This window comes from Mesoplodon mirus (assembly GCF_964341445.2).
Source record: "Mesoplodon mirus genome assembly, chromosome: 11".
NCBI lineage: Eukaryota > Metazoa > Chordata > Mammalia > Artiodactyla > Ziphiidae > Mesoplodon > Mesoplodon mirus.
Genome location: NC_138987.1, coordinates 99,860,217 through 99,989,417, shown reverse-complemented (window position 1 = coordinate 99,989,417; position 129,201 = coordinate 99,860,217). Strand labels below are relative to the sequence as shown.

General features: G+C 54.1%; 1 protein-coding gene across 2 annotated transcripts; it reads right to left on the bottom strand.

Annotated features, from left to right (window-relative positions):
• Positions 1–13,675: 13,675 nt before the first annotated feature.
• On the bottom strand, positions 13,676–103,407 carry IQSEC3 (IQ motif and Sec7 domain ArfGEF 3; the record flags this gene model as incomplete). Of its 2 annotated transcripts, XM_082636254.1 has the most annotated exons (14): positions 13,676–14,089; positions 17,305–17,354; positions 19,682–19,774; positions 23,476–23,637; positions 23,769–23,868; positions 25,914–26,039; positions 27,165–27,304; positions 31,733–31,899; positions 32,338–32,460; positions 43,580–43,741; positions 45,887–46,980; positions 58,339–58,618; positions 76,762–76,845; positions 102,872–103,407. In XM_082636254.1, 14 exons carry the CDS (start codon positions 103,405–103,407, stop codon positions 13,676–13,678), a joined length of 3,531 nt encoding a protein of 1,176 aa, XP_082492380.1. The 2 variants fall into 2 exon arrangements, with proteins under 2 accessions (XP_082492380.1, XP_082492381.1); XM_082636255.1 differs by lacking the exons at positions 13,676–14,089; positions 58,339–58,618; positions 76,762–76,845; positions 102,872–103,407 and adding an exon at positions 17,148–17,222 and having other exon boundaries at positions 45,887–46,974.
• Between the last annotated feature and the right edge of the window lie 25,794 nt (positions 103,408–129,201).

The window sequence follows — 129,201 nt, the reverse complement described above, 5'->3', positions numbered from 1 at the left end:
GGCAGGCATGGTGCCCTCTGCTGCTGCCTGGTGGCTGAAGGGAGCAATGCCACCTCCCCAGCCCTGCCTCCCACCTCCTGAGCACCCTCCACCCCCTGCCCTCGCTGGACAGATGGACAGACTGAGCGTTTCCCCCTCCGCGTGCAAGCTGTCGCCCTCCGGAAATGAAAGCTTCCTACACCCCCTCCCCATGGCCCCGGCAGGTGTGCCCAAGAGAGTCAGCTGCCTTTGGGGCAGCCCAGCTGCCAGGGATGCGGGGTGAGGGCCAGCAGGCTTCTTGGCCACCAGCCACCTGCCCCGAGTGCTCCGTGCCGAGCAGCTGGAGCACCACATCGTCTGCTACAGGCAGTTGGGCAGCTCTGTGCGTGGGTGGCGCACTGGCTCTCTCCAGCTCGCTGGGCCCCGGGCCTCACGTCTCTGTCTCTGCAGACTGTTCGCAGGCCCCCCTGTAATTCACCTGCTCTCTCAGTGGCCCTGATCCCTGGCTTTACACTCACAGCCTCTCTGCTCTGGCATGGGGACTGCTGAAGGCCTGTGTCTGTAACATCCCTCCCTCTGACTGCTTTCCTGTCCTGGCACCCAGTACAGCCTCTGTGACCCGTGAGTCCAAAGGCATCAGGATGGGTGGGTGTGGGCTGGAGGAAACAGAGCACGGGAAGGGGCTTCAGGCCACTGCGCAGCTCATGGGAACCCGCTCGTATCAGGTGCACGGCATGGGCAGGGAGCAACTGTTTCAACTCTTTAAAGTGCCCAGAGCACTGATTCAAGGGTGTGAGGGTGTGTGTCTGTGTTTGTGTGTGTGTGCGCATGTACACGCTCGTGTGCATACGGAGCAAGTGCTGGTTATAACTTCAGGTGTTGTCATCTCATCTCTGGCACTGAGTTTTAAACTGATGGCCTGAGCGGGCAGCTATGATTTGTTTGGCCAGTCTGGCATTTAAAAAAAAATCTAAAGTAAATGCCTTAGGCCCTCTCCACTTAGCCACAGGCTCCACCACTCCCTGTTACCCTCATCCGACCTTCTCATACATTCATAACCTGTGCCCTAGTGGAAGAACCCAGAAACCTTGCTTGAGCAGAAGCGGGAAGCACAGGCCAGTGGTCTCCGGAGCCCTGGTGCCTCGGAAGGGGGTAGTTGTCAGACAGCCACCAACCCCAGCTTGTTCACGTGTGGACTCCCATTCAGTAGACCCTTTCATGCTGTTTATTAATCCCGGGTCAATCCCCCTCCCACCAGGCCCTTCCCTTTCCCAAAGAAGGGTGCTGGCCAAGTTTATTTACAAGCTAGGTCTAAAGTGTCAGGCCACAGAGCCCCCCCACACACACCTGCGCCATGGCAGAGTGGATGCCAAAGCCCAGAAGAACTCGGCTGGACTTTCTGCAGATTGGGGTCACCTCTGTCTCCGACCCCATCAGTCCATCCAGATGTGCTCAGTAATCATTCTCCTTCTCCCTTATCTTAGGCAGGCGCATTCTTACCTGACAGGCGCTCCTCCTCTCTGTGTCCCCGCTTTCTTGGCACCTGGAGCTCCTCCTGGGAATCCGCCGCCACCCGCATCTTCCCCAGGCTGGGCTTCCTGCCGAGCTGGCTCTCCAGGGCCACCGGTGGTGTCCCCTGTGCTCAAGTCGGTCCTCCCGTAGGTCCGCCTTGCCGAGGCTGAGCCTTGGTGCTGGCCTGGGCTTGGACTCTCCCCTCCTGTCTCAGCTGAGAGCCCCTCCCTCTGTCCAGGTGCAGGTTGCGCTGTGCAGGAGTGAGGAGTGGGCTCAGGTGTGCTCGGCCCCCCGCACCCCCTGCCCCCGGCTGGGAGAGCTCTGGGAACTGAGGAGGGCCTTGAGCTCTGCTGAGACTGGGGCCCCTAGCCCTTCGTAAGTGCACTCTGCACTTGCAAGGTTGTGGTCTGTGTGTGTGAGGCCGGAAGGGCACCTGACCAGGGCAAATTGCTCCCCTACCCAGCCTGCCATCGCCCTCTCACAGCTCTTCCCACCCACTCCACACAGAGCGCCACGAGAGAGGAATGGCCTGGGCTCCCCCTCCAGCTCCCCAAACCACCCTCCAGGTCCAGGCCACCTGCGGCAGACCCTTAACTTCTGGTCGGGGTCTCATACTGCTCCGCCCCCCTGGGGGCAGAAACATCAGCTGTGCCCTCCCGCTCCGTCCCCGTGCTGCCCAGGGATGCAGGCTCTTGGGCCTCAGGTCAGAACCTCCCCTCCCCCCAGTCAGAGAAGGAGAATGCAGGCCGTTCAGCCTGTGAGCCTTGTAGGGCCTCAGCTGCTGAGGTGAGGGGACTGAGCTTGGGAATGGGATTGGGGGCAGGAGAAAGGAACAGGATCATGTCTCGGGGGGTGGGGGGAGGCGGCGGGACACAGACTAGGAGGCCTGGAGGAGAGAGGTGTGGGGAAATATAATCGCATAATCCCAGGGCTAGAGCTCAGCTCCCTGGAAAGGCCTGCACCTCATCCTCCAGTGGCCAGGGGCGCAGAAGGAGTTCCCTGGGTAACGTTGCAGCCCCTCCACCTGCTGTGCCCTCAGGCCTGGTAGCCAGCCTCCAAGACGGCCCGGTGACCCTCATGTCCCAGCACCCACGCCTGGTCCACAGGGATGTGGATGGACTGCAGGTCGGTGACTTCTGCAGTGGGTCTAGAAGCCACTGAGGCATCCACCTTGATCTCTCCAATCACTCACCCTGGGAAAAGCCAGTCGCCATGCTGTGTGGACACTCAAGCTGCCCAACAGAGAGGCCCCTATGGAGCCACCCCCAAGAATCCTCCAGGGAGTGAGCCACATGGAAGTGGATCCCGCAGCCCCAGTGAGCCCGCCGATGACTATGGGCCTGGCCGACGTCGGCTGCGACCTCATGAGGGGACCCTGAGCCGGAAACGCCCTGCCAGCTGGGTCCTGAATTCCTGACCCAAGTGAGAGAGAGTGAACTGTATTGTTGTTTTAGCCACTGAGTTTTGGAGTAACTTGTTAAGCAGCATCTATAGCTGATACAGCCCCCCGGCTTCCCCGGCTACGTGAAGCACCCTCTTTGAGGGTCTGGGTAGGGGCGGCCCTGCTGCTGTTCTTCCTGCCTGAGCCCTTTGTCTTCCTCTACAACCTCACCACTCATGACCCGCACAGAGCCCTCCCTGACCCTGGCCTTGCCCTCGTCTGTCTGCTCTGCGCCCGGTGAGGGTCTGCTGCCCTCAGCCTCACGTGCCCACTCCCTGACGACCCCGCCTGCCTGGCTTCCCTGCAGGGTTAGCTGCTCAGGGAAGTGACAAGGGCTGATTGGACCCGACAGGGGTGAAAAGCTTGTTAATCACCCATCAGGAAGACAGTGCGGCTGAGGCCGGCTGGTGCCCGGGCCCTGGGGCCCTGCATTCTAGTACTTTCTGCTTCCAGTCGGACCACCAGCCAGCACAGCCAGGTCACTCGCTCTTGTGGTCTGAAGGACCCTACTGTCATGCAAGGGGTCCAGGAGGTGAGCACAGAATTGCCAGGTGATGCCACAGAGAGGGAGGGGAGCCCTCGATGGCAGGGGTCCCTGTGCAGGGTCAGTGCCCAACCCCACTGCTGTAGCAAGAATCCAGCCAAACTCCTGATGCAGCCGCATTCTGAGGCTTTGCTGCCCACACCATCTCACCGAAAGGGCCTGGCCCTGAGGCCAGAACTCCCACGACCCACGGTCACCAGCAGTGGACAAGCCCCTCCCAGCAAGACATAGACTCCCAGCTGCAGGCGTAAGTGCAGGTGGCCGGTCCAGCCTCAGCAGTGGAGGCTGAGGCAGTGGATCTGGGTCTGTCGTCCTGAGGAGGGTTCAGGAGGAGGGTGGGGACAGGGACAGAGGGTGGCCAGAGAGGCCAGTGGGACAGGAGGAAGGGCCCCTCACCAGCTGCCGGCTTTTCCTCTGAACTAATTCTAATTTTCCCCCTCTTGATTCTGTAGGGTTTTTTACGTAGATAATCAGACTGTCAGGAAACACTGATACTTTATTTCTCCGATCCTCGCTGCTTTCATTTTCTTTCTTCCTTCACTTGGTCACTAGAAGTGGCGGTAGCAGGCGTCCTTGCCTCTTTCCCAGTTTGAAAGGAATTCTAACGTTTCACCACTAAGTAGGATCGTTGTTGTAGATTTTTGATAGGTACGATTTATTTGGCTATGAAGTTTTCTTCCAAGGCTGCTGTTTTTTAAAAAAATCAAGACTAAGTGTTGATTTTTAGCGATTGCTTTTCCTACATCTATTGAGAGGATCATACTGTTTTTATCCTTTAGTCTTTAATGTGGTGAATGATATTGATGGATTTTTAAAACATTTAACCATCTTTTAATTCCTGGGACAAACCTTAATTTGGTCATTGTGTATGGTATTTTTGTAATTCAATGCTAGATTCAGTTTGTTAATTTTTCAGAATTTTGCATTTATGCTCACAAGCAAGAGTGGCCGAGAGTTTTCCTTTCTCATATTGTCTTTGTCTGGTTTAGTTTTTGTTTTTAAGGTTATACTAGACTCATTAAAAGGCATTTGGGGATTTTCTTTCTTTTTCTCTTCTCTGAAAGAGTTAACAAGAGATCAGAACTGTCTGTTCCTTGAATGTATAGTAGAATTTTATAAAATCATCTGTCCTGGGGCTTCCCTAATGGCGCAGTGGTTAAGAATCCACCTGCCAATGCAGGGGATACGGGTTCGAGCCCTGATCCAGGAAGATCCCACATGCTGCAGAGCAACTAAGCCTGTGCGCCACGACTACTGAGCCAGCGCTCTAGAGCACACAAGCCACAACCGCTGAGCCCGAGCGCCACAACTACTGAGCCCGTGAGCCACAACTACTGAAGCCTGCGCACCTAGAGCCAGTGCTCCGCAACAAGAGAAGCCACCGCAATGAGAAACCCGCTCACTCACCACAACTAGAGAAAGCCCGTGCACAGCAACAAAGACCCAACACAGCCAAAAGTAAAAAAATAAATAAATAAATTTTAAAAACTCATCTGGCCTGGTGCTGCTTTTTAGGGAGGATGGTAAATAGATTTTAAACTATGTATTCAAATTTCTCTAAGGGTTATCCATCTCCGGTGTTCTACTTGTTCCTAAACGAGTTTTGGTAAGATATTTTCTAGAATAATGTTCATTCTGTGGAGGTTTTCAAACTCACTGTCATAGGTTTATAGTTTATTTGTGGTGTTGTCTCTATTCATAAGAAAATCTCTGCGGGACAACAGTCCCACTTCTTCACCCTCAAGTCTTTTCTCTGGGCCGACTCTCATGATCGTCTTACCAGAGGTTTGTCAATTTTATTAGTCGTGCCCTAGAACTAAATTTTGGCTTTGTTAAGCCTTTTTATCATATATGTATTTTCTGTTTCATCATTTCTGCTCTTTATTATTTCCTTCCTTCCTTTTGCTTACTTTGCGATTATCCTGTTGTCCTTTTTGTAACTTTTTTAAATTAATTAATTTTTTTATTGGAGTATAATTGCTTTACAATGGTGTGTTAGTTTCTGCTGTACAGTGAAGTGAATCAACTATACGTATACACATATCCCCTCCCTCTTGGACCTCCCTCCTACCTCCCCCCCCATCCCACCCATCTAGGTCACCACAGAGCACTAAGCTGAGCTCCCGGTGCTATACAGCAGGTTCCCACCAGCTATCTGTTTTACACATGGTAGTGTATTTATGTCAAGCCTAATCTCCCAATTCGTCCCACCCTCCCCTTCCCCCGCTGTGTCCGTATGTCCGTTCTCTACATCTACGTCTCTATTCCTGCTCTACAAATACTTTCATCTGTACCATTTTTCTAGATTCCACATGTATGCGTTAATGCGTTAATATACCGTATTTTTCTCTTTCTGACTTACTTCACTGTATGACAGTCTCTGGATCCATCTACATCTCTATAAATGACCCAATTTCGTTCTTTTTTATGGCTGAATAATACTCCATTGTATATATGAACCACATCTTCTTTATCCTTTCATTTGTCGATGAACATTTATGTTGTTTCCATGACCTGGCTATTGTAAATAGGACTGCAGTGAGCATTGGGGCACATGCGTCTTTTTGTGTGTGGGGGGGTTCTTTTTTTTTTTTTTAGTACTGTGGGGTTTTTAAAAATTTATTTATTTAATTTATTTATTTTTGGCTGTGTTGGGTCTTCATTGCCGCGCACGGGCTTTCTCTAGTTGTGGCGAGCGGGGGCTACTCTTCGTTGCGGTGCGCAGACTTCTCATTGCAGTGGCTTCTCTTGTGGAGCAGGGGCTCTAGGTGCACAGGCTCCAGTAGTTGTGGCTCACAGGCTCAGTAACTGTGGCACATGGGCTCAGTAGTTGTGGCTCGCGGGCTCTAGAGCGCAGGCTCAGTAGTTGTGGCGCACGGGCTTAGTTGCTCTGTGGCATGTGGGATCTTCCCCGGCCGGGGCTCTAACTTGTGTCCCCTGCATTGGGAGGTGGATTCTTAACCACTGCGTCACCAGGGAAGCCCTACATGTGTCTTTTTGAATTATGGTTCTTAAACAGTCCCCTTATCCGTAAAAGGAAGCAGCTAGGTTGTTACCGCTGACCTGGGTTCTTGGATTCTTTAATCAATAGAAATTATTAAGAGGCCAGACAGCAGATTCAGGCAAGGCTTTATTGGGGCTCATGCTGCAGCAGCATGAGCTGAAAACAAGTAACAGATTCCCTCGGCGGGGTAGAGGGGAGTAGGGGAAGCTGGCCCCTTAGCTGGGGTGAGGGTATGGATGGATGGGTGGATCCGCTGGAGGGGTGGCTTAGGGGGTCTGCCCACCCGCCTGGTGGTGCTGTGTGCAGGGATCGTGGCAGGTGAGTTTTGGCCTTTTTGTATCTTATTGTTCATGATTTGCCCCGACTGTGCAGGCACCCAGTTAGCTTTAGTTCCTTATAGTTTCTTTGTATTCTGTTGCTCGAAGAGAGCAGGCGTTTGTCCAGGTGCGAGCGCTGCAGTGAAGGGTCCCACGTCCCACACCCCAGCCTGTCTCATAACCTGCTTGCTTCCAGGTCTGACATTCGGGAACTCTGTGACTCCCTGTGGGGGAGGGAGGCTGCTTCCTACCCAGCTGTCTTGGGAGGAAGAAGGACTGGGGGCTCCTGGGAGGGCAGCAGGTCTGTCCAGGGGGTTGGGAATGCGGGAGTATGAGCCAGCTCCCCCGGTGCTCTCCTTCCCTGGGGCCAGTTCCCACAGTTTTTCCAGAGTTTGCCTTGAGGTTTTAGGGTCATGGGAGCAGGAAGCACTGAGGTGCTAGGGGCTGGCTAGTGGGGTGAGGGCGCCTGGTTCTCTAGGGAAAGAAGGCACCAGACCTGCAGGGGGGAGGGGAGGAGGGGGTGAGGAGAGAGTTCCCATCCCTCCTCCCCATCTCCTGAGCCCAGTTCCCTCATTCTCTGGCCTCCTCCAGAATGGAATTTTCCTGGCAGGACCAATTCTGACTCCAGGCTGGGGCCTGGGACTGATCCTGGGCCCGGCCGCCTTCCTGGGAAGGGGAGGGGTGCAGATAAGAACACAGCCTGCAATTCCAGGCCACTTGCCTCAGGAAGGGTCTCTCCCAAGGCCAGCAGTGCTGGCTGTGGCCTCTCCAGGCCAGGCTTTGCCCTGGGATAGGGGGCTCCCCCTGGCGCCCCAATCGGCATCTGGCCCAGTGGCTGTGTCCTTCTCAGTGGCTCACTCTGGGGTCCAAGGAGATGGAGCAGGCGGGAGGTGAGTGGAGCAAGTGAGGGGACCCGCTGTCAGGCAGCTGCCAGGTTGCCAGGGCCATGTGGAGCCCTAAAAGGAAGCAGCCCGAGGGTCAGGGTGGTAGGGAGTCAGGGACAGAGCTGACGTCCCTGCAGAGCCACGTCCACGAGCGGTCAGAGAATGATGGGCCTGCGTGAGCGGCCCTGGGTGATTCCTCCAAGGGCCTTTCTCCCCGGTGTCTCAGCCCAGGCCTAGCCTGCACCTCCCGCTCTAAACCAGCCCCATCCAAATGCCTTCCCTCGAGGTGGCTCAGCGTTAATTCCATCCTGGGTGTCCACATACGGTGATTGGTGGTGACTCCCAGAAAGCAGTGATCAGTCAGCTGCGTCTGTGAAGGCGGGGAAAGGGGTGTGTCTGCCAGCCCTGCTGTAGGAGAATCAACCTACGAAAGCCTCACCTAGTTCATGCTGAGATGAGAAAGGTGGTCAACCCCAGGACCAGGTGCTAATAGGCCATGGGGTCCATCCTGTTATTTTTCTGAATGGCCAGCGGGAGTCCGTGAGTCCTTGAGTCCACTTGGACTGAGGTGACAGGGAATAGGTGGACAGCGCGGCCTGCAGGCCAAGCAGGCCGGGGCTGGGATCCTGCCGGCAGGAGCCGCTCTGGACAGCAGCTGCCGGGTGCCGGGGCAGCTTTCCTTGCCGCTGGGCTGGTCTCCCGGGCCCTTCGCGCTGCCCCCACTACCCAGCCTGCTGGAGCCGCCCGACTGTCCGCTCACCCTCCCTTCCTTTCCTGAGAGCCTGGGACCATCTGTCCTGGGTTTCCTAGGAGAGGCCCATTTTATCATTTCCTCAGTTAAGGTGGTTTTATTTACTTATTTTTTTAAGTTTTTTTTTTTTAATGTGGACCATTTTTAAAGTCTTTATTGAATTTGTTACAATATTGCTTCTGTTTTATGTTTTTTGGTTTTTTGGCCTCGAGGCATGTGGGATCTTAGCTCCCCGACCAGGGATTGAACCCATGCCCCCTGCACTGGAAGGCAAAGTCTCAACCACTGGACCACCAGGGAAGTCCAGGTGGTTTTAAAATGCATTTAAGATTTAGTAAGAATTTATATATCAGGAAATATATGGCAGACTGTCCTGGATTCTGCCTCATTCCACACCTAGAGGTGGTCTCTGAGCTGCTCACCTGCCCCCAGACGCAACCTTGACCTTGTTGAATTTGCTGCTTCACAGAGGCTTTCCTTGACTGTTTGCTGTAACCAGCCCCGCCCATCACCTCTATCGCACCACCATCCACTGTGTGAAAAGATTGGTCCATTTGTGTATTTTGGACAGCACCACCCAACATGAACCCCTGGAGAGCAGGCACTTTTCTCAGCCCATCACCACACATCCCCCGCCCCTGGACCAGTGCTGGGCGCCTGCCAAGCACCAGATGTTCCTAAGCTTGTTGGATTTTCCCTGTTCTAGCACTGGCATCTTCTTGCCCATTGCTCTCAGCCAGAAACCTGTGAAGCTTGGGCCCCCTTGTTGGAAGCATTCTAAGTCAGTGGCTGATGAGTCTGAGGTTCCCCCGTCTAAAGGGTCACTACAAGAAAGAAGCACTGACCATAGCTCTCCATCCGTATGGCGGGTGGACCCAGAGGGCCTGGGGCACCAGAGGCTGTCTGCCTTTCCACCGGAGGGCTGGCCCCTCCTCCTAGATGGCCTCGAGGCCAGAAGACTTGGAGAACGGTGCCCCTTCCCATGTCCACGCCCCATGTCCCCACACAGCAGCAGTCCCTCTCCCAGGCTTGGGCTGAGCCGGGTCCCTTCAGGGGTGCTCTCGAGGGACCAGGCCTCAGCTTCCTGGGTCAGAAAGTTCTCAGGATGGGACAGGTCAAAGCTGGCTCCAGGCTTCTCCTGGAATTTCCCGTTTCCTGGAAGGAGGGTGAGGTCATGTTCCTTTTCACTTTAATTGGGATAATGGGGCCCAGCCTGGGGTGCTGTCTGGATTTCTGTTCAGAGGTCTGGTCACCAGGAGAGCTGGATACCCTTTTTGCAGGTGTCCCCGGACCAGCCATCCCTCCCAGTTGATTCTCTCCCTCGGTGCCTCAGCTTTGCTGCAAGGCTTCTCCTCTCCCTGCTGCCAGGAGACATGACTCTGGGGCAGGCCCCTGCCGTGGAGCCTGATCTGTGCCTTGCACGTGGTGTGAGTGCCGGCCAAGCACCCCGCGCCTCTCTCTAGCCTGGATTTCAGTGTTCTCTCATGCATCACAGTCACCCACGCCTCTGCAGGATCTTGGCATCCCTTCCAGCTCCAGCAGGGGACCCGGCGCACCTCGGGCTCCGTAAATGTTTGCTCCGCTCTGCTCTGTGGCTCTGTGGCTTCTCCCAGCAATGTTCCCCCAGTCCTTCCACCTGGGCCTGTTCCCCTCCACTTTAGGAAGGGTATACCCTGGGGCTTCTCAACCCAGGCCCTGTGATTAGAAGGTCGGGCTTCAGAGCTGATACCTGGTGAAAATCACCCGAAGCTGATGACCCAGTGTGGTCAGTAGGAGCCTGCCACCCCAGCATACCCTCCGCCTCCATCATGGAAAGCCGAGCGGAGCAGATGGAGTCCTACCCCCTGGACTCCCACTCTGCTGGGGTGCACGTTGGCCGTCATGGTGCTTCCTCCCTCCAAAGCTGCCCTGGTCGCCACTGCAACCTTCTCTCTTACCGCTAGAAGGGAGGGAGGGAGGGAGGGAGGGAGTGTGTGTGTGTGTGTGTGTGTGTGTGTGTGTTGGTGGGGGTCACTCTCTGGCCCTGCACCCCCAGCTCTGACCCAGCGCCCGCCCATCAGATGGCTCCCGGCACCTAGCCCCGTTTGTTTAGGAACGGGCTCCCTAACCGTGTCACAGAGTAGCATGGAAGGGGTGACACCCCTGTGGCCAGAAGAGGCCCAGCTGCTGCCCTGGGCCCTTGCGATCTCGCCAAGATTTGATCTGAGGTGGAGCCCCCTCTTGGAGAATGAAAGAAACAGAACCGACACGGTTTGCTCAAGTGACATATTTCAATATAATCTCTAAAACTCTATGAATTGAACAGATAAAATACCTCTGGGCTATTTTGTTACAAAATATTTACCATTTGGATTAGTTGCTGGGTGCAGCCGCCCTGCCTTTCTTTCCCTAGAGAGGCTGCTCTCTGACGGGGGGGGAAGGGTGTGTGCAGGGGGAGGGGTGCCGCAAGAATGTATGTACAGCAGGACACGGGGACAGACGGACCGACGGTTATCGGGGAAACCTATTGGCAAAGAGAGACGTCTGGCAGGCGGTTGGGGGGGACAGGTGGGGCAGAGGCCAGGGGCCTGGGGCTGATCGCGTGGGTGCCTTTGCACATAGGCGGCCAGGCTTCCAGGACAAGCTCCAGCTCTGGAGGTGGGCTGGCCCCAAAGTGGGTGGGAGAGCTAGTTTCACCTCCCACTCCTGATTCTGGAGTTGGGGCTAAATGGATAAAACCGGGAGGGGGCCCGGTCCCCAAAGTAAGGCTCGAGTGTCGATATCGCGAGGCCACCTTGGGGTCCTTGCGTGTGTGCCCAGGAGGCTGTGTCTGGGAGCCCAGTCAGCACCCCGCCGCTCCCCTGGCCTGGGGGTGAGCGGGAGGCCCGAGAGCATTTCCAGCCGGGCCCTCCGGGAGGGTGGAGGCCCTGACGTGGCCGCAGCCACGGGGAGGACACAAGGCTCGTCACAGCTGTCTGGGGGCTCAGCTCTGGGGACGGGCATGCAGACGGGTCCCAACCTCAGCCTGCTGGCTGGTCAGGGGAGGGGGTCACCGAGGCCGGGAAGCCTTGCTTCCCCGACTGTGAGTTGGCGCCGCCGCACCCTGCCCCAGGCCCTCGGGCACTCAAGCCCCTCGCAGCTCAGAATTCGCTGCACACGCTGCTGACTGCAGGCTGGCGTGCATCCTCAGCCGGGATGCCCAGTGCCGCCGGTGGGGCCCAAGGCAGCCACCGCAGCAACTGGGGCCGGCGGGGAGCCCCTACCCAGGGGAGGGCACGGAGATACCAGAGCATCCGAGCCCTCAGAGAGATGCTCCACGTACGTGCCAGCCCTGAGGCGCCTGCAGGTCCCAATCTGGAAAGTCTGGGCGTCAGCAGAGTGGGAGGGGGGCACCGGGTGAGCAGGTGACAAGGGGCCCGGGGGCTGGGACTGTGCCCCCATGGCTCCACCCCATAAACACATCCAGCCACTCGTAACTCTTCTTCTGAACCCACACCCCTGCCACCCAGGCCTCGGGCACCGGGTGTGTGAACCGTGCGCCCCATCGGTCAGCCGCTCTGCCCTGAAAGGCTCTGATCGGAGCGACCGTGTGACAGAAAAGGCACAGGAGAGGGGCTGGGACAACAAGGATGGGGGCGGGGCAGGGGGGAGGAGACAGCAAGTGGTCACACGTTATGGACACCCGGCTGACGGAGACAGGGCCAGTATACACTCGCTAGGGGACAGCACAATGACGCCTGGCGATCACACATGTACAGACGCAACTAGGTCACCTGGGATCTCTGAGAGCAGGGGGAGTCCGGCCTCCTAGCGGCCTGGGGGCCCGCAGCTGGGCTGTGGGGTAGGGGTTAGGGAGAAGCAAACGCACTCTAGATCAGTATTCACCTCCACCTCTCGGGATGTCCTGGACCTGGGCTCCGAGAGGGAGGGGACCTTAACAAAGGACAGCAGTGAGCTGTCGGCTCAGGACCAGAGGAGGGTCCAGCCTGGCTCAGGACCGACAGTCCCTGGAGGGTACCCCCCCACCGGGGCCTTTGAGGCGGGGCTGCCTGAGCCCTGTGGGGCTGCACAGAGGTTGGCTCTGATTCTGCTGGGCTCTGGGTTGGGCAGCGTGCCCTCTTGGCTCTCCTTGGCGATTTTGAAGGTGTAGGTACTCTTCCCCCCTGCTGCAGGCGGGGCTGCTGCCTTCTGGGGTGTGGGGGGCGGGGCTTAAAGGGCTAGTTTGGGACGGCAGCGGGGGACACGCCAGGCCTCTGGAGCACCTGCCGCTCTCGCCCACTTCTGCGTCCACGTCCCTCGTGGAGGCCACGGAAGTCATTCAGGAGGGAGCCTGGCCCTGGGCCGGAATCCTGCCTCTGCTGGCTGCATTCGCCCCTGGGCCCACCCCTGCCCCTCCCCGTTTCTGCTCCGATACCGGGAGGACCTGGATCTCCTATGTATGTGTTTATGCCCTGGGCGCACTTTGCACTGGCTGGGTATGACTTGGGGCTAGAGAACAAGAAACTCTTTAAAAGGTGCGTTTTGTAGATACGTGACCTCCTGATTCCTTGGCTCTGTTGAACTGACCGAGAGAGAGCTGAGATGGGTGCCCCCTCCCCTCCCCCCCTTTCCCAGCACTCTCCTGAAGTCTCGGCAGCCCTGGGCAGGCAGCGCCCCAGCCCCTGAGAAAGCAGGAGAGGCCCTGGGAGGAGGGGAGTCTGTGGCCAGGACAGCCAACGTCCCTGGGCACAGAGGAGTCGCCTCCTGAGACTGCCGGGCTTGGCGGGGTGGGGGGCAGCAGAGAAAGCCCCCTCCTCATGCCTCCCCCTGACCTGGCCGCTCCAGGGACCCAGGGCCGGCTGTCCCCCACCCAGCGTGGCACCCGGCGCTGGGGCGGTGAGCCAGACCCGCTTCTGTCTAAGGCTTGGGTGCTGGCCACCCAGCCCTCGCGCCTGGCAGACTTGGCCTGGAAGCCGGATAGGCCCTCAGTCCCTGTTCCAAGTGGCCAGAGTAATGGTGGGGGGAGAGGAGGCCTGGCCGTGCCTGGCTGTGTTGGGCCCCAGGAGAGTGAGGGGTGTCTGCAGGTTTGGGGGGAGGGTCGCTCAACTGAGCAAGGGAAGCTTGGGCCAAGCAAACCAGGTGCCAGGGACTGGGATTCTCTCTCTGAAACGACAGTGGTGAGCGGCCAGCAAGGCAGCGCGCCGGGCGTGGGGAGCAGCGGGTGAAGGCGCAGCGGGGGCCCCGACGCAGCCCCCCGGGACCGCAGCGCAGGGGGGCTGCCGAGTCTACACCAGGCTCCTGGCGCCACTGGAGCAGCAGCGCCGGTGCAGCAGGGAGCCAGGCGGGCAGAACTGGTGCGGGTGGTTGTAGGGGGGCGGGGCGGGGGGCAGGGGCGGCTGGTGGGCCGCCTTGACGGGGGAGCCCGGGCCGCCCAGGGGTGTGGAGGGGGACGAGGCGTAGCAGGAGAGGGCCTGGCTCAGCAGGGGCTCCATGCGGGCCAAGCAGGGCTGGTCCAGGACGATGACCTTGACAATCTGCTGGCACTGCACCAGGGTCCCGGGGGCTGTGGGCGGCGGCGGTGGCAGCAGAGGGGGCTGCTCCCTCGAGGGGCTAGGCTGCAGGTCTGGCGCTGGTGCTCCCCTCTCGGCCCCCAGCCCGGAGTAGTGCTGGGACGTTTGAAGCCTGTTGTGAATTGACACCTAGTTTAGAAACAGCCAGAGAAGTGTGAAATGTTACAAGACTAAGTCCCAGCTGCTAGGACTGGCCACCCTGGGCCTCCCTTCCCCCCTTCCCCGGCCCCTGTGCCCACCAGGGGCTCGCAGCCCTCACCTCGGCCCGCTCCCCATGTCTCTGCCACCCAGAGGGCACCCAGCTGCCAGGCAGAGGCGCTGAGCCTGGGTGGAGTCCAGAGACGCTGTGCTCTACCCGGCCTGAGCGGCCTGGCTCCTTCTGTGGGATGGGCGGCTGGACCAACGGACTCAGGTCCTGCTGGGTGGCCCTGGGCCCCGGGTGGGCGCCCACCCGCCTTCCCACCAACCTCGAGCTGGAAAAGCAGGGGTATCTGCCTGCGCCCTGCCTCCCAGGGGTGTGTGGTGGACACAGGGACAGAGGCAGGAGGCAGGTGGCTTGGAGCTTTGCAAGCCCCTAACCCTCCCACCAGCTTCTTAAAGGGAGGGCTTCTCATCACTGTGAATCACAAAGGTATCCCAACCCTGGAATGCCAGGGACCCCCGAGGGGTGATCTGGACCTGCCCCATCCTCCCAGACTCCCCAGGGCTGTGCCCACACATTCGAGAGCAGCCAAGGCCAGAGCCAGGTCCCCAGGTGCCCTTCTGGCCCAACCTGGGCCCTGGAGAAACCCGTCCCGCTGCAGGAGGGGGAACCCAGAAAGGGCTCTAATCTTTCCCCCTTGGCTGGGGCATAAGGGGGTGGCCCATGGAGGGCACTGGGAACTAGCCTGGCTTCCTCTTGCTAGCAGGGGAGGTGGAAGAAATCGGAGGATTCTGGAAGGAGAGGGGTTTAATTCCTCATCCCTCCGGCTCACCAGCCTGTAGGTACGACACACCATCCCCTTCCGACACCTGGGCCCTTCAGGGAGTGGCTGAGACCCTGCTCTCTGCGGGTGCCCTTGGGTACCACGACCCAGGCCCGCTGCTCAGTGCACGGGGGGCGGAAACCGAGGCTGCAGGGGAGGGCATCCTATGGCCAGGTCTAGACCAGGAAGGCCCTGCCCTGAACTATCTCAGAGCCCTAGGCCAGCAGATCCTGGCAAAAGGTGCAGTTTCAGGGACGCCCCCTCCGGGGTCCGGGCACTGCCCTGGTGGGCTGCTCGGCTCTCCAGCCCCGTTCCTCTGCCCTTGGGTTCTCACAAGCCCCCACCGCCAAGCTCCGCAGGCTGCAGCCTCTACTCTCCGTTCTCAACCTCCAGCCTCTGCCGTGTGTTCTAAGCCTGAGCCGCCCCCGCCTCCCAACCAATCACAGGAGCCCCGGAGCCCCTCAGTGCCCTGCCAAGCCCTGGGGTGGGCCGAGAGCAGGGCTGTGTCCACCTCCCTCTCGGGGAGCCCTCTGTGGTCCTCGCTGGGACAGGAGGCTTCTGTCCACTGCAGCTGGGGAGAGGTGGGTGCGGCCCCTTTCCCCACCTGCTCATCTTCTGAGTTATTCCCTGGGAGAAAGTGGCCTGAGACAGCGGGGGAGGCCTTCTGCTCTCCGCCCCCAGACTTTACAGCTGCCCTGCCCCAGGCAAACGCCTGGCCGCCCCAGTCCGGACCCTCCGAGCCCCCCTGTGGCCGCAGCCCTGGCCTCACCCTGCATCTCCTCTTCGCCTCCCCTTCCCCTCTCCCCTTCCGCTGTCTGCACCTCCCTCTGGTCAGTAAGTGAAAAGCAGGAAGTGACAGCAAAACATTCCCTCATTCTGACCCCCTTCTCACCTCCCTGCTGATGAAAGAAAGGAGAGAGAGAGAGAGAGAGGGAGAGAAGATGGAACATGAGTAGCAGGCCTGACAGCTCAGACAAGCTGGAGAAGCGCCTGCCAGCGGGGTGGCCAGGCAAGGACGGTGGGGGTGGGGAGGACGCGGGAGCTCAGGGTCCAGCTGAGAGGCCGGCGGTGAGGCCGCCTCTGTGCAGGCGAGCAGAGGCTATCAGAGCCCTGGGACTAGCCGGGGTGGCAGCCTTGCAGATAGCCACGTGGCCCCCTGGGCCGGGGAGGAGGGGATAATGGCCCCCAGATCGCGGTCCTCCCTGGGCAGGGGGCGCTAAGCCACAGGCAGGGCTGGTAGAACCAACCGAAGGGCTGGTAACTTCGTGTGTTTATCTGCAAGGCTGGAGAACGGGCAGCTGCAGGATGATGGGCGGAGGAGGGGCAGGGGATGGAATACCCACCCTGGGGGCTTGTCAGCTGCTGGGGCAGGAAGCTCCTCCGTGTGAAGGTGCCTCCTCCAGACACTGGTGTGTGTGTGGGGAGAGGAGAAGCTGGGGTTTTCTGGGGTGTCCTGGGGCTTCCGCAAGCTTAGTCAGGCTGGGGGCAGGGCTCCTCCAGTTTGGAGTGAGGGTCTGTGTGAGCAGTGAGGGTCCCTGGAGCCCTGGCAGAAAGGAGTGAGGGGCTCACCAGGGTCCGAGGGGAGCCAGTGGGGAGGGCTGGGGCCCAGCAGACTTGCAGGGCAGCTGCATGCCCGTCCCAGGTGGTCACCGGAGGCCTGGTAGGCACCAGCTGCTGCTGCTACTACTCCAGTCCCCTCCCTCCAATGTGGACAGTCTTCAGATGCAGCAGCTGCCCGCCTCCCCCCCTCCCGGAGAAGCCCTAAGACAACCCCACCCTCACTTCGCCTCACCTCCTCCTGCGTATCCCACCCCGAGGCCAGCTTTCCAGGTGGACCAGCTGTCCTGGGCGGAAACTGTACCCTCCCAGCCGCCTCCACTTTCCCCAGAGGCATCCAGGAGGACAGGGTCTGCCCCGCCGTGCTCACTCGGGCAACAGACCTAAGGGGTGATTCTCGAAGGGGCCAGGCTCCCTGCTACAGAGGCTGGCAAGATGTGGAGGAGGGAACCTTGGTCTCTGATACGGGAGCATCAGGACCATGGCAGTGTGCGGGGCGGCGGATTCGGGGGACTGCGGGAGGGATGTGATGGGGGTGTTGGGGGCTTTATCTGCACGCATTAGCCTGGGAGCTCGGCCTGGGAGGCTCGGCAGGGAGGGTGGGCTGGAGAACGGGAGAGGGCACTGTGGCTTGATTAGGTGCTGGAAGAGTGGTATTACCCATGCTAGCAGTAACTTTTAATTGTATCTCTTGAAATTGGTAAAATGGTGAGTCGGGCTGGGGAGGCATTGATTAAAACCTGAGAAGAGAAACAACAGAGACAGTGAGAAGAGGGCAGGGGGCACAGACTCACTCACCTGGGCAACCAGGCCTCCACTCACCTCCGCCGTGCTCTCCGCCGCCTTCTCTGCCGGTGCTGCCTCCCTTTTGGCTTTGAATGCAAAGAGCACAGGGCTCACTCTCCACCTGGCCCTGTCCCCGCACGAAGCCCTGTCTCCGCCGCCCCGCAGGCCCCAACCAAGCCTCCCTGCAATTCAATGCGGCGGCCGGAGACTCCAGGGCCCCCACCACGCCGGGGGCAGTGGACTGGGCGCCTGAGCCCAGCTCTGCCACGTACTAGCTGTGTGACCTTGGGCAAGATGCTGCACCTCTCTGGGCCCTCATGGACTAGAAGGTCTCTGGCGTTTTTCCTTGCTGGGTATTGTGGAGTCTCCTTTACCCACAGAGTGCCCCATACGGACTGTGCAGGTTGGTTGTGAGGAGGCCTTGGTTCTTGGTTCCCAGAGCAAAAGGGGGCTCCTCTTTGTCTGTGGCACAGGCTCTGAGAGGGAGGGGCCATGGTCCTTTCCTGTTCCTGCTACTTAGCTGAGTGGTGAGGATTCAAGGGCCTGGCACAAATAGCTGATAATGGCTCTGACTGCTACCAGGGCTTCCTGATGGGCCTGGCACAGCACCAGGGACCCTGCAGACACCTGGGGACAGCTTGATGATTTTTTCTGGCTCAGTCACCCCTGACTCCCACCCCTACCCCCAGCAGGCACCCCAGAGCCGTCGGCCGGGGCCCCTCTAATTTCTTACACCCCCGGGGAGGGTGCTAGTTCCCTTGCTGTGCACATCCCTCTGCTTTCTGTAGCACAAGAGGAAGCTGGGGAGGGAACTGATGGACACGGCCCCGGAGATACACATCAGGGCCTGGCCAGGGGCTGCAGCTTCCCAAAGAGGCAGTCTGGGCTGCAGAGAGTGGAGTGGGGCAGGGTGTCCGGGAATCAATCACAGCTGAGGTTTGACTCTATTACACAGCTGTGAAAACAAGCGTGTACTCTGACCTTGTAGAAATAAAGGGCCAGGACTTTCTTGGTGGCGCAGTGGTTAAGAATCTGCCTGCCAATGCAGGGGACACGGGTTCGAGCCCTGGTCCAGGAAGATCCCACATGCCACGGAGCAACTAAGCCCGTGTGCCACAACTACTGAAGCCTGCGCACCTAGAGCCCGTGCTCCACAACAAGAGAAGCCACCGCAATGAGAAGCCTGCCCACCACAACGAAGAGTAGCCCCCGCTCGCCGCAACTAGAGAAAGCCCGCACGCAGCAACGAAGACCCAATGCAGCCAAAAATAAATAAATAATATAAATTTATAAAAAAAGAAAGAAAGAAAGAAAGAAATGAAGGACCAGCTGAAAACCTGGGCGGGTGGAGAATTATGAACGCATGGTGGCAGGTCAGACCCATACACAGAGGAGACACCATAGTGAGGGTCTCCATGAGCTAAAAGAGCCCCGAGTCTTGCTTGGAAAACAAATCTCCTCTCCCAGCTGGTGTGACCAGTCCTGTGATGCTGATACAGCATCTCGGCGCCACGGCCATAACCGTAACCGGGGGTTTGGAACCAGCATGGAGCCCACTGGAGTGTCTCAGCTCAAGCTGACGTCTTGCTGGGACCCTGGCTTTCCAGGGCTTAGCACAAGGCACACGGCAGGCACTCAGTACGTGTTCATTAAATGTAGGAATAAACGACTGAATTAATTAGTGAACAGTTCTGGATGGTTCGCTGGGGTTTGCTGGGATGGGATTTAATTCTCATGCCACCTCTCCTAATTCTTTTCTATTTGGGGCAGATGGAGCAGGGGTTGGGGGGTGAGGGGTGGAGACAACTCTTCCTGCCTCCCTGCAGGTTGGGGGGAGGGGGGAAGGTAGGAGGGGGCAGTGGGAGCGGGTCTAGAGAACGTGGCCAAAGGTGATACAAAACCTGAAGCTGGCTTGACTTGTCTGGAGTGAAAATTCAACTTGAAGAAATCATTTGAGAAATTGGGTTTGAGGGTTCATCTGGGTTTCGGGGTGCTGACTCAGGCCTGGGATTAGAGAGTGATGTTGGCTCATTAGGGAGAGGTCTTGATAGGGCAGATCAAGATTTCCAGACCCTTCTGGCCACCTGCCTTCTCACCTGCTCCCAGCCACGGACACGGCATTTTTTTTCTCACGTGGTTTCCCTTTCCCACACCCCTAACCCCCGATGTGCAGAGGGAACAAGCGGGCACTGGGGCAGGATGTCAGAGCCCTGAGCCTGATGCCTCCAGGGGGAACAGTGACCTTTGTAAGTGGACACGTTTCTCTCTCACCTTCCCCCTCAATCTCACTGCTAAAGCCCCAGCAGATGAGGCCATGGAAACGAGCCTTTCCCTCACCCGAATCCCCAGGACCCCAAGGCCAGGGGCACTGAGTGGCCTCCACGTGGGCCAGGGCCGCAGGTCTGGAACTCACCTGTGGGCGATCCCTGCTTCGACTGTGGGTCCACCTGGGCTCCCCCGGCCTTGAAGGAGAGAGTCTTCGTTCCTTGCTGCTTCTCCAGCTCCCCTGGGGAACGGAGAGGCTCATGAATGGAGAGAAACCCCGACCTCTAGCACACAGAGGGGAGAGGAGAAATGAGACGAGAGCAGGAGGAGGAAGAGGGGCTCCCAGACACACGGCATCCACTCCATGTCAGCTTCAGTGCCGGGGCTGGCAGCGCCTGTTCCGGCAGCCAGAGAGGAGGTGCAGGGGGTTGACGGGAGGGAGGCAACAGCCTGGGTCTGCTTCCCGGCTCTGACGCTGCCTGGCTGTGTGGCTTCAGGCTGGTTACTTAGCCTCTCTGTGCCTCCCTAAGGGGACTGCAGCGTCCACTTCTGAGTGTCATCAAGAGCATCACAGGAGGGGGCTTCCCTGGTGGCGCAGTGGTTAAGAATCCGCCTGCCGACGCAGGGGACACGGGTTCGAGCCCTGGTCCGGGGAGATCCCACATGCTGCGGAGCAACTGAGCCCGTGCGCCACAACTACTGAGCCCGTATGCTGCAACTACTGAAGCTTGCATGCTGAGAGCCTGTGCTCCGCAATGAGAAGCTCATGCACTGCAACGAAGAGTAGCCCCCACTCGCCGCAACTAGGGAAAGCCCATGCGCAGCAACGAAGACACAGCGCCGCCAAAAATAAAAGATAAATAAATAAATAAATAAATTTATTAAAAAAAAAAAAAAGAGGATCACAGGAGGAAAGACATTAAGGCACTTAGAACAAGGCCTGGATGTTGCAAGGGCTCAGTAAATATCAGCTCCTGTGACGACATCAAAGGCTCACTTGGTGTAGCAGCCTCAGCATCGCTGGTGCCGTCCGGCCAGCTGGCTGAGCTCCCCCGACGAGGAGGTCCCAGTCGCCCGAGGGCCCGGCAGAGGTCTGTCTGCCTACTCGGCTTTAATTCCTCTCTCTAGACTGTAAACCTGTTCCTTCCTGTCTTTTCTCGGTGGTGCTGGAGAACGGCCAGTTACCCTCCTTGGAGATTTCACAGCCGTTATTAAATCTCTCCTCCGTTCCTCTTTTCCAGGAGACATCACTCAAATTCCTTGTATTAAAGCTACTCTCTTGGGTCCCAATTTCTGCCTGTCTAGTCATCTGTAATCTGGGGGCACCGGCCTGCAAACCCCAAACCAGAACCATTTGTGCCGATTGCCCGAGTCACACCATCAAGCAATACTCAATATTTTTACTGAAGTGAGAGTGGCTCTCTCTCCCCAGAGGGGCCGTCTTGGCTTTGGAGAAGTTAGCGTTGTAATTACAAGCAAGGCATCCCAGGAACCTGGGTGCCAGTCTTGTTCTGCCAATGACTGCGTGAATTTAGACAACTTCCTTAAGTTCTGTTAGACTCAGTTTCCTTATTTGCAACATGAAGATAATACTTCTCACCTCCTGGAAAGATGTAGCAACAATTCATACAATAGGCTCGGCATTCAGCCCAGCGTGGGCATGTAGTAAGTGCTCGAGAAACGGGAGCTGTGGCGACTTTTTCCTGTTTTCTACTTCCTTTTCCCCTGCCTCTCTGAGCAGCCCTTCCTCTGTCCTCAGCTTTCCTCCCTTTCTCTCCATCTGAAGAATAGGAGCAGGCAGGAGCCTGGTCCCTGCCCTCCTGCCCTCAGCACACGGACCTTGGCGATATCTCCTCCTTAGTACTTGGAGGGGCAGGACGTGCTGCTCCCAGGCTGATGGGGGAAGGGACTTCTGGCAGCCATGCTGGTGCCCACCTGTGGGCGTTGTGCTCCGCGGCTGTGCAGACCTATCTAGGATGTACTGACAAGAGGGTGTGTCTCTGAGAATGTTCTAGATCAACAGCAAAGGTGGCATTGAAAAGTCTGTCTGTTACACCCCTGAACTCACGTCGCCAAAGGAGAGCAGAAAGGGAATTTACACCCTCCCTGTACCAGGCGATACTGAGTTAGTTTCACAGTCTGGTCTGGTGAGGTGTTTTTATTTTTATTTTATTTTTTTTTTTGGCTGCGTTGGGTCTTCGTTGCTGAGCGCAGGCTTCCTCTAGTTGCGGTGAGCGGGGGGCTACTCTTCGTTGCGGTGCGCGGGCTTCTCATTGCGGTGGCTTCTCTTGTTGCAGAGCACGGGCTCTAGGCGTGCGGGCTTCAGTAGTTGTGGCGCACGGGCTCTAGAGCACAGGCTCAGTAGTTGTTGCTCGCGGGCTCTAGAGCGCAGGCTCAGTAGTTGTGGCGCACGGGTTTAGTTGCTCCGCGGCATGTGGGATCTTCCCGGACTGGGGCACGAACCCGTGTCCCCTGCATTGGCAGGCAGATTCTCAACCACTGTGCCACCAGGGAAGTCCCTGGTGAGTTTTTGTTTTAACCTGATTTTGTTGTTTCCTTAGGAAATTATAAACAGAAGCTATCCTCTCATTTTCAGGGTGGAAAGTACATGAACCTTAGAATCAGACTTCACTGCAACTGCCAGATCCTCCGCTTCTAATATGCACCTTAGACACATCCCCTAACTGCTCTGAGTCCCATCCGTGAAGTGGGGGCCAACATCTGCCTTGCACCCCCCCCCCGTGAACACCTAAACAAACCACCTGGCACACAGTAGGTGCTCCAAAGATGCTGATGAAATAGCACCACCCTGGCGCATTGGCCCCTGCTCAGAAACTCCCACCACCTTTCCTCCTGCCCAAGGGATTTATACCAATTTAGAAATACTTTTCAACTAAGTGGCCATGTAAGGCAGACCTGGAGTCTGTTTTTTTTTTTTTTTTTTTTTTTTTTGTGGTATGTGGGCCTCTCACTGTTGTGGCCTCTCCCGTTGTGGAGCACAGGCTCCGGACGCCCAGGCTTAGCGGCCATAGCTCAAGGGCCCAGCCGCTCTGCAGCATGTGGGATCTTCCCGGACCGGGACATGAACCTGTGTCCCCTGCATTGGCAGGTGGACTCTCAACCATTGCGCCACCAGGGAAGCCCCTGGAGTCTGTTTTTATTTTCTGTTTAGTTTCTGAATCCATTCTTACTTAATTTTCCTTTAAAGGCTCTTTGAAGCCGCTGCAATGCTTCACCAGGAAAGCTTTTAGGTGGGCAGAGACCACAGGGTGTCACTGCTCTTTTCTTGAACTAAGAGGTGACCAGTAAACCACCCGGACAGATGAAGAGGCGCAGAGATTGTCTACGATACCTGAACTGGAGCAATCAGGAACCAAGGCACTCCTTGGAGGCCAGAAAACAACTCCAAGATGAGGGACAGTCAGAAAGCCAGACTGGACTCTTCAGGAGATGACGTTATGAAAAAATTAAGTGGGGGGGCTATTCCAGGTTAGAAGAGGTGAAAACCATGAAACAACCAGGTGTGACGTGTGAATCTGGACTGGGTCAGGGGAGGAGGCTGCCAGGGAGGTTGGGTGGGAAGAAGTGCTCCAGGCCCGGACCTCCTCGGTTTGCAAGCCCGCCTTTAGGGCCGGCTCACTCGCTGGTCCTGGTCAAACCCAGCCGAGTTCTCCGTTCCGAGGGGCCCACACACCGCCCCACAGCCTGGCTACATGTGCACACGCGTGTGTGCACCCTCAGGTACCTCGCCTTAACTGTGAGGCATCCATCAGCCATGATGGGGCCGTGGGGCTGGGGCAGGGAGGGCTCGGGAGGGCAGGAGGGGCCTGGCTCGCCCACACGCCCTCCGCAGGGGTGCAGGGAGTGTCTGTCTGCAAGCGACCCTGCTCCCGCTGACCGGAGCCCGGCCTCGCGGAGGCTCTGGGCTCACCGCGTCCTTACACTCTATGCGGATCTGCTCCAGCTCCGTCACCTCCGCGATGGACTCCTTCAGGTCCTCCACAAACTTCCGCATCTCGTCCAAGCCCAGGGCACAGAAGTGCAGCACCTGCTTCTTCTCGGAGCCCGAGAGCGGGGTCACCAGTGTGATGCCGTGAGAGTAATCTGGAAACCAGACCCCAGGCCCCACAGGCCGTGAGCAGCCGCGGGTGAGGAGGGGGCCTCGGGAGCGCCTGCCCCTCCCCCTCCCCCGCACCCCCCGCCCTCTGCCACATCCACGGGTGACCGAGACTTACACTCGTTCTCAAAGAGGTGGAACTGCATGCCCAGGAGGCCCACGGACTTGCAGAAGGTGTACGTGGAGGAGCTCTTCTTCTTGGGGCAGAGTTTGAGAATCTGTCCGAGACAGGGGACAGCCGTGCACTGACAGGTGTGCGTGTGTATAAACGTGCCTTACACACCTGGATGAGTGAACACCCAGGGCTCTTGTGAACACAAGTAAACACCCAAAAAGAGACACGCACACACATGCCCACTTACACACTTAGGATACATTCACACACATATACACACATGTATACACACATACATATGTACAGACACAATATCAAAATATGGTCTTCAGGGGCTTCCCTGGTGGCGCAGTGGTTGAGAGTCCGCCTGCCAATGCAGGGGACGTGGGTTCGTGCCCCGGTCCAGGAAGATCCCACATGCCGCGGAGCGGCTGGGCCCGTGAGCCATGGCCACTGAGCCTGTGTGTCCGGAGCCTGTGCTCCGCAATGGGAGAGGCCACAACAGTGAGAGGCCCGCGTACCGCAAAAAAAAAAAAAAAAATACGGTCTTCACTGCACAAAATACTCCAGTGGCCATTCCCACAGCACTTAGAAGCCAGTCCACACTTCGTGCCCTGGTTTGTAAGCCCCACCTGGTCTGGTCCCTGCCTTACTCTGGCTTTATGTTCAGTCCATGCTGCCCTTTCTATAGCTTGAACGGGGCAGGCTCAGTCCTAACACAGGGCCTTTGCACCTGCTGTTTCCTTCCACCACTCGCCCTGCAGCTTCTTGCGTGGTTGGGTTACTCTCATTACTTAGATCTTAACTCAAATGCTGCCTCCTTAGAGATTCCTTCCCTCACCAGCCTTTACAACAAACAAAAACAAAATAAGAGAAGAAAAAATCCACCTTAACACCAGCTACTCCAACCTATCACCCTGCTTTGTTGTCTTCATAGCACCTTCCCCCAGTTTGGTATTATCTTGTTTGTCTTCTTAATTATTTTCTACCTCCCTTGTCTCCTGCTTGCTTGGTGTACAAATGTTTCTTCGGCATCTTCTGAGCTGGGCGCTGGGACACAGGAGAGGACGGGGGAGCCCAGCCCTCAGGGTGCCTCCCTCCGGGGAGGAGGACCCTCAGGGTCCATGAATCCATCAGTGGATCAATCCATCATCGCATAGTAAGCCAAAAAGCAACGTGAAGAAACGGATACATAGGGTAACTGCAGAAACTGGTAGGTGTTTTGAAGACGAAGTAGGGTCAGGACTAGACGGTGGGTGGGCAGAGGCCACCTGTGAGGTGCGGGGAGAGCGTCTGCACTGAATGAGGAGAGGCAGGGGGTCGTGCAAGGTCTGGGGAGCTTTTCAAGCAGACGATGGAGCCACAAGGTTAAGGCCCGAGACGGACGGAGCCTGGAGTCGGCCTGTGGAGGCAGCTGGTGGGGCAGGGGGCGGGCGGCAGAGGAGAGGCGTGGAGGGAGGTGAGGTCCGGGAGCTGGCGATGCTGACTCCGTTGCTCTGCGGAGGTGGACCTCAGGCGGGGAGCGTTGGATTTGGGACAGTTTTAGAGGTGGAGCCAGTGTGACTCGTGGATGGAGAAGGTATGGGGTTTGAGGAAAAGACAGAGGCCAGACCCTGCTCACTCTGCTTCCCAGCACTTGGAACACCGCCTGGGGCATAGTTGGTACTCGTTAACTATTTGTTGTATGGATACCTGTGTTCAGAGGGCAAAGGCCGAGCTCCCCACAGACGTGCGCAAACACACACACGCACACACACACGCGCCCACACGCATGCACACACCCACATGCAGGCCAGCATCCCCCCTGGGCCCAGGGACAGTGTGGGCCCCCCCCAGGCCTCCTGCACTTCCCAGGCCGTGGGACGGACGTGCAGCCCTGTACCCTCCAGCCCCAGGTTCCCCATAGTGGGGGGATGCAGAGGCTCTGGGATCTAATCCACTCGCACCAGGACCCGGGAACCGCGAGCAGATGACCTCTGGGTGCCTCGGCTTCATAACTAACAAAGTAGGAAGGCTCGTATCTGCCTGGGCTACCTCACACCCCACGCTGGAAAATCAGCCACGGGGTATGCAGCATCATGGCATCCTGGGGGGCAGGGTGCCCTCGGAGCCCTCGGGGCCTCCGGCCCTCTGGGGGTCCCCACTCACCACCAGCAGGTCGTTGAAGAGGAACACCTCCCTCTGGTGCGCGGCCTGCTTCTGCAGCTTGTTCACATCCGTCACCTCGAAGAGCCGGCTGCAGCAGACCAGGCGGCGATGGGGTTCTGACAGCACCTGGGCCGGGGCACAGCGCTCACAGCCGGGGCAGCCGCCGAGGTCGCAGCCCTCCTGCCCCCGGCGCCCACTTTCCGGAAGAGCAGATGCAGGCCCAGGTTGGCCCCGACCCTCCCTCTTTGCTCCCCCGGGCTCTCTCCCCTTCCTCAGGCTCCTTAGGGAGCAGGGCTGGGCCAGAGGGCTTCACAGTGCTGGACGCAGTGAGCAGATAAAAGGCAGGGGAAGGAAACTGAAAAGAGCCTTCGGATTGTGCACTCCTTTCCCTCCGAGGCCTTCGTGAGGGCAGCCCCACATCCTGGGCTGTGCCTGTCTCTGCTGCACACCCAAACACCAGTGTGCAAGAGGGAGGGGTCCCAGGGACACCGCGAATCTGCTCCAGTGCATGAAACAGCCTCCTCAGGGGGCGTCCGCAAACCTGACAGAGGCTCTGACCTCGGCACAGCAGGCTCCAGCCAGAACAGGCCGGCCCCGCACGACTGGGCGGGAGGGTCCAGCACAGAGCCTCAGACGAGGTCCCCAAACTGCTCCCTGAGCCAAGAATTGGGGGAGGTTAGGGTTAGGACGATGGAGGCCAGGACCTTTATGTCTACGGTATACAGAGCCTCTTCTGACATTTACTGAGGATGCTCCCTTAAAAATCATCGCAAACTTGGAAAGCGCTGCAAACTGCCACACGGGCTACAACTCAGGGGCCACCCCAAGGATTTGAGACCCCACGTCCAGAGCCTGCTTTAGCCCATTTCCTGCCTTCTATTCAGTAGGACCATCCAGGATGCCCAAGACCCATACCACCCCAAACCTCCCTATCTGGCCATCCAGATGCTTCGACCCTAGAGCACCCGGCAGTCTTTCTCAGTATTTCACTTCGATCTCTCCTGCCACAGGAGTTGGTCGCAGGGAGCGATGAGGAAATCGGGCGGGTGGAAGGAAGAGGGTGCCCCGCACAGCACACGGAGGCACTGGACACAGTAACTACAAGTGAGCGGAGAGGGGGAACACGTTTCTGGAAGATGAGGAGGCGATGCCAGGAAGAAGGAAAGGGAAGGAGATGGAGACAGGGCCTTTGCAGCCCCGGGAGGGGAAATGATGCCCCGCGGCATGTGCTCCTCTGCGGTGGGCACTTACTGTCTTCATGCCCACGATGGACTTCTCCACCTTGGTGACGTACGTGACGTGGTCCTCGTTCGACTTGAGCTCCTTCTGTTGAATCCTTTCGTAGATGCCGACCACCAGCTCCCGGGGGATGTCAGCCCCATCATCCACACCTACAGCCGTGGAACGGGCAAGGGGAGGGGTGTCAGGGGCCTGGAGCCAGAGAGGGGGCGCCCCCTACCTGACTGCCGCTCCAAAGAATGAAATGGCCTTGATTTTGCCCTGTCCCCGCTCCGAAGCCTTCAGTGGCTGGCTCCTCATACCCGCTAGAGTAGGGATGAACTCCTTGGCCAGGCACCAGAGCTACTCCACTAGGGCCCAGCACATGCCCCCAGCGCCCCCTCCTGCTGTTCCATAGCCAGAGCCTCTGCTCCCCCCTCCCAGGCCTCCTTCCCCATCTCTGAACGCGGCCTCTGTGGTCCTGCCTTTGCTCCCCCGGTTCTCCCGTCTTAACAGCCTCCACTCCAGCCCCACCAGGAGCATCGCTGAGCATCGCTGTGTCGGTCTTCAGGCCCACCCCTCCCCTCCGGTAGGGAGCGTGGAGCTCAGCGATTAGTTGTTGAGTGGGGACAAGATCCTCCCCTCGCTGGGAGCACGGGGTGGCGGTGGTGGGTGGGTAGTGAGGCATTAAGTGAAGGAGAGGAGGGCAACCCCCGTGGTGGTGCTGTGAGGAGACCACCACCCCTCGCCCACGTCACAGAGACGTTCAGACCCTGGTAGCAAGAAATACCAGCAGGAAATAGACCAACACGAAAACAACTTTCCCCGGGAGGTAGAAACAGAGGCAATTAAAAAAAAAAAGTCTTCTTTCTACTTTTTCTAAATCTTTCTTTAATGATTGTACACTCCTTTTTGTTTTTTGCGGTACGCAGGCCTCCCACTGTTGTGGCCTCTCCCGTCGCGGAGCACAGGCTCCGGACGCGCAGGCTCAGCGGCCATGGCTCACGGGCCCAGCCACTCCGCGGCATGTGGGATCTTCCCGGACCGGGGCACGAACCTGTGTCCCCTGCATCGGCAGGCGGACTCTCAACCACTGCGCCACCAGGGAAGCCCTACACTCCTTTTTTTTTTTTTTTTTTTTTTTTTTTTGCAGTACGCGGGCCTCTCACTGTTGTGGCCTCTCCCATTGTGGAGCACAGGCCCCGGACGCGCAGGCTCAGCGGCCATGGCTTACGGGCCCAGCCACTCCACGGTATGTGGGATCTTCCCAGACCGGGGCACGAACCCGTGTCCCCTGCATCGGCAGGCGGACTCTCAGCCCCTGCGCCACGAGGGAAGCCCTACACTCCTTTTTTTTAAGAGGGAAAAATTAAAAATAAAACATCTTGGGCAAGTGCTCTCCAAGGAGTCTTCCTAAGTGCCGAGAGGACATCACACCTTCTGTGAGCGGCCCTCTGTATTGACCCTGTTTCTCCCACATCTAAGTTTGGTTCTGAAAGTCGGGCACCCAGGGGCCTGGAAGAAGCCAGGCTGGGGGCACAAAAGAGCAGGCCAGGGACTGAGCACACGGGGCTCCCAGGTAAAGGCGGCAGGTTGCACCCCATCGGCTCCTTCTGAAGGCCCTAGAAAAAGGAATTTTTTTTAAAAGGCAGAGACGGGGAAAGAGGCAATGGCACCAGGGGACCTGGAAGTGGGTGAATGAGGACGTGGATCAGCAAACCTGGGAAAGAAGAAACAGAAGCCAGCAGAGAGGTTAGGAGGCTCAGAACCACCAAGGCCCTGGAGTTGGTGCAGCCCCTGGAGGTGGAGGTGAAGTTGGGCTCGAAACAGGAAAGTCAGTTGAAAATCAGTTTAAAAGGCAATTAGACATCCCCACCCCTTCCTCCACCCCAGTCTTTTTTTTTTTTTTTTTGGCCGTATGCGGGCCTCTCACTGCTGTGGCCTCTCCCGTTGCGGAGCACAGGCTCCAGACGCGCAGGCTCAGCAGCCATGGCTCATGGGCTCAGCCGCTCCGCGGCATGTGGGATCCTCCCGGACTGGAGCACGAACCTGTGTCCCCTGCATCGGCAGGCAGACTCTCAACCACTGTGCCACCAGGGAAGCCCCACCCCAGTCTTCTGATGGAGCCTTCATCCTCTGGAAGGGATGAACCAGGAACTCTGGGCTGGGGGACCCCAAGCCCAGCCAAGGGTGGGAGTCTGTGCTGAAAACTGGGGGATGGAGATGATGTCTACGTATTAGGAGACCCCCCTCAACCCATTTTCCACAAAGATCTCGGAATACTGGCAGACAGACTCATACCCTCTGGGCAACAGACTGGACATTTCTCTTTTGAGGAAGCAACCAGCACAAGAGAAAATATCTAAAGATTCTGCAGTCAGGTCTCCCAATGAAACAACTCAACTAATTCTTGCTGTGAGAATGTCCATCAGTCAGCAACCCCATACATGCTCAGAGTTTTAATCAGCCTTTTAGTGGTTCACTGTTAAATATGGATGGACAACCAAGTTTCATCAGAAAAAAACATATCTTCAGAGATGAATAAGAAGATATTACATCTACAAAACAGGAACAAAATGCTATAGAAGAGGAACACTTAGCAAAAAAGAGTTATTGAAAATGAAAAATAAGATAGCAGAAACGAAAAACTTAGTAGGAGATTTGAAAGATAAAGCCGAGGGACATCTTCAAGAAAGTCAAATGAGAAGACAAGGATGGCAGATAGAGAGCTCTAAAGATCAGAGGCTCAAACTGGGAGTTCTAACACCTGAATAATAGGAGTTCCAGAAGGAGAGTAGGAAAATGGAGAGGGGAAATGATCAGATACAATATTTAAGAAGAGTTCCCACCTGAAAATAAATTCTAATTAGAGACATTGTATATTGGAGTATATGTATGCATTTTTCCAAAATAATATAAGCTTATGCGAAGATGTTGCCAGATGGGGCAGAACTCTTACACTTCACAGAATTTTTAAAGCTTTACCAGTAGGAACACAAAGGAGTCTTTACAAATAATTTGATCTGCAATTACTATGTGAGGGTAAATATTTTGTGAATATTAAATTATCAGGTCCATCTGTGAGTTAACCAACAACTGGATACAGCTGAAAGTACCAACTGATTTTCTTTTTTTTCTTCCAGTTTTATTGCTATATAATTGATACACAGTACTGTATAAGTTTAAGGTATGCAGCTTAATGATTTGACTTAACGTAGATGATGAAATTGTAAGCAGCTCCTTTGCCCCTTTTCTGTTTGTTCATCCCTGTATTCCTCAGACCTTCATCATAAAGATGAGATCACTAAGCAACATTCAACCTAGGTCCTGATTTCTGCTTTACTAAATGTACAAAATGTCTTACTCTTAACCTGTTGATTCCTTTCCTGGATTAGAAGGAGTAAGAATGAAGAATTAAGTAGTTAAAGAATGACTAACGCTCTACCCCTAGGTCCCCCTTAGTAAATTTGCAGGTGGACCCCGAGGGCACAGGCGGACCACGTGGGTAAAAGAATCCAATTGCAGACAAACCGCTCGAGTAAGACAGCGTCCCAAGGAAAATCAGGAGAAGTCAGCAGGCCTGCCTGCAATGGAAAAATGACAAAGAATCTGACCTCCTGCTTTAATGATTAACTGAGATTGTTTCCCCTTTTTCCCTTTAAAAATTGTCATGGTTGAGCAGAATCTTCAGAGTGGGTCTCTGGACAGAAGTCCACCTTCTCCCCAGATTGCCGGCTTTTCTGAATAAAGCATCTTTCCTCTCTATCAAAAAAAAAGAAAAAAAGTTCCCACAATCAGAGGCATGTGTTTCTAGACTAAAAGGAAGAACGTAGTACCCAGCACAATGGATGAAAGAGGACCATGACAAGGCACATCATGGTGAAAATGCAGAACACAAAAGACAGAAGAACCTAAAAATGTTCAGGGCGAGTGAAAAAACATAAGCAGGAGGTCAGGAACTGTAACAGCAGAAGCACTGACACCTAAAAATCAACGGAGCCACGCCTTCCAAATTCTGAGTTCAGTGTTTCCAACCGGGAATTCTGCTCCCAGCCAAATTCTCAATCAAGGCTGAGGATAGAAAAAGAAATATCCAGACATGCACACTCTTAAAAAGTTTGTCTCCAGTGTACCTTTTCTCTGGAGGTAAACTAAAAACGAGGAAGCGAGGAAACCCAGGAAACCTGAATCCAACACACATCAGTTAGGAGACGACTTGGCTGGTAAGCGCCATCAAGTTTATCCCAAGGCCCTGCTCGTGGCTCTTCTCTCCTAAATCGCGGAGCATGAAAGGGCCGGAACCACCCAGACGCCAGCCGTGGTGCCTGGGGCCGGGAGGTCGCCCCACGGAGGACGTTCCACAGAGGGCACGGGGCATCGCCCAGGGGCCCTTGCCGCCTGCTGCAGGACAGTGGCAGCCGCTCCTGGAAACTCCCCCGATGCCTGGCATGCTAGCACCTTCCCCAGGGCCGCTCTGCGAGACCGGCCCGGAGAGCGGCACGCAGTGCCCTGGGCCACCGGGGTGACAACCTAGCGTCGGGGCTGAGACTCCCGGAACGACCCGAGCAGCGTCCCCGCTCCTCCCGCCGCCGCCCCTGTACCTCGCAGGTTTCGGATGAAGTCCTCCAGCATCATCTTCCGGTCGGGCTTAATGTTGGGGCTGTACATGTCGGTGTTGAGGAGGATGACGGCGAAGGCCAGGATGAAGACGGTGTCCGGGTTGTGGAACCGCCGCACCACCTCGGGGTTGCAGATGCAGTATCGTTGGCTGTGCGGGGACACACGGGAGGCGGCTGAGGGCCCGCAGCCTGCCTGGGCTCCAGCGACGGGGGGGCCTGGGGACGTGTCCCGTCCTCCAGGGCTTAAGCCCAGGGGGGCTCCCCCTCCCGCCGCCGACTGCCGACTGCCCCGTACCTCGGTCCCCATCCCCTCCGAGGGGACGGGGCAGCTGTCACACACCCAGACACCCCCGGAGCCCCACTCCCGGCCCCGTTCCAGCCTCACACAGACGCTCACGAAAGATGCGCTGGTCGATGGGGACGGTGAGGTGCCTGCAGGGAGAGCCCGGGGGGTCTGTCCCGCATCTTTGCTTCCCTCCCGTCCCTCCAGGGACTCCTGGACCCCAGGCTCACGGCCACTCTGCTTCCCCGCCCGCCCCCAAGTCCCGGGCGTGTGCGAGGGGAGTGGGGCTGGGGAAGGGTCCCACCTGAAGGTCTCTATGAGCCGCTCCACCTTCTGGGCCTCGCCCTGCACGCGGATGTGCGCCTGGAACTTGCGCAGGGCCTCGTCCAGCTCCATGGCAGAGAAGTCCATCTCGTCCACCACGCAGCTGAGGCCGGGAGGGGAGGGGGTCGTGAGGGGCGTGGGCCCCGAACCTCCATCCACCCACCAGAGCTGGGCGGAGGACGCGGCGCACCCACCGGCTGGAAGCCCCACCCTGGTGGGGAGGGGGGACTTGGTGTCTGTGGCCAACAAGGGGGGACTTACCCTACCCACCCCCAGGGTCTCCTTCCACGGCCCACGAGGACCCTCGTCACACCTCCTCCCACCTGACAGCCCTGCGAGGCACCAGCTGAGGGCCTCCCTCCCACTTCCAGACCCTGGGGCCCAGGGCTGCGGCCCGCTGTCCGCTGTCCGCTGTCCGAGGCCCCAGGGCCAGGAGGAGGCTGAGCCTGCTGCTTCCCAACGCAGGTCCTTTCCTCTCAGCCCCAGGGTGCCCAGAGTCAGAGGTTCAAATGGTGAACAGTGTTTTCTCTCCTCTCCTCTCCAAGGCCTCTCGGGGCCTTTCTCCCTGGTTCCGCCCCGTTCGGGAACCTCCTCTTACACCACCACCCTCCCAGGTCGGAGCGTCTGCAGACAAGGAGCCCCCCATCCTCCCCCCCCAGGTAAATGACAAGTCAGCTTAACGTGGAGGGGACAGGGTGACAGGTGCAGCCAGATTCTGGGCCCGGGCCAACCACTGAATTTTTGTGGCTTGGGGCCACAGGCTCACCTCTTGGAGCCTCAGTTTCTTTTTCTGAGAAGGGAGGGTCAGAGTCTTGCTCCCCAAGGGTGCTTCCACCTCTGAAATGCCACCTCTGACCCTGGAGAGTTCGCCTCTGGATGTCCCCCTTTGGTGCGTGGTGGGGACGAGTGCCAGGCACCCCCATCAGTCAGTGTCTCTCCTGTGACTTGGCCTGCTCCTGGGCCTCCCTCCCGAGGACCTCCCAGCCACCGGCGTATCCACGCTCACCCTCCTCGGGGTGTGCCGCTTCCAGCGCCATGAGCAGTGGGCCCCGTGCCCCTGAGGGCCGCAGGCCCCCCCGTGCAGCGGACGTGTCGCCTTCTGTGCCCACGCGCTGCTCCGTGCTCCTCTGTTCTGGTCATCGTACACCTGCCCCACCCTGCCCTCTCTCCGTGCCCACAGCCCGTGGTGGAGGCCACCAGCATCACAGCCCTGGACACCACTGCCCACCTATCCCACCCTGAGCAGGCCCCAACTCCTCCATGATCAGCTCTGGGGCTGCCTGCGGCCTGGGAGACTTGGGGGGCCCCGCTTGACCCTGGCTCTGCTGTCGGTTTTTAGGAGAAAGCAAGGAGCCCCCGTGGCGGCAGTCAGGGCCCTGGTAGTCGGCGGCCCCGCCTCCCCCCAGTCCTCTTGTGGGGAACAAGGAGGCAGGGGCGTCCCGAGGCCACCCAGAGAGGGCAGGGCCGGGGGCTCTTTCCCCCAGGACACGGCAGATGGCCGTCTGCAGGCTGGGAGCCACGCTCAGCTTGATGAAGCCTGGGCTTCTCTCAGGCTTGGCGGCCTCAGTAGAGGGTGGGGCAGGGACTGGGAGATGGGAGGCAAGGACTTGGCCCAAGGATGGGAATGGGCTGCGTCTCGGCACCTGAGACAGACAGCCTCGACCCTTTGCTCTGTAGTCACTAATTCTTTTCTCTACGCCTCTTTTTTTTTTAAATTAATTAATTTATTTATTTATTTTTGGCTGCGTTGGGTCTTCGTTGCTGCGCGCAGGCTTTCTCTAGTTGAGGCGAGTGGGGGCTACTCTTTGTTGCAGTGCATGGGCTTCTAATTGTGGTGGCTTCTCTTGTTGCAGAGCACAGGCTCTAGGTGCGTGGACTTCAGTAGTTGCGGCACGCGGGCTCAGTCGTTGTGGCTCGCGGGCTCTAGAGTGCAGCCTCAGTAGTTGTGGCGCACGGGATTAGTTGCTCCGCGGCATGTGGGATCTTCCCGGACCAGGGCTTGAACTCGTGTCTCCTGCATTGGCAGGCGGACTCTTAACCACTGTGCCACCAGGGAAGCCCCTGTACTCCTCTTTGGAGCCAAACTTCTAGAAGTCATCCCTACTCATGCTGTTTCCACTTGCTCAATCCCATTCACTTTTCAACCCGCTCCAGCCAAGCATCTACCCCAGCATTCCATTAAAACTCTTGTCAAGGCCACCAGTGGCCGCCATGTTGCCAAGTCCAGGGGCGCCAACGTCTGTCCTCCTCGCACCAGCCTCCTGGCAGCATTGACACGGTTAAAGACTCCCTCCTTGGAACACTCCTCTCTCTTGTTTCCACCCCGTTGCCCTCCCCTAGGTTGACTCTCTCCTCTCTGGAGGCACCCCTCCTCCATCGCAGGCCCTCTTCCTTGTCCCCCTCCCCCTGGCCTCTAACTCAGGGCTGGCCACCAGGTCCCTGCCCCCACGTTACAACCTCTTCCTAGGGGCCTCACCCGTTCCTGTGGCTCTGAATGCCACCGCGCACTACAACTCTTAAGGGTAGCAGTGGGTTCACCCTTATTGTTTTCCCAGTAGTCACTGACCAGTTCATTTTTGTGGTGGTTAATCTACAGTGTTCGTAAGAGACCACCCTAAGTGGTGGTGGTACTAAGCGTGGATGAGGGCTGCTGGGTGCAAAGGCCAGTCCTTGGGCAGATCTCCACAAGGCCACAGGTGGTGCTCGCATCTCCTGCAGGAAAGTCAGGGCGTACACATTTTATGTTTTACCAAGTATTTAATACTTTAACTCGCTCTGAGTAAATATTCGATAATGTCTACTTTGAGGAATTCTTCAGATGAAATGTCACCACACCCAGCATCGCTCTCCCCTCACAGCTAAAAATATGTACGTGTTTATTTGGTATACTCTGCACAGATTACTCCAGTGGGCCTGCAGCAAAGACATGTTTGCACACAAGGACCTGGTGTTCCGACTTCCCGGCAGCCCCGGAGGCTGTTCGCTGTGACCGGCCACCTCTGTTCTCCGCCCGCCCCAGTCACCAGACCTTGCTGCCTCTCCCTGCCTCTGTTCTCCGCCCGCCTCTACCCTCCCTGCAGCCTCTGCTGAGGCTAAGGGCCTCGTCATCCGGCCACAGCTGGGACGTCAATAGCCTCCGAACCAGCCTCCCTGCCTCCAAACCATCTTCCGGAACCACACTTCTAGGACGGCCACTTGGCCCTGTCGCTCACTCCTCTGCTTATACTTTTTCGAGGTTTCCCACACCCCTCGTGTGAAGCCTGAGCTCCCCAGCCAAGCACGGCCCTGGTCGCCCCCAGACTCTCCTGCCCCTGCCGCATCCTGACTCCAGCCCTGCAGCCTGGCTCTCCCACGGCCCCAGGTTTGCACACGCTGCTCTTCCTTCCTGCCGCCCACCCCCAACCTCCAGGTCTGCCTTCCCTCTCTCCGGAATCTTCCTCGACCTCCGCGGTGCCTCTGCTGTGTCTCCCGTGTCACCCAAGCAACTGCCTGTCCTCCCACCGGGCCACACGCTCCCCGACGCCCAGCGTCGGTCTCTGCATCCCTGGCGTATGTATGAACTCAGTAAACATTCCTGGGGTGGATGAATGAGTGAGTGACAGACCAAGCTCGAGCGAACGGGGCTGTGAGCACACGATCACCTGCGGCCGGCGCCTTTGGAAGCTCTGCCTGGCGGCCCCGATCAGCTGGACCTGACCCCCGGACACGGCTGCCGAGGGAAGGGCCCCGTGGACTCCAGACCTCGGGCAGCGAGGCGGCCTGGAGTGCCCGTGCTTCCCACTTCCCTCAGCCAACCGCGCAGGCCAGTGAGTGATGAGAACCCGGCGACCTGGCCCTGATGAGGCCACTCCTGAGGTGCTGTCTGGACCTGCCTCGGAGGGGCCGCTGACTGGGGGTGATTGCGGAGGTGCTCTTGCTGTGGGGGGGGGCTTCTCCTTTCTGTGGGTTTCTGTGGCAAGTCCCTCCCAAGGGCTGGGCAAGCGTAAGCACAGATGTTCCCCGCATCTGTATAAACAGGTACAACCTTGCAGGAAATTGCTGGTTAACACATCCGTGCGTGGCGTCAGTCTGTGTTGCAGGGAGATGAAGCGGCGCACACAACTGTGATCAAAATGAATTTCGTCATCTCAACTATTTTTTTTTTTAACGATAGCAAGACAGTGTCTGGCAGACAAAGGAACTGGTTGAGAGATGAAAATAGGTAATGTTAGCAGCAGGGGTTTTTAATTGGCTGAAGAGACAGCAAAGACCTGGAAGGTGAGGTACAGGCCAAGGCCGGGAAGGGGTGTGTGCGGGGCCCATGTGGGTCTCTGCTCCAGGCGGAGCCGGGGCCAGGTTTCAGGGTTAGGATGGAAAACAAAACTGCCCACCGCCACGAGCTGGAGGAACCCGGGTGTTACTTCTGCAGTTCTTGTCTCAGACAATTCAATTAAAAATATCCCCATCCGCTAGGGAGTTACTTTTGTTAGTCAGAGCTCATAACGTGCCAGACAAAGGTCAAGGCTTTCTGGAAAAGTGCAACGTGGCCAAGAAAATAGAGCGGGAGGGAACCGACGCAGGAGGACCTGCCAGACTCCCTGGTGACAACACGGGGACAAAGAAAATCTTGTTTGAAGTCCTCAGAAGGGATGGCGGCTGGTGCACCTTGAAACTGCCCCCACAAATCGGGAGTCCGTGTGGACGCGGAGGCTGCTTCCCTTTTGCTGGGCCTGGCAGCCCCCTGTTCGCCCGTGGTTCTCAAACTTGAGGGCGTGCCAGAATCACCCAGCAGGCTGATCAACTGCACGTAGCTAGGCACCACCCCAGGGTTTCTGAATCCAGGCGTCTGGGCTGGAGTCTGAGATTCGACGTTGCTAACGAGTTCCTGGGCGCTGCTTCTGTTTGGGGGACCACACTTTGAGACCCATGCTCTGTGCCAATGACGGGTAGGACGGGAAGAAGTCAGGCCTTTGGTGTCAGGCACCCTTGGATTTGAATCTTGTCTCCGCCATATACGTCTTCAGTTCCAGTCACTTAGCCTCTCTGTGCATCATTTTCCCCATCTCTAGAATGGAGCTAACACCTAAAACATCCAGTGGGCAGGTGGGGCAGGGCAGTATGGGTTTTAGAAGAGACAATGTATGTAAAGCTCCCAGTTTATAACAGAGCTTAAGAAATGAGGTTCTCCAGACTTGTGGTTGCCAAGGCCGGGGGGGGGGGAGGGAGAGGGATGGTTTGGGAGTTTGGGGTTGGTAGATGCAAATTATTACATTTAGAATGGATAAACAACAAGGTCCTAATGCACCTTGCACAGGGAACTATACTCAGTATCCTGCAACAAACCATCATGGAAAAGAATATTAAAAAAAAGAATATCTACATGTGTATAACTGAGTCACTGTGCCGTACAGCAGAGGTTGGCACAATATTGTAAATCAACCAGACTTCAATTAAAAAATATATATTAAATAAAAAAGAAATGAGAGTTCTCGTTAGGGACCGAATCGGAGCTGACGTGCCCCGTGAGTAAGTAGATCTGCGGTTCCCTCTAGTGTAGGTGTGAAGACCCTCTCCTTCATCGCCAGTGAACTCGCCTGAAATTTCATCACTAGACCCATCAACTGTTTAAAACATACTCTATCAGAGAGAGGAAACTGAGTTAGCTCAGATCAATGGAGATTTGTGCATCAGTTTCTCAGCTCTGTTTTCTTCCCCGATGAGAGGGTTGGGGCCCAGCAAAGAAAGGTGAGTCATGGATGGGATAGCATCTGATTCCGTTCAATTACTCTGCCCCTGGCCTGGGCACTAGCCATTTCTTCTCTCTGGGCCTCAGTCCCTGGCCGGGTAAAATGAGAGGGCTGGACTAGCTGACGTGTCTAAAGCATTTCTCAGCACCATGATTCACAGCTGGGCTCTGACAAGCACGGTAAAGGCATTCAGACCACACATCTGTTGGGATGAAGCACAAGTTAGGATGGTATAGAGCTCAGGGCTCAGGTCATGGACCACTCTGCCAGGCTTCAGATCTCAGCCGCTGGTCAGCTCTGGGACTGCGGCAAGCGACCCACCCTCTCTGTTCCTCGGTTTCCTTCACTTGGTGCAGACTCCCAGCACTGGCCTCCCAGCACTGCTGGCAAGATGGTATGAGGCTTTGCACGTAAGGTTCTTAGAACCGTTCCTGCCGGCACACGATACACGCTGGATATGTGTGAGCTGCCTGCTCACTCACAGACGGCCCTCCTGAGAAACCCACGGGGAGTGACTCCCAGGAAGTCCCACTGCAAAGAGCAGCCAATTTCAGCCACACCTGAACATCACACAGGATCCAGAGAGACCTCTCCAGAGCTGGGCCCTGGGTACTCAGGAAGGGAATGGGTGGTGGGTATGTTCATTTTTGTGTAAAAGCCCAATTTCTATGCATCTGTGACAAAGCCAAAGACAGTCTCAACTCTGGACTTTTTCACCCCACTCTGGGGTTCCAAGATCTCCACATACAGGCGCAAATGATTCTTTTAAATGCCAATGACTCTTTCCTGGTAAGTAGAATCTTTCATCTGTGTGTGTGTGTGAGCGTGTGTGTGTGTGTGTGTGTGTGTGTGTGCAGTGGTGGGGATAGGGGAGAGGGCACTGGAGAGGTGAGGGGTCAAGGTCATAAAACCCAAAGACACCACATTTAGAAGAGACCCCCTCCTTCCATTCCTCTGGGTGGGGGTCAGCATCAAGTTTTCAGAACAGTGGAAATAGCCCCCAAAGTCTTCGATCCCTGCCTGCCCCAGCCTCTCTCCACCCTCCGCCAGCCCCGTCAGAGTGGGCCTGGGCCCCAGCCTGCTCTCGCCTGCCCCGTGGATCTCCTCAGGAGCAGGGCAACCCTTCCGAGGCTACACACAGACAACACGCAGGACCTTCTCAAATCATTCCTTCCTAGCGATGAGAGGCCAGAGCCTTCCAGCCTATTGAGTTTGACAGACAATCTGTCTTCATTTCTGAATGTCCCCTAAGAAGAACAAATCTGTTGCACTCTGGCCAAAACATTTCCATGGAAATGAAATAATGAAATCTGACTAAAACGTCAGACTCTAATATCTAACCAAGAATGGAGCAGACACCGTGAGAGAAGGAACACCCGGGAAACTTTCTTCTGGCTACTCAACCCCAAAGCTGCCTTTCGTGCGTTTTCTTGGAAATGACAGATGCCCTCCACGGGCATGAAGATCACCCGGGCCAGGAAAGAGACTGCTCACAGCCAGCACACACCCTTTCCCCATCCGCTGGCCTTCAAACCTGCTGAAGCGCACATTTCAGAAAGGAAATAGAGCGGAGGCAAACTTCCCAGCCATGTGAAAACTGAGAGCGAGACGCTTGCAGCCCCGGAGAATCCTGATCCCCGCTGCCCCTTGGCTCCCACTGCCCTTCCCCCTCAGCACCAGGGAACGACTTCCTCCAAGCTTGCGGTGGTCCCTCCCCTCCCCAGCACGGAACTCTGTCCCAGACCAGCCCTGAGGAGTCTGAGGTTTCCCTGTGTTGGGGGAGGGAGCCGAGGGGAAGGGAGGCGAGAGGGGTCTAGTGCCCTGTGCTTTTAAGTGGGAAAAATAATAATAGAAATAGCTGACATTTTAAAAGAATGTACTAAGCATCAGGCACTGAGTTAAGCACTTTATATGCACTTAAAAAATTTAATTCATATGACTGGTTCTATTATCCCCATTTGACAAATGAGGAAATTGAGGCTGGTTTCTCCTAAAAAAACAAACAAACAAAAAACAAACGCCAACAACCAAAATGCAACACCTTCCCAGGTCAACACTGGAATGGACGTGGCCCTTTGAGCTCAGAATGCCTCCTATTATTATCTGATAAAGCCTGGTTGGATACATTCTTTCTTGGAATGGGGCATCCATGGAGCTAGGACACAAAGGGATGGAGAGGTCAGCTTCCTGACCCCGGAGGCAAATGTCACCGCATCTGTGATGCTCAGACGTGGATCAGATTCTGCTTGGCCCAGCTCCTCCTCTCTTCCTGTCCCCCCAGGCCCAGGAGTGGGGGGAGGGCTCCATGCCTTCCCCTCCCAGAGACTCTCAGCCTCTCCCCTTCCCGTCTGGCTGCATCTTGGAGAGAGCGGTGGCTTGGGCTGTCTCAGTCTCCAAGGGGATGGGTGATTTATGTCTTTTATTCAGCAGACAGCTTTGTACAGAATGGATACGACAGGCTGAATATCACCGGCGGGGGCGGGGGCACGTGCAGAATCCCAATGAAGCCTTCCCGGCCTGGACACATGGCACTGGGTGACTGTCCCTGTGTGTTTTCTCTGGTGGGAGTAAGGAAGAGGCATTGGATCCTGAAAGGTTCTGAGAGCACTGGCTTGAGTGGCAGGGAGATGCCAGCAACCCCAGCGTCCTGCTGCCCTGCCAGTGCCTGTCTCTTCCTGCTGCTTCATCCTCTCCAGGCACCTCGCAGCAGACAAACCAGGCAGTCGGCACGCTGCAGACCTGGGGGAGGAGGGCTCCTTTCCATGGAGTGCCATGTGCAGGCCGAGTCTGCTGGGGCCTCAGAGCCCAGGGCCTGCATGGCTGCAGAACAAAGCACGAGGGACTGAGGCATTCACGGCGGCAGAATTGGGGCTCAGCTCTGTACTCGACCCCCCCTAGGCCCACAGTGCCCACTGGAGGCTCGTGGGCCCCTCACCTCTCTTTCCATGTTCCTCCTCGCATCTCTCCCCGTTGAGACCTGGGTCTATAACTTCCCTGAGGCCACGAGCCAGGCCTGTTCCTCCCCCCGCATCCCGCCCCGACATGTACACACGTGGGATGCCCAGTGCAGCCCTATTCCCAGCATACAGTAGGCACTCAATATTTGCTGAATGAGTGGTGAATGGCCATCTTGTTCCCCCGTGAACGCTGGCACCCCAGCCCCACCCTGGGGCCTGAGGGCTGCTCTGGGCAGCTCTGGCAGGATGACAAAGCTTGTTCAGGGCACATGATTTTGCATGACACCAGGGTGCTACAAACGCACTAAGGATTAGGAAAGACGATAGATTCACCGGCGCTGGAGGGACCTCTGAGATCACACAGCTCAACCCTCTGTCTCTGCAGATGAGGAAGCCTGGAGAAGTGACTTGCAAAAGCTCCAGAGCGTGTTAGGAACAGAGCAGGGGCCAGAGCCGGACTCTCAGGACCAGCCACCTCTCCTGCCCCCACACTGCCTTCTCATCCAAGCCTGAGCCCGCTCAGCCGCGAGCCCTAGACCCCAGCCCACCTCCCCTCTCACACAGGCAGCGGCTGGTCTGAATCTCCAGCCCACATGACCTCCCAGGGAGGATGGCAATTAGCTTCCATTGTGCTGCTCTGCACAACCTGGGCTGCAGAAAAACCGTGTGTTCCCAGAGCTGCAGATCAACAGGGGCCTAGCAGGTCAGAATGCCGGGGCCAGGCCACAAGGGGTCTGGAAAGGCAGAAGAGAACAGACAAGGCGGTCAGGGCCTGGGAGTGAAGCAGTCACCCCTGCCCCAGAGCAGACGGACAAAGCGGGGTCCCCCAGGGGGTGCGGGGCAGTGGGAAGGAGTGAAGCCATCGGGCGCAGCAACTGTACTCCTTTGCCAGTGGAAAGGGGACAAAAGCAAATGAAAAGCTCATGCCGGGCAGATGAACCAGACAGAGGAAAACAGGAAAGGAAGGAGACGGAAACCTTGATCTTTCTCCTCTTCTGCCATTTCCTCAAGGCATCCCCTCAGGGCACCCACACAGCAGGGGTGGTGGGATGGGGAAGCGGAGCCAGAGGGAGAGGAGGAAGACGAAGAAATGCTGTCCCTTTAGGGCTTTAGGCGCTCAGAACACCAGTTCTGGGAGGAACAGCTGATGGTCCAAAGCCACCAGGAGTCAGAGGCAGGAGCTGGCTTCTGTCAACTAAGGGCCATCAGGGATTTCAAGGCCCCTTGAATGGATCCAAGCCCCCTCTCTTCTGACTGCACTCAGGTAACAACTATCCCATCATGAATTTAGGAATGTGACAGGGATTCCCAAGCACAACGGATCTCTCCTCCTAACCCAACCCCTCCACCCTCCAGGCATGGAAATGCAGGCCCAGAGAGCAGGGACTGTCCGAGACACCGCAGCAGGACTGCTCCATAAAGAGAAGCCAGGTGTCTGAGTCCCACCCTGGGGACACTGACAGGGACTCCGTGCTTCTAAGCCCTGAAGCAGGAGCCCCCAGCCCTCTGTAGCAGGCCCTTGCTCCTTCAAGAGCAAGTACAAAAGGACAAGGTTCTCCCAGGACTCCTGGGGAAACGCTTCGGCAGACTGTACCCAAGGAGAAGGGGGTGGGGAGAGAAGTGGGGAGGGCTCCTTACAGAATGGTGACCTTCGAGAAGGAAGTGAGCTTAGTCGGGGCCCAGCAGAAGAGAGGAGGGGCATCGGGAGAGGTGTGGGGAGAGACAGGGGTCCGGAGCAGACTTCACGGGGCCTCGCCCCCTCTCTGCCAGAGGAGGGGGGGTTCCAAGGCCCTGCCCCTCCACCCCAGGGAATGCTCCCCCTGCCCTGGGGCTCGCCTACCTATCCATGGCACCACACCCACGAAGCAGAGCCCTAGCAAAAGCAGCCCCCTCACCCCCGCCAAATCCTCCATCTCCTGGACTTTAATCTTGGTGGTCAGTCTACCTTTATGGAATCATAGTACTTTCTGGCTCTAAAACCCCTCAGTCTAACCCCTTCTTTTTCTGCCTCATGTTTCCCCCACGATATAAAGAGGACACTCAGGGGCTGGGGGCTGGAAGGTGGCAGGAGAGGGTGCTGAAGGGCCGGTCCCCCAGGTGGAGATGGCCCCGGAGCTGACACGGCCTTCTTTTTTCAGGCTCACTCTCATGCCTTTTGGTCTCCCTTGACCATTTCTGTGCCAGCCCCAGCCCCGTCCCCAGCGCCATCCGCGTCCCCATCCCCATCCGCGTCCCCATCTCCGTCCCTGTGTCCCCATCCCCATCCCCATCCACAGCACCTACGCGGAGGAGCACCTTGGCTCAGTAAGCAGCAGAATGACTGGAAGGGAGGCAGGTGATTGGCTAAGGACCATGGGGCTTCTGGCTCCTGGACCAATCAGGAAGCCACCAGGACTGGAGCCAGGACTTCTGGGAATCCACCCAGACTTTAGAGGTCCTGTCCTCTGCGTGGCCTTCCCCAGCTGAGGTCCCAGGCCGCCCAGGAGATCCGGGAGGAGGGGCCGGGAGGGCGGGGCGGAGCCCGAGGCGGGGCACTCACTCGAGCACGTCGCGGTTGAACTGCTTCTTGCTGTTGCCCAGGAACTCTCCGATCATCTGGCGGCTCAGGCCCTTACGCTGGAGCAGGAAATGGGCCACTCCGATGGGGGTGTCGGGGATGAAGCCTCGAGAGATCAGGAACTGGATGCCCTTGTCCGGGTTTCTGGGGGTGGGGTGGGGAGGGGTGGAGAGGTAGAGAGTGAGGCAAGTCTCCCCATGACGCCTTTCCTCCCTTCCTTCCTGCCTAGGGAACCCACAAAAGTGCCTGGAGGTCGTTGGGCAGAACTCCCAGGACATGTCAGCATTCCTTCCACGGCAGAGGGGCTCCCCTTAAAAAGCCCCTCTCGCCATGTTCTCCTGAGCCTCCCTGCACAGGACTGAAGATGGTGCGGGACTGGGGAGGTCTGGCCAAGTAGATTCCAGAGCAGGTGGAGAGGTGTCCCTTGCGTCTTCCTGCCTCAGTCCCACCGGATCTGACCCTGAGGTCCCCAAGCCCTCCCTCCCACCTGTATCCTGCTGTCTACACTCAGGACCCACGCCCGAACCGGGAGGACAGAGGAGACTGGGAAATGGAGGTGGGATCTCCTACCACACCCCTCTTCCCCGTGTGTGGCAGACGCAAGAAAGACCCTGCTCTTCAGGGTTGACTTTCCCAGGCTTGAGTCTGTGTGTGGGTGTGGGTGTGAGTGCTGTGTCTTAAGGCACATGTGCTCCCAGCTTGGTCTGCAAATCCATGCTGCTCCCTGAGCTGGAGCTTACCGGTCCAGGAGAAGATAAGTACAGAAATAGAGGCTAAGCCTTTAGACTGTTTTATAGCACGTTGACATTTTCAGGACAACCAAGCATGTGATTGTTTTTCTAGCAACTCATTTTAATTGTATTTTACAGAAGTGTCAGCCCACAACATGTTGGGTAAAAACCCAAACTGGTCCTTCACTATAGATAATTTGAGAACCACTGTCTTGTGGGATCCAAGTATGTGTGCGTGTGCAGAAGCGAGGGTAGGGCTGTGCTCACCAGGGTGGCAGCCTGAGGTACAAGAAGCAGCACTGGGGGCTTCCCTGGTGGCGCAGTGGTTGAGAGTCCGCCTGCCGATGCAGGGGACACGGGTTCGTGCCCCGGTCCAGGAAGATCCCACATGCCGCGGAGTGGCTGGGCCCGTGAGCCATGGCCGCTGAGCCTGCGCGTCCGGAGCCTGTGCTCCGCAACAGGAGGGGCCACAGCAGTGGGAGGCCCGCGTACCACACACACACAAAAAAAAAGCAGCACTGGGAGTCACACAGGTCTGACTTCACCCAACTCTGCCGCTTACTAGCTGTTTCACAGGGCTCAGCTCACCTCTCGTGTGAGCCTGTTGCCTATTCTGTAAAATGGCGTACTGATGCTCTCTCTAGAACTTGTTAGGAAGTCTGCAAATGTTTTATGTCAGGTGAGCTATGAACAGTAGCTCTTCCCCCTAGAATATAAGCTGCTTGAGGCCAGGGGATGTGTCTTGCCCATCTTTGCGGTTTCCGCGCCAAGCACTCCAAACATAACTTCTGAATGAGTAAATGAACACACAGGCGAATGGCTTCTGCTCAGTCCTCATTGATTAGGCAGGAGGGAGGCCGTGTCTCCCGGCTCCGGGCTATGAAGGAAGGGGTGAGTGGAGGGTGGAGACGAGCGCCTCACGTACTTGAAATCTCCACAGGACGGGCATGTGTGCTTCCTCTGCTTGCCACCAGCTGTATACCTCGGTTGCAAGGAGGTTCTGGCTGGGGGCTCTGAGCTATGGTGGTCGTACATTTCTCTGCTCCCACGCCCCCGTTCTCTTCTGCTTCACCTCTGCTTGCCTGACCCTCCCCTCCTACCCGCCCTCCGCACCCCCGTTCCTTGCACCAGGTCTCTGGTCCCCCCACCCTTTCCTCCTTTGGTCACCGCCTCTTCTCTCCGTGTCATCCACCCCACGAGACTGATACTCCCTGTTCCCTTAACTTCATGTCCTACCCGAATGCTTTCTGCCCAAGCCTTATACCACTTGTACTATTATCTGCTTAATACTGCATTTTCTCTGAAATGTTCTCACTTTTCAAAGCCTAGCTTCATCGACCAGTACTAGTGGTTAAAGCATAGGTTTGAGGTGTTTTAAACCCTAATCTTTAACACAAATGCATATCAGTTAAAAATAGAATGAGTATTCCCGCACTATCTCAAGGATCAGGCGTGGCCCGGAGGCCACCTGGGAGGACCCTGGGATGATTTGGTCCATTCCCCGGGCCCGCTGCTCACCTGTAAGTGCAGCCCCTGCCCCGCCCCTCCTGGAACTTACATGTTGAAGAGGTTGAGGCCGATGCGGTAGAGCCGCTTGCGCAGCGTGTCGGTGGACAGCGTGGGAGACTTGCAGCTGGCCGGGTTCTCGCAGTGGTAGCGCGGCAGGCTCAGGATCACGGCCTGCAGGGCCTCCTTGGAGGCCGACGCCGACGCGGCCGACTTGGTGGACGCGCTGCTGCTGCTCAGCTGCTCCGAGCTGTCGCCGGCCTCGGCCTCCGCCCCTTTCCCCGCCTCCTCGGCCTCCTCCTCTCCGTCTTCCTCCTCCTCCGCCGCCGCCGGCACCGCGGCCCCCGGGGCGCTGGCGCGCAGGGCCCCGTCGGCTCCCGCCTCTGCGCTCGCGTCCTCGGCGGGCACGTCCTCCTGGCCGGCGCTGGGGACCTCCGGGGCCCCCTGCCCAACGGCCTCGTCCTGCTCGGCCTTGCCCGCCGCGGACTCTGCGGGGGCTGAGGCCGTCGGCGCGCCCAGGCAGTTGGCCACGGACAGAGCCGTGGAGGAGGAGACGGAGATGTTCCGGCTGGCGATCTGCACGGTCACGTCCCGGAAGGCCATCATGAGGGTGCTGCCGTGGCCCTGGGGCGGGCCGGCGGGCTCGGCGGGCTCGGCCCAGTCCCCCGAGTGGGCGCCCTCGGGCTCCCGCGCCTCGGTCTCCAGGCCCGGCGGCCCCGTGCCCGCGCGCAGGGCCCTGTGGACCTGGTAAGCGCCGCTCTCCTGCAGGGAGCACACGGTCTTGAGGCTCCAGGTGCTGAGGGCGTCGTCGATGGACTTGGCCAGGGACTGCACCTGCTCCGTGAAGGAGTCCTCCAGTTCGGTGAGCGTGCCCGCGATGGTGGGCGGCAGGGAGGGCGAGCGCGCCAGCGGCAGCGCCGAGAGGCCGCAGCCCTCCAGGAGCGCCCTCTCGGCCGCCAGGCTCTCGGCCGTGGGCGCGCGCGCCTTGCGCAGGGAGATGCGCCGCGGCAGGCGGCTCTCCAGGAGCGAGTTACGGATCTTCTCGAAGTTCTTGCTGAGCTGGTACTGGCGGAAGGCGGTTTGGATGGTGCAAGCGGCGCGCCGGGACACCAGGTGGCCTCCGTACTTGTGTTCTAGCATTTCAATCTGCAGCGAAGACAAAGAGGCGCGCGAGCGCAGTTAGGGGAGGGGTGTGACAGCCCTTGAGAAAGACGGTGGCGGCGGCTGTCGACTGGGGCAGGAGGCGAGCTGCTAAACTTCGGCGGGGGTGCGGGAAGGCACAGCTTCGGGGCACTGAGGGGCTCATGTCTGAAAACCCTAGCACGCCATGGCCTGAGATGCCAAGGCTCCTAGAGGTGTGGGATGTAGGACTGGATTCCGGGATTGGTGACGCCAGGGGCAGGGGACGGACGAGTTGTCCCTCCTACGAATGGTAGGAGGCGGTTATTTCCAAATGTTCATATCAGAGATGCATACGGTAGTGTTCATGGCTGAAATGCATGACATCTTGAATTTGTATTAAAATACTCCATCAGGAAAAGTGGGAGGGCTAGATGAAACAATATTAATAAAACTTGTTAGGGCTGGGTGATGGTTAAATGGGAGTTTATTACACTATTCTTTCCACTTTTGTGTATATTTTTAAATAGCAGAAAATTGAAAATGAAATAGAAAGGATAAAAACATTGCTGCTACTCCTGTTCACCTGCTTTCTTTCTCAGCATTCATGTCATGCATTGGGGTAGTTTCCTGTTCCTGGGAGCCTCATAAGGGTTGGGATCGGGGTTGGATCATCTCTGTGTTCCCAGCATCCAGCCCAAGTGCTGGCACAGGATAGAGCTCAATAAATGGGAATTTCATAAAAAGACAGATGGATGATGGATGGATGTTTCAATAAGGGGAGTCCCTCCAGGCTACCCTGCTCCACAATTCCAGTCACCTCTGTTTCCAACAATGGGAGCTGTTATAACCAGGGCAGGGCTTGGTGGGGCTGGCTGGCAGGGGCCGGGGTGGGGACGGCACTGCCTCATCTGGGCAGATGGGAACCCAGGAAAACTTCTGGCACTGGCCAGTCTGTCTTCAAGGCCCTTCCTCCCCTCCTCTCAGCTCTCTGTCACCCATCTGTGTTCTTCTCTCCTCCTTGGGTTGCTAAGGTCTCACTTTTTCTCTCTTATCAAAAACCTCTCAGGAAAGGACTAGAAAGACATTCCCCCGAGGTGTGAATGAGGTGTGAATGACCCGTAACAGTTAGCAGTGCTCCTTCCTAGAGATGTTCGCACTTAAATAACAGACAAAGCCTGTGTGAAGGGGGTGGACAAAATGGTAGCACTGTGGTGGGTTCCATCAGTCCTTAGGGAAGCCTGGGAAGTGAGAAAGTATTCCTGGGCCCTGAAACTATGTCCTATTCCCAGCCGTACACTCCACTTACACAGAGTAGCCTTCCTGAACTAAGAATCGGGGCAGGGGGCTGAAATTAATAACTCAAGGCAAGAGCAACATCAGTCCTCCATCCTGCCCCAGGATCGTGGGGGGAGGGGTACAGATACAAAGGCCAAATTTCATCCCCCAATACAAGGAACACTTCACTGTGCTTCCTGCTCCCGCAGGGACTGCAGCTGGAGTGACTACTTCCCAACTACCCTGGCAGCCCCCTCTGTTCCTTGCCTGTGGGTGCCCCACAGCTGGACCAGCAGAGACACCCTCCCAGCCCAGGAGACCTCATAGATACAATCCCAATGCCCAGGGACAAGCCCAGGTAAACGGGACCTCCTCAGTGTGTGTCTCGGGCTCTTCCTGTCTCACCATCCAATGCCCTTTCCCATCCCCGAGCCTAGTGGCATTATGCTGCCTCTCTCCCCACATCCAATGCTTCTCTCTGAAGAGACTTGGAAAACGTATTCATATTAAGGTTTAGAAGGCCACCAAGTCTTCCTATAGGACTCCTCCCAGAAGCACTTGCAGCTCACAAGTTGCAAGTCCTTAAGCAGAAGGCACGAAGCTCTCCTGGGACTCATGCCCCTGGTGTTGTAGGGACATCCAAGGCGCTCTTATAAAGCATGCCAAGCGTAGTAGTTATCTCCTGCTGCAGAACAAATTGCCACAAAGGTAGCCGCTTAAAACAACACCGTTTATTTCCTCACAGTTCTGGAGGCCAGCAGTCTGGGCACAGCTCAGCTGGGTTCTCTGCTCGGGATCTCACCAGGCTGAAATCAAGGTGTCAGCTAGGACTGCACTTTCATCTACGGGTCGGGGTCCTCGTTCAAGCTCACTCCTGTTGGCAGATTTCAGCTCCTGGAGATTTAAGACTGAGGCCTCAATTACCAGAAGCTGCCTGCTGTTCTCTGCCACCTGGTCCCCTTCACAACGTGGTCGTTTGCTCCTTCAAGGCCAACAAGAGAGCCTCTGTCTGAGGCCTCACTGCCTTTAAAGGGTCCACCTGATTCATTCAGGCCACCCGGGATGACCTCCCTTTTGACTAACTCAGTGTCAACTGGTTGGTAACTTAATCGTAGTGGTGACACCCATCATATTGACTAGTCCCGCCCACACTCTGGGGGGAGGGGATTATATAGGCGTGTCCACCGGGATCAGGCATCTCTGGGGCCCTCTTAGAATGCTGCCTGCCATACCAACTGGACAGTTGCCTGTGGGCCTTTATCTAGGTATGACCTCATGCACCCAGGAGCCCCAGAGAAACACAGGTATCTGCCTCTGATGCATTCCCCTCCTGCTTCTGCAGAAATCACACCAGAAGGAAGAGAACACTGTAGCTCCTGAGGCCCAGAATCGGCCTTGGCTTAGGCAGGAAAGTCCTCCAAGGGGAAGAGTAGAGAGGGAGGGGAACTGACCGCTCACCTGCCTCCTTCTCGCAAGTTCCACCTCCCATTTACCCCTCCCCAAGCACCATGAGCGACTGACCCCAGACAGGAATTCACATCTCCTTCCTCCCTGGCCTGCTCATAGGTCTAGGGAAACCCCTGGCCCAAGAGCTTCTCTTCAGATTATGAGATGCTACTGGCCATAGAGGCAAGGTATGAAATCCCATTGCCTGGAGTGTTTCTAAAATGGTGAAAGGTCCACCCCCTGGCATGGTGTCATCCCACCTAGAGGCACAGGCTGGCTGAGATAACTGAGGAGACTTCTTCTACCAGCCGGTGTCCATGCTTCACCCAAGGAGAGAAGAAAACCAGATTTTAAATTCTTGAATCTGTTCCATCAAGTCCTCCACTAGACTGTAAGCCCTGTGAAGGCAGACTTTGCCTGCCATGCTCACTGCTCTATCCCCAATGCTTAGAGTACATAGTAGATCTTCAATGAATACTTATTGAATAAATTAAACCCTTCCTAATCTGACCGTAACTTTTCTCTCCCTGGCTGATGATTTCACCCTCTCTGGCCTCCTTTGTAAGTTTACTTCATCCCCTAGTCTCTCCTTCTTGCATTTCCAGCCTCTACCCTGGTTTTGACTCCTTTCCACCAGCCTACAGACCCTCCTTAATGTCCCAGGCTGAAACATGACCCTGCTTGGCTCCCCTGCTCTGGGGCACTAGTCCAATCTCTTTGTATTTTTCCAACAAACCTATAGGGGGACTAGTCTGCGGGCTCCGCCTCAGTCCGTGAGCACACGCCGAAGCGCCGGCCAGCCCCCATGCCCTGGCTGCTTGCACCTGCCTCCTGCTCCCACCAGACTAACGAAAGGACTCTCAGAAAAGCTGCCGATGACCTTCAATCACTAAATCCCATCCTCAGCCCTCCTCCCCATCCTTTCTGCAGCTCTGATACTTTATCACCTGGAAACTTTGTCCTCCGCTCTCGTGACCCAGTCGTCTTGGTTTTCCTGTCTCCACACAGCTCCTTGATCCTATATTCTGACCACAAGGTCCCTAACCGTGCTAGTTACGAGTCACATGTGTGCTCTCTTCCATGCTCCAGACACATTTTAATGATTTTCCTGTGCCTTTCTGGACGTCTTCCTTGACTTCTATGTTGGAAGTCTTTAGAGCAGCCCCCTGGCAGCTGATAACTAACAGCTGATGAAGTGAGAACTGTCTCATGCAGAGCCTTCGTGGCAACTCTACAGGTGTCCCGCGGGCCAGTATCTTCTCACCTCTTGTCTGAGAACCTCGTCTTCCATTGTAACTTCACTCTGATAGGTGGATGAGCAAGCCCATAGGGGAAATACCCAGTCCCAGATCTCCTCTTCCCTGCTGGTTGACCTTAGGCAAGTTTCTTAACGTCTCTCAATCTCAGTTTTCTTATCTGTTAAATGAAGCTACTCCTGCTGACTCTGTAGCTTGCTGTGAGAATTAAATTATTTCCCGTAGCACCTGGCACACAGTAGGTGCTCAATAAGTGGTAGCAGTTTGATGTTGACAGTGATGATTCTGTGACTCTCAACTCTCCATCCCTAGACTCCATCCTAGACCTACATTTCCGAGAGCCCATCGTCTCCCCCGGCTCACCCAAACCAGCTCTGGATGAAGTCCTTATTCACCTAACAGCACCCCGGCTACAAGGTCATCCAGTCTGGGGGCCTCGCTTTTGTCCCTGGGTCCACCTTTACCTTATCCTCCTCATTTGTCAGGCTGAAAGTCCTATGCCCCCCCCATGCCTTTTGCAATCATCCTGAACTTTCCACCAGACTGTCACCACGTGGGGCTCTCCTGGACCCCCCATTTGGACCACTCTGACAGCCCCCCAGCTGCTTCCCTGCTTCCTGCTCCAGCGCCATCCGCCTTGTACTATATTCCCCTGAGCAGTATCCTCAGAGTACGGGTGTAAACACAGGACTTCCGGCGCTTGAGACCGTTGCCCTAACTAAACAAGTGTAAACACCATCTCCTGGGGGTCTGGCGCTGAGCAGCCTGGCCCCGCCTACCCCCCCAGCCCCTCCTACTACGCGGAGTCCACGCTCACGAGCCAGCCCCGCCTCCTGCTCCCCCCTCCCCCAACTAGGCTTTCCTGCTCCGATCTCTCGCTCAGCCTCCGCAGCCTCACCTCCCACTCTCATGCCCTCTCTTCCAGGCAAAACGTTTCCCCTTTCTTCAAGTGTGCCTCCTCCACGGAGCCTCCCAGTTCCCCCAGCCAGAATGGGGTCTCCCTGCCCTGAACCACGCCCCACCGCCGAGAAGGTTGTTTCGTGCTTCTCTTGGACACTCAGTTTCCCCTACTAATCTTGGCGGTATTCATCTAACTTAGGCTTCCCTCCCCAAGACTCCACTAAGCATAAGTTATTGGAGGCCCCAGATGTGGCCTTCTCATCCTCTGGTGCACGGCGGCCTCAGCCCAGAGCCTGGCCCGAAGCCACTGCTCACGACGGTCTCTGAATTCAGCTGAGGGATCGTCACCGTTTGTCCCCATCGTCTAACACAGCCGGCTGCCACTCATCCTGGCCTCGTGCCTGCTGCCCCCAGTGTCCCCACCGCTTCCTTCGCATCCTCAGCACCCCAGACGGTGCGTCACAGGCGGCACAGCGCAATCCGCCTCTGCATCCCCCGTTCCCAGCGCTGAGCCAGACCCGTGTTTGGGACTTAATCAATGTTTGCGGTCGTGAACTAAACTGAACTCTCTCCTCTGCGCCAGGGGAAATGCAGTCCAGGCTGTCTTCTGGATCTGGGCTCGGAGCCAAAGGCTGTACCACCGGCCCCGCCCCCCATATGCATTCCCCTCCCCCCATTGTCACAGGCCTTGGGGAATCGGTGGTTCCCCGGGTCAGCGCCATCCGCCCCAGCCAGGCCCCTCTCACCTCCCTGACCCTGTTCTTAGCAGGGCCAGGCCAGAGAGCTGAGGGACCAGCTCGTGGGAGGGAGGGGTCCCTGGGCCCACCGGCCAAGGAGCAGCTCCGCCCACTTCTCTCAAAGCCCCGTGAGTCCTGCCTGGGTAACTGTGGCCTCCCTCCTCCCAGGAGAGCCATCCCTCGGCTCCTGCCGGGGAGGCAGTGGGCGGGGCTGGGGGCTGTCTCGCTAAAGAGCCTTCAGTGTTCATCAGAACAGGCTCCCTCGTCCAAGCTGCTGCATGGCTGAGCCCGACAGGGCCTCTGAGGGACGCTGGGGCACCAGGCCCGGGTGAGGGGGCGGGGACGGGTCCCACGTGCGCCAGGATTTCTCAGTTGAGAAGATTAAAGCAGTACGTGGTGTGAGTCTGCAGACCTTGGCGAGGCGAACCTCACGCCTCACCTGAGGCTCCGGGGCAGAGTCTGGGGAGGGGAGAGGAGCTTTGGAGGAAGGCAGGGCGGCGCGCAGGACGGGTGGCCTGCACTGAGCGGGGTTGTTCTTCTCTGTGTGCCCACCTCCCTGCCCACCGTCCAAAACACAGAAAGTGTTCAGCGTGGGAAGGGGCACAGAGGCCTGCTGGGGAGCAGGGCTGCCCTGGGACCCTCTCCCGATGCAGCCAGGTAGGGGCGCTGCTCCCTGAGCCAGATACTCCCTCGGGTGGGGCTGCTCCAGGAAGCCTGCTCTGAACCCTGGTCGGGCTCCTTGCCCTGTGCCAGGATCCCGCAGTGCCCCGCTCACCGCTTCCGCAGAACCTACCCCTGCACCGCGGTGGCGGCAGAGGGGGAGGGCTCTGGGTTAAAATCGTGGACTGTGGGATCGTTTTGGTTGCACCGGGGTGCACACCTAGGAATGTGTCCTTAGGCAAGTCACGTAACGTCACTAAGCCTCAGTCCTCTCATTCCTAAGATGGGCATAGTGACGGTCTCTAGCCCGCAGGGACACCGTGCGGGTCGGGGGAGATGACGTACAGACAGTGCTGGGCGCACTCTGCACTGTCCCGAGACGCACTGCTGTTACTGTCGCCTGTACCGCTCTGTGCCGGCGCCCACCACGGGCACCGGAGCTCCCTGAGACCCAGGACCGCGCCTTCCGCATCGCGGTGCCCCCAGGCCTCGCATGGGGCCCAGCACAGCAGCTGTGCACTGCCGTTCCCCGAACCGAGACCACGGAGCGGAGCAACACCCTGGCACGCCTCGCCCTCACCGCCACCCTCGGCAGCCTGGTCCACTGGGGCCCTCACGCCCGCGGTAGCGCTCTCACCTTCAGAGCGGGACAGAGCCTCAGACACGAGTGAGCAAACTGAGGCCCAGAGAGGGACAGTGACCTGGAAACATGGCCACCACTTCTCCCCGTGAGAGGCACCCCATGGTGAGGCTGGACCCTGAGGCTTGGGGTCCAGGAGATCTGCTCTCCAGACAGAGAGCGGCTGCCACCCAGGACCCTGACTCAGGAGCAGGGCCTGGATGCTGTGACCACAGCTCCACGGCCGCCGGGCTTGGACAACACAGAGACCTATGCAGTTTGGACATCCCAGATGGGCTCCAGTGGGTGCTCCCCCACAGGAGCAGAGAACAGGACACAAACTCCCTAGAGAACTTGAATTTGGAAATCACATGCGTGCCCTCTGTATCTTTAACATGGCCACTTCCTAAAGAAACCTCCCCACAAGGGGTCCGCATGCTCCTTCCCCCTAGGGTGGAGCCCCAAGGATCACCTTGAGATGCAATGGGAGAGTTGAGGGCAAAGCAAGCAAAGGAAGACAGTCTCCTCCCTGTGGGGCCTCGGGGAGGGGGCCAGTCGGTGCACGGGACGGGGAGAATGAGAAGCCTGGGGGCCTCATTCATTCATTGGTTTGTCCATCCCTGTGCTCCTCCAATACCCAGCAGTTCCTAGACGCCAGGCTGTGCTGGGCGACAGGCATGGCCGGCAGCGCCCGGGGCTCACCCCCAGGCAGTGCTCACTCCTCACCCCGACGGTGGAGGGGACGGCACCCCAGAGGCGTTCAGAGCACAATCTGCTCACTCTGCGACAGCCTGGGCATGACAAAGCCCCTGCCCTCCCGAGGGGGATGCAGCCAGACGGAGAGTCCGCCGTGGGCACTCAGGAACAGCACACACACCGGCTTGGGGACTCTGAGCCGAGACTGAACTGTGGGTAGAGATCACTCAGGTGAGGGTGACCGGGGGATGGGTGGGGAGTGTTCCCAGCAGAGGAAGCAAAGTACATGAGGGCTCAAAGCATAGCCAAGAGGCACAGCTGGAGCCCCGAGTGGGAGCAAGGCAGGATGTGGGGCTGGATCTGGGGGCGGAAGAGCCTGAAGTCCTTCTCCCCTAGAAAACGAGGGGCCGTGGGCACCTCCATGTGGGGGACCATGACCGATGTGCTGCTCACAAGGAGGATGCAGCTGCGGGGTGGGGACTAGGTCAAAGCAGAGGGTCTATAGGAGGCTTCCCCATGGGCACACAGGCCTAGGGCAGGGGCGGGGGGGGATGGCAGGAGAGGCTGGGACTTGGGAAGTGGTTAAGAGTAGCATGGGGGGTGGGGGGCTGAATCAGACGCGGGGCGGAGAGAGGAGCCACGGAAAACACCTGGGATTTTGGACTGGCTGATGGAGTGGGCCTGGCAGGTTGGTGAACTGGGGAGATGGTGATTGTCCCAGATCCCTTCCAGCCCGAGGACCACAGGATGTGGGTGACTCATGAGGATCACAGGAGCAGAATACGAAATCCTAGATCTCAGGGAAACCTGAGGTAGAGTCAGGACCTGGCCCAGGCTTCGTGCCCGTCCCCATCCCCATCCCCTTCAGGTCCCTGAACTGTTACTTTCCGCTCTTCATCCTTTGAGCATCTTCTCATGTCAGGCGCTGTGTCAGGCACCAGGGGTGTCATGATGGATGTCTTTGCCCTGCCTTAAAGGAGACGTCAAGTAAACAGGAATGGTGATCCTGGGCTGAAGGGCTATGTCAGGGAACTCCTGGGTGCTGTGGGACCACTGAGAAGCAGCATCCAACACAGCCTTGGGAGGGTGGGGCGAGCTGCCAGGGGGGAGGAAGGTGCAGGAGAGCAAGTCCTAAAGCAAGAGGAGGAGTGAATGAGGCCAGTGCAGGGGTAGGAGGGGGTAGGAATGTTAGCGGTAGAGGCAAAGGGCGGTATGAGGCAACTGAGGCCCAGAGAAGTTAAGCAACTTGCCTAAGGTCACACAGTGCATCTGCAGAAGGGAGAGTTGTGGCGCTCCATCTCTTGTAAACGTGTGCTGTGTTTTTAGCCCCCCTGCTCCCCTCAGTCCCTTTCTCCCCTCCTCTTCCCACCCCTAGCCTGTCTTGGCCTGGAGACCTACAGGGGCCAGGGGAGGCGGGCTGTTCCCCAGAGCACGAGGGCTCCACCACACCCCTACCAGCCCTCATCTTTCCTGCCCCACTGCTGCTGGCCTGACGTGCAAACCCGTCTACTAGAATTATGCGCACCATGGAGAAGGTCCACAGTGCCCGTCAGAACCCTGCACAACCCTCCCTACCCCACGAATCAGTTAGAATTAAACTAATCCCCTGCCCAAGCAGAAGCACCAGTTTCCTCTGGTGTTACTAACAGGATACGCCTTAAATTGAACTGTAATCTCTTTGGGGAGCAGGGAGGGACCATGTTTTTTTTCTTTTTGGTACCCCACTCCCTCATTGCTTTACGCATCGCAGTTGTTCAAAAAATATTCACTCGATAAGCTCTTACTCTGGCCGAGGCACTCTGCTGGACGCCAGGGGACGGGATGAATAGGACATGGTCTCTGTCCTCAAGGGGAACTGAGAGGACGTTCTCATCTGTGCCAGCTGACCGCCCACATCACAGCATGCGGTTCCAGATGGACTGCCTCCCAGCCCCTGCATGGGCTTCCTCTACCTCAGAAGCGGGACAGTCTACATTTTTAACAGCTCTAATTGTTAACTGAGCTAAAAACAAACCCCTTCCTCTCCTACAAGTTTCATGCATTAGTACCACTATTTTTACCTGGATAGAAAATAATCTAATCCAGCCAATTCACATTCAGCTCTTCCATGTTTAAAACTGGTTTTCATGTCTACAGTTTCCCTGTATGACCCCAGCCAGTTGTTTTCTTTCTTAGAAGAAACTTAGAACCTCAGGATTCTCTTTTTCCCTCTTAAATGAAACCCCTAGAACAAGACAGCCTGACCGGTAACTAGTGTGGGGCTCCAGGCAGCTGCCCCCTTACACTGGGGGTTTTATCTACCCATCTGTGAAGGCTGCTGGACCCATATCATTGGCAACTGCTTCATTGGCTATTGATGCTTAGAGTCCACTGAATCCCTAAGGCCTCTCACCCACGACCAAGCCTGCTCATCTTTTAGTAGTGCTGTGGGATTTTCAAAGCTAAGAACAGAACTTTAGATTTTTCCCTCTTTCATTTGACCTTTTCCACTTACACAATATTTCCTAATGAGTCTTTTTTTTTTTTTTCAAATCTGGGATTCTGTCATCAAGGTATTAGCTTTTCCCTTTCAGCTTTGCATCAGTCCTTTTTCGAAATCGTTGAACTGGGCAGGACCAAGGACAGTGCCCCACTCAATGACCCTGCCATTGGCACTGATAGAAAAATCAGTGTTTTTTGACAATTCCGTTTGAGAACGGCCCACCCGACTATATTGTCAACTAACCCACTTCCTATCCTGTCCACATAGATCACGGGAGATTTTGTCCAATACTTTACTGAAGCCTGGTGTACCACCTGCAACCCCTGACCTTGGATAATAGCTCCACATCTATGCTGAAAGGAAGAAAAGACTTTGGCTGGGCTTGACTCAGTCTTAGTGACTTTTCTATTAGCTTCGCTTCAAAAACTCACAGTCCGTTGGGTTAAAGAATGGTTCTTTAGAACCTACACATTTTAGAGCTAGAAAGGACCTCAGAGATGATTCAAGGTCTAATTCCCAATTTTGCTGATGAGGAAACCAAAGCCCAGAGTGCTTAACTGGCATTTTCCCAAGTCACAGAGGAACTAGAAGAACAAGGATCGGCTCCCACATCTGTGCTCCAAGCTCAATGCTCTTTCTTAGCAATATTAAGTCATAAATTCTTTCTCTAAATGCATTCGCACATACACACACACACACACACAGATCTTCCTTCAGGTCTCTTAATTTTCCACCCACACAAGCCATGCCGTTATCATTTTGGAGGGTTCAGCTGGGACCCAGTGACTGACTACTTTCTCCTCCTGCATCACAGAATGGAAGCTGGAGGCTCAGAACTCCTCAGTGAAATTTGTTCTCCAATAAGGAGGTCTTTGGACTCCCCCAGTCTGGGCTAATCTTGGGATTCCTCAGTCTACCTGGAGGAGACCACTGTCTTCAAACCTCATGTGAGCCTGTGTGTGCTGAGCATGGGGCTGGCCCCTTGGGTGGGCAGGTAAGCTGGGCCATCTCTTCTGCAGGTGGGAAGTGTGTCAGCAGCTGGTCTTCCTGCAGTGGTAAGCGGGGCAGAGCCCTGAACACGCTGCCTGTGGGCCTGGCATTACAGGGGTGACCCCTGCCACGGAAGGCTGGTTGCCTGAGGAACTGGGCTGCAGAGGAGGGCAGTCACTTGTTCCAATTTGGGAGAACTAGCGGCAAAGAGGTCTGCCTGCAGCAGAGGCGGCCTAGACAGGGGCATCCCTGGTACCCTGGACAGCGCCCGAGACAGGGCCCTCCACCACCCTTCCCACCCCCCTCGGAGGCCCTGGGTACCTGTTTATTCTTTAGGTCAAGGGAGAGTTCGTAATCGGAGGCGGCAGGGGCTCGGGCGCAGAGCGCCGCTGCCGGGACAGGCTGCTGCCTGCTGGGGGAGGCCGCGCAGTGGAGGCCGGCCCGCGGGGAGGCGCCCCCCGCCCCCGGCCGCTTCTCCTCCTCCTGCAGCTCCTGGGCTTGAGCCTTCGGGGCGTGGGCACTGGGTCTGCCGGCCGCCGCCGCCGCCGCCGCCGCCACGGAGTCCTCCGTGCCCGCACCGGCCTGGGCGCAGGAGCCGTCACTGTGAACGAAAGGCAACGGTGCTCGGTTGGGGGGAGGGGCGGGGTGCATGTGAGTGCGGGGGAGGGGGGCTGGGGCCCTCTGGCAGCGACGGGCCTCACCAGCGGAGGGGCTGGCGGGGGGCCTCCTGCGGTCCCCACTAGGGAAGGGCCCCGGCCCTGGAGGAGAGCCTGAACTTGCGGAGGGTCCCCGGGGGCAGAGGGAGGGAGTGGCTGGCACTGACCGCAGCTCAGGAACCTGCTTAGAAGCGGTAGAGCAGGTGCTTAAGGGTAGCCTACCTGGGTTCCAGGCTGGGCCCTGCCTCGTATTGGCTCTGGGGCCCTGAGCAGGTTACGTAACCTCTGTTTCCCCATCTATAAAGCAGGAATAATACTAGTACCTACCTCATAAGGATGCTGGAAGGCTTAAGCTGGTTAAAGTTCTTAAAGCCGTGCCTGGCTCGTGGCTCCCTGCTCTGTGTGTGTTAACTACCGTAATTATCCCTGCTCTCTGTGTGTTAACTACCGTAATTATCCCTGCTCTGTGTGTTAACTACCGTAATTATCCCTGCTCTGTGTGTTAACTACCGTAATTATCCCTGCTCTGTGTGTGTTAACTACCGTAATTATCCCTGCTCTGTGTGTGTTAACTACCGTAATTATCCCTGCTCTGTGTGTGTTAACTACCGTAATTATCCCTGCTCTGTGTGTGTTAACTACCGTAATTATCCCTGCTCTCTGTGTGTTAACTACCGTAATTATCCCTGCTCTGTGTGTTAACTACCGTAATTATCCCTGCTCTCTGTGTGTTAACTACCGTAATTATCCCTGCTCTGTGTGCGCTAACTACCGTAATTATCGATGGTCTGGCTTTCTGGTCAGTGGCTTAAGTAGCTGGGAGGAAGCTGATCCCCGCTGAACCAGCTCCATCCTTAGACTGCCCAAAGGAGGCTGGGGGGAGGAGTGATGCTTGTAGTCCTGGCTTGGGTTATGAAGTATCTGTCCTTCCCCAGCCCCTACTCTCTTCCTGTGGAACCACCAGCAGGCTGGCCAGAGCTGCTACCCACCCGCCTCCTCTAAGACGACACTCTGGCTGCCCGGGGGGGCTGCTACACTCAGGTTGCTCCCCTCCCCGGCCAGCCTCTGAATTCTGCCCGTCCCCAAGGCCCAGTGCTGAGCCATCTCCTGCATGACGCCCTTCCGGTGTTTCCAGCTTTCAGGCTCCATCTGCTAGAACACCAGAGAGTCACTGCCTCCTTCACAGAGGAGAAGCATCTCAGCTCACGGTGTGGGCTCCAGTGCAGCTCCACTACTGTGTGGCTTTGGTCAAGTGGCTTTTTCCCTGACCCCTGGTTTCCTCATCCGTATAGAGGAGGCACTAGAACCTGCCCTACGGGCTCATGCAAGGCGTAAGGGAGTCAGCGTATGTGAGGTGCTTAGCACAGTGCCCGGCACAGACTAAGTGCTCCGTAAACATTAACCCTTAGTTCCCCATCTCCCTTCCCCGCTCCCCCCAGAGCCCGGCGCTTGTATTCTATGCGAATCCCTTCTCCACAGTTAGTGCTGAGCAAACAACGAAGGCTCAGTAAACACTTGTTGAAGGATGAATTGAAGAGAACCCAAGGCCACTGGCCTGGCCTCGGCAGTGGACAGAGTCCCTAAGGTTATCTAGCTCATCCTTCCCATCTCCCTTTTTCACGTATGAGGAGCAGGGGCCCAGGGAGGTGGGCTGGCTCTGGTTGCAGGGCCAGTCAACCTTAGGACTTATTTCTTCCACGGCTTTGTCCCATGTAAGATGCCCCAAATCATGCCAGAGAAGGGACCTCTTCAAGCTCTTGCTTCCACCCAAACTTTGGAGCCTCCTGGTGCTAGAATAACCAAGGGTGGAGTGAAGAATCCTCTCTTCATTCAGCTTCATCTGTCCCCCCAGCACTCCCCTGCACCCCCCCAAGAATAGATAAAGAAGAGCTCATTGGCCAGCCCTAGCAACAGGGAGCCTCAAACTCCTTGCCACTGCATGATTCTTTGCTTCGTCAGTTTTTCTGTGGCCGTCAATCAAGCTGTATAGTTGGATGAGCTCTTAAGTACGTGGTTTTTTCACTAGTATCACCAGGAAGTTCTTTTTAAGATCTAACTTCAGCTCCTCTTGTGATAGGACATGGCCATTCTTCCCGCAGGGCCCATGGAAATAGCCCTTTCCAACTCCCAGCACAGCTTGCCTCCTGGGGACAGCATTCGGTCTCACCCATCTCTTCTCTGCACTGTCCTTGGTACTGATGCCCAAGGCTTCTTAACCCTAAAAGGTTTTCAAGACCCTTTAGAGACCATACACCTTTAAAAATAGCCCTTTGCTCTTTTTATGCTGCTGGAGGATGCTTGGCAAGAGGTTCTAAGGAGCTGATGCCCCTCAACAGCAGCACTCAACCAATGAGAGTGGAGGCTGGTAGACAAATACCCCAGCTTCCTTGTCTCTTGGGCAGGACAGCTCTGAGACACATTTCACACCATCGCCCAGAAGTGCCCCATGGGATTGAACCCCAGTTGCCCAAAGCAGTGACCTGATCATTAATGAACCTGCCTTGGCTTCCTTCTCTTTTGTGTCTCATCCGCCACTCTCCTGTTGACACTTCTTGGGGTCACCTGGTCCCAAAGACACTACTTACGTTAAAACAAAACACATTTTTAAAATAACCTCTTTCGTGGGCCACCACTCTGGATATGGATGAAAGCTCCAAGGCCTTCTCACCTGAACTCATCCGTAGGGTCTGGGAGATAGGAGGCCCCCACTGCCATCTCCAGCATGTGCACGTGCATGCACACACACACACACACACACACACTCTCTCACACACACACTCTCACACACACACTCACATACACACACACAGTGTTCTAACTAGCTCTGTGGCTTCGGGTAGTTCATATCCTCCTGAGTCAGCGTCTTCACCTGCCACCTCACAGGAGCTCACTCATCTCCAGGGACCCTCCAGCTTGGACGTTCTGGGAGCTTGGATTCCAGCGCCGAGGCCAGACCACCAAGGCCCACCAGCCCCAAGGTTCCAGGCTCTCTGGCTGGTGGAACCAACGCTGTCTTTGCCCACCTATGTGCACAAGGACCTGAGAGACTGTGCCCCCCCCAGGTGTATGGTGAAGAGTGTTGGAAAGGGGACCCCATCCTTGTCTTCCTTCCTTACAATACTCCCCAGCCTTGTGTGGTGGGAGGTGGCGATGGGAACCCAAGACTACCGTCATCAACATGGCAAGGTTTAGGCTTGTCAGTGGAGGCCAAAGAATATGGAAGGCAGACCTGGGTTAGAATCCTGGGTCTGCTACTTGTGATGTGACCTTGGGCAAATTACATAACCTCCTTGTGGCTCTATTTCTTCATCTGCAAAACAGGCATCCTTGTAAGGCCTTTACAAAGTTGCTGTGAGGAATAAATACAGCTGGCACAGCCCCCAGTACAGTGCCTGGCACACGGTAGTTGATGGCAATGGTGGTTGTATTCTGAGCTGAAACCCTATAGCATGGAGTCCCACAAGAATGCCCAGAAAAATAGCATGGAGCATTCCTAAGTGGAAGAGGTTCTCAATATTTAGCCTTCCTGTCAACCTTCACAAAATTGAAATAATAGGGTTTTTCTTCATTCTTCATGGCCTTTCCCAGACCCCCAACTAACTCCCAGGGTCTTTAGGGAGACAAGTGAAGATGGACTGGCTCCCACCACCGTTCTCCACCCACTGGAGAAAGAACCCAGTGAAGGGCCTTGGTCTTGGGAGTTACCGAGTCATGGGATCCATGGCCTCTGAGGAATCTGTGTGTACTCACCCACTGGTGGGACCCACCACAGTGTGGGGCATGCCCTAGGTGGACGTTTGTCCAGTGCTGGTTGTGTGGATTTGTGCTTTGGGCACAGGGAAAGAAGCTCAAATCTTCAGCCTAGGCTGTCATAGCTGGAAGGACCATCTCTCTCAATCCACAGTCTCTTACGGAACTGGAAGTCCATTGTTTCAGCGCCCAGAGCATCACTCCTCCCAAGACACAGGCTGTGTCCCTTAAGTTTCCAGAATTTGCCAGGCTGACCTCACATCATAAAGCCGGCATCCCTAGTGGGTCCAATTTCAGGCAGCCTGGCACGTGGACAGGAATCATGTGAATGGGGTTCACTCTATGACAAGCATAGCTTCTTTGAAGCCCCTTCCTTGAGCTTCTGGAGAGGAATCCTTATGAACTTAGCTGTCCTGGGCTTCATATCCAGCTGCAGAAACAGATTCCTTGAATGGTAGTCCACTAGCCTGCTGACATATGGGAGATGCTGGCACAAGAGTCTTGCCTGGGTTGGGGCACCCATTTGAGAAGGGAAAAGTAGAATGTGGGTGGCATCAGAATGAGAGGTTCTCAGAAGGCTTTGGTTGTACCCACATGACATTAGGCTGATACACGTACAAGGGGCCTAGGCCATCCACGGAGGTTATGCCACGCGTGAGAACACAGGATGTGAGTATGGGAAATGAGAGTCTTTGAGAACTCGGGGGGACAAGCAGTTGCTCAGAGGAATACTGCATGCACACAGGACCAGAATGATCTGTATTGGAACTCAGCATCATCAGGGGAGGGTCACTCACGTGGGACGCTGGCTTGTGCGTAGTGGGATTCCAGGTACCCCCTGAGCAAGCCTGGTCCTGGCACATATAGGACTCCCCTGAGGTTCCGGTGACCACCCGGCCTGTCTATCATCTGTGCTGTCGGAGTTGACTTCCTAAAATGCGATGTTTTAACGCCAATACTCTGCCCCAAACCCAGCAGTGGCTTTCCAGTAACGCCGGATACAGTTCACTGTTCCTCTCACATCCATAGCCGAGCGGTACTCAAGAGCGTTCGTGATCTCACCCCAATCTCCTTTTCCAGCCTCATCTCCGGGAGTGACCTAGCCACTCTGTCCACGCTGAAACTCTCCCCAAATCTGCCACACACCCTCAGACCACCACGCCTCTCCCGTGATTTCCTCCTGCCTGAAATGCCTCATGCCCCTGACCCTTCCATCCATTCCTCTCTCTGCCTTGTCAACCCTTTCAGGGCTCACTCATTGCCCCAGGAAGAGTCCACCCTACAATATGCTCCAATAATTCTTGGCACTTGCCTCTATTTTAGCAATGGCCACTTTGTGCCCTAATTGTTCATTTTTGTCACAGGTGCTTATCACAGTGGGCTGGCTTTTAAGTCTTGTTTAATAAATGTTAAATGGATGGAGGGATGGCTGGGTGGATGGATAGAGGGAGGGAGGGAGGAATGGATGGATGGATGGCATTTGATCTTTTATACTTTCCCAAGGGCAGAGATACTGTGGTGAGCTTGGTGATGTACCACCCAGACCCTCATCAAGGACTGCTTGCCCAGCTCTGGAGGTGCTGTTCAAGATTGCCTTCAGCTGTCAGCTGCCCCCCCCACCCCAGTTCCTTCAGGAACTGCAGTGAGCTACTGGGCCAAAGTCAAATCCTCCCCAGGGCTATCTTCATCCAACAGCTGACAAAGAGGGGACATAAAGGCTCAGCCACATGACCCAACATGGGTTGGATAGGTCACTCTCCCTCCAGAGCTCCCGTGGGATTAGCCGAGGCTTCTGGTGGACCTGCAACACGGGTTGACTCTCTCTCTGCCCCATGCCGTGTTCCTGCCCTCCCTGCTATGGGTGTTGGTCCCCAGCATCCTCTAGTAAGCATCCAGCACCCTGAACTCAGAATCTCCTTCCCAGAGGCACCAGTCAGCGATGGAGACCCAGCTTTTCTTTTTCCTTCCTTTTCCTTGTCAGCCAGGATTACCCTGGTCTCCCTGCCCCCAGACCTGCAAAGCCTTTCTGGGCTCCGGATGTCTTTGATAAAGACTCTGGACTCTCTTACCAGAAAATGCACGTGATTTCATACACGCCAAGCTTTACCTCCACTTTCAGAGGCTTTACAGACTCCGCGGATGGGGCTGAAAACGCTCTTCTGGAGGGATGATCATGGATTTTGTCCATATGCTGAGGGCTGCACCAAGCGCTGCCGGCAGCTCTGGTCATACAGAGGAAACATGAGGGTTCCACACACCACAGGGCTTTCAGACACCAGTCACTGTTCCCCTGAATACCGACGGATCCTCCCTCACCAGTAAGAGAGCTTGAGTGGAGGGAGCCCCTGGTCCTATGACTCACTAGTCAGGTGATTTCGAGCGAAACACTTAACTTTTCTGCACCTCAGTTTTCTCACTTGCAAAATGGGTGTGTGAATATCTCCTTTCCAAGAGAGTGATGAAGACGAAGTGACCTCCTAGGCTGGTGTGCTGGCCACCGTGGAAAATACGTCCCTAAGAAGGATGAGGGAGAAGGGAGGGCAGCTGTGCAGCCCCTGCCAGGGGGCTGGTCCCGGCAGTGGTGTCCTCCCCGGGCTCCCAGACAGACCCTGCCCAGTGCCAGGAGCTGAGGGGACAGGAGCTACTGCAGAGCCTGTGAGGGCCAGGGAGGGGGGTACTAGGCCTGGGGAGGGGAAGACTTCAGGGGAGGGGGCACCCAGGTCCTGGCACGAAGGCAGAGAAAGGCATGAGGAGGGTCCTGCAGGCCCAGCCCCTGTGGCTGGTTGGTGGGGATGATGGGCGGGGAGGGAGGGCTGCTTTCCCCTCCCTGCAAAGGCCAGAGCAGCAATTACCAGAGACCCAGCCAGGAGTGTTTTGAAGGCTGGAGGATTCCTTGGGCTAGAAGATTCCCCCAGAGGGCCTGACCAATTGCACTAGATTATCTCGGTCTCTGCCAGCCTTTCTTAAAGCTCTTCTGGGACAAAGAAACTAGGCATTTTCCAGACAAAGGCTAACAAAAAGCCTCACATCTCAAGATTTTTCAGCCTTTACTAAAACTCCTGTCTCTCCCTCTCCTGAATCGATAAAGTGATCTCAGGTGGTCAGGATAAAGGCCAAGCAAGGGGAGTCAAGTGTCCTTGGGTGTCCCAGATGGTACTGGGGAGAGGTTGCAGTGAACAGAGGGCCAGCGTAAGAAACAAATTCACTCGCTGCTGATTCCAAGCACAGGCTAGGAAATGCTGGCCGCCGTGCACCTTCCTGTTCACACCACACGCAGGGGCACAACAGAATACTCCCCGCCTCCCTGACCCCGCGTCATCCAAGCTGGAAGCCAGAGTTCACAATAGAATGCCCTGGAGGAGGGCGGCTGTGTCTTCCCTGCTGTCCACTTGCAGAGGCCGCCCTGCCTTCATTGGCTGTGACACATCCCAAGGCCCCGAGAGAATGAGTTATTGTCTCTCCCGTGGGCTCCTTGGAGACTCCAGGCTTTGATTACACAGCTGCTCCAGAAGGTGCTGGCTGGGTTACTTTGTCTGGAGGGGGGTTTCTTGTTGAAGGCGTCACAGTCCTCTTCCGGGCCTGTGCCCTCCCCAGACCCAGGCCCAGTCACGGTGGGACCCCAGAGTCCAACGTGGAAACGGCCCCTGCATAGCCCATTCCTCGGGATGCCAGCACCAGGGAGGCCTCACCTAGAAGCTTCCTCAGGACGCCTCCTTCACAGACTCACAAGCTGGGCTGCACGGACTAACGCCATCTTATTGCCCCTGGAAGCCTAATATTTTTGAGCATTTGATTTCCTCCCAGTAGACGTGGATCTGGAAGGAAAATCAGGCTCTAAGGACGCCCGCCCCGGTCGCTGCCTGTCACACCACACACAGCTCCCAAGCGCGTGCCCCTCTGAGCCCCTGAATACACCTCGGGCTTTCTTACCTCCCGTGTCTGTCCACATTCCCATCTCACCCACCCTGAGGCTGAAGCTGCAGAAGTATGGCCTGTAATCTGTCCCTGACACACCCCACGGTCACCTCACAGCTGCACTGAATAGTTACAGCCTAGTGAACTCTGGCTTTTAGTCCATGTTTTCCTTTTATTATGAACTATCTGATACATGCAAATACGAATAACGTGTATGCGAGGTTCGGAGAAAAATCTTCGCTTGCACCCAGCTCAAGAAACAGCCCGTCCATATCCGTGGGTTCCTCCATCTCTCCTCGGAGGAATGCCTGCCCTGGATTTGTGTTTATCATCCCCAGCTTCTCCTTAGGGGCGAATCTCCTCCTTGTCATGTTGCATAAGCAGCATTGGCTGCTGGGCAGGGGCACTGCCAAGTGCTCCTCGTGCTGGCGGGGGCGGCTCGGGAGCTCTCACGGTCTAGCAGAGCCCAGGGAGGGGCAGGAGGCCCTCTCAGGGGACGGTCCCCAGCCCCCAGCTCCAGGCCGGACTGGAAAGATGGCAGGGCTCTGACGCAGCCGGGCTGTGCCCGTTACTGCACAAGGAGGGCTTTCGAGTGAGAAAATGGGCTTGCTCCCTCAGGAGCCCTGCTTCTGGCCCCGTGTGGCCGGATGGGTAACGATTTCCAAAGGCACCATGGGGACCGTCCGGAGCCATGCAGAAATAGCCCATGGAAATGCCAGGTGAGGCTGGCAGAGGTGGACTCGGGAGAAGCATCAGCCTGTGAGCCGCTGGCAACCAGGTCAAGGGTGTGAGTGCCTTTGGGGCCCCTGAGAGGAGGGAGCACACGAGGCGGTGTCGGCCAACTCACAGTTCAGCACAGCACGGTAGAAGTTACAAACGCAGACCCGGCGCCACGCGGCCGGGCTCTGCCATGCACCTGCGTGTGGCCTTGGGCAATTCTCCTAACCTACTTGGGCCTTACTTTCCTCTCTAGGAAAGGATCGCAGTAGTAATGTATGTGAGATGCTCTAAGCCCTATATAAGTAGCAACCATCAGAAGCTCCAGAGCTCCCAGCATGGGGAGCCACCCCCTTCCAGGCAGGGCAGGGGTCAGTGCCAGGCCATAAACCTTTCCCTGCGGGGGCTAAACTGTCTCCTCCTCTTAAGAGGAAGCCAAACTGCCGGCTGGCGAGAAGATGTTCCTGATAAAATGTCTCTGCCCTTAATCGCATCCTAGCCGCACCGTGACAGCCCAGTGCTGGGTTAAATAATTTCCTCCCCTGCCCTGACGTCTAGAAAATCTCCTCTCCGGCCTGTTGGCCCTGCTTGATTGTCATCCATCGGGGCTCTTAGCTTCTTTGATCTCTTCCCCAAATTGGTCCCTCAGTTCTTGAGTCACCCCCCCACACCCCACCCTGCTTCTCTCTCGTTCTCTCTCCAGCCAACTCTGTGTGTCACGGGCTAGGCTTGAGTAGAAACATCTGAAAGTGGCCCCCTCCCCCATGCCCATCGCCTGCTGTCCAAAGGAGGGACTGGACCCTCTCCCTGAAGGGCACAGCTCAACGACCCTGAGCAAGATGCAGGGTAGTGGGTCCCCTCCTGATTGCCATACTAGGGGCTCCTGCTGGGACTCCATCCCCTGAAGGAGTCGGCCCACTCTAAGTATTTCTCAGTCACACCTGAGTTTCTAGAACCCTTCTCCTGAGACTCCTGGATCTTAACTGATGTCTCCCTCTCTGCTCTTGAAAAGTCCAGCTTTAAAACAACGAGCATTTATTGAGTGCCTACTATATACCAGACACCTTTGCACACGTCATGTTGTTGAATCCTCCCAACCACCCTAAGAGCTGAGTGCTACTGTTGTCCCCATTGGACAGATAAGAAAATCGCGGATTCGAAAGCTTCAGTAATTGCCCCAAGGTCACAGAGTTTGTAAGTGGCCAAGCCAGGACTTGAACCTGGATTTGAGTTACTCTGTCTGTGCTCTCAGCTGCTCCGCATCCTCGTGCTTCCTTGAAGGCTTCCTGGGCTCACCTTCCAGCCCAGGCCCTCCTATCCCACCTCCTCACCCTGCTCCTTTCCGACCTAGAAGGGAATCCCACCAGAATCTGGTGCTCATCTCTCCGCCCTCAGAGAAGAAAGGGAATTCTTTGTATTCCCTTGTATTGTAGAGTTCTTCATTGGTCAGTAATTAAGAGTCTCCTGTTTACCAGAATTGTTTCTTGTTACGAATTAGTAAATGCATACTAATGTGATACATCAGTCTCTCATGAATTTGTTTCTGGTGAGTCAGTCCCCCTGGAATCCAAGAACCACAGGGATGCCTAATTGATTCTCCAAACCTGCAAGACTGCAGCCTAGACTTAGAGCCCAGTGCCCACACCAGTTCCCACCAGCCTGCACGGGGGTGGGGAGGAGGGGGCCCCAGGCCTGACCCGTCAAACAGTGACAAGAAAGAGGCGCCCCGCCGCTCCTCTGTCTGTACGGGCTCTGTCTTCACCTCCAGAACCTGAGCCAGTTGCTGCCCCTCCCTGAGCATTTCCTCGGCTGAAAACTGGACACAGGGATTCTTGCCCTCGTGACTTTGAAGGTCGGTGGGGAGGATCGGTGGAGTGGAGGGCGGGAAGGAGCCTGTCACCTGGCAGACGCTGCATACAGTTAGCTGAGGCTGAGGCTGGCTTGCCACCGAACGCTCCCTCGTTCCCGGGGGCCCAACCCAGCTCCCAGGCAGCACCCTGGGGAGGCGACGGGGATGGAAACGAGACAGGCGGTCATGCGAGGGCTGTGGGGTCATGCTTGTGAGGTGAGGCTGGTCTCCTTTAAAACTGCCTTTTGTGTTTTCACAGTAAGTGAAATGGAGAAAGAAACCCCGTGGCCAGCCATCCTCCCAGCCCTCCTCTGACTCAGGTTCCATTGCTTCCTCCCCACGAGCCTCCGCCCAGGTGCTCCTGTTCAGGCCACACCACTTTGCTTTATCCTGTTTTGCAAACGCTCCTGTTCCCTTGGCCAGATGTGGATGCCTCATCCGGCCAAGGCAGCTCCTTGCCTTCCTATAGAATCATTCTGGGGGGATTAGACTGGTCACCACGCATGTGCTAGCTGAGGACACTGAGGCCTAGAGCAGTGGGGGAGCACCAGCGCTGTCAGGTGGCCTGAGCCCACCCTGTTCTGCATGACACCAACATCACCAATGGGAGACCTGGGGTGAAGCACTCCCTCTCCTGGGTCTCCTGTCCGGGCAGTAAAGGGCCAAGTCTTCCTGGTTCTCTGCCGCCTTGACGGCCTGTAGTCCCAAGTCCGCGGACCCCTTCTCCGTGCTCTGCCACACTTCTCCTGGCTCCAGACAGAAAAACACGTCTTCCTTCACCAACAGCTGTCTTTTCTGTTTTGTTTTGTTTTTTAATCGTCACAAAGTAATCTTTAAAGATCTCTTTTCTTAAACCATTCCAATGCCTCTCAAAGGCAGTAAATTCTTGAAGAATGCCTGATCTCATGCAGTCCCTCCTGTTATAGACTATTTCCTCATTTGGGGTCTGAGGAAACGCATTTAAAACTCTTTCTGTGAAGAACATAGGGGTAAGACAGGAATAAAGACACAGACCTACTAGAGAATGGACTTGAGGATATGGGGAGGGGGAAGGGGAAGCTGTGACAAAGTGAAAGAGCGGCATGGACATATATACACTACCAAACGTGAGGTAGATAGATAGTGGGAAGCAGCCGCAGAGCAAAGGGAGATCAGCTCGGTGCTTTGTGACCGCCTGGAGGGGTGGGATAGGGAGGGTGGGAGGGAGACGCAAAAGGGAGGGGATATGGAAACATATGTATATGTATAACTGATTAAATTTGTTATAAAGCAAAAAAATAAAAAAATAAAGTGAATGCAAAAAAAAAAAAAAAACTCTTTCTGTCATCCACCAGAAATGCTTATTGGAATTATGTCATTTTCATAGTTGTGTTATCAGTTACAAGATAAATGAACAGGTAAAGATGACCTTTCAGAGGAGAAAACAAGACAGCACAGGAAACAGTGAGGTTAGAAGAAGCTCTAGGCCTGCAAAGAGAGGCCACACTTCCTGGGAATGAAAAAAGAATATCCAAAAGATTCAAACAAGAAGTTTTCAGCAAATGGAACAAGAATTTGTTTCCCCCCAAACTGGACGAAACTCTGCATTAATAAATGCTAATCCTTGTGATAGCTTTCATTTTGTTATTCTGGAAGTATTATCTTAGTTATGTTTATTTCTCTCTCTCTCTCTTTTTTTTTTTTTTTTTTTTTTGGCCATGCCACGCAGCTTGTGGGATCTCAGTTCCCCGACCAGGGACTGAACCCGGGCCACAGCAGTGAGAGCCCAGAATCCTAACCACTAAACCGCCAGGGAGCTCCCATGTTTATTTCTTTAAATAATAAAGCCTAGAGCTTTTCTCCTCTAAAAATATTCTCTTGGTCATTTTTCTGTTCAGTCTGGTTGTGCTGATGTGTTTACCTAAGGCTGCCTGAGTCTCCTGCTGGGAGGGGGTTGGCAGGGAAAGGCCCGACTTCTCGGTCCCTGGACCACGAGCCAGGTTCTCCGGGAGGGTCTGTGCAGGGTGGCGGCCACACTTCACTTCCTGCGCCAGCGAACCCCTCCCTTCTTTTGTCTCCAGTGATAGAAGCGGTAACAGACCCGGTTCAAGTCCCAGCTGTGCCATTTTCCAGGTTTACGGCCCGTGGACAAGTCATTCATCACCTCTGAGCCTCAGCTTCCTTGTGTGTAACATGGAATAACAACATTTTATGAGTTTTCAGTGAGAATTAAATAATGCCCCTATCTATTGCACACAGCAAGCGCTCAGCACATGACAGCTAGCATTCTCCTTCCCTTTTGTGGGTGCAGGGACACATAACAGAAACACCAAGAGAGGAGGGATTCTCTAACCTGCTCCAAACACGCTGCTGACGGGAAGCGGGCTGTCTGGACGCGGGCCCAGCCTGGCCTGGCTCACATGGTGGCCCAGGCACCGCCCCCTGGGCAGGTGCGTTTCCTGAGTACCTCTGGTGACCACCTAAGTCCTGGGAGAGACCATCTCAGAGGATGGCCAGGCCTGGGAGGAAGGCACACAGGAGATTGTTCCAGACACGAGTCCCACGTCCCACAGAGCAGAACGGCAGACAGCAGCTCAGGACAGAGCTTTCCTGCTGCCCGTTGAGATAGGAGGATGTCCCCACCCAGACAGCATCTGTTTTGCCTTTTGTGTCTCCAGGGTCTGGCAGGGAAGACACAGGTGGGGCAAAGAGCACAGAAGGGTAAAGTGACAGGGGACAGACTTCCCTAGCTCCAGGGCCAAATTCCTCTGCCACCTCCGAGGAGGTCACCCTCTGGTATGGAGCCAGCCGGGCTGGACTCTGCTGTGACGACATGGGGACCCTCAGAGGATAGGGAGCACATCTGCTCACAAGGCCCAAAGAAGGAGGAGCAGCCCCTCCCCACGCCCGCTGCTCTGCACTGAAGGCAGGTTGCCGCGCCCACCATGGACGGTGGTCCTCAACCCCCAGGGCTCCCTCCTGGGCTCCACTCCAGGGCAGCGCACCCTGGGGGTCTTCACAGCCCTGGCTCAGGGTGCAGGACCCCAACCCCTGCAAAGACCTCTGGAAACGAATCTCCGGTCTCCGAGGAGACCAGACAGCTCCCCGCTGGCCTTTCTGCTGCCTGTGGCCCTCCTGACGTGAAGATGCAAGGACCCCAGAGACTGGGGGCCGGGCAGGCCGGGTGGGCCCGCTTCCACCCATGTCCTGCCTCCACCCAGGGCCACGAGGGAAGCTGAGGCCTTTCTGTGCTTCTCTGGGGAAGAGCATGCAGTTCGGCAGCCCCAGAATGACCCTCCCCACTTCCACGGGGGGTGGGGCAGGGTTCCCAGCAGGCTTGGAGCCTGGATGCGACTAATGCAGCCAGCAAAGGACTCAGTGGCCCCCAAGCCCAGCTGTTTGAAGCCTAAACTGTATCGATTTGAGAATTTAATTGCTCTGTGATCCCTGAGTAAACTCTGGCTGGTCCATTGATCAGGCCTCCGGCCGCTGGGGAGAGACAAGATGTGGTGGTTGCTGACGCAGGGCTCTCCCTGCAACACCGCTCCTGGCTGGGTGTCCCCTCCTCAGGGATCCCAAGCAGGGCCCCCCGGCCTGGCTGGTTGGCAGGTGATGGGGGCAGGGGCACCAGGAGGGACTGGTCAGGGTGGCAGGCTCTCCTTGGCTGCAGTGCCCTGCGTCAGAAGGGCAGGCTACAAAATCGTTTTTTCTTTCCTGGGGGAACAATGTAAAACCCAGCCTAGAAAAATAAACCCTGGCAGGTTGCACACTAATATATTAACAGTAGTTCATTCTACATGACTGCCTTCCATTTTTATTTTCTTCTTTATACTTCTGCATTTACCACATTTCCAACAACTAGCAGTATAACTTATAATCAGAGAAAATAGATGTTATTTAGGGTCAAATGGAACGGCTGGAAGGATTCCTCCTGTGCTCCTAAAGAAAATCCTAGCGGCAGCTCCGTGGAAAGCGGCTGCCGGTCGGAGTTTGGCCTGGGCTGACCTTCCGGCTCCAAAACTAGTTGGCAGGGGTCCCTCTGTCAAGACCCCAAACTTCTCTCCACCCTCCAGTCCTTATCTGCAAATGGCCATAGCGCTGTCACACGGAATGAAGCGAGATAAAGTACTGAGTGCTTAGTGCCACGCCCCGGCAGGTTCCATAATATTAGTGCCTCTTTCATCCTAGCGGAAGGACCCAACGCGCAGTGTGCCCCCCAGACCCTCCCCCTCCCCAGGGCTGGGGGTGGTTCTGTTTCCTGCCCAGTGGCCCCCCTCCTGACCCCTCGTCCCCCGCCACCTCCTGTCCTTACTCTCACAGAAGCCGGTCTTCCTCCGCTCAGGCCCCACCGCCACCCACGGAGGCAAATGCGCCACTATTTCTCTAGATGCAGGACGCAGCGGCCAGCTCCAGGGTTATTGTTCCCGACGACACTGAGACCCCCACAGGGAGGAGAGCCCGTGGATGGAAAGCAGGGCTGTGATTACTGGCCTGGTCAGTGGCCCGGAATAAAGCCCTGTCATTAGTGGCAGCGGGGGGGAGGCGGGAGGCATGCACTCCACTCGTGGTCCCTGGAGGCTGCTCTCACCCGAGGGCCTGTCACCTGGGAAGCATGGGTTGTGTGCCCGGGGCAATGCACGGGTGGTAGAGACCTTGCCAACCCGATAACCACGCCGCTGCACCCCGTCCCTTGGCCCTGTCACTGCCCATCCCTAGCTCTCCCCAAGGCTCCGTGTCCCAAGACAGAGTTTCTCCTGACCCCATCCCCCAGGGCTGCCCTTTGGGTAGCTGGGGAAGGCCGTCCTAGCCCCTCCCCCCACACACCCCCCGCCAGGACTGGGGCTTTGGGAGGGGCAAGGGTCTCTCCTGGACCCCCAGGTCTCCCCAGGCCGAGGGTTTCCCTCAGGCTGCAGCAGCTGGTCTTTGTGCATCTGAACAGAGGCGCTAGGGGTGATGGGCCGCCACCCGCCGGGGACGAGGCCATCGGCTCAGCAAGGGGACTCCCGCTCAGCCCCACAGCTTGGGTGGGGACAGGGAGGGCATGGCACCTCAGGCTCTGCTGACCTGGGTCACTGTTGGCCAGGTGCAGAGGAGGGAGGTGGCCAGCCCTGCGCTCACACACCAGAGACCCCGACCCTGAGCTCTGACTGATGGCGTGCAGTCCTTACTGGGCCCCCTGTAGAGACCACCTGGCTTATCCCTGGAAACCCCAGAGGAGGCCATCTCGGCCCTGCTGAGCCGGTGGGAGCCCAGGCTGAGCAGTGGGAGGGGCTGGTTTGTCTCAGATCCCAGCCCAGGGTCTCCCCAGCGTGGCCCTGAGGGCCTGGCGACCCGCCACGCCACCATGTGCTCACAGCACACAGGCCTCTGACCTCGCACCTCCTTAGAGTGACTCAGGGGCGGGGTGGGGGGAGGGACTGGGTATGCTCTCTGGGGGCGGGACGCCTGGTCAAAGGGAAGGGAGGGGCTGGGAAGGTCACGGATCAGGTTGGGAGCAGGGATGTTGGGAGTCTGAAGGGAGAAAGCTTATCTGGGGGTGGAATCCCCCCAGGAAGCCAAGAACAGACAGACTGACTGACACGCAGACTATTGGACGTCCGAAGGCACCCAGGGGGCTCCTCCCAGAGAAGCTGAGACGCTGATATCAGACAGACAAACAGACAGACAGACAGAAACACACTCCAAGCCAGACAGATGGGACAACTTGGGATAACTGGGAACAGAAGCAGACAGCGACTGAGAGTCTGGACTGCGTAGACGGAGGGCGGCAGTGGGCAGTGTCACAGGCCCTCGGGGACCAAGAGAATCTCCCACCTCCCACCCTCCCTCCCAGCATCGCCGCCCCCCCATGGGAAACTGATAATAGATGCATAAGAAGCCTGCTCCCCTAGCCCCTGGCCCCCGGCCCCCATGAACGGGCAGTGCCCCGCCCCGCCCCTGTCTCCAGTACCAGGTCCTCCCACCGCCTCCGACCAGGACTCAGGGCTTCGGGGTAGGAGGCCAGGCAGTTGGAGAAAAAGAGGGAAGGGTGAGCGGGAGAGAGAGGAAGGGGCGTGGGGGACCCAAGGGAGGATTTCCGTCCCCAGCGCCTGCCAGGCGCGAGCCTCTTGGGGGCGCCCTATTATCCACCCTCACCTGATGCCGGTGCTTGGGTGGCAGCAATGGAGGTGGACGGGACTGAGGTGGCCTGCTGGGCAGGAGATAGAGCAGACAGCTCCTCTCTTCTCCTCCCTGCCGAGGAGTACATTTCTAGGAGGAAGCCTCTCCTGTGTCTGAGAGTGACCGCTCAGGGGACGGGGCAAGGCCCTCCCACCCCTTGCTCCCCATCACTCTCTGCCCTCTTTCCTTTCCTCTCCCACCGTCTCTTTCTCCCGTTTCTCTTCTTCCTTCCCGTTTCCAGGAGGGCCATTTTCAACTTGGGGGCATCACATGCCCCTGGATGGGGAGCCCCTCGAGATCCAAGTGGCCTCACTCTCCTTAGGTCCTGGGCACAGAGTTCGGCCCCGAGACCTCTGGGCATCTGCACAGCAGTGGCCCTCCCCTTGCCTTCTGTCCACCAATGTGGTCATGCCTCCTGCGGTCCTAGATCCCCAGGGGGGGCCCCTTATTTTGGCTCCACTCCCACCATTCCCTCCCCAGAGTCCTGCGTCTCCCAACCCGCTCGGACTCCCTTTGAGGGAAAACAAGCAGTAACACCTTTCGGGGGAGGTTTTCCATCCCCAAGCCCACCGGCTACCATCTCTGATGTCTGCCCAGTTACTTCCCAAGGATTGGAGGGATCATGGAATCGCTGAGGCTTAAACCTGGACGTGGCCCTCAGTGCAGCACGTCCGGGCCAGGGTGCTCGCGGCTCTGGACCTTCTGCTGCCCTCCCGTGAGACGGGTCCTAAAGCCCATCCAGGCTCTGAGCAGCCCAGAAGCCTCGGTGAGATGGGAAGTCATGCTGCTCCCTGCATAGACTAGCCCCTCCATCGTACAGATGGGGAAAGTGGGGTCCAGGGGAATCGAGGGACTTGCCCAAGTTCATTCCAACAAGAGGAGACTGCAGGTGGGGTGCGTTTCAGGCAGGACTCCGAGTATCCTGACTCAGGGAGGTAAAGAACAAGGAAAGAAAAGAGAAATGCACTGAACTGAGATGGAAAACGTGTGGACAAAGTGTGAGCAGGACAGAGGGGGGCGGCTCCAGGTCGAGACGGGGGAGAGGACGCTGATGCCGGGGAGGAGGAGAGGGGGAGGGTCAGAGCGGGTGGACGATGGAGGGGAGGGGAAGCAGGAAAGCGATGGAGAGAGCCTGCGGGGAAGGGAGAGGCTGGGCGAACGACGCAGAACGGGGCAGGGGGGAGAGCCTGGGACGGGACTCCAGACCCGACTTCTCAGTGGGCCCCCTCCCTTCCCAGGTGGCCGGCAAACCCAGCGGAGTATGACAAACCTTCAACTCAAAGTTACCTTGGCTCCTTTGTGGAAGGAGAAAGATTAGAGAGAAAAATGCAAATCTTGGATATGAGAGGCAGGATGGGTACTATTACTGATGGGGCACCTTCGGGTGCCAGACAACCCACCACGTGAGACGTATAGATAGAATCAAGCTAATTTCCCCTGACGTTTAAAAAGGTGAATTTTTTACAGGTTGCTTAGTGGGAAGGAGCATAGGTTTGGGATTTGGCCAGCAGGGTATCGTGACCTAAAAATCGGGAACGGCTCATCTGGGGTCCAGAGGAAGGACGGAGAGATGGAAATACGAGGGAGGAGGTAAAACCAGACAAGAAACCCAAGAGACTCGGGAGGAAGAGGCCAAGTAGGGCCCCGGTGTGCGCTCTGCTTGGAGGGGGAAGGACAGTGGGGGTGGGGAAGGGAGGACCGTCCGGCAATTATTCCCACCTTTGGGAGGCCAGGTCGGAGCAGGTGGGCTTCTGCTCGGCGTCGGCGGCTGGGCAGCAGAACTGGTGCAGCACGGTCTCATTCCTGAGGGCAGAGCAGAGGAAGAAGGTCAGCGCCCTCTGACCCCAAGGCGCTCCTGCCCCAACACCTTGCCCCTGGGTAACACCAAGGTCCCAAACACTACCCAGGGGAGGACGCGCAGCACTGAGTCAGTGCAAACACTGCCTCCTGTTTGCAGCCCCCTGACCTCTTCTACTTCTGCGCCCCGATCCCTGCAGCAGGCTCCTGCATGTGACGTAACATTTATTTGACTGTATCTTTTGTCATTATCACGGTTAGCCCTCTGTAACCCTTTCCCCCACTGAGGTCCGACCAGCGAGGCGGAACTAGGTCTATTCATCCAAGATGCGCAGAATTGCACGCAGTGAACAGTTTTAAGCTAATCATATGCAGAGATGCAAAGCACTCATAGAGGCCTTAGAGTTGCCGGCTCGATGAGAGATTTGTCTGATGTGGGTGAAGAAGCCGACCGGAAGGTGGAGATCCGGGTTCTGGGGCCATCGCTACAGGTGGCTCGGGTTGTGATACCTGGTTCACCTTTTCTGGGTTTCAGCTTATTTACTAATGAACCACAGGAGTGATTCCCAGCCCCAGCTGCTTACTAATCTCTCCAGGAGATTTTTTAAATTACGGATTCACTTGGGCTGGCCTGGGTCAGGGGAAGCAGGACATTTTATAAGCTCCCGGGTGATTTTTCTAAGGGCAGCCAGAATTGAGAGCCGTTCGACTACACAATTTCCAAGGTCCTTCCGTTGCTGCGAGGCTGGGATTCTAATACCTGTCTTGAGCCACCTTGAGACTTAACACGGAAATTATTTTTGTTCTTGTTGTTTTGGTTTGGTTTTTTTGGCTGTGCTGTGCGACTCGTGGAATCTTAGTTCCCCGACCAGGGATGGAACCCGGGCCCTGGCAGTGAGAACGTGGAGTCCTAACCACTGGACCGCCAGGGAACTCCCCTGAAATTACTTTTGGATAAAGCTATCTTGACCTCCTGCCTTCTCCCCTTTGGCAAGCAGTCACCAGCATGAAGTCAGAGAAAGTCAGACCCGAAAGGGCTCTGTTCTGATCAACCTCCCAGGGCTGGGAGCCGCTCCCCTGAGCAGCATTGAGGCAGGTTCCACGTGGTCCTCCCAGGTCGCCAGACGCGGCTGCGTTGGCACGTGCAATGGGAGACATAAGCCTGGATGTCTCCAAGTCCTTCCACACCTCAGGCTCGGGCTGGCAGTGTATTGGGGGTCGCAGTCTCTTTTGGGGTTCCTACTGATGGGGTCCCTCAGGACAGTCCAGCTGGGAGAAGGAGTTTGCCTTCAGCCCCTCCCCTGTTTCCTCTCTATCCACCTCCTGCCCATGGGCCTTCTCAGCCTGGGCCAGGGGCTTCCCAATAGACACCCCCCTCGGTGCCTCCTTCTGGGATTAATTTCATGCTACCCACCTCTGACCACCCTGGCCCCCTGCCCTGCCCAAGGTCACCGTCCAAGTGCCTGATCTGGGCAGGTCTTAGCTTAAGTCAGCCCCAGACCTCCCTTCCCTCCACCTCAGAGGAGAACCCACACAGAGGAACCCCAAGAATCCATTCCCGTTAGAGATAAAATTGGAAGGAAAAAGTGGAGCAGTGAGGGGAAGGCACACGTCACCTCTGTGGTATCCTTCCCCCAAACCTATAACCCATTCCAAACGTGGGAGAGCGTCAGACAAACCCAAATCGAGGACATTCTACAAAATATCTGACCAGTCCTCCTCAAAACTGTCACGGTCTTGAAATCCACAAAGAGACAGAAACTGCCACAGACCAGAGAAAACTGAGACGTGATAACTAACTGCCACCATCCATCACAGCCTGTCCAGATGCGAGGCAGGAGGCCTGTCCGCAGAGCCCAGGACAGCTGGCCTGAGGCCTTGCCCCCAGCCCAGCCCCGATAAGGTGCTGGGATCTGTGCTGGCCTCATCAGCCCTCCACAAGCGGACCACAACCCCTGTGTAGGTTCGTCAAGTCCTTTATCTCCCGAAGCCTCCGTTTTCTCACCAGTAGGATAATAGTGAATCCTTCACTTGGCAGGGCTTTCAGGGGAGCAGATACAACAGTGAATGTACAAGCACATCATAAAGGTAAGGGTCGTACGAGCGAACGTTTTATTCATTCACTTTTCTGACCCAGGCTTTAATTTCATCAGCTCAAATGACAGAAAGAAAGGAAGAATTTTTCTTCCACGAAGGGTGCTCTCTGCACACCTGAAGTCAGCCAGTGCTGCATTTTGTGAGCACCGAGAGGCAGAAAACGTCCCCTCCACGTAGCAAGAACCTGCTGCTCTCAGAACCGGCTTCTCAGACCTCTGCCCTTGGTACCTAATTCATCGACAGGGAAGATGGCAACCTGCAACATCCCTGCATCCCCATTTCATTGTGGTGGAAACTGAGGCTCAGCAGGTGGAGCGAATACCGAAGACGCTGGGCATTTAGGTGGAGGACCTGTAGGCAGGCCTGTTTCCCCTTGCTGCTGGGGAAGTAAAGAAAGGAGGAAAGCCTGTGCTCACAGGCCTGAGCGCAACCGCTGCGCTTTGGGGTGAGGGGCACCCTTCAAGGTGAGCCAGGAACGTGAGCCAGACCTTGGAATCCTACAGTCCCCAACCCGGCCCAGAGCAGGAGCCCGGGAGGGGCCTTCCCGGAGCTGCCATGCTGCATCATTCACCTCGCGGTCTGTGCAGTTCGCAGCCCAAGGCCGTGGCCCTCGGAGATCTGGAACTGAGCAGCCACAGCAAGTTGGCAATGGAAGGGGGCCCCTCTGAAAAAAAGAACACAACCCATTCTCAGTCCTGGGCTCTTGGAATCAAAGGAGGGAGGCGTATGGTATCCAGGCTGAAAGCTTATTTCTCGGGTACGTAACCCCAGGGCCCCTGACTTTAAGCAGAACTCGGTCCTCCCTGGCTTTAACGATCCCAGGTGCCCCGAGTTGATGAGTGCTGATGGGGTGGCTGGATTGTGGGTGGTTGTGCTGACCCTAGAGTGGGGCAGTCCGGACCCAGAATGAGGGTTTCAGTGTGTGGCTTATCCCTGGTCTTGCTGCCACGCTGGGCTGGGAAGGAGCATGGAGTTCTCAGGGGATGAGAGGAGCGGGCCATCGGGGCATTTCAGGGCATCACCCAAGCAAGATGGGGGGTAAGGCTCTTCCAAGGAGTCAGCGTGGGCCTGAAGGAAGAGGAGAAGCTGGGGTTCATCTGGAAGAGGACCCCGTTTCTTACTCTGAAAGAGCCAGGAAGCGGAGAAGAGAGTGGTGGTGCTGCCTGGGGAAGGGCAGAGACCTCAGAGGCCAGCTGGCTGCAGGGAGAAGAAACACCGAGAGCTGCCAGGAGCTAACGAGGCTGTAGCCAGGCCAGGCTCCGAGCCACGGGAGGCTGTGCACCTACAATTTCCCACGTGTCTATTTAGTTTGAGACTCAGGATTCCACTGCTCGGCCGTCAACACAGCTGAGTAGTTGAGAGGAAGTGATGAGGCATGCGGTGATGCAGTGGGTGAAGTGTATTTCAGGAAAAACAATACAGAGGGTATAGAACAGCTCACTAGACAGCAATAAAAGATGAGATTTGTAGTAAGATTTTGCTACTGATTCAAGAGGTTGCAAATCCTCCTAAGTCCCATGGACTCTCCTTGGTGGCGCCTTTGGCCTGCCCCTCGGCTCCTTTCCCGGTTTGTCACCTGGGCTCAGGTTTCCTCCCCTCCTTCTGCACAATGACCTTGACTGTATACTTTTTTTTTGCGTTACGTGGGCCTCTCACTGTTGTGGCCTCTCCCATTGCGGAGCACAGGCTCCGGACGCGCAGGCTCAGTGGCCATGGCTCACGGGCCCAGCCGCTCTGCGGCACGTGGGATCTTCCTGGACCGGGGCACGAACCCGCGTCCCCTGCATCGGCAGGCGGACTCTCAACCACTGCGCCACCAGGGAAGCCCAATATGGCTGATTTTTGTAAGAGCACAATATTTTCTCCCCCTTCTCACTTCTTGATACTTCATCAAGAGTCTTGAGAATAATTTCTAACTTCCCTTCTCCCAATGCCCCCGATCACCTAATTATTAACCCCCCTCCAAGCAGCAGGAAAAAACACCAACTTTTTCCTTTCCTTCCCTTCAACTGCTAGCTTGGATTTTCAGAGACAAGATGGCGCAAGCAGGACAATGAGAAAGTTGGGGGTGGGGCAGGAGAGCTGGGGAAATGCTGGCCCCGGGCCTGGGGCTGAGGGTTCCAGGAAGGGCCATAGCAACAGTGTGGAGCTGGCGTTGGAGACCCAGCCCCCTCTCCACGCGGCTGGCCCTGGGGAAGGTCAAGTCGCTGTAAACAAGGCTCTTATCCCTGTCCTGTTTATCTCACTGAGTTATGGGGATTTAGTAAGACTTTGAATGTGAAACTGCCTTGGGAGAAACCTAATAAGCCCTGCACAGATGCACAATTTTATAATGACTATTACTGGGATCAGTCTGAGCCAACGAGGGACTCCGCAGCCCCAGCTCTGCTGCCATCAGAGACCTACCAGGCCCATCACCCCTCCCCCCTCCCCCTCCTCCCCCTCCCCCCACCCTGCAGGCCCCGGGGCCCGAGGAGGAAGGGGTGGACTTCCTTTGCTCCTTGGTGCCATCGGCAACTGCACAGTCCTCCTCAGAAAGCTTTGGAAAGGTCTTAATAAGGCAAGTGATGGATGTCCCAGCAGCCAGGGGCAAAAAGCTACAGAAATGTCACCCTGGTCTGGTAGGTCTGCGGGCTCCAGTGTTCTGCCCCGAGCCTGACGAAGGCTGAAAGCTCGGATGGGCCTCCGTCTCACCAGGCTTTGCTTCTCCTTCCTTCTCTGCTCAGTCTCCTTTGGGGGAGCTTTAAAGGTCATCTAGTGCACATCCCCACCACCAAGGAATAGGGGTTACAGAGTCTGGGAAAAGAGCCGCCTGCCTCTCCTTTTCAGAGAGGTTTCCCCTGAAAACATGCTGCTGGCTCTGAACGTTCATATGAACAAGTCTGGTCTTGCGGAAACGCTGTGCTTCTCTCCTGTGCTCTGAGAAACCTTGGGGGCCCCCCCCTGGCTGCCCCAGGGCCCCCCCCTGAGGTGAGGAGGCAAGTGGAGAAGGCAGGGCATGGACCTTCCACTTCAACCAGTGCAGCTCTGATTTGGTCTGATTATGTGTTAGAGACGCCCATTGGGTTTGATTTGGGGGCTGGGGGAATAAGTTTCCTTGTTTTAAAAAAACAACTGGGAGGGACTTCCCTGGTGGCGCAGTGGTTAAGAATCCCCCTGCCAATGGGACACGGGTTTGAGCCCTGGTCCGGGAAGATCCCACATGCCGTGGAGCAAGTAAGCCCACGAGCCACAACTACTGAGCCCGCGAGCCACAACTACTGAAGCCCATGCGCCTAGAGCCCAGGCTTCGCAACAACAGAAGCCACCGCGATGAGAAGCCCGCGCACCACAACAAAGTAGACCCCGCTCACGGCAACTAGAGAAAGCCCACGTGCAGCAACGAAGACCCAATGCAGCCAAAATAAATAAATGTATTAAAAAAAGCAACAACTGGGAAAGTATTCTTCTAAGCAAAAGCCCTCCTCCTGCGATTACTAAGGCTGCTCCATCTCTCCGATCGATTGCAGTGGGCTTGGAGAGGAGCTGCTGGCCGCCCTCCCAGCGGCGGCCCACCCCAGCCCTCCTTTTCTCACTGCCTGGAGCAAGACTCCTTGCGTCATCCTGCCTAACTCCTTGGTACAGCCTTGCCTTGGTTTCCTCATCTATAAATGGGGTTAACAATAGAACTTCTCTAAAGCGTTTTGAGGGTGAAATGAGTTAAGGCACTTACAATAGAACTTGGCACACAGTAAGTGCTTAATAATAAGTGTCAGCTGTTGTTTTTTCCTTTTTTAAAAATATTTATTTATTTTGGTTGTGCCGGGTCTTAGTTGCGGCATGCAGGATCCTTTTTAGCTGTGGCATACAGACTCTTAGTTGTGGCATGCATGCGGGATCTAGTTCCCTGACCAGCGATCGAACCCAGGCCCCCTGCATTGGGAGCGTGGAGTCTTATCCACTGGACCGCCAGGGAGGTCCCTGTGTCAGCTGTTATTAATGTCCCCCTTCGGCCACCCTTGCCTCTCTCGCTTCCATCTCAGGAGAGGGGTGCTCCCTCCTCTCCAAGCCCCATCTTCCGGCCCTCTCCTCCCCCGCTGGTCTTCTGTGCTGTCATTGGCACAGGCTTTTGCTCATCAAATCTCTCATCCTAGAAACACTATGTTTCCCTACAGCTGCCTCCCAGGAAGAGCTGTCTGCTTGCAGGTGCTTCCTTTCACCTTGATTTCCTGCCAACCTGCTGGGACGCACCTCCTCCCAGGAGCCCTAACAGAGCTTTCCCCAGGGAGTCCCCCAGCGATCCGGTTGCCAATCCAGCGGGATCTTCTCCGTTCCTCATTGACTCAACTTTTCCCAGCCCAACCTTCCTTATTTTATTTTATTTTTTTTTGCAGTACGCGGGCCTCTCACCGCTGTGGCCCCTCCCCTTGCGGAGCACAGGCTCCGGATGCGCAGGCTCAGCGGCCATGGCTCACGGGTCCAGCCACTCCGCGGCATGTGGGATCTTCCCGGACCGGGGCGCAAACCTGTGTCCCCTGCATCGGCAGGCGGACTCTCAACCACTGCGCCACCAGGGAAGCCCCAACCTTCCTTCTTGAAACACCCCAGCCCCTGGCTTCCAGGGAAGTGGTCTGCCCGGTGGTTTTCATGGTGATCGGAGGGACCCTGCAGGGAGGAATCCATGGAGAGGAACGGGGCCGACGCCAATCGCAGCCGGCCAGGCAGTGCTCGTGAGCACCCTGAAAGTGAGCTTTCCAGGGCAGTCAGGCCCGGCCAACCACTGCCACGCACAGAAAAGCCGACTCGGCAAGAGATTTCTGCGCAGACAGATGCTGTTGCTGCTTTCTGACCCGGGGTGGTTTTCAGACACCAGGTCTTGGGCTGGTTCATAACAGCTCTCACCTGTGGACTGTGGGCATTTCCCTCCTCACTAGACTGTAAGCCGCTTCAGGGAGAGACCAGTCTCTGAATCTGATTTCAGTGGAATGACTACAGGTCTTCCACACCCAGTACCCCTGCCAGGTGGACACTCTCACGGCCCTTACTCACATGGCACATGCGAGGGGCCTCTGCGGAGAGAGAGGAAGCGTCTTGGACTCACTTATGTGCGGGTTTTGCAAATTTTCCACCCAATTCAAACTGCAAACAGCAACCCCATCTCCTTTTCACATTTCCTGAAGAGGGCATCGAGGCATCCCATCCCCAACAGGAAAACCGTCTCTCCTCCTCATTCAGAGTCGCCCATGGAGCCCAGAAGACAGCAGACGTTCAACGGCCTGCCTGTCTGTCTAGGCATCATGTCCACACTGCCTGCCAGGAACCCCCGGCCACACACACAACACAACGGACTGGAGAGGCAGAGATGCTGCCCCCCATTTCACAGGTAAGGCAGAGGCTGGGGCATGGGGCGGACCGAACAGGAAGCCTGAGTGCCTTTAGAATTAGCTAAACGAGAAAATGTTCAGCTCACAGCCCACGGTCGTAGTAACTAGAGGTCACTCCATTCTTTTCTTTCTTTTTTTTTTTAAAGAAGATGTTGGGGGTAGGAGTTTTTATTAATTAATTAATTTATTTTTGCTGTGTTGCGTCTTCGTTTCTGTGCGAGGGCTTTCTCTAGTTGTGGCAAGCGGGGGCCACTCTTCATCATGGTGCGCGGGCCTCTCACTATCGCGGCCTCTTGTTGCGGAGCACAGGCTCCAGACGCGCAGGCTCAGTAGTCGTGGCTCACGGGCCTAGTTGCTCCGCGGCATGTGGGATCCTCCCAGACCAGGGCTCGAACCCGTGTCCCCTGCATTAGCAGGCAGATTCTCAACCACTGCACCACCAGGGAAGCCCCGGTCGCTCCATTCTTGAACGAGATGCTCTATTTCCCAATCAAACGGCAAACTCCACATCTTGGGTGTCCGCATCCCTATCCCATGCACCGGACTGGCCACTGATTACCTGTTCAATGTTTGCTGGGCTGAGGGCAGAGTCTGCTTGGGTCTAGTGCATTCTTTTTTTTTTTTCAGTGATGCAACACAACGTTATCAACTATGCCTTACATCAGCTTCTCAGACCTTATTCATCTCACAGCTGAAAGTTTGTACCCTTTCACCAGCCTGTCACTATTTCTCCCATCCCACCCCCAGCCCCTGGCAACCACTTTTCTACATTCTGTTTCTATGAGTTTGACTTTTTTTTCTTTTTAAGAGTCACATACAAGTAATACCATGCAGCATTTGTCTTTCTCTGTCTGGCTTATTTTGTTAGCATAATGCCCTCAAGTCTGTCCATGTTGTCACAAAAGGCAGGATTTCCTTCTTTCTCATGGCTGAATAATATTCCACTATGTGGAATACATATATCTCACATCTTTATCCATTCACCCATTGATGGACATTTAGGTCGTTTCCATAACTTGGCTATTGTAAATAGTGGGGCAATGAACATGGGAGGGCAGATAACTCTTCCAGATCCTGCTTTCGCTTCCTTTGGATAAATACTCTAAAGTGGAATTACTCAATCATATGGTAGCTGTATCTTTAATTTTCTGAGGAACCTCCATACTGTTCTCCATAGTGGCTGCACCAATTTACCTTCCCACCAACACTGCAAGAGGGTTCCCTTTTCTCCACATCCTCACCAGCACTTATTTCTTGTCCTTTTGATGAAGACCATTTTAACAGGTGTGAGGTGGCATCTCATTGTGGTTTTGATTTTCATTTCCCTGATGATCAGTGATGTTGAGCATCTTCTCATGTGTCTATCGGTCAGTCTGTTTGTCTTCTTTGGAAAAATGTCTATTCAGGTCTTCTGCCCTTTTATTTTATTTTTTTTCTTTTGATGCGTTGGGTCTTAGTTGTGGCACCCTGGACCTTCGTTGAGGCACACGGGATCGTTTTATCGTTGTGGCGCATGGGCTCTTCGTCGCAGCATGCGGGCTTCTCTCTAGTTGTGGCACGCGTGTTCCAGAGTACATGGGCTCTGTAGTTTGCGGTATGCAGCCTCTCTAGTTGAGGCACAAGAGCTCAGTAGTTGTGTCAGGCGGGCTTAGTTGCCCCGCAGCATGTGGGATCTTAGTTCCCCGACCAGGGGTCAAACCCGCATCCCCTGCATTGGAAGGCGAATTCTTTACCACTGGACCACCAGGGAAGTCCCTTCTGCCCAGTTTTTAATCAGATTGTTTATTTTTTGCTATTGGGTTGTATGAGTTCTTTACATATTTTGAATATTAACCTCTTATCAGTATAGGATTTGCAAATATTTTCTCCCATTCGGAATGTTGCCTTTTCATTTTGTTGATGGTTTCCATGCTGTGCAGAAGCTTTTTGGTTTGATAGCCTCCCACTTGCCTCACTTATCACATCTGTGAAATGGGGATAATACCTTTCCATTAGGATTGTATGGAGAAAATGAGATTAGAAGACATACATAAATGCCTAGTGCACAGCAGAAATTAGTACGTGGATGTTGAAAGAAAGAATAAATGAGTGAAGATCAAATGGTTGTGGGTTGCACTGCGGGGCTCTCTCTGCAAGCTGCTCTCCCTTTTCTGCCCCTTGAGCCCCCTGACTTTCCTGCAGGGGTGGATCACATTGCTCCCTGCTCAAAACCGCCACCCAAACAACTTCCACCCCACAAACCCCTCTGGAGGACCCTCTCTCTCTCTCTCCACCTTTCCCTCCTATTCTTTGAACATGTGTTTCTTCCAGCCCCAGGACATTTGCACAGAATGTTTTTCCCTCAGGTCTTCCCATGACTCTGTCCTTCACTTTATTTCTCTGCTCAGATGTCACCGCCTAAGTGAGGTCTTGCCTATCAAGCTCCCTCCTCCCAGTCACCCCCTTATTCTTCCTTAGAGTCCTTATGAGTGTATATATCCCTGGGTCACTTTTCTGGTTTAACGTCTGTCTTCTCCTCTTGAATGTGAGCTCCAAGATGGCCGAGTCTTTGTCTGACTTGTTCGCTGTGAATCCCCAGCACGTACAGCAGAGCCTGACATGCAGTAGGTGCTCAATAACTACTTGTTAAATGGATGTACAGATAGGACTCCGGCCCTTGAGGAGCCTAAATAAAATCTTCATCCCTAAATAACAGTAATATGCTCAGCTTCCCTCTCTCCACATTCCTTTCTCCCGTACAGCTCAGCTCATCAGCTCAACATATTTTCATTTTTTTTCCCAGCCCCCAGCGAGCCGATTCAGGCTGATCTATTCTGATGGTCCTTGAGTGGGGAGCTGCGTCGGAATCCTGAGAGCTTCCTTTAGAGTAGATGTGGCTTCCCTCCTTCCCTTAACCTCCTCCTGAATGACAGGCTCCAGGGCGGAGGCCATTTGGACGCATGTTCCTGCAATTGTTCCTGCAATCGTCTGCAGGAGGAGAGAGGCTGAGAGCAATGACCCCAGAATCACACCCCTGGGTTTGAATCTGGACGCTGCCTCACGGTGGTTGCTTGAACGAGGTGGGGGGCGGCGGCAGTTCCTGACCCTCTTGTGCCTCACCCCCCAACCGCATAAGTTATTGAGACAGAGTGTCCTACAGAGTGAAGTAAGTCAGAAAGAGAAAAACAAATATCGTATATTAACGCATGTATGTGGAATCTGAAAAATTGGTATAGACGATCTCATTTACAAAGCAGAAATAGAGACACAGACACAGAGAACAAACACATGGATACCAAGGGGGAAAGGGGCAGGGTGGGATGAACTGGGAGATTGGGGTTGACATATATCTATTGATACTATGTATAAAACAGATAACTAATGAGAACCTACTGTAGAGCACAGGGAATTCCACTCAGTGCTCTGTGGTGACCTAAACAAGAAGGAAATCCAAAAAAGAGGGGATATATGTACACGTAGAACTGATTCACTTTGCTGTACAGCAGAAACACAATATTGTAAAGCAACTATACTCCAATAAAAATTAACAAAAAAAAGTTCTTGAGACATACATTGAGATAAAGTTTGTAAGGCACTTAACACAATGCCCAGCCCACAGTGAGTGCAAGATAAAAAATTAGCTTTCGGGCCTCCCTGGTGGCGCAGTGGTTGAGAGTCCGCCTGCCGATGCAGGGGATACGGGTTCGTGCCCCGGTCTGGGAGGATCCCATGTGCCGCGGAGCGGCTGGGCCCGTGAGCCATGGCCGCTGGGCCTGCGCGTCCGGAGCCTGTGCTCCGCAACGGGGGAGGCCACAGCAGTGAGAGGCCCGCATACCGCAAAAAGGAAAAAAAAAAAAAAAAAAAAAAATTAGCTTTCATTAAATTATTATTACTTTCCTCCAGGCAGTGAGGCCGTGTTCCTTAGTCTCCCTGAAGCGTCCAGCGTAGGGCCTTTCCTGTGGACGGCCAGTCCCCGCAGTTGGCTGAGACAAACATGCCACCGTTGCTCCCACCTTCAAGAACACTCTTCTGTCTGGAACCCTCTCCCCCCTCCAGGAACCACCCCATTTCTTTCCTCTTCTTTCCAGCAAAATTCACCGAAGAGTTTTCTACACTCACTTTCTGCAGCCCCTCCCATTCTGTCACCTTCTAAACTTCCTTTTATAGAAATTTCAAACATACATTTTTTCCAGTCTTCTACCCCCATCTTTTTTGCTGGAGTATTGTAAAGTGTACCCCAGAAATAATACCATTTCACCCAGAATATACCTCTAAACAGGTAAGAACTTTGAAAAGATATCACAGCATCATTATTATAGCTAACTAAAGTAACTTCCAATATCTGCGTTCAAATTTCCCTGATGGCCTTAAACATGTCTTTTCACAGTTGCTTCATTTGAATTAGGACCTAGTCAAGGTCCACACTTTACCCGGGGTTGATTTGTCTAAATCTCTTTTCCCTTCTCTCTTAAACCCACACCAATCAAGCTTCCACCCTGTCCCTTGCTCTACCCAAGCTGTGCTTTTCAGGGTCACCAATGACCTCTGTGCTGCACAATGGACTCTCCTCCCTGCTCACCCTCTCCAGGAGGTGACTCTGCTGCACCGTCCTCACTGAGACCCCTCTTCGCTGGGACACCACGTGGTTCTCCAGCTGTCTGCTGCTCCCTCTTTGGCTGTTCTTTCTCAGCTCCCATCCCCACCTCTTGACACCGGCGTACTCCAAGGCTCCATACCGGCCCTCTGTGGTCTTCTTTTCTCACTCCTTGGTGGTGTCATCCAGCCTTGAGGCTTTAAAAACCCTCCCAAATTTTTATCTCCAGTCCATCCAAAGAGCTGCCAGTCCTCTCCAGTGCACGTCTCAGGCATCCCCAGCTCAGCATGGCTAAATCTCTACCCCCTCAGATGTCCCCGTCTCATCCTTCCAGTAACTTCAGTCCAAACTCTTGGACTCATCCTTGACTCCTCTTCCTCTCACACCCACATTAATCCCGCAGGAAGCCCTGCTGGTTTGACTGCTTATCCCCACTTGCTGCCATGGCCTCTTGTCCAAGCTACTTCCGTCTCATACCTGGACTTCGCAACCACTTCCTACCTTATCTCCCTGCTGCCGGCTGGCTTTCTTCTTCCTCAAGTCTATTCTCAACCCAGCAGCCGAGGTCCCTTTGAAGCATTCTCTGCTTAAAACCGTCCACTGGCTTCCAGTTTTTCTTAATGTGGAAGCCAAACTCTTCACAATAGGTTCCAAGGCCCTATCAGTGTTTCTCAACAAGAAACGCTGGCATTTCGGGCAGGAAGATTCTTCCTTGCGGGAATGGTCCTGAGCACTAGAGGGTGTTTGCTGTAGCCTTTGCCCACTAAATGCCAGCAGAGCAATGCTTTCCCCCCCTTAACCCTGCCAGCCACTGCTAAAGCGTCCCTATGCGCTTCCACACACTGCCCGGTGGATTTGGAAATAGCAGGTGAGAACCTCTTACAAGATCTGCTGCAGCCCTGCACGCTCCCACCCTCCCTCCACCCCACCAAAGTCTCTGACCCACCTCAGACCACTCTCCCTGCGCTCCCTCTGCTCCTGTCTTACCTGAACAACTAGACAGGCTCCCTCCCTCACCTCTGTGCTGCGCCTGCCTCGGCCAGGAAAGTTCCTCCCCCAGATTCCACAGGACCCCTCCTCCAGGGCATTTCTCAGGTGCTCTCCTAGCTCTCCAGGAGGCCTGCCCAGGGCACCCTGTCTGAAATTGCAAATCCCTTTATTCCCAGGCCCCCTTGCTCTGTTTTATTTCTCCCCAGAGCACTTATCCCATCAGATGTACTCTATGTTTTCATTCTTATGTTGTTTATTTTTTTGTCTATAAGCTTCCTGAAGGGATGTGGGGTTTTTTGCTCACTGCTGTACCCTGGTACCTGGCACAGTAACTGTCACACAGCAGCTAATCGATAAATATTTGTTAAGTGAAAGAAAGAAAGAATACAGATGCCGTAAGCATATACTTATGCAGAGAAGAAAACAAGCACTTTTAAGCCACAGGAATGAAGAATTAATTTCATCATTAGCAAGGACTGGAATGTGCTCAGCCCGGGGTGGGAAGTAGGGGAAGAGGCGATGAGAAACTCTGTTTATTAGATCAGTTAAGGAAGACTTCCTGAAGGAGGTGGGGTGTAGGACTCACTTTCAGCTCATTTTGAACCAGATTATAATATCCTGGGAGCTCCCCCAGCCCTGAGGACTGCAGACAACTCTTCCAAGCTGGAAGAGTGGTGAAGCGTTTTCAGGTAGGGAAGCCCGCTCCCTTAATCTTATTTCTACCGCAATTTACCAATGTCTTTAGGAGGCTCCAGCAGCAGGTCCGCAGCTGGAGGGCCAAGTTCAAATGGAGCCCCTGGGTAATGTCTGCCTACCCATCCACCACCCACCCCACCCTCAGAAAAGCCCACCCCAAATGATTACACAGAGGCAGGCTACCCAGAGCTTGCCTTCTACACGCTCAGCAGACGAGAAGAAAGGACCTAGATTCACAGCCACACAATGGAATACTTTACAGCTATTGAAAGGAATGAGACAGCTCTTTTTATACTGAATATGGAAGGATCACCAGGATAGATTATTATTAGGGGAGGAAAAAGAAACACAAGATGCAGAATGGCATATAGTATACTACCATTCGTGTAAAAAGAAACATACACATATCTAAACAAGTATATATATATATTTGCTTGAATATACATAGCCTGTCCCTGAAAGGATGCACAAGAAATTTCTAACAGTAGTTGCTGGGGACAGCGGATGGGGGTAGGGTTGTGGGTGAGTGGGAGGGAAACAAGGGCGGGGAGACACTTTTCACTGAAAACACTAATTTTGGACTATGTCGAAGTATTACCTGTTTGAAAAGAGTAAATTAACTTTTAAAAACAACACAACCAGATTAACAAAATGAAAACCAACGGAGCCATGTGAAAAGTTCAGCTCTTTGGGTGTTAAAATGAAAGCCACTTGCAGAAGTACAAGTGGCCAGAAGTGGAAGGACAGCAGAAAGAGCTCAGGGACTTTCATTGACCTCTTTTGACAGGTCCCATCTGTGTGGCCCGGGGCCAAGAAAGCAAGTGGGTTCCTAGGTGCCATCCAGAGCCAGGCAAGGTCCAGAACCTGCAACGCTGGGGGGAGAGGGGAGGGGGGAAGGGGGAGGGAGGGACTCTCCTTGCCCCCACTGGCCGAGCCACACCTCCTGGGCCACAGGGCTGTCTCCAGCTCCTGTGTTCTGGAAGCTAGAAGCCAGTGACCAGGTGGGCAGAGACACCCCCAGACCCACGTGGAGCAGAAAGTGTAGGCGTCAGTGTGCTCACCGGAAAGAAAAAGAGAAAGAAAAGGAGGCCAGGGAGGGGGACAGGCTGTCAGGGAGGGAAGGAGGAGCCCTGTTCGGAGCCCTCGGGAAGCCTCTACCTTCAAAAATCACTTTCTGGCCCAGTTCCTGCCAGAGGGGTCCCCAAATAACTGCTGTCCTTCGAGTTCCCACTGCGCCAGGCGCCTGGGTTGCTCGGTGCTTTATTGGCATCAACTCTGAATTTTCACAGCGGTCCTGGCAGGTCATCACTAATCCTACCCCCATTTTACAGACAAGGAAGCCAAGGCTGTCATTGCTGAGAATCACAGTTAGTACAGGACCGAGTCAGGGTTCAAACCCCAGGCCACCTTCTGAACTACTATGGTTATCACAGGCTGGGCCAGAACTCGAAGATTTGTATTTGTACAGAATACACATATAGATATGTAAGGCTAAGACGGAGCTGGGATTCTCTGGCCAAGGTGACTCGGGTACAAGGAAGGCTAGGGAGGTGGATGCTCGGTAGAACTGGACCTCCGTGACACCACCCTGACCCGCACCTCTTAGCCGCCCCCGCGGCTTCCCCCAGGAAGGCGATGGCCCTCCCCCGCAGCCCGGGCAGTGGCCCACGGAGGCCGTGACAGGAGCGCACGTCCGCCCGGAGCGCCCGCACCCTCGGGCAGCGGCCCGGCCTGTCGAGTCTGGGGCGGGGTCGCAGCCCGGAAGCTCCTCCCCCGGGAGGCGCGCGTCTGGGATGCTCCCAGACGACGTGGGCGGGCGGCTCGCCAGGCTAGGGGGGAGGGCCGCGGGGGTGGGGGGAGGGGAGCAGCGGACCCGCGAGACGCGCCCTCCCCACCCCCACGGGGCCCGGGCGCGCAGTGGGGAAATGGGGGGGGCAGCGGCCGCGCTTCCCGGGCGCGTGACTCAGCAGCCGCCACGCCGGGATGGGCGCCGGGCGCGCGGCTTCCGGGAGCCGGGGTGGGGGCTCACTCTGCCGCCCTCGCTGGGAAGCGCCGAGGGGCGCGTGGGCGGGTAGATCCCGCGCCGCCCGCCGGCCGCCCGCCAGGCCGCCCACGCAGCCGCGAGCCCGGCTCGTTGGGTCCGCCCCCCCGGAGCCCGAGGGATGCGCCGCCCGCGGAAGGGCTTCCCCAGGCTCCCGGCGAGTCGCGGGGAGGAGGGGGCTGCATCCTTAGCGCCCCCCTCCAGCTGTTGACGCGCCAATGTCCAGAGGGGGCCCCGTGGAAATTCCTGGGAGGCTGGAGCTGGAAGCCCCTGCAGAATTCACCCCGCCCTCCCCGACCTGCGGGGCCCGGCCGCCCTACACCCGGCCCCAGGGTCTGTCTCCTTTGTTTTCTCGAAATGGAGAGTGGATTCTGAGCTCCCTTCCTAAGGCTCTTAGCATTTGGAAGTCACTTTGCCCATCTAAGGTAAGTGCTTTCTGCTGCAGCAGCCTCCGAACAGCCCTGCTTGGCCACAGACTCAGTGAACTGAGGGCAGAGAGGGGCCCAAAGGTGGGCAAAGACTGATTGTCCCCGTTGGGCAGAGGGGACACCAAGGCCCGGCGAAGGGGGAGCGGTTTGCTGCAAGCTCACACTTGGGGTCTGTGAGGGTGGGCACAGCAGTCGGAACTCCGGAGTCCTGGCTTCTGGGCTCAGTCCAGCTTCTGGGCTCCCTCCCCACCCCGATCCAGTGCTGTGCAGCACGGTGCCTTCACCTGCCTCTGGAATTCCCTTTGGCCCTCACCCACGGGCTCTTATGAGTTGAGTAGCTCCAGGAGTGTCCAAGACGCCCAACCAGCCGGTTTGGAAGCACCAGGGCATCTCCGTTTGTAAAGACCAGGCTGTGCACTGGAAGCGCTGAAACTAGACGTAGGCAAGAGGTTCCCAACTGCTCTGCAGAGTGTTCGTTGCTGTTGCTGTTTTAAATAATCATTGTGTTGGATTGATGTGTTGAATGAAAATTGTGGTCGTTTGGAATCATTTATCACAGAAGAAATGGTGGAATTCCCTTGCCTCTCTGCTGGGATGGGGAGTGCATTCCTGACTGGAGGCAGGGGGACAACTGGTTTGACCTGACTTGTCCAGCCCAGAGAGGTCATGAGCGCCAGTCCCTGGCCACAGCTAGGCCAAGTCGGGTGCAGGGAAGATCACGCTGCAGCTTGGCATGCATCTTGCTGCTGCTGGTACCTGACCTTCCAAACACAGTGTGTCACTAGACCCCCAGATGTCTCGCCCCTACGCCGCCCACCGTCCAGGCAGCCTTTTTCCCAGGAGCTCACAGCCTCCAGAGGCCAGGTCTCCTACACCAGAGTGAGGGGTAGAAAGCGGGGTGTGGAGGCACTGTAGACTCGCCCCATTTTACAGACAGGAGGAACTGGCTGGCCAGAAGAGAGAAACAAGCACGCAGAGAAAAGGAGAAGGAACCCAGAGTCCTGACAGGGTGACGAGCCCCGGGGGTGGGGAGACAGGAAGAAGGCCTGTGCTGTGTGGTGGGGTCCTCACCCCTTTCCCCCAGCCCAAGTCAGGAAAATGCTCACCCACACTCAGACGCACCCCCTCAGTCCCACAAATGCAGCCACGCCAGACTCACATCCAGTCACCTCCCAGCAGGGTCCTAACGTCTCCCTGACCAGAGCTGACACCACTGCCTGGCAGAGAAAGAGGAGAGGCCTGGAGCCGGATGCTGCTTCCTGTTGCTTCTCCCAGGCCAGAGTGGGACCCCAGAATCCAGCTTTCCTTCGTCTCTTTCTACCTGGAGACATGGCCACGATTCCGGCTTCCTTTCCCTCCCATCCTCATAGGTCCATTTTCCATTTCTGGTTCAGCCTGCTGACAGGCCATGCATGTGGGTGTCTGAGGTGAAACACTCCAAGGGCTTTCTCATGCTTCATTCTTAATGCAGCTTCCCAGGCTAAAGACTGGACTGGGCAGAGGCTGGGGGCAGAGCGGGAGGAGGGCTCTCCATACTCACGGGTAGAATTGAGGTGGGATCTGTTAGCTGCGAGGGGCACCTAGGTCCCCCTCACTCCCCAGATGGCCTTAAGAGCTAAGCCTCTGATCCAGCATTTCCCAGGTGCTCAGCTGCAGAAACTGTGCTCGTGGGCCAGGGCACAACCCACCCCCTGGTGGGGCTCCCTCCAGCTGAGACCTTCTTCAGCCCTGACTCCATACCCGCTCCCTCCACTCAAGCGTGGATGGGCCTGCCTGTGCCCTACGCACTGAGAGTTTATTCCTTCCAGCATTACTCATCACACACCTACTAGGTGTTGAGTTGGCCTCCATCCCCCATGCTATTCATCCCCACCATGACAAACCCCAATAGAGCTGTGTGAAATTTTGCCATCCAAAAAATTATTTTAAGGGCTTCCCTGGTGGCGCAGTGGTTGAGAGTCCGCCTGCTGATGCGGGGGACACGGGTTCGTGCCCTGGTCCGGGAAGATCCCACATGCCGCGGAGCGGCTGGGCCCGTGAGCCATGGCCGCTGAGCCTGTGCGTCCGGAGCCTGTGCTCCACGATGGGAGAGGCCACAACAGTGAGAGGCCCGTGTACCGCAAAAAAAATATATATATATATTTTAAGAGCCTAGAAAGCATCAGAAGTGCTTACCAAGCACCAGGATGCTCCTTAAATTCCTGCGTTATGACTTTTACACATGAAGCTCCTTGGGGAAGTATTCCTTCTCCAGCCCAGATAATTACTTTTCCAAGACAAGCCAGTGTGGGAGTGAGTGCCCTGGGTCCCTGCCCTTTGCTTACCAGGCCCAGGCAAGGCAGTGCTAATTCTCTGCAAAATACAGTGGAGGTGAAGACCATTTAGACTCTCAACAGCGTCCCCCATGAGCCCTTCAATGCCTTATGAGCGTCCTGCCCTGGCCACTAGGCATCCTTCTCCCTTATCAAACCCGCCCTTCAGAAACGGCTCAGATAAACTCTGTCATGCTGAAGTGCAACAGTCTAATAGAGCCAAATGTGTTGTTTTTTTCTCCTGTCCTAGGAGAATCTGCATTTTAACAAGGGGGATAACCTTGAAGTACCCAAAGGAATCTCTACTTGTGGAATTGCTGGCATAGGCGAGATATTCTGGAAGGCAGAGAGACCTCCGTGGAATGCCTGAAGCCCCCATAACTCGCGGTAAGTTTGGCCATGCACACCCACGGAGCAGTCCTGACTGGTCCTCTTGGTCCCTCACTATGTTGACGAGAGTACTGGATGAAGAGTTTAGAGAAGCTGAGTTCTGTACCTAGTTCGGCTACTAACCAGTTTGGAAGCACTAGTCACTTCTGTCTCGGGCCACAGTTTTCTCATTTGCCAAATGAGAAGTTCGGTCCAAATGACCTAACAGGACCTTTCCAGCTCTGACATTCACCTGACTCCCCAGAGGGGCTGGGGGACCCTGGTCCAGCTCCTAAGGCCCTCCAGCCCCTGCAGCTGTGGCCCAGAGGAAATGACCTGCCACCATACAGCGTGAGGGTATGGGGCAGGGGGGCACTTCTCTGGACTTGGACAGGCCTGCAGGCCCCCTGTCCACAGAGCCCGGGCCCCAGCTGGCGAGGAAAGGGAGCGCTCAGCACAGCCCAGGCATCAGTATCGCAGAGTTACATAATCCTCCAGATGGGATATTCCAAACAGCAACAGCACGACAGCCTTTGCCCCACGCCGTGTCTCAACACACACACACGCACGCACGCACGCACGCACGCACGCACGACCACCTTGCCACCCTTTCTTTTCCTTTACCCTCTGGGCTTGACCAGGAAAAGCAGAGTCCTCCGCCAGCCACCCTCCCCCCCAGCCTCCACCAGAACCCCACGTCGGGTCAGGCCTCCCTTTTCTCGGCCCCTCCCTGCTGTTCTGTGTCGCTTTCTGACCTCAGAGTCCTGCAAAGTGCGGTTCTACCTTCTCCCTTCCATCCCAAGGATGGAAGAATTTGGAGCAGTGGATTTAGCTTTCATCCCAGCAAATGGGAGGCCGTCTCCTGGTCCAGACTCCGGTCCCCACTCTCCACTTTTGTCCTTGTCACGTCTGCGTGCTGGATGAGACTGTAGTTTCCCCATTTAGAAAATGGATGAGGTCATTCTCATCCCCATGGGGTGTTGGGTGGTAGCTCAGATCCCTTCAGTGTCCTTAAGAGAAGTGCAAACAATCTGAAAATGCAACCGAAGAAATTTAGGTTGGGCTTAAGGAAGCATTTCCCAGCTATACAGTTGTGAGACCTCATTATAGATCACTAAGGGATGGTGATTTGTCCTGCCTAGCTGCATTTTAAGGCAGGCGCCCATTCACATATCTGGAATAGCTTGGATGCACACTGTCCAGAGGTAGGGGAGTGGTTGAGGAAAGGTCACTCTAGAAAGGTGGCCTGGAAGAATTCCTGAAGGAATCCTGAACCTGGATTCTCCTCGATAGCTATGGTCTAACTCTGGATGAGCCTTGGGCCCTGGTTTCTTTTTTTTTTTTTTTTTTGCTGTATGCGGGCCTCTCACTGTTGTGGCCTCTCCCGTTGCGGAGCACAGGCTCCAGACGCACAGGCTCAGCGGCCACGGCTCACGGGCCCAGCCTCTCCGCGGCATGTGGGATCTTCCCGGATCGGGTCACGAACCCATGTCCCCCTGCATCGGCAGGCGGACTCTCAACCACTGCACCACCAGGGAAGCCTGGGCCCTGGTTTCTTTATCCATAGACATGTTACAATACATTGAGCACTTACTTTGTGCCTGAAACAGTAAAAAGAAAAAAAAAAACTATCTAATTTTAAAATTTTACAACAACCCTTTAAAGTAGATATTATTCTTCATATCATAAATGAAAAAACCAAGGCTCAAAGAAGGTACACCGTGAATGTAAGGTGTCCCAGCTGGTAGGTGGTGGAGCAGGATTCATACCCAGGTATGCCTACCTCCAAAGCCCATGTTCTGAACCACCTAGATCTTGAAAATTCTGTGATTCTGTGGTTTCCTTAAGTTCCTCTTGGCCTGAACAGCCTCATTTCTCCCTCCCTCTACTCCTGCCCCTGTCTGTTTGTTAATGCCCTCACTGCCTGAAATGGAGAGGACCCCTCCATTCCTGCGTGAAAACAAAAACCCTTTGCAGCCTGTGTGGGAACCCGCGCTTTGTGCTTTTCCAGAAGCAGAGGAGGAAGGCGCTGCAGTGGCCCAAGCCTCGGAGATCCTGCCAGATGGCCTTGCATTTGGGGATCTGCCAGGTGCAATGAAAGCACCCCCAGGTCCTCTTACTAAGAAACCCCTTACGTGGGACTTCAAGATCCAAGCCTCTTTCCAGACCAGGGTCCAGCTGCTTGTCCTGGCTCTCCCCACTTTTTCATGTCACCCTCCCTTTCATTCACTCTCCCCCCCAGACCTGACCCCCATCTGCCGTTTTTCGTTTTTCGTAAGTGATCTTTGAAACTCAGGCCGCATAGATATTTGCTGAATCAGCAGGACCAACTGCTGCTCCTCCCGCTGGGTTTCAGGCCAAGAGGAAGACGCGCCAAATGCCTGTGCAAGGGCCTCTGGTGTTGACTGTGTGGGCCCAGGAAGGGCTCCGGCTAGGAAGGAGATGGCGGGGGAGCAAGGCACACGGGCTGCTGAGCAGCAGGGGGGCCGTCGGGTTTTCCTGAGGCCGGGGTGACTGGTTTCTTTTTGGATGAGAGGGAGGGAAGAACTGTGGTCCAGGCCCTCGGAGAGGCAGGGGACAGCAGATCGTCACAAGTGCCTGCTCCGTACCAGCTGCTGAGTGAGCAAAAGACACCCACGCCCTCCTCTCAGTGAGCCTTCATTCGGCCCCCTTTTCCAGGTGACCAGCCCAGAAGTTCTCTCCTCGCTGAGATAGGAAAGAGAAGGAGGGCAGGCAGGCCAGGGAGCAAGGCGGTAACGTTGCTTCCTCAGCAAGAAGGGCTTTTGGCCGCAAGGCAGAGATCTCCTTCCCCCGTTGATGGGTTTAGCCTGGTCGGGGGAGGGATGGTGGGGGGAGGGGCTGTAGGTCAGAGGGTGGGATGGTGAGCACATGTAGCACAGACATCTCTGGATCGACTCCCCCGGCTCCGTCTGGCTTCCAGCTCTCCTTGACTATCGCTATTCCTGACATAAGCCCTTGACGCCAACCAAGGAACCCTTCCCTCTGGGCTCTGAGCATGCTTTGTACGCCCACCCTCTTAACCCCATTCTGTTCTGATAGAGGATAGCTCTGGGCACCTGCAGTCTGCTTCCACTTATTTAGATGTTTCTAGATCTGTGTCTCGAGTGTGTTGAGCAAGGACTGTCGGCGTCTTTCCTGTCTTTTCACAGCACAGAGTGCAGGATTTTGAACGGACCGGACGCTTGATACAGTAGAGTGGACTGACAGACAGACTGTCATACTCTCTTAATAGCTCCCAGGAGGGGCCAGTCTTGGCTGTCTGCCACCTCCAGGCAGACAACCCTGACTCAGTAGGAGCAGAGATGCCGGCTCCAATCAGCATCTCAGACAACAGGCTAAAAAGCACATCCAGTGGTCTTCCTGCCGTGCCCCGGCCTCCAGGTAGCATGAGACCGTGGTGCTCAAAAGATGACTGAAGATTCAGTTTATGCTTAGGATGGGAGCAGAGAGGAAGAGACTTCCCTACGCAGCTTAAATGGAAGCAAAGGATGGAAGGAAGAAAATACAGGAGAGGGAACATATCTGAGGGGAGGGAAGAAGGGTAAGAGCAAAGAAAGGAAAAGGAGAAAGGGGGAAAGTAGGGAGGAAGAGGAAGGGTATAAAGAAAGACAAGGGAGGAAGAGGAGAGCACAGGAGCTATTCGGACTTCATGGTCCCTTGGAGGTAGGGAGCCCAGGGTAGGTGCTGAATTTGAATTATAAGGCAAGAATCTTTGCCACCCTCCAGTAATCCTCTGCCTGTGGGCTTGGGGACTTGGGCAAACACTGGGACCCACTGGCTCTAAGTGCACGGCTGGGTGGGTGGACCAACACGTGCTCAGACAGAGAAGTTGTGGCCCCACTGAAGCCGGGAGCTTCAGGTCGGGTCATGTGCTTCCATGACGCGGAGGGGATTTTGCCAGGTCAAGCTGAGGCTCTGGCTCCAGCCAGGAAAGGGATAATCAATTCTGTAGACGCTGTGAGCCTTGATTGAAAAAATAAAGAGGAGGAAGCTAGATTGCTGCTCTCATTAAGAGGCAAAGGCAGTGGGGGCTGGAGTTTAGCCAGAGCCAGGAAGCAGCAGAGAAAGAATTTTAACCCCTCGGGTGTCATTCTTCCGTGATGCCTTTGAGCTCACTCACACCCACGTTGTTGCTTCCTTGGCCCGACCTCCAAGGCCATCACCTTCAGTAGCTCCCTCAGCTGAAGGAGGGAGAGAGGCCAGGCTGCATGTTAATGCAGATCTGATGACAATTAAACAATCTATTATTTCCCAGCCCCAGGATCCCCAGGGCTCCTGCCTCTCCTGGATTTGGGGAGGAAGATGCGTTCTGGGGCTAAGAGATAAGCTGTGTGGTGAGATAATGCATCTCATGCTGCCTGGCCCCTGGTAACCCTCACCCACCCCTCAGCAACCTCACCAGAGCTGCATTCTCAGCCTAATGAGTCCCGAGAAGGGGAAGTAAGAAATGAGAACGGATTTCAGCAAAATTACGACCCAGGGACCCCCCTCCGCCGGCTCTTCCTCCTACGTCAGCATGCCCAGTAGAGAACTGATTCATCAGGGAGGTCCCCAGGAGAGGCCCCAGGGAGAGGGTTGCTGGCTCAGCTCTCCCTCTCCCCATGTCACCCGATCCATGGAGAGGTGCCCCTGCCTGCCGCCTGCATCTAGCCCTACACCACTGAGAGGCTGGGCAGAGGAGGACAAGACGTGCAAAACTGGGGTCGTGGGTGGAGAGCAGGGTGGGGCTAAACATGTAGTCAGCAAAGATGATTCCTTCCTGAGATTCTAGGGGGGGAAACTTGGATTGAAGTTAAGCAAAACAGTGGGAAGAAATGGGTGATCCAAAGGGCATTCAGTCCACCTAGATATCCATGATTTCCCATGCGAGCGGGGAGGGAGCTGCAGGAAGAGGGAGGAGGCGTGCGTGTCTGAGCTCTCTAAGTCTCTGGGTGTCCAGGCTTGGGGAGCAGGGGGGAAAAGCTGGAGGATCTGGAGAAAGGAAGGAGTTACTGCTGGGTTTAACCTCTTGGTGCCTGGCACAACTTCCCACGTGAAAGATTTCCAAAACTTCCACTCTCTTCCACCATTTTAACTACTTATTTTTGTTCTGCTCCCTTGGGAAGCAAAAGCAGGACAAGGGAGAAGGAAAGATGAGGACACGATGGTTGCTCTCCAGTTTTGACATGTGAGGATGGGTAGGGATCCAGGTGATTCCTACAATCCCTGGATTCCCAACAAGAGCACCTGAGCAGGAGAGCTTCGGCTCTGTAAGCCACCCTGGGGGCCACAGCAAAGTCCTTATCCAAGAAAAATGACCTTTCCTCAACTGGTCTTGCCCACACAGTCCCCTGAAGGAATGCAAAGAATGTGGGGACGTGGTGGAAGAGGAGGGAGACACCAAAGGGCATGAGGAGCGGAATCAGGAGAAGAACCACAGTTCCCATGAAGCTGTGGCTGCCCTCCGGGAAATGGAATGGAATAGCTGCCCATATTTGGGGAAAAAGCCACATAATATCTTGTGGGTTTTTTTTCTGTTTTTTTTTTTTTTTTTTTTTTTGCCTTTTGCCTTTTGCCTCTTGCTGAGCCATGGGCACTGAGGGAAAACTGACTTTCTGCTTTTTCTGCCAGATAAGGAAAAAAAACCATTAAACCGAAGGAAGGGCAAATGGGCCATTGAGGAAGGTAGGAAGGAAAACCACATCTTGGGACTTGCATCAAATGCTGCGAGATCCTCCTGGATCTTCTGCCTAAGGACCGAAAGTTCTGGTCAAATCTACCCTGTGTTCTGACCCAACTTGTCTAACTCTGCAGTAGATGTGAGGAGAAAATGAGTCTACATCAAATCTTCACAAGTAGCCCTAGACTAAAGCACGCCAAGGCTGCTGAAGATGATTCTTGGCTCTCCACCCTTCCCACCCCCGCCCCCAACTCCCTTAGCATCCCCATAGTCAGGGTCAGGAGCTGACTAGGTTCCGATTTCCCGTGAGGTGTTCTATCACCTGTCTAATCAGAGAAAGGAAGCTGACATGGTCACAGCCTTCCCAATACAGAGGAGAGAATATTCCAGTCCGCTTTCATCTCTTCTTCCCGTATCTCTAGTTCATGGGCATTGGGCATAAAGAAAGAGCTTGAAGTCCTAGAGTTTCTCATCAGGGGCTAATGAGCATATTTCTCTCTGGACCTAACATGGGATTCCAGTCATCACCAAATAACCAAGGGGAAGCAAGGTTTGCAGTCACCAGCCACAACAGAGATTTAAACAGGAATTCCATCCAAATACCATCTCCGTAAGCCAACTGTCTCTCTCATCATTATCCCCTTTCCACGACTGCTAACACCCTGCACAGAAATCCTCCTTGAGTCAGAGGAAAAAGCTATAACCAGACTGAATCCTGACACTATAAAGGGATCCTCTATGGGCCTGGTGGGTTGTTACCTTGCACCCCTCTGGGTCTGTGGGCATTCAGAAGAAAGGTGCCCACTCAGGTCAGAGCAGAGTAAGCGTCCCCAAATGAGCCATTCCTGGCTTGGACTCCCACTGCATCACTTAAAGAGCCACCTCGTTCCTCTGGGAAACGCTTTCTCCCACCCTTCCTCTTCCTCTGTCTCCAGCCCCCCACCTTCTCACATCATCCTGCCTCTCAGCCTTGTGCTCTGCCTTCTGAATCCCCTCAGACCCCAGGTCTACCGTTCCTGGACCCTGCCCTTTTCAAAGCTCTCAACATGTCTCTTTGCCAAGCCTCTGTCTTTTTCGTAGCTCACTCTCCATCCGAATAATTTTACTACCCAAACTCCCATCCAGATTTTTCCTAACTTGAAAAGATTCTTTAACTGTTCTCTTTTCTTCAGTTTAATCTGCCCCCCAGTCTTGTCCCCTTTAAAATGTGCCACTTTCCAATAACCCTCATTTCTTTCCTCCTTTGCCCCCAGTGACGGTTGGGATACTGCCGTCTGCTCCAGCACCTCCCAAGCCCTCTCCGACTCTGATATCATTCCCTCCTTTCACCCAAGCCTCCTTGACACACTTCTCCCCGCAAGCACACTGAAGGCCCTAGTCCTTCGGTCTCCGGTGCACCCCACTTCCCCCTTGTCCCCTCCTCACGCCCATTTGCTTCCCTTCTTCCCGGCACGTTGGTCCCCGTGCCGCCTTCCCCACTCACTCGGGTCTCCTGCTCAGGACGCCCTTGCCGAGGGCGGCGGGGGATTTGTGCTGAAGGAGGGTTCCAGCAGCGGCGCAACAGCTCGGGGGACGCTCCTTCTCCTTGTCGGCGACGGCCCCGGGCCCCGCCGCCGGGTGCTGGTGGGGCGGCTGGGATGCGTGAGCCCTGCCGCTGGGGCCCGGCTGGGGCTGCGCCAGGAGCTGTCCTTGGTGCTGAAGCGGGGGCTTCTCGGGCGCGGTGGGCGGGAGCTGTCCGTGGTCCCGGATTTGTTCCTGGGCCCCGGAGGCGGCGGTGGCCGGGGTGGCCGGCAGCGGGGCCGGCGACGGGGGGACGAGCCCGGGCGGAGGCAGGGCTTGCAGCAGCTGCTGGTGCTCCCACAGGCTGCGGTTCTCGGCGCTTAGCTCGTCCAGCCGCCGCTCCAGCTCGTCGATGCGCTGGCGCTGCGTGTGGATGAGGCTCTGCTGGTTCTGCACGATGGCCGTGAGCTCCTTGAGGTAGAGCACGGCGCGCACCGGGTTCTCCAGCAAGCTCTCCATGCCGCCCGCCGCCGCCTGCGCCCTGCCTGCGCCTGGGCGGGCGGCGGGGAGCGCGAGGGCGCGCAGGAGCCGAGCAGCCCCGGCGATCCGCTCGCCTCGCCACTGCCGGCGCCGCGTCACCGCCACACAGACATTCACACACGCACGAGGGGCGGGACCGCGGCGCCAGGGCCCACCCCTCCCCCCCCCCACCTCTAAGCTTCGCGAGGAGTCTCGGCTTCCTGCAGGGCTGGCAGAGGAGCAGGATAAACGAAGGGACCCGGGATGGATGAGCGGGATCTGGCGAGAAAGGGAAAGCCGGCCAGGCGGAAGCAGCGGCGCCGGGAGGGTGCGGTGGGACCGGTAGGAGAGCAGAAGCAGAGGAGGAAAGAGGAGGCGGAGAGCGCGGCTGGGAGAACGAGGAAGCGCAGAAAGGGAAGGCGGTGAAAGGAGAGAGAAGTGTATTGGACAGAGGTGGTATGGAAGGTCACGGGTTCTTTTTCCTATGTCCAGTCATCCCAGAGGACGGGGGTCCCCCTTAAAGACCTTGTGAGGAGAGGCCACACGCTCGGCAGTCTGTCCTGCTGGGGTCTTCCCTGGATCGGGAGGATCAGGGGACAGTAAGGAACCCCAGAGGGAACATCTGGTCCTACTCCTCCAGCCAAGGAGAAAGTTCGGGTGGGAAGGCTGTTTCCACTGGATTTTCTCTGGGAATGAGACCTGAGGACAGTTTGGGCCACTCTAATGGGAACACAGACTAAATAAACAGGGCCCTCTGTGTCACAGGGCTAATGCTTCCAGAAACTTCTTAAGAGAGCATTCTGTCTGGAAAATATTTATGAAATGGAACACTGTGCTAGGTGGTGGTAAGATAAGGATGACTGGGACGGACTCTTTGGCTTCTTGAAGCTTCTGATTAAGTAGGAGAAACAGGTAATAAATAGTTAATTTCAATAGAAGGCGGTAGTTGTAAGTGATAAGATAGAGATTGCCCAGAGCGCTATAGGAGCCCAACAGCTTGGGGATTTGGGAAAGCTCCTTGGAGGGAATAACACTTGAAGTGGGAAGGATTTTCTAGAAAGGGGGAACAGCATAAGCAAAAGCTCAGAGATAGGAATCCGCATGGACTGAATCATTCATTACTTTCTACAATACAGGTACATAAAACACACACTAAGTGCCAAGTAACGTACTAGGAACTATGTAGTCTAGCCCTAGCATGGACCATAAGTTATAGTTTCTATAAGCAAGATTACAACCTAGTAGAGTAGATACAGCATGCACATGAATATCTAAAATACCAATCAAAATTTCTGTAAGGGCTCTTCAAGCCAAGTGCCATAGGAGTTCGGGGAGTGGGAAGCTGTGTTTGACTATGGTGATCTGATAAGGAGGAAGCGTTATTCAAGCTGGGCCTTGAAGGATGGAAGTGTTTCAACAAGTAGAACAGAGGAAGACGGGAGATACGTCAGGCAGCAGGAAAAGACTAGGGAATGGAAATAGAGCATCTCCGTTCAATCCAATCTGGCAAAAAAATGACCCTTTTGTCTGGGCTATGAGTACCCTTAGCATATCTGTTGTACTGTTGTATCTTCCACACAGGTGGGCCACCAGCCTCCCTGTGGACCTGCTGTTCCCCCCCCAGAGTAGGCATATCTGTTGGTACCACGTGTCCCGTGAGCTGGGCCAGCCAAGCCCATCTGGTGCCAGACTTGAATGACATTATGGGAAAGGATCTGTGCTCTGCAAATAAATATATTGGTTTCTCTGCACTTGTGTTTTTATGTGCTTTCCTCCCATCCATTTTCCTAGCAGACTTCCTTTTGTAAAGAATGCATGAAGGAAGCTTAGCCATAGCTGAGCCAGCTTCCAAGAGGAGGCTTTGGTAGTGACCGGTGTTCCAGCTGAGGAATGGAGGTTGAGGGGTGGAATGAGAGCCCACAAAAACTCAAACACTTTTCTTCTGAACTTTCTTTGCTTGCCTAGTTGATTTGTTGTCTGAATAAGAGTTGGGTGTTCATAGAAACCAATACTGTTTCTATAAGCAAAACAGCCTGCAGCATAGTTCCCTATGGAGCTTGTTTAAAACATAGATTTCTGGGCCCCGTATTAGTCCTGCTGTGTTGGAATCACTTGGAATGGGGCCCAAGTGTTTTCATATTTTTAATTGTTTTTGTTGCATTTAAAAAAAACGTTATTGGGTTACCACTCACATGTAATAGTATGTACCCACTTTGAGTGCACGGTTCAATGAATTTTGACAAATATATACACCTTCAAATCAAAACTTCCATCACTGCAAAAAATGAGGTTACTACCTCATGCCCCTTTGCAGTCAATTGCTGTCATCCTCATCCCCAGTCAGCTACTGATCTGCTTTCTGTCAAGACAGATTAGTTTTGCCTGGTCGTGTAAATTTCATGTAAATGGCAATCATAGAATATATACTCTTTTGTGTCTTCTTTTTTTTTCCACAGCATAATATTTTTGAGGTTCATCTATTCTCTTATAGGTATCAATAGTTTGTTCCTTTTTATTTCTGAGTAGTCTTCTATGGTATGGGTATACCATAATTTTTCTACTCACCTATTAATGGCCATTTTAGTTGTTTCCAGGTTTTGGTTATCTTGAATAAAGCTGCTACGATCATTAAAGGACAAGTCTTTGTGTAGACATATGTTTTCATGTGTTTCATGTTTTATGTTACATGTGTCTTATCAAGGAAAAATCTAGAATTGGAGTTGCCAAGTCATATACTAAATATATATATATATATATATATATATATATATATTTAACTTAATAAGAAACTGTCAGATTGTTTTCCAAAGTGGTTGTACAATTTTTTATTCTGACCAGCAGTATGTGAGAGGTTCAGATGTTTTGCATCCCTGCTAACGCTTGGTATTTTTAGCCTTTTTTTTTTACTTTATCAATCAGGAGTATATTAATATGGCTTTAGTAAGTATTTCCCTATTGACTGTTGCTGTTGAGTATCTTCTCATGAGCTTTTGGCCATTTGGCCATTATCTTCTTTACCCACTGTTTCTAGTGAATTGTTTGTCTTATTTTTGAGTTGTAAGAGTTCTTTATTTATTATGGAAAGTAGTCTTGGCCAGATGTATGCCTTGCACATATTTTCTCCAGTCTATGGCTTACCTTTTTTTTCTTAACATTGTCTTTTGATGAGGTTTTTATTTTGATGAAGAAAAATTTCTTTCTTTCTTTTATAGTTCATGCTTTTTGTGTCCTATCAAAAATTCTTTGCCTGTCCCAAGGCCAAAATCATATTCTATGTGTTCTTCTAGAAGTTTTATTGTTTATGCTTTTATGTTTAGGCTTATGATCCATTTCAGGTTAATTTTTGTGTTTGATATGATGAGTCAAATTCCATTTCTTCCTTAAATGTTTGACATAATTCACCACTGAAGCCATGCCAGCCTGGAGGTTTCTTTGTGGGAAGATTTTAAACCACAAATTCAAGTTCTTTAGTATATATGGGGCTATTCAACATTCTCTTTCTTTGTGTATCCATTTTGGCAATTTGTGTCTCTGGTAGGCAGAATGACCTCCCAACGATGCCTTTGTCTTAATCGCCAAAACCTGTGAATATGTTAACTTATATGGCAAAAGCAACTTTAAGTATGCGGTAAAGATAAGGATCTTGAATTGGGAAGATTATTCTGGATTATCTGATGGGTCCAGTGTAATCACAAGAGTCTTTGTAAGAGGGAGTCAAGAGTGTCAGAGAGGAGATGTGACAACAGAAGCAGAGGTCACAGTGAGGCAAGTGCTGTCTGGAAGCCAGAAGGCAAGGAATGCAGAAGCTGGAAAAGGGAGGGAAACAAATTCTCCTCCAGAGCCTCCAGAAGGAATGCAATCCTGCCAATACCTTGGCTTTAGCGAGGTGAGATGCATCTTGGACTTCTGGCTTCCGGAACTCTAAGATGGATGGTAAATTTGTGTTGTTTTAAATGGGGGAATTCCCTGGTGGTCTAGTGGTTAGGACTTGGCACTTTCACTGCTGTGGGCCTGGGTTCAGTCCCTGGGGAACTAAGATCCTGCAAGCCGTGAGGCGCGACCAAAAAAAAAAAAGTCACCATCTTTGTGGTAAACAGCAGCAATAGGAAGTAGATATAAGTGTCTTTTAAGAATGTGTCCATTTCATCTGAAGAGTCAAACTTATTGGCATGAAGTTGTTTGTAATATTTTCCTATTAGCCTTTTTTAAAAATCTTTTTTAAATTTTATATATTTATTTATTTTGGGCTGTGTTGGGTCTTCATGGCTGCACACAGGCTTTCTCTAGTTAGGGCGAGCGGGGGCTACTCTTCGTTGCGGTGTGTGGGCTTCTCATTGCCGTGGTTTCTCTTGTTGCAGAGCACGGGCTCTAGGCGCGTGGGCCTCAGTAGTTGTGGCACGTGAGCTCAGTAGTTGTGGCTCACGGGCTCTAGAGCACAGGCTCAGTAGTTGTGGCGCATGGGCTTAGTTGCTCCGCAGCATGTGGGATCTTCCCGACCAGAGCTCGAACCCGTGTCCCCTGCATTGGCGGGCGGATTCTTAACCACTGCGCCACCAGGGAAGTCCCAGAAGCTTTGATTATTGACTTTGGACCTTTCTTCTTTTTTAATATAAGCACTTAAAGCTCTAAAGTTCCCACCCAGCACTGTTTTTGCTGCATCCCACAAATTTTGTTTTCATTTTCACTCAGTGCAAAATATTTTGTAATTTCCCTTGTTACTTCCAAATCTTTCTATTCCTGATTTCTAATTTAATTCCTCTGTGGTCAGAGAACATACTCTGTGTGAGTTCAATCTCTTTTACATTTATTGAAACTTCTGGGCCTTTTATATGGTCCAGTCTACAGCCTGTTTTGATGAACGTTTCATGTGCAAGTGTCTGGTAGCCACTCCAGCTTTCTCATTGTTAATGTTTGCATGTGTGATAGGCAGACTAATAGCTCCCCAAAATGTTCATATCCTACCCCTGGGAACCTATGAATATGTTACATTACATGGTAAAAGGGCCTTTGCAGATGCCATTAAAATTAAAACCTTGAGATGGGAAGATTGTCATGGATTATCCAAGTGTGCCAAATCTAACCACCTGATTCCTTAAAGGCAGAGAACCTTTCCTGGCTGTAGGCACTTGGAGACATGACAATAAAAGAATGGTCAGAGTAGTGTGATGTGAGAAGAACTAGACCTACTCTATTTGCTTTGAAGATGGAGGAAGAGGCCATGAGCCAAGGAATGTGGGTCATCTCTAGAAAAGAAGAGTAACTGATTTTCCCCTAGAGCTTTCAGAAGGGAATGCAGCCCTGCCGATGCCTTGATTTTAGCCCAGTGAGACCCATGTTGGATTTCTAACTTACAGAACTGTAAGATAATACATTTGAATGGCTTAAACCACTACATTTGTGATCATTTGTTCTGGCAGCCACAGAAAACTAATACAGCATGTTACATTTTTTCCCATCCTTTAAATTTATCTGTGTCTTTAAATTTAAAGTCTTTTTTCTTATAGATAGCATTTAGTGGTGAAAATACAGTATCTAAAATGAAAGTTTTACTGGATGGGATTAAAGCAGATAAACACTACAGAATTTTAAAAATCAATAAACTTAAAGATATAGCAACAGAAACTATCCAAACTGATTGATATTATTCCACAGGTCACTGAGTCTCTATTCTTTTTTTTTTTTTTTTTCCCAGTCTTTTTTTCCCTCTGAGCTTTTTGAGGATAGTTTTACCCCTAGAAGTTCCACTTAGTTCTTTTTTATATCTTACATTTCTCACCTCATTATGTTTATGTTTTTCTCCTAGTTTGGGTCTCATTTTCCTGCTTTTTCACATATCTAGTAATTGTTTTATGCTATGCTGGACATTCTGAATGTGACTTTGTTGAGTGCTGGATTTTGTTGTTTTCCTTTAAAGAGTGTTGGGCTTTGTTTTTGCAAGTAGTTAAGTTACCCGTGGATCCACTTGGTCCTTTCAAGACTACTTTCCAGGCTTTTTTGAAGGGCCAGTCTAGAGTAATCATTATTCTAGGGCTAATCTATCCCTATTGCTGTGGTGCGATCACTCTGTCATCTGACTGAACGCCATCAAGGTCTCTTCAGTCTGGCTGGTCAGAGCTCTAATCTCTTCCAGCCTGTGTGAGCCCTGAGAATTGTTTAGCTTAAACCCCGTCATTATTTGCTGAGTCTTGTAGAGTGTTACCCTGGATGTGTACAGTTCAGTGTTTAGCAACAGACTCAAGGGGGCTCTCTGCGGGTTCCTGGAGCTTTCTTTGTATAACTCCTTCTTCTGTACCTCTGCCCCGTAAATTCCAGCCACCTCAGCCTCCCCAAGCTCCAGCGTCTATGACCTCAACTCCGAGAGATTGTCGTGCTCTGCTTTGGTCCCCCTCCCTGCATAGCCATCTTGAAAGTTCCTCCCAGGCGGCAAGCCAGGGCGATCAGGGCTCACCTGGTTTGCATTCCTTTTCTCAGGAACCGTAGCCCTGTGCAGCTAGTTTCCCAATGTCTGGAAATTGGTTTTTAAATATATGTGTATCCTGGAATATAGCAATTTTCTAGCCGTTGATAGAAGAAGGGCAAATGCAGTCCCAGTTCTTGGCTTCCGGCCAATTTTTTTATGGCTGGAAGCCAAAAACTACATGTTTAACGAGCACCTCAGGTGATTCCGATGCACTTTAATGTGGAGCGCTCCCGGGCTGGAGAGCAATAAAGGGAATGCCTTTCCAGGTCACAGGACACCTTCATGTTCGTTGTCATGTCATCCTCAATCCACCCTCTGAGGATGGCTGGGAAGAGATTACCATTCCCCTTTCAGGACACTTTTTTTTTTTTTTTTTTTTGGCCGCATCACGCGGCTTGCCGGATCTTAGTTCCCCGACCAGGCATTGAACCTGGGCCGTTGGCAGTGACAGCACGGAGTCCTAACCACTGGACCGCCAGGGAAGTCCATCTTCCTGGTATTTTCTATTTTGTGTAAAGCGCTCTTCCTCACTCTGAATCCCTGTGTGTCCAGATCCCATCCCATCAAGGTTCAGTATAAAGACCACTTACACCGTGAGCATCTTCCATCCTCTCTTCTTTGTTTGGATTCTTATAGCGCCTTGATGTCTCTCTCTCTCTCTGACTTTAACCACTCTCTCTGTTATCTGGTTATCCATGTAGTTGTCTTCTCCTCCTAGACTGCAAACTCCTCCAGGGCAAGAATTAGTGCCTTATAAATCTGGGCACCCACCCCACACCTGATCTGCCCTCATCCCAGGGCCTTGGGCCAATATTGCAGTGATATGTGTTCAGTGGAAGAATAAGGTGGTGGTTGACAGCGGTGAGAGAGAGGACAGTGCACAGTTATGCTCAGTCGTAGGGAAGAATTCAGCCACAGAAAATGGCGCTTTACCCCCTTGAGCCTCCGATGTCGCTTTTGTTTTCCTACTGATTGTTTTATTTTTTGGCCATGCCATGCAGCATGTGGGATCTTAGCTCCCCCGACCAGGGATCGAACCCGCAGCCCCTGCGGTGGAAGCATGGAGTCTTAACCACTGGACCGCCAGGGAAGTCCCTCCGACGTCTCTTTTAAAATGACGTGGTAGGACACTTGGTTAAATTGTGTGTGTGTGTGGTGTGTGTATGTACTTTTCTACGTGTATGCATAATCAACAATAAAATGTTTCAACATGAGGTCAGTTCAGGAAGACTTCCTGAAGGAGGTGGGGTTTTAAGACTTCCCTCTTAGCTAGGACATATATGTTGGTAAAATTATAACTCTAGGGTAACTTGGTAAGAGCAGAAGGAATACTGATGAGGGCTTTGATGCCCAATGGACAGCAAGGGATTCAGTTTTTCTGGCCCAGGGTGTGAATCTGTGCCTTTCTTCTCCCTCAACGACCTGACCACCTCTGTCCACACGATGCCTCGCACGGTGGGGGATGAGTGGGCTGGGAATCCTCTCACTTCAGCACAGAAGACCCACGGATTTCACACATAGCTCTGACTGGACAGCTCGCCAGATGGGCAGGTGGGGCTGGGGAAGAAACAGTGGCGGTGTCTGCTCCGGCCCACGAGATTCAGTGGATGCCAGACAACTAGAGGGGGCATTCGGGAGCATTTTGTCCAACCCTCTGCCTCTGGGCTCCATACAAACCAGAACTCGGGCTCACACATGCTTCTTATGTATTTTGTTGCCAGGACTGTAAATAAATCAGGCTATCAGCCTACAGGGAAGTAAAGCAAACACAGCCTCTTCCAGTGACCTTTTGGGCCTGTTTTCACAGGTGTTTGCCTTATTATATAATAACCGTGATGATAGTCCTAGCCAGAATTTGTATTTCACTCTCTGTGCCTGGGTTTTCTTAACTGTAAAATGGGAATAATAACTGAATCCCCATGATAAGTTGTAAGAATATTGTAAGGATAAATAGTGCGTGAGATGTGCAATCACACGTATTCATTTTATTTGATTCTCAGCGAGTGGTTAGCAAGACAAGTACGTTTTTCAGATGTGGCAAGTGAGGCTCAGAGAGGGTGAGTAGCTTTCCTGACGTTACACAGCCAATGATGGCAGCACCAGGACCGGAACCCAGGTCTCCTATTCTAAGCCCCTATTCCTCTTCCTCTGCACCACATATTCGGACATCCTGATAGGACGTGGAAAGAATACTTTAGGGGATGGTCAGCAATGACCTTATACTTGTATGTGTGCTTAAATGAGGTGAAGCATTAAAGCACTTAGAGCCATGTCTGGCACAGAGCACGTGTCCAATAAAATCAGCTTTATTTTAATAAAGCTTATATAACACAGTAATAAATATAGTAATGCTATACCGTGTACAAAGTACTTTCACAGATACACAGTGTCATTTAGTCCTCCTCCATGGAGTATCTGTATTAACCTGATTTTACAGAAAAGGGTGCAGGGGCACACGGGAATAATGTGGCTTTCCCAAGGCTAGTAGATGCCAGAGCCCGAGACCCCCCTCAGGCCAGGCTGCCCTGGGTCTCCTCAGACAGGGCTTCTTTCAAACGCAGCCCAGGAGGTGGCGTTTCTGTGTCTCACAGAGCGAAGTTCAGTTGAGGGTGTGCAGTTCATGGCATGGGCCTCAGAAGGAGCCTCCGAGGTCATCCTGCAGTCGGGGTTTGAGCTGGGGAAGCCCTAGTCACCCTAACTGCCCCCCGATGGATCAGGCCAGTCCTGCCAGGTTCCGGGCCATTCCGAAGGCATCCCAAGCTTTCTGGCTTGAAGAGAGCTGCACACCCATTCTCCCAAGATACCATTTCCTTGGGGCTCCTCTGGATGTAGGAATGGAAAAGAACGTGGATTCTGGAGGAGGCAGTTGTGGGTTTGAACCCTCACTCTAACCCTTCCACCCATAAGGCCTTGGGGAAATTACTCACCTTCTCTGAGTCTGCGTTCCTTCACCCGTACGGTGGACCTCATGCGGATGCTACACGGTACCTGCTATAGAGTACACGCCACCGGCTTCCAGAGTAGGGGCAGTACAGGTTTCCCCGGAGTCATGGTCGCTGTCTCTGCGCATCCCCACCTCCATCTGTGAAGGGGTCAGTAGCGGTATCCCCTGAGCTCACATCTGTGAATGTTCTGTGTGAACAGGAAAGTGGTGAACACGTAGTTTTAGGAGGAAGTCCAGATCCAAACAGAACCAGTGGGCCCAGCTGAAGGTGGGAACACCCCTCCGCCATTGTCCCCCCGTCTCCAGCCCCAGTAAAAGGCCTGCCTTGAATTTGGAGACGGTCATAAGCCTCCACGGCAGATGCCTAGAGATGCTCCAGAAAGCCCTGGAGTGAGAAGGGCACAGAGAGAACTGTCCTCCTCCTTTGAGAGAGTGCTGTGCGTGTCGCTGAGAACATTTGAGAAGCTGCAGCTGGAGCCACAGGTCTGCGAATCCTGGTTACTGGTTCGAATCCTTCCCCTTTGCCCCGACAAGCCTGTGAGCTGGGGCCAAGGTCTGCTTTTCTCCAGACCTCAGGAGTCCCGCTGTGGAGTCGGGGTGGAGGTGGAATCACTGGATCCAGGAGAAAGAACGGCCTGGGCGCTCACCTACCTGAGGACACCCTCCCCCACAAACGCAAGCATCCCACCGTGTCGTCCCAAATCACCAGGCTCTGCCCCAGATTTCCCAGGACAAGCAAGTCCCTGCGTCACGAGATGGTTGTCTAATTTCAGGATGACAGCATGGCTAGGAAGATTCTACTTACATTGAGCTGTAATCTGCCTCCCTTGACCTTTCTCCCATGGGTCAGGTTCAGCCCTCTGAAGTCTCATTATACCAGCCAATCCCTTTTAACCCCTTCCAGCTCTGCCTTTCCAGGAATAGGGAGAGATGAGGGAGAGGGAGGAGGGAGGAAGCCACAGCCAAAACGCCTGACTTTCTCACATGGCATCGTCTCCACAGAAGCTGTGGGTGTCACATTTGACAAATTGTTTTGAAATATTCTCTTTTTCTGATTGCTGCCAACTTTTCCTCACCACCACCCCCCACCGCCCCACCCACAGAAGCTGCTCTGAGAATGACCCAGGAAGTGGGAAGCAATCCTAGCACCCCACCCCCTGGGGCTTCTCCAGTTTGAATGGCAATATTTAGTAGTTTTCACCTCTTTATCCTTTTTAATAGTTTTTCAGAAGAATCCTTCTTTATCAAATAGACTCTTGCGTGGAACACGGATGGGTGGATGAATGGAGAGGCGGGTGGTTAGATAAGATGGGAATGGCGTGGTTACGTAGGTGTGCTGTAGAGCCAGACCACAAGGTTTAAGTCCTTGCTCCGTCACTTACTAGCTGTGTGACCCGGAGCGAGTCACTTAACTATTCAGCTCCTCAGTTTCCTCATCTGAAGATGCGCGTAATGGTTAAAACCCACCTTATAGGAATATTGTGACTACTAAATGAGTTACTGCATCTAAAGCCTTAAGATAACCCCTGGAGCAGTGAGTGTCTGCCATGACGATGGTGATGACGATGATATGGTGGTGATGATGGTGGTGGTGTTGATGGTGATGATGGTGATGATGATGATCAATGACTGAAGTTGGGGAGACTCTCCCTTCCTCCAACCAGTGTAATTCTTGAGACATTGGAGGTTCTGGGAACACTGCTTGGAGACCACTTATCTAGTTCATTTTCTCATTTGACAGAGACCTAGAGAAGGGTCACACGATGGAGTGCTGTAGAACAAAGCCAGATCTTGAGCTGAGGTCTCCTGCCTCCTGGCCTTTGCAATTCTCAAATATCTTTCTGCACGAGCCGAGCTGTGGACCCAAGTCAAAGCCAAGGACAAGGAATCAGCGTCACCCAGCAGCCAGCGGGTCTGACCTTGGCTGAGCTGCTCTACGTTACGCCCCGTTCCCTCCAGGCTGGCTCCCAGAGGTCCTGTGAGGAGGAAGTAGCAACTTTGGGTCTCTTGGAGTAAGGGTGGAGGCTGAAAGGTGGGGAGGAGGTGCGTGAAGGCAGTGAGCTGTGAAGCTTAATTCACACAGAGGCCAGGGCTTAAGAGCACAGGCTACAAGGTGTTACATGCTGTACGTGCAAAATGCAGTGATTAATTGACAGGCGAGTCTGGAGACCCATCAGCCTTTCTCCGCCCCCTCTCCCCTCCTCTCTCACTCTCACTCTGAAACATGAGAGGAAGCATCTCTCCCCAAACACGCAATTCCAGGCAGGGGTGCCCCTCTGACATTTATGTTGCATCTCCAAGGTGATAGAGGACGGAGGTCTTTAGTTTTTATCAAAACCAAATGAACTGTTTCTCTTATATCAAGTGACGCCCCTCACTCATTCATTTAACACGTTTTTTGAGTGTCTACTATGTATGTTCTGAAGGGTCACCTTCATGAGCATGTGACCTTTGAACTGACACAAGGTCCTATGCTCAGAAGGACCCTGCATTTGGTTTAATGCTGTGCTGTCAACATCTTGAAATCGTTCATCATTTTACCTTGACGTTGTTGTTTTGTAAGGTGGTCAGGGAAGTCCAGTGCAGGGGGGAGCGCACATGGACAGGAGACGAGTCATGCGAGTGTGTCCTGACCCTTCAGCCCACTCCCGTCCAGCCTTCTCGACACCCCATGGGCAGGGAGCTCCAGGGGACACACACCGTGGGGTCAGTGCAGGGAGACTCAAGTCAGCACAGCGGGGAGGGCTGTCAGGTCCCCGACTGACGGGTGGGGCGCCCAAGGGCTGGAGAGGCCACACCATCCATCCAACGCAGAGCTGGCTCTGTGCGCAGAAAGGAGGCAGTGACATTCGAAGAGACACAAATGACCAAGGAACATTATCACATCCTTTGCTACTGATGTTACGTCCCTATTAACCAACACTTCGGCTGAAAATGGTTACACGGAAGGAAAGGAAAAGACAGAGCAGCCGCCAGCTCCCTTTCCTTGCAGCCCTGCCTGAGTCATCAGTGACCCGAGGCAGAGTGCCGGGGTGGAATGGAGCATGTCAGGAGGGAGAGAGAAACGTCCGAGTTCGTTCATGCAGCACGTCCATTGCTCCCGTAAGAATGAAATACATACACATGAACCCACCGTGAACTGTGTGACTTTGCTGATTCCACATAGCAGCTAAAGGCTCATATTTCCATTTAAAATTTGCAACGTACAGTATAAAGATGAATGAAAATTCGTGACGATAATTTAAATTTATTTTTTAACCTTTTAACTTAGGATAACATGAAAGAGCAAATAAAAGTACTATGACAAACTATACTTCAATAAAATGTTTTTAAAAATAAACTATAGGGCTTCCCTGGTGGCGCAGTGGTTGAGAGTCCGCCTGCCGATGCAGAGGACACAGGTTCGTGCCCCGGTCCGGGAGGATCCCACATGCCGCGGAGCGGCTGGGCCCGTGAGCCATGGCCGCTGAGCCTGCGCGTCCGGAGCCTGTGCTCCGCAACGGGAGAGGCCACAACAGTGAGAGGCCCGCGTACCACAAAAAAACAAACAAACAAACAAAAAAACAAACTATAATGGAAAAAAATCTTGAAAGAATATATCTAGATACATATAGATATATTCTTTTTAAGATTCTTTTCCATTAGATATATATAACTGAATCACTTTGTTATACACCAGAAACTAACACAACACTGTAAGGCAACTACAATCAAAAACAAATTTTTTTTAAAATACTGTGACAAGTCGAGAGAGAAAGAGAACACGGAAGAAAAGAAAAAGCTGTATATTTTACTACCTTTAATGACACTTTTTTCCTACTTCTTGAACAGCACCCTGCATTTTCATTTTATATGGGGCCTACACATTACATAGCAGCCCTGGGGTGAGGTACCAGGGACATAGGATCTACAAAATACAGTCCCTGTCCTCATAGAGCCTACCAGTCTAGTGAGAGAAACATAGGTTTACCGAATGATCCTAGAAATACATCATTATAAGCTGATCAGTGCTAAGTAAAAATATTATAGGGTTCCCTCAGGGCATGTAGTAGCAGGACCTAAACTAGCCTTGGGGTCAGGGGAGACTTCCCTGAGGCAGTGATGTGTGAACAATAAGAAGGTGTTAGTGAAGTAAAGAACAAGGAATGACTGTTCCAGACAGAGGGGACAGCCTGTGCAAAGGCCCTGAGGCAGAAGAGACCCTGGCATCCCAGGAAAAGAAAGCCATCTTGCTGGAACATGGCCCAGTCTTATAAATCCCATTAGGAATTGATCTTTCTCCTAGAAGTTATGGAAAGCCATTAAGAATCTAAATAGAGAACTTCCCTGGCGGTCCAGTGGTTAAGACTCCGAGCTTCCACTGCATGGGGGGTGGGTTTGATCCCTGGCCAGGGAACTAAGATTCTGCAGGCAGCATGGCATGGCCAAAAAATTAAAATTAAAAAACAAACAAAAAATCTAAATAGAATTCCTCCCCCCAACACACACACACAAAGTATCTAAATAGGAGAGTAAACGGGATCAACTCTGTTTTGGGTTTTTAAAATAAATTTATTTGTTTATTTTTGGCTGCGTTGGGTCCTTGTTGCTGTGCGCGGGCGTTCTCTAGTTGTTGCAAGCAGGGGCTACTCTTTGTTGCGGTGCACAGGCTTCTCATTGCAGTGGCTCCTCTTGTTGTGGAGCACGGGCTCTAGGCACACGGGCTTCAGTGGCTGTGACATGTGGGCTCAGTAGTTGTGGCTCGTGGGCTCTAGAGCGCAGGCTCAGTAGTTGTGGCGCACAGGCTTAGTTGCTCTGCGGCATGTGGAACTTCCTGGACGAGGGCTCGAACCCGTGTCCCCTGCATTGGCAGGCGGATTCTTAACCACTGCGCCACCGGGGAAACCCTCAAATCTGTTTTTAAAAAGTTACTTCACTGTTACCGTGTGATGAAATAAAACCCTGGTGGTCCAGTGGTTAGGATTCCGTGCTTCCACTGAAGAGGGTACAGGTTCGATCCCTGGTCAGGGAACTAAGATCCCACATGCCATGCGGCGCGGCCAAAAAAAAAAATTATATTTTAAGGCGGGACAAGAAAAAATTAAACATAAAATTCTCTCTGTGTGTTTGTTTGGGCCTTCTCCCTCCCTCCCTAATGTGCAGTGTGCACCTGCATTACGCATTAATCAAAACTTTTCAAAGATGGGAGTGCCTTCTTAGCTGTGGAAATCAGTTTTTTTTCTTTCTTATGCTAGCAATGTAACTCCTTAAAAGAAGAATGTTCTTTCCCAGCTCTGCAGGGGGTCATGGCGACTTGCTGCTCGCTTTGTATGCACTTACCTGGACTGTGTATCCTTGGTGAGCTTTATGTAAAACATCAGTGTGTCATTTTGATGTACAGTCCTTTATCTCGAAAATGTGTATGACTGTGCCTTCCACTTCTAACAGGCGGAACAGTTCTCAGATCTTTATGAGAATCTGCTTCCCGGGTTATAATTCTCAGTTTGGGGAATTGCCTGGTGGTCCACTAGTTAGGATTTGGCACTTTCACTGCTGTGGCCTGGGTTCAATCCCTGGTCGAGGAACTAAGATCCCACAAGCTGTGCAGTGCGACCAAAACGATAATAATAATAAGCCTCAGTTTGGCTCGAATAAAATTCCCTTTTTTTCTTCTTAACTTGATAATTAATTGAATTTTCATCAACAAATGAAAATGAAATTTCATCACTCACTCCGGTGAGTCCAGTGACCTCCTTTCTGATTCCTAGACCTGGAATGAAATACCTGAGTGACCCGGATCAAGTTCCTGGGTCACGTGAGAACCTGGGTGTCTTCACGAGCGTAACGAGGGTCTGACGATGGGCACTTCCTTCACTACAGACCACTTACCGGGGTAACGTTATGTCAGCCTCTTCACATACCTGGAGTAATTCGATGTATCCAGTCATTGCTATGTTCTAGAGCTATTTTATACAGTCCATTCCCCACCTGCAGGATCCTATTTTCTTTTTCTTTCTTTTTTTTTTTTCTGGCCGCGCTGCGCTGCACTGCACTTCCTGACCAGGCATGGAATCTCAGCCCTCGGCATTGAGAGTGCGGAGTCCTAACCACTGGACCGCCAGGGAATTCCTAGGATCGTATTTTATATAATGAGGAGTGTTTCTGGGGAAAGCATGTCCGAAGTTGGAGTCTGCGGACATCGGACAGCCAGCAACTGCCCTCCGGCCTCAGTCTCTTCCTCTTTGTTATCTTAACTTTAACCTTATCCTTACCGCAGCCCCCACCAATCTCCCTGGTTCATTTCACTTCTCTGCTAGTATTTGATGAGCACCTCCTATGATCTGGGGATGCAACAGTAAACAACAAACGAAAAAACAAGCAAAAATGATTTTTAAAAAGAATTGGAGAAAAATAAAGAAGAAAGAGGAGTAGGGAGTATGGGAGTTGGGGCAGAGGTGAGTGGCAATTTTTTAAAGGGTGCCCATGGAAGGCCTCACTGTGATGGCAAAACTTTAGCAATAATCTGAAGGGGGCAAGGGAGTGAGTCCTGCTTTTAAGTGCAGGAAGAGCATTCCAGGAACAGGGAACAGCAACTGCCACGGCTGGGAGGCAGATGCTTGCCTGGTGGTTTTGGAGATCAGCCAGTGGGCCCTGTGGCTCCTGTGCAGTGAGCCAGGGGCACAGTGGCTGGAGATGAGGTCAGAGAGGTGCAGGTGAGGCTCAGACTGAGGAGGGCGGGTAGGCGGTGTCGGTTCTCTACTGCTGGAAACAAATGATCGGAAACTTGGCAGCTTCAAACAACACACATCAGCTCATAGTTTCTGAAGATCGGGAGCGTGGGCACAGCTTAACTGGGTCCTCCGTAAGACTGCAGTCAAGCTGTGGGCCAGGGCTGGGTCCTCATCTAGGGGCAGCCTTCATATCCTTGCCGACTGCTGGACGGAAGGCCTCAGTGCTTGTTGGACATCAGCTGGACGTGTCTTCCAGCTCCTTGCTGTATGGCCGTCTCCATATGGCAGCTCAACACGGCAGCCTCCTTCTTCAAAGGCAGCAAGGGAGTCAGTGCTCTAGCGAGACCAGTGTAACGATCATGGATGTTATATACTCTGGATGCATAATCACATATATACTGTCATCCTTGCTGTGCTTTATTGATTAGAAGCAAGGCACGGGCCCTGCCCACCCCCAAGGGTGGGGGGGTTATACAATGGTGTGAGTACCAGGAGGTGGGATCATGCAGGTCACCTTAGAGTCTGTCCACGCCTTCCTCTGTCCCTCAGTGACTCATGTCCATTGCACCTGCAAAACACATTCACTTCCCTCCCAAGACACCCTAAAGCTCAGGGTCCAGAATCTCATCTAAATCAGGTTTAGGTGTAGGTGAGTTTCCTTTAGGTATTCCTCTTACCTGCCCTGTACAACTAAAGATGCAAGTTATCTGCCTGCCCACACACAGCATACCATGGCAGGACAACAGCTACAGACATTTCTGCTCAAAATCTGCTCAAAAAGTAACAGGGGGGCCTCCCTGGTGGCGCAGTGGTTGAGAGTCCGCCTGCCGATGCAGGGGATACGGGTTCGTGCCCCGGTCTGGGAGGATCCCATATGCTGCGGAGCGGCTGGGCCCGTGAGCCATGGCCGCTGGGCCTGCGCGTCCGGAGCCTGTGCTCCGCAACGGGGGAGGCCACAACAGTGGGAGGCCCGCGTACCGCAAAAAAAAAAAAAAAAAAAAAAAGTAACAGGGGAGGGTAGCAGGAGAGGTACAAAGGAATCGCTGGTCCATAGAGGTTCTGAAATTCACTGAGCCAATGTTGGGTGTTCCCTGCTTAGGTTTTGTTTTGGTTTTTTTAATTAATTAATTTATTTATTTATTTATTTATTTATTTATTTTTGGCTGCGTTGGGTCTTCGTTAGACCCAGGATTGATACAGACAGTGCTGTGGGAACTGCACAGACAAGGCTCCTGTCCATTTCCGAGGGACACCCCCTGCACTTCCCCAAGGATGAGGGGATGAGGACTCCCCTCCCCCAGCAGGCTGTAGCCACTCCCCTTCACATCCTGCCCCTCGGGGGGCCTGTCCCAACACACACGTGTCAGCCCACTAAAGCAAACAGCATTTGGACTGCCGGTCCCTCTGTCGGCAAAACTTGCTCAGTGTCTTTATACATGATGTTGAGACTGAGAATACAAAGAGAAATAAGACACGGTCTGTGTGCTGGAGAAGCTTCCGGTCCAGTGATGGTTATACCGCTGGAGGTGAGACCCACTCTGCCAGCACCTAAGGAAGACGGGGGAGCAGGGCACAGAGGGTATGGAGGGGTGCAGAGACACCTGAGCCTTATGATACACACAGCAGACACGGCCGGCCCCGTGAAACACATTCTCAACATTGCCAGGTCGAGTTGTCTCTGCCCTCTTCCAGCCCCCACTCCCCTCCTACCCCCAACCTCCACCCCGGCGTCAAGCTACCTTTGGCCCTGCCCTAGAGAGCCTTCCACCCTGCCTTGCCACCTGAAGCCAGTTAGGTCCCTCTTAGCCTTTCCCTCTAGAGAAGAGTTGCCCAACAGAAATACAGTGTGAGCAACATGCATGATTTTTAAATTTCTGGTAACCATATTTTTTAAAGTAAAAAAAAAGTGCTTGCTTCAGCAGCATATATACTAAAATTGGAACGATACAGAGAAGATTAGCATGGCCCCTGCACAAGGAGGCCATGCAGATTTGTGAAGCGTTCCATATTTTTTGGCCTCTATGGGAAAAGAATCTAAAAAAGAGTGGATCTATGTATATGTATAACTGATTCACTTTGCTGTACACCTGAAACTAACACAATATTGTAAATCAACTATACTCCAGTAAAAAAACTTTTTTTAATCTTAAAAAAGTGAAATTAATTTCAATAATATATTTATTTAACTTGTATCTAAAATATTATCATTTCAACATGTAATCATGTACAAAATTACTGAGGTCCTTGAAAAAATTCTTTTTTTTCATACTAAGTCCTAGAGGTATACTGTGTATTTTACACTTACACCACACTTCAATTTGGATGCTAAATTTTTTTTTTTTTTTTTTTTAATTTATTTATTTTTGCTGTGTTGGGTCTTCGTTTCTGTGCGAGGGCTTTCTCTAGTTGTGGCAAGCGGGGGCCACTCTTCATCACGGTGTGCGGGCCTCTCGCTATCGCGGCCTCCCTTGTTGCAGAGCACAGGCTCCAGACGTGCAGGCTCAGCAGTTGTGGCTCACGGGCCTAGTTGCTCTGCGGCATGTGGGATCCTCCCAGACCAGGGCTCAAACCCGTGTCCCCTGCATTAGCAGGCAGATTCTCAACCACTGCACCACCAGGGAAGCCCTGGATGCTAAATTTTTATTGGAAATATGTGGCCTGTGTTCAGATTTCACAACATTCACATTGAAAAGTAATTAATCACTCAAATTATCTCACCAATACTTATGTTTTCCAATAACTAAATGGAGAGAGTAACAACTTTTAATTTTTAGTGAAAATTAAGCACATTAGCAGTTTGCTTCCTCAGTTGCACACACAAGCTGCATTTCCAGTGCTCGGACACTCACTTGTGACTAGTGGCTACCAGAGTGTAAGCCTCTGCTGTCTGGGCCCCGGGTCCAGCACCCACTTGGGCTCCTCCAGTCACCCAGACTTACCCAGACCCTCTGTGCGCATGTCTCCATTCAAAGGGGCTCCCCTGCCTACCCACACCCCGGCCTGTGGGAGTCACCCATGACTCATACGCGTCCCTGCTCCCCTGGCACACTTTCACCTACCTGGGCCTCCTACCAAGATTAAGTCTCCACGTATAGACATCAGCATATCAGAAAGCCAATTTGCATAGGCAAATTCAGGATCTGGAGACATATTCCCCCCACAGATTGGGAGCCCAGGAAATCGGGCCTTGTCCTCCAGTCACCCCCTGGAGGAGGTGGGACTTCACAATTTGCTGGGTCAGTGAGACGGAAGGGAGGACAGGGAAAGCACCCAAGCCCGGGTGGTAGGATGGTGGAGAGAAGAGGGGCTCCTCGGGGTGTAGGTGGGGGGCTGGGGGAGGTACATTTTACATACGGTTCATTGTGTTGGAATGATTTGGTTGTTAAATAAGCACCTTAAGGGATTATTTTCTATTTCATACTTTTAAATTTTTATAAATTAAATTCTTTCCCCCAGTCTGGGTTTTTTCAAGCTTCAGATCTCTGGCTGGAATTGATTTGCATAATCCCACCTCTGAGATTTAGCCCCGCCCCTGAGGACCCCCTCTTGCCTGGTCCAGTCTGGAAGCCTCTCTGCTGGGCATTCACCTTTCCCCGTCTTCGCACTGTGGGCAGCCCCCCTGCTCTGGCCTCCCCCTCCCTGGGAACCAACCCAGCCTCGCTGCTGGGAGAGGCTGGGATAATCCTCCCTGGGTTATTGCAAGGATTAGTCCTGCTGCCTTGTGTCCAGCTCACACATGGTGGGGTTTCAGAGCGGTGGACGCCGTGCCAGGAAGGGGGTGCGGCTCCTGGAATGCAGATTCACGCAGGGTGGTGAGCACCAGGCTGTGGGGTCCAGGTTCCTTAGAGCACGTCCTGGCGTGTGGAGTTTAGCAGGAAGATGCAGGCAGCCTGCCAGGCTACGCGCTGGAGAGTCAGAGCTGGAGCCCTAGGCCCTCAGTCTCTGCCGTGAAACACACACACACACGCGCAGACACACATACACACACACCAACCTCATGACAACTTTCATAGACTAGGTGGGTCCTTTTGCCTTCGCGGGGACCTTACTCCATAAAAAATATTAAAAATCATATGTTCTATGTTGGTACACAGATGACAATATTATATATTTAAATATCTTCTTCCATCTGAAGTTCACTTTTCTTCTGATCTTAATGAAAACATGTTGGTGGTCCTCTGAAAGTACTGTGTTACTGTTGGCCCTGCCTGCGCCCCGCCCTCTGTTCCCAGCCTGGTCCTTCGAGGCTGCAGAGGAGGCTGGGATTGGGGGTGGCAGGAGAGCTGTAAGGTCCGCAGGTGGGTCATTTTGGCCTCAGAGGGAGGCATGGACTCTCCTTGCCCCCTTCCCTCTGAAAACGGAGAACTTCCTCAGCTGGGAGAGCCAGGTGCTGCCCCAGGAAGGACGAGTTCCTGGTTTCACGGAGTCCTTCCTGACCCCCGCGCCCCCCCAACCCTGGCCGATGCCACCGATGACAGGTAAGTCTGAGCAAATCTGAGGGAGTCCAATTTTAGCATCAGAAAGGGATGGCTTCTTCCAAGCGCATCGGCCATTAGACTTCAGGCTCAAGTCCCAACTCCCTACTATGACACATGAGACCCTCTTTGGGAGGTGATAGAATAGAATGGGTGAGAGTGTTTATTAACAGGTGGACCTGGCTGAACCTGGGACAAGTTCTTAAACCTCTCAAAGCCTCATTTCCCCCCCAATGTACATAGGAATGACGGGACTATTTTCCTCACCAAATTCTTATAAATATTGTATACATACATGTGCTTTGCACACAGTGAAACTCTATATACTCGTTAGGAACTAGGATTGTTATACAAAGCAAATATACACAGAAGATCTCCCGCCTCTTCTCCACAGGTCAGACACCCTACCATAACTGAGATTATAGATGTAAAGTACTAGATGCATTGCCCGGCACAGAGCAGGAGCTCCAAAAACGGTACCCAGTATTGTGGTCTGGTTCCTACTACTCCTCTAGTCTCATCCCCACCTCCCCTCTGCCTTGAACTTCAGCAACACCAAACTGCTTATGGTCTTGTGTCACGTCCCACTCCACACCAGCTGCACATTTTCTCACCTCCTGATCACTGTAGCAGAAACTGGCTCATCTATAGACTGTATTTCCCAGCCTCCCCTGCACTTAGATGTGGCCATGAGAACAAGGTCTTGCCAGTGCAAGAGGAACAAGCGTAATCCATGCTGCTGCCAGACCTGCTCCATCAAAACTCCCACATGCTCTTCATGTTCTTTCCCTTCCCAGCCCCAGAAGCCCCATGGCGAAGGCGGCAGAGCCATAGTTGGAATGAACTCAGGTGCCTGAATTAACGCATGAAGGAAAGCCACCCATGGATTTGGGCGTTCTGTTAGTGAGAAGTGATGGAACTGTTTTCAGTTTGGTGCAGCCGCTAGCCTTACCTTAATGAACAGACTCCGTGGAATGCCTATAACCCCACCCTCCTTCCCTGGGGTAACTCCTGCTCATCCTTTAAGCTTCATCTCTGGCATTGCATCCTTCAGAAATCCTTCTCTGAGCAAACTTGAACAAAGGTTGGGTGTCTCCAGCAGACACTGCACAGTTGACTACCCTCCTTCTATCCTCTCCTTCCTAATAGAATCCCTATTTTGTTCAGGGAAGTAGTATCCCCAGTTACAAATAGGTCCCAAGACTCCTTTGTAGCTGGCTACAGTCACGTGGTCCAGTCCTGGCCAATAAGATGTAAGAAGACGTTGCTGGATGGAGATTGTTAGGGAATCTTTCTTAAAAAGAAGTAGATGGGGGCTTCCCTGGTGGCGCAGTGGTTGAGAGTCCGCCTGCCGATGCAGGGGACACGGGTTCATGCCCCGGTCCGGGAAGATCCCACATGCCGCGGAGCGGCTGGGCCCGTGAGCCATGGCCGCTGAGCCTGCAAGTCCGGAGCCTGTGCTCCGCAACGGGAGAGGCCACAACAGTGAGAGGCCCGCGTATCACACACACACACACACACAAAAGATGTAGATTGGGCTCACATCTGCATTTTACCATTTTGCTTTGTCCTTCCTTTCTTCCCTGGAAGTCAGATGCAGTGTATAGCATGGAGCACACATATTACAAGCATAAGGATGAAAGCCACATGCTAAGGCACAGTAGAAAGAAGAGTCTAGGTTCCTAAAGGCACCATGGATCAGCCCCGTTCTGCTTACCTCCAGTTCTCCTATAACGTGGAAAATGAAACTTCTTTTTCTTTTGTTTTTTTAAATTTTTTAAATTACTTTTTACTGGAGTATAGTTGCTTTACAATGTTGTGTTAGCTTCTGCTGTACAGCAAAGTGAATCAGTTATACGTATACATATATCCCCTCTTTTCTGGATCTCCTTCCCATTTAGGTCACCACAGAGCACTGAGTAGAGTTCCCTGTGCTCTACAGTAGGTCCTCATTAGTTATTTATTTTATACATAGTAGTGTATATATGTCAATCCCAATCTCCCAATTTGTCCTACCCCCCTTCCCCACCTTGGTATCCATAAGTTTGTTCTCTACATCTGTGTCTCTATTTCTGCTTTGCAAATAAGTTCATCTGTACCATTTTTCTAGATTCCACATATGAGCAATATTATATGATATTTGTTTTTCTCTTTCTGACTTACTTAACTCTGTATGACAGTCTCTAGGTCCATCCACGGCTCTGCAAATGGCACAATTTCATTCCTTTTTATGGCTGAGTAATATTCCATATACACGGAGAAAGCCATAATTCAAAAAGATACATGCACCCCATGTTCCTTGCAGCACTATTTACAAGAGCCAAGACATGGAAGCCACCTAAGCGTCCATCAACAGAGGACTGGTTAAAGACGGTGTGGTCCATATATGGAAAATGAAACTCCTAAGGCTTAGAGCCCTGCGGTGAAGTTCCTGTTCGGCACACTTGAACGCGCTCCTAAGTGAACGTGCGGGCCCCTGCCCTTGCTCCCCAGCACCTGTGCTCCCACTCTGCTGCTTACAAAACTCCGTCACACACTGGCGATCATCCGCTCAAGGGGCTGTTTCTCTGACTTGTCTGAAGGCACAGAGCAAGCACTCAAACGTGTGTTGAGACAACAGTGACAAGGGACAATGTTGTGGCTTCCTCATCCTCCTCCTGAAGAAAAAAAAAAGGAATCCCTAGGGGACACACAGAAGAGGCCCTCGGCCAGTGGCCTCCCTGCCCCTTCCAGTGCAGGCTCCACACCAAGGAGAGTACAGAAGTACAAAACACAGGCTCAGCCCTCGCGTGGGTGAGGTCGGGGAATGCAGGATAATCACAACTAGTACTTAGAGCTTCTGATGCCCCAGCATTGTCCTTCAGTTTTGTTTTTTACAGTGAGGTGAAAGCCACATAAAACTGTTCTAAAGTGAACAATTCAGTGGCATTTAGTGCGTCGTGCAACCGCTCTTTCTGTGTAGCTCCAAAACCTTTCATCACCCCCAAAATAAAACCTTATTATACCCGGGACTTCCCTGGTGGTCCAGTGGTTAAGACCTCGTGCTTCCACTGAATGGGGCACGGGTTCGATCGCTGATCAGAGAACTAAGATCCCCGCATGCTGTGCAGTGTGGCCAAAAATTTAAAAATTAAACCTTATACCCATTAAGCAACCATTTCGCATTATCCCTTTCCCTCAGCTCTTGGAAACCACCAGTCTGCCTTCTCTCTGTGGATTTTCCTTTTCTGGATGTTTCATATAAATAGCATCACATGCTGGGCTAGCAGAGGCAGGTGGGGCCCCAGTGTCCACATGTTAAGATGACACTTAGCTTTTCTTTATCCAGACTGAGGTCAAAGGTTCCCACTGCAGCTCGAGTGGCTGAGTGTCTTTGCAGTCCAGCTCCTAGGAAATCTTTATTTTATTATTATTATTTTAAATTAATTAATTAATTAGGTTGCACTGGGTCTCAGTTGCAGCAGGTGGGCTCCTTAGTTGTGGCTCCAGGGCTCCTTAGTTGCGGCTCACCAGCTCCTTAGTTGCAGCAGGCAGGCTCCTTAGTTGTGGCATGAGAACTCTTAGTTGCAGCATGCATGTGGGATCTAGTTCCCTGACCAGGGATGGAACCCGGCTCCGGTGCATGGGGAGCACAGAGTCTTATCCACTGCACCACCAGGGAAGTCCCAGGAAATCTTTAAAATTAAGTCTGGGATGAGCCTGTCACCAGTAGATTTGGTAGAGCTCTTTGATGAAGTGTGGGTGAACGGTCTGGAGGGTGAACTGGCTGCTCTGGACTGGGGGTGCTGTCTTGCAGCACTTTTGTGAGAAAACACAGCCAGGTTGGATGTGTGATGTGGGGTATGTGGGCACGTGTCTATGTACAGACAGACATCCTGGAGCCTTTTGTGTTCGAGGACACTTTGCAGATCACAGAGCACTTAGCTGCCCTTTACCTGCAGCTCTCTAAAGGAGGCAGGGCAAGCACTCTTAACCGCAGTTTATAAATGGGGCAGCTGAGGCCCCATCGGATGACTTGCCCAAGGTCGCACAGAGGACGAGGGGCGGAGCCCCAAGCCTGCGAGCTTTCTGTCCAGATACCTTAAGCTGCTTAGTCATTGCTCAGGTGGAGTGAGGGGGAAATGAGCTTGCAGGTTGTATTAGTCAGAAACAAAATACCATGGAGTGGCTTAAACAGCATAAATTTATTTTCACAGTTCTGGAGGCTGGAAAGTCCAAGATTAAGGTGCCGGCTGATTTGGTTCCTGGAGAGAGCTCTCTTCCTGGTTTGTGATGGCTGCCTTTTCCCTGTGTCCTTAGTAGTGGCAAGAGAGTATCCCTTCTCATAAGGGCTGTAATCCCGTCGTGGGTACCCCACCCTCATGACCTCATGCAACCCTAATTACCTCCCAAAGGCCCTGGCCCAAATACTGTCACACGGTGGGGTGAGGGTGTTAACGTATTAATTTGGGGCGGGGGGACACATTCAGTCTATAATACATGTGCAAACCCATCTCTTCCCATCATTGGTGGGAACCATGTGCTACAGCCTGCAAGTCATTGGAGTGTTCTCATCAAAAAAGGCAATTCAACCTCACTCTCTCCCAGGGAAGGACGCGGAGGCGGGGCAGGGAAGGAGGACAACATTCGGAGAGTATTAGGAAGAGAGTAGGGTTGCCAGGTGTAGCAAATAAAAATATAAACACTTAATTCTCAATTTCAAATAAACGAGGAATGATTTTTTTAGTGTAAATGTGTCCCATACTTCGTTTGGGACATACTTATACTAAAAAAAAATAGAAAACTATTTGGTTTTTTTCATCTGAGATTCCAATGACCTTGGCGTCCTGTATTTTTATCTGGCAACCCTAAAAGAGAGGGGCCAAGAATTTTGAGACAGGCCAGTGGGCCCCACGAGGGACTATCTCAGGGTCTCTGGACAGACGCTTGCTTTATATATTTAACTTTTTAAAAGTCTTTTTAAAAACCATCGAGCTTTTTTTTTCTTGGCGTACCAAAAACGTAACATAAAATTTACCATTTTGACCACTTCTAAATGTACAGTTCAGTGGCATTACGTACATTCACATCGTGGCAACCATCACCCCTACCAATCTCCAGAATTTTGTCATCATCACAAACTGACAGGTCAAAGAAAACCAGAGCCGCACACTCATTAAAGGGGTAAAAGCAGATTTTATTCAGGACTTTGCAACAGGGGAAAAG